The following is a 139,259-nucleotide window of genomic DNA, read 5'->3' on the forward strand; positions in this document are numbered from 1 at the left end:
AAATCTCTTTTCTGCTACCACAAACCACAAAATTCAACTGAAACTGAAGTGAAGCCACAGAAACAAAACATAGGAAAGGAAACAAGGAGAGGAGACAGAGAGAGGAGACAAGGCGACATGGGGAGGAGACAAGGAAAGGAGACAGAAAGAGGAGACAAGGAAACATGGGGAGGAGACAGAGAGAGGACACAAGGAAACATGGGGAGGAGACAAGGAAACATGGGGAGGAGACAAGGAGAGGAGACAGAGAGAGGAGACAAGGAAAGGAGACAGAAAGAGGAGACAAGGAAACATGGGGAGGAGACAAGGAGAGGAGACAGAGAGAGGAGACAAGGAAAGGAGACAGAAAGAGGAGACAAGGAAACATGGGGAGGAGACAGAGAGAGGAGAAACTAGACAGAGAGAGGACACAAGGGGAGGAAAGAAGGAAAGGAGACAGAAAGAGGAGACAAGGAAACATGGGGAGGAGACAGAGAGAGGAGAAAGTAGACAGAGAGAGGAGACAAGGGGAGGAAAGAAGGAAAGGCTATCGGTAGTTAAGTGAGAGGAGCAGGAGGCGTGGTGCTGTCCCTGCAGCTGTTGGAAGGATGAAGGTTTGTGTGTGTGGGTCAGAGACTGAGTGGGAGGACGAGCACGCCGTGTGATGGACGTCATCCTCTGACCACGAGGATCTGCTGTTTCCTCTCCTGTGACTCTCAGTCACCGCCTGCTGACTGCAGCACGCTCGGCTAAATTTAACCCTGCTGTCACGGCGCCGCCCCCGTCCTCCATGATGTCACCACATGGAGTGGACGGCAGCCGGGAGCTGTCACACCTCACCTCAGACACGTCCGAGGACGAGTCACGTCTACGTTTGACACAGCTAGCATTAGCAAACGGCTAACGCCATTATTTAAATATATATATATTTTTTTAATAAATTGCTTAAGGCTGTCATACAATGACCAGCAAGGAGCGCCACACCAGCGAGTGCACTGGAGGCAGTGCGGGTAAAGTGTCTTGCCCAAGGACACACAACAGTGACTAGGGAGGAGCTGGGATCGAACCACTGACCCTCCCTGCTCTACCGCTGAGCCTGAGCCTGAGAAGAAACACAGAGTGCTAACATGAGTTCATCAGCCAGACAGGAAGTATGAAGTGTAGCATGTTAGCGTGCTAGCTCTTGTTCCGGCTTCAGTTTGAGGAGCTGACACGTCGGCCATCTTTGCTGCTGACTAATGAATGACGAGCTGTACAGTCATCATTCTGAGGTCAGACCACACCTTCTGTTCCGTCTCTTTAACTCCTCAATCCTCTCCTCCACCTCCCTCCCCCAGCTGCCTCACCCCTCAGGCTAAACCCCCCCACCCCTCTCTCTCACCTACGCAGGGTGTCTCTCGCCCAGTCCTGTGGGTTTGGCAGGGCGGGATGTTTTTGTGCTCTGTGGTTCTGAAGAAAGAAGCAAATGAACCTCCAGTCATCAATCACACGTGTGTGTGTGTGTGTGTGTGTTGTCATTAATTTGTCCTTTGGATCATGTCCAAAGAAAATACCAGAAACACACTGATGAGACTGCAGCGATGAAATGACTCGAAGTTTTTACAGCTATTAAAAGTGAGGATGATGTTATCGTCATTTCAGACTTTGCAGGTCCCGGAGGAGGAACTCTGCTTAAACCAAACAGGAAGTCAAAGTTCAGTGCTGTTATTAATAGATGGGATTATTGGATTATTTGTACAGATTTGTGACGTTGGCACTACGGCGCCCTCTACAGTCAGTGATCTCTGAAGCTGACGTCAGTGCCAGAAATATGAGTCACATCCAGGTTCTCAGGTTCAGTTGGATGTTTTCAGCCCTGATCTCATGTTGGAACACACACACTGATCAGGCGTGTGAAGAATCAAACCCTGCACACACACTGCAGGCTTGTCCTCCCTCTGCTCCCTCTGATTGGATAAAAATAACAGGAAGTCCTGGTCCATGGGAACACTTCAAACATCGCAGCTGAACTTTGGAGTTTTAAGTCCTGGGTTAGAGGTCCACGTCACAGCGCGGGGCCGCCGGCCTCAGGTGGCCTCGGCCGGCCCCGCGCTTTGGCACAGCAGCTGTAAGAGCATTAAGATCTTTGGGCATTTGGTGGTGGAGTTTTAACTCTGTGCAGGCTGAGCGCCTCTTATCACACACAGAACTCCTCAAACAGGATGTGCAGACATCCACGCCGCCACACGCCGCCACACGCCGCCACACGCCATGACAGTCAGAGTCTCTGCAGCTGAACTCTGCTGTCTGTTGGTGTTCACACAGCTTCTAACCAGCGTCAGTCCTCTCTGGCTCAGCAGGGTTAACGTCGTGTGACGTGGCCTCGCTAAGTGTTTCTGAGGACTGAAAGCTGTAAAGAATCTGAATGATCCCACCTGGCCGCCGTCCGCCTCTGTTAGGTAACCGTCTTCCCCTCAGTGATGTCACCAAGCGGCTCACAGTCAGGATTCGGCTGCTTTTAACGAACACTGCTCAAACACCTGCAATTTCCTGTTTGGTACGTTGTTAGCTAATCGCTTCAGCTCCGTCCCGTAAACGGCAGCCAGGGTTTGCAGAACTAATCGACCACAGGACATCAATGAAGAACAACTGTCTCCATCGCCGCGGCTTTCAACATCTGCTGCATGAAGCAACAGCAGCAGAGACGTTTCAACAAGTCAGGTCACAAAAGGCCAGAGACGGACCAGAGACAGGCCCGAGACAGGCCAGAGACAGGCCCAAGACAGGCCAGAGACGGACCAGAGACGGACCAGAGGCAGGCCAGAGACAGGCCCAAGACAGGCCAGAGACGGACCAGAGACAGGCCCGAGACAGGCCAGAGACAGGCCCAAGACAGGCCAGAGACGGACCAGAGACGGACCAGAGGCAGGCCAGAGACAGGCCCAAGACAGGCCAGAGACGGACCAGAGACAGGCCCGAGACAGGCCAGAAACAGGCCAGAGATGGGCCAGAAACAGACCAGAGACAGGCCCGAGACAGGCCAGAGACGGACCAGAAATAGGCCAGAGATGGACCAGAAACAGACCAGAGACAGGCTAGAGACGGGCCAGAGGCAGACCAGAAACAGACCAGAAACAGGCTAGAGACGGACCAGAAACAGACCAGAGACAGACCAGAGACAGGCCAGAGACGGACCAGAAATAGGCCAGAGATGGACCAGAAACAGACCAGAAACAGACCAGAGACAGGCTAGAGACGGGCCAGAAACAGGCCAGAGACAGACCAGAAACAGACCAGAAACAGACCAGAGACGGACCAGAGACAGACCAGAGACGGACCAGAGACAGGCTAGAGACAAATGACCCCAGGTGTGTGTGTGGTCATTAATCCCTGAACATGTTGTGATTCAGCATCTACTCCGGAATTAGAAACTCTGCTAATCCATTGCTGCTGACTGCCACACACACACACACTCAGCTCTGTGGTGGCGCTCATTATGTGGCTGCTCTGAGTGTTTCTGTGATGATGTCATCGGCGTGCTCGGCTGAGTGTGGTTCAGTTCAGTCAGAACCATCATCCCAACACGGCCAATCAGGAGCAGGCAGGGGCGGGTCCGCTTGCTCTGACCTGCTATTGGATGTGTAGGAGAAGTGATGTCACTACACAGGTGTACACAGGCGTGGCCGGTGTGGGGGGCGTAACCACAGCAACAGATTAACGCAGCATCATTATGGGCTCAGCCGGGTAATTGTGAGGAGCACAGACGGCGAGACGAAGTAATCCAACGCCACGATTACCTGAGAGCTTTGATCAAACGTCAGGATCACTCAAACACACGGAGGAACCCGGCGCCCCGCCCGAAGAGCCCGTCCTCCGCTCTCTGACACTGAAGGCTTATAGCCCGGTCCACGTGGTCGTAGGAGGCGGAGCCTTCACACTGTAACACTGCATGTCCTGCAGAGGGTGCCGCTGTGAGTCACTCTGTCTGTGGCCCTGAAGCTAACGAAGCTAATAAAGCTAGAGGTCAGAGGTCACATGGAATGTTTATGTATGCTGTCTGCACAGTGCCCCCCGCGGGCCGGGAGGTTCTGACAGCGATGTGTGGTGTCATGTAACTGAAAGTCATTCAGAGCTGATCAGAGGAGGAAGCTTTGAAGCAGCTCCGGCGCTGCGGTCTGACACTTCCTCCTTTTCAAATGTGGTCACAGCATCATCACCACATGACAACAACAGCCTGACCCGAGGAAGACAAACAGCCTGGAGCTTGTTGTCTAAAGAGAAACAACACATGTCCACGTCCCTCTGCGTCCAAACTCTGCTCCGTCCAAACTCTGCTTCAGAATGAAACCAGAAGCAGAAGTGAGAGCTCAGAAAGACTCCAACAGACACTCCTCAAGACCAGAAATCCACGTCCAGGAAGGCCAGACACGCCACAGCTGGTGAGGGACAGCCTCTGTCCAACAGCTGCCTGCAGGGACCCTCACACTGCCACAGTTTGTCCTCTGAGGACATGGAATGAGATGAACAGCATGGAGGATAAATATACACAAAGGTCAAATAGGAATGAACTGAGTATTTAAAATACAGTTCGACAGTAGAAAGCTGGCACCGATGATAAACTCTGACAGGAAGCTAGCTGAAGGTCATCCTCAGCCTGATTGGCTGAAAAGACGTCACATGTGAACGTAACGCTCAGACTATGCAGGCGTGAAACTAAGAGTCATCAAACAGATGATCACACTGTTTTCAGCCTCTGATCATCCTGCAGCGTTTACACACTGTGAAGAAACATCTGCTCACACACACACACAGTAACACACACACACACACACACACACACAGACACACACAGAGACACACACACACAGACACACACACACACTCACACACACAGACACACACACACACACACACACACACACACACACACACACACACTCAGGTGTTCAGACAGAGATCAGCTGCAGGAAGCTGCAGGTCAGACAGACTCTCTGAGTGTTGGTCATGTGACTGCTGTGACCATGTGACTCCATCATGGCGTCCTGCTGGGTGCTGAGGGGGACAGGACTTTCAGTTCTTACTGAGTCTGGTTGGAGTGGACTCTTTCACTCAGACGTGGGATAAAGAAAGGTGTTGTGGATGTCTGGATGTCCGTGCATCATCACTGCAGAGGCCTCCGGTGCTGGAAACTGTGCGAGCAGCAGTGAATCAGCAGAAAACCTTCAGCCTCCAGAGAAGCAGGAAGTGGTTTGTGCGACTTCCTCTTTCAGGCCTGCACTCAGAGACAACACATGATGGACAGACACACACAGACCCTCAGGTGCAGTCTGAATCCTCTTAAAGGAGCATGTGGCGCCCGTCATGGCGGCTCACTAACACGCTTACATAAGGCTCCATATGAGCTGTAAAGAGCTTAAAAAGCTCCAGTCAGCATGAAGAGGTGGAAACACAGCAGCACGTCACCCAGACGACCACGCAGACCTGAGCCAGAGCGCCCCCTAACAGGGCTGGGGACAGCCCAGAGCCAGCCAACCAGGCGGCAGCAGGCAGGCGTCCATGTTCAGACTCACAGCACATCATAAATGTAAGGTAACATCACAGGTGAAGGACTGTCCTCACAGGGATGAGGTCAAAGGTCGCAGTCATCAGGGCTCAATCACCTGACTTATTGATTATCGCCACACACAGACACTGATCTATTGGTCCTTAGTTCATAGATACCGTGGACCTGTGGACCTCTTCTGTCCACTGTGCGGTCTCCATGGTGATGTCATTGTCTACCTTGCTCTTTCCTTCCTCCTTTCCTTCGTCTCCTCGCTTCCTTCAATGCTTCCTCCTTTCCTTGCCTGCATCCTTTTCTACTCCTTGAGGGTTTTAGTCCTTCACTTTCTCATCCCTTCCTTTATGACCTTTCCTTTCCTCCTTTCCTACCTCCTCGCCTCATGTAACCTTCACTGTGTCCTTCTTTCCTTCCTCAAATGTTGATGCCTCGTCTTCCTCCTTCTGTCCTTCCTCTGTCCTTCGTCTCCATCAGATCAGTTTAAGAGAATGTTCAGCATGAAAGTGTTTAGAATCATGTGTTACCCAGCTGTTACACACACACACACACAGACACACACACACACACAGACACACACACACAGACACAGAGACACACACACAGACACACACAGAGACATACAGACACACACACACAGAGACACACACAGAGACATACAGACATACACACACACAGACACACACACACACACAGAGACACACACACACACACACAGACACACACACACACAGAGACACACTGACACACACACACACACACACACACACACACACTGACACACACACTGACACACAGACATACACACACTGACACAGACATACACACACAGACACACACAGAGACACACAGAGACACACACACAGACACACACAGAGACATACAGACACACACAGACACACACAGAGACATACAGACATACACACACACAGACACACACACACACACACACACAGACACACACACACACACACAGACACACACACACACAGAGACATACAGACACACACACACAGAGACACACAGACACTGACACACAGACATACACACACAGACACACACACAGAGACATACAGACATACACACACACAGACACACACACACACACACAGAGACATACAGACACACACACACACACACAGACACACTGACACACACACACAGACACACACACAATGACACACACACTGACACACAGACATACACACACAGACACAGACAGACACACACACACACACACACACAGACATACAGACACACACACACACACACACACAGACACACACACAGAGACACACTGACACACACACACTGACACACACACACACACTGACACATAGACATACACACACAGAGACATACAGACACACACAGACACAGACACACACACACACACACACTGACACACTGACACACACACACACACACACACTGACACACAGACACAGACACACACTCACACTCACCCTCAGTGATAGAGTGTGTAAACATGCAGTCCTTCCAGCTGTGTGTCGTCAGGTCTCTGTCACAGGAAGCTTTTGTTCGTCCACTTCCTGTCGTGTGGCGGCGGCGGACTGTCAGCAGGTCATTGGCCCCATCTGAACCTGATGAGCATGAGATGTTCTTCATCTCCTCCTCTCGCAGTGTTACCCTCCTTCTTTTGTCTTCATTCCTTCTTCCTCCCCTCCTTTAGTTCGTCCTCTTCATCACTTCCTCCTCCTCCTCTTCACTCCTCTCTGCAGTAGAGACTTGGACAGGTTTTCTAAATGTTGTCTGGATGTCCATCTGCTCTGTGATTGGCTGTCAGGCGTCCAGTGACCTGAGGGCAGAGGAAAGGTTTTTTGGCTTCAGGCCGCCTGATGAGTGTAAAACGTATCTGTGAAGATAGAACGGTCACTCTGCCCGTCGCCATCGACCTCTGTGATCAATAATGTTTACGGACACAGTTCACTGCATCACAGCTCCGTGTGCAGACCTCAAGCAGCTCCCAGCAGCTTCTGGTCGAGCTCTGATGTCCTCCCATCATGGACCCGGTCTGTGGAGCGGAGCCTCTGCTCCACCAGGGAGCAGCAGGAAGTAGAAGCTGAGCTGATGTAAACACAGCAGCCGCCACGGCGAGCCTCACCGCACAGAGCTGCACGTCTGTCAGCACCGAACCAGCCGGTCCAGCTGGACAGAGGCGTCCAGAACTCTGTCTCTGAGCCACGTCTCTGTGCGGACAAAGACGCAGCGGTCTCTGAACTCCCACCGCTGAGTCCAGACAGGAGACATTTATTCAGGGAGGACGGAGCCTCCTCTTCCTCACACAGAGACATCAGCAGCGTGGAGGACTAGAAGCCTGGTCCCTGATTCAGCAGAGAGCACGGATTTGATCCAGCAGACCATCACACAGGCTGCTGCTGGAGGCTTCTGGACCAGAGACATCAACGCCTCTGAGCCTACCTACCTCTGTGGCAGTGTGTGTGTGTGACAGTGTGTGTGGGACAGTGTGTGTGTGTGTGACAGTGTGTGTGGGACAGTGTGTGTGACAGTGTGTGTGGGACAGTGTGTGTGTGGGACAGTGTGTGTGTGTGACAGTGTGTGTGTGTGACAGTGTGTGTGTGTGTGACAGTGTGTGTGGGACAGTGTGTGGGACAGTGTGTGTGGGACAGTGTGTGTGGGACAGTGTGTGTGTGTGTGTGACAGTGTGTGTGGGACAGTGTGTGTGTGTGTGTGACAGTGTGTGTGGGACAGTGTGTGGGACAGTGTGTGTGGGACAGTGTGTGTGGGACAGTGTGTGTGTGTGTGACAGTGTGTGTGGGACAGTGTGTGTGTGACACTGTGTGTGTGGGACAGTGTGTGTGTGTGACAGTGTGTGTGGGACAGTGTGTGGGACAGTGTGTGTGGGACAGTGTGTGTGGGACAGTGTGTGTGTGTGTGTGTGTGTGTGTGACAGTGTGTGTGGGACAGTGTGTGTGTGACAGTGTGTGTGGGACAGTGTGTGTGTGTGTGACAGTGTGTGTGGGACAGTGTGTGTGACAGTGTGTGTGTGGGACAGTGTGTGTGTGTGACAGTGTGTGTGTGTGTGTGACAGTGTGTGTGGGACAGTGTGTGGGACAGTGTGTGGGACAGTGTGTGTGGGACAGTGTGTGTGTGACAGTGTGTGTGGGACAGTGTGTGGGACAGTGTGTGTGGGACAGTGTGTGTGGGACAGTGTGTGTGTGTGTGTGACAGTGTGTGTGGGACAGTGTGTGTGGGACAGTGTGTGTGTGTGTGTGTGTGTGTGTGACAGTGTGTGTGGGACAGTGTGTGTGTGTGTGACAGTGTGTGTGGGACAGTGTGTGTGGGACAGTGTGTGTGTGTGTGACAGTGTGTGTGGGACAGTGTGTGGGACAGTGTGTGTGGGACAGTGTGTGTGTGTGTGTGACAGTGTGTGTGGGACAGTGTGTGTGTGTGTGACAGTGTGTGTGGGACAGTGTGTGGGACAGTGTGTGTGGGACAGTGTGTGTGGGACAGTGTGTGTGTGTGTGACAGTGTGTGTGGGACAGTGTGTGTGTGACACTGTGTGTGTGTGACACTGTGTGTGTGGGACAGTGTGTGTGTGTGTGACAGTGTGTGGGACAGTGTGTGTGGGACAGTGTGTGTGGGACAGTGTGTGTGTGTGTGTGTGTGTGACAGTGTGTGGGACAGTGTGTGTGTGACAGTGTGTGTGGGACAGTGTGTGTGTGACAGTGTGTGTGGGACAGTGTGTGTGTGACAGTGTGTGTGGGACAGTGTGTGTGTGGGACAGTGTGTGTGTGTGACAGTGTGTGTGTGTGTGACAGTGTGTGTGGGACAGTGTGTGTGTGTGTGTGTGTGACAGTGTGTGTGGGACAGTGTGTGTGTGTGTGACAGTGTGTGTGGGACAGTGTGTGGGACAGTGTGTGTGGGACAGTGTGTGTGGGACAGTGTGTGGGACAGTGTGTGTGACAGTGTGTGTGGGACAGTGTGTGTGTGACAGTGTGTGTGTGACACTGTGTGTGTGGGACAGTGTGTGTGTGTGTGACAGTGTGTGTGGGACAGTGTGTGGGACAGTGTGTGTGGGACAGTGTGTGTGTGTGTGTGTGTGTGGGACAGTGTGTGTGTGACAGTGTGTGTGGGACAGTGTGTATGTGGGACAGTGTGTGTGTGTGGGGACAGTGTGTGTGGGACAGTGTGTGTGGGGACAGTGTGTGTGTGGGACAGTGTGTGTGTGGGACAGTGTGTATGTGGGACAGTGTGTGTGTGGGACAGTGTGTGTGTGACAGTGTGTGTGGGACAGTGTGTGTGGGACAGTGTGTGTGTGTGTGACAGTGTGTGTGGGACAGTGTGTGTGTGACAGTGTGTGTGTGGGACAGTGTGTGGGACAGTGTGTGTGACAGTGTGTGTGGGACAGTGTGTGTGTGTGTGTGTGTGACAGTGTGTGTGGGACAGTGTGTGTGTGTGTGACAGTGTGTGTGTGTGTGACAGTGTGTGTGTGTGACAGTGTGTGTGTGGGACAGTGTGTGTGGGACAGTGTGTGTGGGACAGTGTGTGTGGGACAGTGTGTGTGGGACAGTGTGTGGGACAGTGTGTGGGACAGTGTGTATGTGGGACAGTGTGTGTGTGTGGGACAGTGTGTGTGTGACAGTGTGTGTGGGACAGTGTGTGTGTGGGACAGTGTGTGTGGGGACAGTGTGTGTGTGGGACAGTGTGTATGTGGGACAGTGTGTGTGTGGGACAGTGTGTATGTGGGACAGTGTGTGTGTGGGACAGTGTGTGTGTGGGACAGTGTGTGGGACAGTGTGTGTGTGTGGGACAGTGTGTGTGTGACAGTGTGTGTGGGACAGTGTGTGTGGGACAGTGTGTGTGTGGGACAGTGTGTGTTTTTTATGTAATTATTGTTTTGATGTTTTCCCTGAGCAGCCTGCAGCTCTCTCTGTGTATTCATACAGTGTGAGTGACGGAGCGGCGGCGGTGCCTGACGCCGCCTCGGTTCGGGGCGGGGTGTGGGGGGGTAGTCAGACTCATTCCTCATCAGATTTACTCCCTGCTGCGCTCTGTACGTTCTCCTGTATGCAGCCTGCGCTCAGATTATCCGCTCCATCCTAATCTGTGGTAAAAGTGAGGGAAATGAGCATGTGATTGCAGGGGCTGATGGGAGTCTCACAGTGCGCTGTTTGTTTAGGTGACATTTTCACAGCTAAACATATGACCGCTGCGGTCAGCTTCCAGGAAAAACCTACCTTAAACAGGAGGTCGCACACGGGTCAACTGCTGTAAGCTGATTGGACGTCATGCTGGCGGGTTAATGCGGCGGATAACGTAAAGATAAGTCACAGCTTTACCTTGACCTGCTCTCCACCCATGTCTGACTGCAGAGGGCCAGGCGGGGGTCCCACCTGTCTGAGGGGCTCCTCACACTGACCTGCAGCACAGTCTCACAGCAGCGCCCCCTGCAGGCCAGCATGAAGGCTGTTGGACCAGTGAGGACAGACGCCGCCCGTCATCATTGTGACATCACTGAAACAATACAGTGTTTAGCAGCTAGCTTCAACAGGGCTAGCCAGCAGAGCAGCCCGAAAACACACTCCAGCAACAGGAAGAGCTAACATGCTAACATGCTAACATGCTAACACATCTGTGTGTGTATCACATCACTTCCTGTGTTCCTGTGTGCTGCTCCAGCTCTGCTGTTTATTAAGATGATGATGAACAGACGAGATCTGCTCCAATGGGAGGAGGAGGGGAGGAGAGGGAGGAGGAGGGGGGAGAAGAGGAGGAAGAGAAGGAGGAGGGAGGAGGAGAGGGAGGAAGAGGAGGAGGAGGGAGAGGAGGGGGAGGAGAGGGAGGGGGAGAGGAGGAGAGGGAGAGGAGGAGGAGGAGGAGGAGAGGGAGGAGGAGGAGGAGAGGGAGAGGAGGAGGAGGAGGAGAGGAGGAGGAGGAGAGGGAGGAGAAGGAGGGGGAGAGGAGGAGAGGGAGGAGGAGGGGGAGGAGGAGGCTACCACATCCACTACCACCTCCTCTCCTTCAGCTGCTCCATCAGCTCCACTTCCACCTCTGCTACTCCTCCAACTTCACTCCATTTTCCTCCATCTTCTCCTCTGCCATTACCTGTTTCTCCGTTGCACCTCGTCATCCTCTTCCCCCAAGTGGATGCTGTAGCTCCTCCACCTCCACCTCCACCTCCACATCCTCTTCCAACTTCACCTCCTCAGCCTGCTGTCCCTCACTGTCTTTTACTCACCTTCTCATCCTGTTTTCCACGCTCCTCTCTTTGCCTCCATAAACACACACACACTCACAGACTCACACACAGACTCACACACACACTCACAGACTCACTCACAGACTCACACACAGGCTCACACACACACTCACAGACTCACTCACACACACACTCACAGACTCACACACAGACTCACACACAGACTCACACACACACTCACAGACTCACACACAGACTCACACACAGACTCACACACTCACTCACAGACTCACACACAGACTCACACACAGACTCACACACACACTCACAGACTCACTCACAGACTCACACACACACTCACAGACTCACTCACACACACACTCACAGACTCACACACAGACTCACACACAGACTCACAGACTCACACACTCAGTGTTGCCGTGTGTTGCCTCATGCAGCAGACCTGCACAGGGAGATCAGAAGCAGCTCTTAATGCTTTAGTCATGAGTTTCTGTGCAGCGCTCATCTCTTTAATATTTCAGGCCTTATCACACCATGACGACACTCAGAGCCGAGGAGGTGTAACACTGCTCTGACACGACCCGAGGACACCAACAACAGCAGGACGAGGAGGAGGAGGAGGAGGAGGAAGGTCACTTCAGGTTGAGGAACGTACAGTTCCTCTGCACTGACTTTACTTCAGCAAACTCACACACAAATAGAACGAACAACAAGTCACTGCAGGCGGCTGGACACACAGGGGACACACAGGGGACACACACAGAGGAAATGCACAGGACAGACACAGAGGACAGGAGGGTTTATCATAATGTACTTGCATTAGCTGCACCCTGAACGTTTATATTGCACTTCCTGCAGGGGGCGCCGCTGTGATTCACTGTCACTTCCTGTCTTTGAAGACTGTGATGAACGTCACTCTGCAGTCACAGGTTGAAGGTTTGAGTTTTAGTTGGTGCACAATTACACAACAAGACACCATCAAACGAATGTCCAGGAGTGTGTGTCTGTGTGTGTGTTTCTGTGTCTGCATGTGTATGTCTGTGTGTTCATGTGTGTGTGTGTGTCTGTGCGTGTGTGTGTTTCTGTGTCTGCATGTGTGTGTGTGTCTGTGTGTGTGTGTGTGTCTGTGCGTGTGTGTGTGTGTGTCTGTCTGTCTGTGTGTGTCTGTGTGTGTGTGTGTTTCTGTGTCTGCATGTGTGTGTCTGTGTGTGTCTGTGTGTGCCCACATGGTGATCCAGGAGCCTGGACTTCCCTTTAACACGTGGCAGATACATGGTTATCAGAATCAGAATCAGAATCACTTTATTGATCCCAGGGGGAAATTGCTTTCATTCCAGGTGCTCCATGTATGCTCAAAAGAGACAGGTTAGAAATATAAATAAGGTAAAGTAATAAGCGTAAAATAAAAATAAAACCTAATAAATTCTAAACATTAATAAACATTCAATTAAATTAAATATTCAATTAACGCCTCACTGTGTGTGATGCTGGGGGTCGTCCACATTGGTCGGGTGGAGGCGGTGGGTGGTGTTGGGTGGTGTTAGTTTCTCACTGTTCATGTCCACTTTGTCACCCTGGATTACATCCCTCCCTCTCTCTCTCTCTCTTTCTCTCACTGGTTGGGTTAAGAGATTGAAATACAGGGTTAACATACATTTCAAAACACATATTTTGGGTCTTGGTTACCATGGTTACTTCTCCCACCCCTTCAACAACATGATTGGCTGCCTGAAAGTGAGTCTGAAGCCTCTGTCTGCCTCACGCCCTGATCATGTGACTCAGTCCATTAAACACATCTCACCAACAAATGTCTCTGCAGTCTTCAGGTGTATGTGTGTTTCACCTGTACGACCACAGGGGGCAGCATCACCTCACTCACCTGCAAGTCTCATCACGTCTGCTCTCTCTGCTGCCGAGGAGCCGCGCTGATGTTTCATTGATCCATTGATCGTTTCATCATTTGAGGCTTTAATGGGACAAAATAACAGAAACACTGTTATGAGTCGCAGTCATGAAGGTTCCTCGGGGTTAAATTCTGGAGCTTCCTCTAAGAATCCCACCTCACGGTGAAGCCGCCGAACTCCTGTCAGCAGTGAGCATGATAAGAGGATCGAAACAGTGGAAATAAACACTGACTGACAACAGCTGCAGCAGCCTCATCACACATGTGTGTCACAGATCCTGTGAGGAAGGCGGGTCGGTACAGCAGCCGAGGACAAAACAACACTCTACAACACGTCTGCAGGACTGAGACTGTTTACAAACCATAGATACAACTGTGTACAGTGAAGTACAGCTGCAGGGACAGTCTGAACACACAGAGGAACAGTCTGAACACACAGAGGAACAGTCTGAACACACAGAGGAACAGTCTGAACAGAGAAACAGTCTGAACGCACAGAGGAACAGTCTGAACATACAGAGGAACAGTCTGAACATACAGAGGAACAGTCTGAACACACAGAGGAACAGTCTGAACACACAGAGGAACAGTCTGAACACACAGAGGAACAGTCTGAACACACAGAGGAACAGTCTGAACACACAGAGGAACAGTCTGAACATACAGAGGAACAGTCTGAACACACAGAGGAACAGTCTGAACACACAGAGGAACAGTCTGAACACACAGAGGAACAGTCTGAACACACAGAGGAACAGTCTGAACACACAGAGGAACAGTCTGAACAGAGGAACAGTCTGAACACACAGAGGAACAGTCTGAACACACAGAGGAACAGTCTGAACACACAGAGGAACAGTCTGAACACACAGAGGAACAGTCTGAACGCACAGAGGAACAGTCTGAACGGAGGAACAGTCCGAACAGAGGAACAGTCTGAACGGAGGAACAGTCCGAACACACAGAGGAACAGTCTGAACACACAGAGGAACAGTCTGAACAGAGAAACAGTCTGAACGCACAGAGGAACAGTCTGAACATACAGAGGAACAGTCTGAACATACAGAGGAACAGTCTGAACACACAGAGGAACAGTCTGAACGGAGGAACAGGCTGAACGCACAGAGGAACAGACTGAACAGAGGAACAGTCTGAACATACAGAGGAACAGTCTGAACACACAGAGGAACAGTCTGAACGGAGGAACAGTCCGAACACACAGAGGAACAGTCTGAACATACAGAGGAACAGTCTGAACACACAGAGGAACAGTCTGAACAGAGAAACAGTCTGAACGCACAGAGGAACAGTCTGAACAGAAAAACAGTCTGAACATACAGAGGAACAGTCTGAACAGAGAAACAGTCTGAACGCACAGAGGAACAGTCTGAACATACAGAGGAACAGTCTGAACAGAGAAACAGTCTGAACGCACAGAGGAACAGTCTGAACATACAGAGAAACAGTCTGAACACACAGAGGAACAGTCTGAACATACAGAGGAACAGTCTGAACACACAGAGGAACAGTCTGAACAGAGGAACAGGCTGAACACACAGAGGAACAGTCTGAACAGAGGAACAGTCTGAACATACAGAGGAACAGTCTGAACACACAGAGGAACAGTCTGAACGGAGGAACAGTCCGAACACACAGAAGAACAGTCTGAACAGAGGAACAGTCTGAACATACAGAGGAACAGTCTGAACACACAGAGGAACAGTCTGAACAGAGAAACAGTCTGAACAGAGAAACAGTCTGAACGCACAGAGGAACAGTCTGAACATACAGAGGAACAGTCTGAACACACAGAGGAACAGTCTGAACAGAGAAACAGTCTGAACATACAGAGGAGCAGTCTGAACACACAGAGGAACAGTCTGAACATACAGAGGAACAGTCTGAACATACAGAGGAACAGTCTGAACACACAGAGGAACAGTCTGAACAGAGAAACAGTCTGAACGCACAGAGGAACAGTCTGAACACACAGAGGAACCGTCTGAACACACAGAGGAACAGTCTGAACACACAGAGAACAGTCTGAACACAGTCCGAACACACAGAGGAACAGTCTGAACACAGTCCGAACACACAGAGGAACAGTCTGAACACACAGAGGAACAGTCTGAACACACAGAGGAACAGTCTGAACATACAGAGTAACAGTCTGAACAGAGGAACAGTCCGAACAGAGGAACAGTCTGAACACACAGAGGAACAGTCTGAACACACAGAGGAACAGTCTGAACACACAGAGGAACAGTCTGAACAGAGGAACAGTCTGAACGGAGGAACAGTCCGAACACACAGAGGAACAGTCTGAACATACAGAGGAACAGTCTGAACACACAGAGGAACAGTCTGAACAGAGAAACAGTCTGAACATACAGAGGAACAGTCTGAACAGAGGAACAGTCTGAACATACAGAGGAACAGTCTGAACACACAGAGGAACAGTCTGAACGGAGGAACAGTCTGAACACACAGAGGAACAGTCTGAACAGAGGAACAGTCTGAACACACAGAGGAACAGTCTGAACACACAGAGGAACAGTCTGAACGGAGGAACAGTCTGAACACACAGAGGAACAGTCTGAACACACAGAGGAACAGTCTGAACACACAGAGGAACAGTCTGAAAGCACAGAGGAACAGTCTGAACAGAGAAACAGTCTGAACATACAGAGGAACAGTCTGAACACACAGAGGAACAGTCTGAACATACAGAGGAACAGTCTGAACACACAGAGGAACAGTCTGAACATACAGAGGAACAGTCTGAACACACAGAGGAACAGTCTGAACATACAGAGGAACAGTCTGAACACACAGAGGAACAGTCCGAACGCACAGAGGAACAGTCTGAACAGAGAAACAGTCTGAACATACAGAGGAACAGTCTGAACACACAGAGGAACAGTCTGAACACACAGAGGAACAGTCTGAACATACAGAGGAACAGTCTGAACATACAGAGGAACAGTCTGAACATACAGAGGAACAGTCTGAACACACAGAGGAACAGTCTGAACACACAGAGGAACAGTCTGAACATACAGAGGAACAGTCTGAACACACAGAGGAACAGTCTGAACACACAGAGGAACAGTCTGAACATACAGAGGAACAGTCTGAACACACAGAGGAACAGTCTGAACATACAGAGGAACAGTCTGAACATACAGAGGAACAGTCTGAACATACAGAGGAACAGTCTGAACACACAGAGGAACAGTCTGAACACACAGAGGAACAGTCTGAACATACAGAGGAACAGTCTGAACACACAGAGGAACAGTCTGAACATACAGAGGAACAGTCTGAACACACAGAGGAACAGTCTGAACACACAGAGGAACAGTCTGAACACACAGAGTCAGGGGAGCAGAATGATCGGTTACAGAGAGTCTATTTACTGTAATATGGAGGTCATGTGTGTCACAGCTTACACTCTGCAGTCTGCTCACACTGTAGCTAGCATCACTGATCAATCACTGATCAATCAGCAATCACTGATCAATCACTGATCAATCAGCAATCACTGATCAATCACTGATCACTCAGCAATCACTGATCAATCACTGATCACTCAGCAATCAATCACTGATCAATCAGCAATCACTGATCAATCACTGATCACTCAGCAATCAATCAAACCAGCAGAGCTATAATGTTGGCAGTGATAGCTCCTCTGAAGGCTGAGTGCAGGCTGACACTGACACCTAGTGGTCACAGGGAGGAGTGCACCGAACAACTGCAGCAGGCCAAAGGTCACCATGTTTTAGCCTGTCGTCACATGACGGCGTTTATCCAAGAGGGACACGCTGTGACGTCTTATTACAGCACATTCAGTCACAGGGGGACTGAGACTGTCTGTCTCTGTTTGTCCCTGCTCTGTCCCTGCTCTGTCCCCACTTCGATCAGGTTCTGTCCAGGTTCTGCCCAGGCTCATCCTGCCTCTGCTCCACATTTCACCACCCAGCTGACCCGGTGCCCTGTGCTCCATCCAGCTCGGCTCAGGACGAGTTAGTTTGAACCCCCTGAAGCTCCAGAGCTCGGTCCAGTTACAGTGGGGGGCTCGGGGTGCCTGCTGTGTGTGTGTGTTCTTGGTTTGTTTGGAGTTTTTACAGAATGCTGAGAAGGTGCCGGTGATTCTGGGCTCAACACTAAATGACACGCTGCTGCGAGCTGCAAAACAATCAGAGACAGACCCGTGGGGCTGAATGAAAGAATAAACAAAGAAACAACCGAGGCTCTGTCCTCAGATCCACTCTGCTGTCCTCCTCCGGCCAGCCTCAGACACAGACTTCATGAAATAAGACACCACAGACACACAACTCAACCACAAGGACACACAACCAGCCGTCTGCCCTTCATGACCGACAAAATCACACACAAACAGGTCAAACAGCATCGTATAGAAAGAACTGGGTCTGTTCAACAGCTGGCAGCACTGTAACAACAATAAAACTATAATCTAGAAGTGACTGCTCCGTTAAGAACAACAGTCACCAGCAGATGTCGCTATTTCCCCAAACGTAGCCAGTACTTCTAAAATTGGGCTTCGCTATTCTGCACCGTCTCGGTCCCTGCGCGGACACCGTAGTTGTAGTGTAAACATGGCGTCCGACGGCGACAGTGAGGAGGACTTCGTGAGTTACGGGACTCCTCTGGAGCCTTTGGAAGAAGGTGCGTTTATTTCGAACACGTCGCGGTCTCTTCGTGTTTACTGAGACACGTTCTGAGTGTTTAGTGTGGAGGAAACCGACTGCGCAGAATCCAGCGGACACTTCAGCGAGCTAAGCTAACGAGCTGCTAGCTGCTCTGAGAGCCAGGCTCCGTTCAGAAACCCGCTCATTTAACATTTAGAGTGTTGGTACCAAAAGACAGGACTGGATCAGGACCGACTGTGTGTGTGTCTGTCTCTGTGCAGCCTCGTTACACACACCCACTAAAAACTAAACATGCGCGTGCTCGCTCCATCTGTACATGAATGAACACAGCAGTTCAGCTAAATGGTTTTGGACAACAACTGAGAAAACTGTGTGTGTCTGTCTGTGTGTGTGTCTGTGTGTGTGTGTGTCTGTGTGTGTGTGTGTATGTGTGTGTGTGTGTTTGCAGACGAGCCGCTGAAGAAGCCGATCCCGCTCCACGAGCAGACAGTGAAAGATGAGAAAGGTCGATACAAGAGGTTCCATGGAGCGTTCACCGGAGGGTTCTCAGCGGGGTACTTCAACACGGTGGGCTCCAAAGAAGGTCAGAGACACACACCTGTGTGAGTGTGTGTGGCTGTGAGTGTGTGAGTGAGTCTGTGTGGCTGTGTGTGTGGCTGTGAGTGAGTGTGTATGGCTGTCTGTGAGTGTGTGTGTCTGTCTGTGTGTGTGTGTGTGTGGCTCTGTGAGTGTCTGTGTGTGTGTCTGTGACTGAGTGTGTGTGTGTGTGTGTGGCTGTCTGTGAGTGTGTGTCTGTGTGGCTGTGTGTGTGGCTGTGACTGAGTGTGTGTGTGGCTGTCTGTGAGTGTGTGTCTGTGTGGCTGTGTGTGTGTGTGTGTGTGGCTGTGAGTGAGTGTGTGTGTGTGGCTGTGAGTGAGTGTGTGTGTGTGGCTGTGTGTGTGGCTGTGAGTGAGTGTGTGTGTGGCTGTGAGTGTGTCTGTGAGTGTGTGTGTGTTTTACTGTTAATTACCGATGTCTTCTGTGATCTTGTGTCTTCAGGTTGGGCTCCATCAACCTTTGTGTCGTCACGGCAACAGAAAGCTGAGAAACCTCGGTCCAGACCTGAGGACTTCATGGACGAGGAGGTACAGCCGTCCTGAGGGAGTTATTAAAAAACATAATGTAAACAACATATGGCACAATCAAAGCCCAGCAGCCACAGGCGGCCATGACCTGGATCTTTGTACTCAGGCTTTAAAAAGCGGCATGCAGGACGCCTGAGTAAAGGCCGTCCTGGGACTGTTGGGATATCCTGTGTTTGGACCTGCACAGTGATGGTTCCTCCCCTGTGCGGTGTGCACACAGCAGGTCTGAGTGTCAGTGCTGTTGTTTGTGTGTTGACCTCAGGATTTCAGCGAGCACGGCATCGCTCCCGCACAGATCACCACCAGCCAGGAGTTCTCGTCCAGCCGCAGGGACGAGGCCGCCGAGAAGGCGAGAGCCGTCGGCGCTCAGGCTGCGCTGATCCCTGGAGACACGCTGCTGGAGGAGTTCATCGCACCCGCCAGGTAACAGCAGCCGAGACTGGAGCAGGCGACAAGCTTTGAAGGTTTGATGTGGGTCACACTGCTTAAACAAACACCCTCCTCTCTCTGGTGCTTTGTGTCCTCAGGTCGTCCGTCGGGGTGGAGCTGCTGAGGCAGATGGGTTGGAGGGAGGGTCAGGGCGTCGGGCCGCGTGTGAAGAGGAGGGCTCGCAGACAGCGGGCTGGTACGAAGCGGCGGCACCTTTGTATCACTGATGTAGTTCTTCCTGAAGGGTTGCCGTGACAACCGTTTTCACAGTTTAACCGTTGTGTTAAGAGTGACGTCTTAAGATGGACGTCTTGTGGTTCTGCTGTCAGGGCCGTTCCTCAGCGGCAGCAGGAAGTACTGCTCACATGTCCTGTCCTTTGTCCTCCTGACAGAGAGCGGAGCCAGAGTTCACAGCTGTGTGATGCCCCCTGCTGGTTCAGAGGACTCAGAGGTAGGTGGGATGTTTTCCCGTCATGTTTCCAGCCGGGTACTTCATGCTCACCTCATTCACTTCCTGTTGACCAGGACGACGACGACGAGGAGTTTGCTCCAGAGAACGTGACCTTTGCCCCCAAGGATGTGACTCCAGTGGACTTCACCCCGCGGTCAGGGCTTCAGGGTCTGGGGTACCGCGGCCTGAACCCGGGCCTGGCCCTGCTGGGCCGCGGCGCTGCAGAACACATCGACCTTTTCAAACCTCAGTCTGAGAGTCGGAGTCAGCTGTTTGGGGAGAGAAGGAGCGGCTCGAGGAGAGGAGGCGTGGCCGGACAGGTAGCGTCTATAAAGCTCAGGGTAAAGATGTCGGCGGTTCTTATCTGCCTGCTGATGACCTCTGACCCGCAGGCCTTCGGGGTGGGGGCACTGGAGGATGATGACGAAGATGTGTACCACAGGGACTCCATGTCCAAATATGACACTGTGCTGGGAGGAGAGGAGCCCGGGGACGGGCTGTACGGCTGGACGGCCCCTCAGCAGTACACCCAGAGGACAGGTGCACAGCTGCACACAGCTGGACAGATCCATCAGCTACTGAGGGGTGCAGGACCTCAGTGACCTCGAAAAGTCCCCCCTGAAATTGAGATATGTTTGCTTTTTAATGTTCCCAGGCAGAAGCAGGGATGCGTCGTACCTCGGTAAAATCCTGGAGGGCTTCACTTTGGCCCAGAACCCAGCCAAAGAGAAGACGGTGAGTACCCGGGGACTTACCTCTGAACTCAAAGCCTCGGACCCTCCTAACTCCGAGTCTGTCTGCAGGTCTTCCCCCCTCCCTCTCTGCCCCGTGATTACCGCCCCATCCATCGGTTCCATCCCTCCGCTCCGTCCCTCTCTAGTCTGCCTGGGGTCAGTCCCGCACTGGCAGAAGCTCTGAGGACCTCCAGGGGCCACATGGTCAAAGAGGAGCCGCAGCAGGGTGGACGCCACCAGCTGGACTCCGGCCAGAGGAGGGCGCTGCTGGGAGAGGACTCCCTGCAAGGTAGGAGAGCTTCTCTTTGTGGAGGGCTTGATGTCAGCTTCCTCTTCCTGTCAGAGAACGTAAAGGCTCCTTCAGAGCAGGACGCCCACAGATGGCGCTCCGCCCACAGATGGCGCTCCACCGACCCTGGAGGGTGGATCCTCCGTCGGCTGAAAGTTACAGTTGTCTGTTTTTGTGTTTCTGGGAACTTGTTGCTTCCAGATGTTCAGGAAAAGGATCAAAGATGTGTTGATATTGAGACAAAATGATGAGGATGTGATGAAGATGTCTCCGTGCTCCTCAGGTCCCACATCAGTCATGGAGCTGCTGAGGCCGGAGGACAGAGAGCGCCTGCTCAACCTCCGCAACGCCTCCACCAAAACCCCAACCTCAGATTCCCACAGTGCTGTGCCGGCAGCCGGGTTGAGGGCAGGGTCAACAGTGGCTGCGTCTGCGCCACCTCCCTCGCCCTCCCCCTCCTCGTCTGGCTCCCAGCAGCAGGAGGCGCTGGCGGCGTGGCGAGGTGTGCAGCCATCTTCTCAGACCTTCAAACCATTTGAGAAAAACCCGAGCAAGCAGGCACGCTACGAGCTGTACCTGAGCCGCCTCCGACAGGGAGACAGAGGTAGGCGGGGTTGTCTGGTGTGTCCCAGCATGCACTGCAGGAGCATCTCTGTAAACCTCCTCCTCTGCCTGTCTCCTCTCAGACGCCCTGGAACAGAGTCTGGACCTGGGGATGACCGAGTGGGAGCGCAGCAGAGAGCGGGAGGAGTTTGTCCGAGCCTCCATCTTGTACCGACCGTCCTCGTCCTCGCTGTCCTCCCGCTTCACCCGATCCAAACACCTGGAGGACGACGACACTGTGGAGGTCAGCCAGGAAGAGAAGGTAGGACGCCACGCCGCGCTCCGACAGGGCCGCCTGTCTGAGGCGGAGATATCAGGTGTGTCTGTCGGTTTTTAGGGCGACGTGGACGACAAAGAGGCGGCCGTCAGGATGAAGCTGTTTGGGAAACTGACCAGAGAGACGATGGAGTGGCACCCTGACAAGCTGCTCTGCAAGAGGTTCAACGTGCCCGACCCGTTCCCCGGGTATGACGAGCCAATCGGATGGCAGGATGGTTGTACCGCTGCTTGAGCCGTGACTGATTCTGACTCTGATTGGTCCTCCAGGTCAGGTTTGGTCGGGCTGCCCAAAGTGAAGAGAGACAAGTTTTCAGTCTTTAACTTTCTGACTGTGACGGAGAGCAGAGAGGCAGCAGGTACGTACCGTCACCCCCTGCTGGCAGAGGGAGGAACTGCAGCCTGACCGTCGTCCTCTGTCTCCTTAGCTCCTCCAAAGCCTCCAGAGCCTGGCAAGAAGTCGAGGTGGGACGTCTCAGAGCAGAAGGAAGAGGGGAGGAAAGGCGACCCGCTGAGCGAGATGCTGAGCACCGCCCGAACCCAAACCTCCGCCCCTGCAGCGCTGCCTGCTCCAACCAGCAGCGGCGATCAGACCGAGGTCGTATGCTGAGAACACCTGCAGGGTGACGGAGTCTTTAAAACCTGACCCGGTCCGATCTCCTCCTGCAGGTCAAGTCAGCGGAGCAGCCGAGCTCAGAGAAGAAGGAAGGAGATGAAGAGGAGGAGCAGGAGGAGGAGGAGGACAGCCGGCCTCCCATGGACCTGTTCAAGGCCATCTTTGCCAGCTCTGAGTCCTCCTCTTCATCAGAGGGGGAGAGCGACAAGGAAGAGGAGGACACCACGAAGGATGGAGGAAAAATGGAGTCCCAGCCTCAGAACCTCTTCAACATCACGTCCTCCACGACCTCCTCCATCGCCTCCTCCAGCCAGACTGCAGGTACTCCGTTATTTTTCCTTCGTGGCGTGCTGTCGGCCTGGTGATCGTGACTCTGACGTCTTTTCCTTTAAAGCAGCAGCTTCCTCTCAGGCGCCGGCTCGGGAAAACGAGCAGGAGAGGGCGGAGTTTGGTCCGAAGCTGCCGCCTCCAGCTGCTTACAGTGAGTGCTGACATCAACTGTTTGAATAGACAGACCTCGAACGCATCATGTGTGAAGCATCGAATATTTCAAACCTCTGTTTTCTCTAATGAACTCATTTCATGTGCTTTTCCCCTGTTCGGCCAAAGGAGGCGCCTCCATCGGGGAGGAGAAACACAGCAAGAGGAGCAGAGAGAGGAAACACAAGAGCAAGAAGCAGCACAAACACAAGAAGGAGAAGAAGGTAGAATCCTCAGGACGCACTTCATCAGGAGCGTTCTCAGGCTGACGCTCTGATGCTTTCTCCTCCTCAGAAGAAGAAACAGAAGAAACACAAACACAAGGGGAAGCAGAAGAAGAGTAAGAAGGAGGCGTCGGACAGCAGCTCAGAGGACACCGACGTTGACGAAGACGAAGGTGGAGACGGACAGGTGTCGACAGACGAGCTGCTGAAAAGGTCACAGAAGTCAAACACTGTAACTGTGTGTGTGAGACTTACTCTAACATGTGTGTCCTTCCAGGCTGAAGAGCGTCAGGTCACATCAGTCCTGCTGAGCCAGCAGCCGTGTCCTCCGTGAGGACGTCCCGTCCCCTCACACCTCACCAATTTACACAATAAAAATTTAACCAATAAAACGTTTGAACCTGTTGTTGTGTCACTGGCGTTCCATGTGTCACCTGAAGGACCCTGCCCCAATCTGTTTATGCATCACACTTTAAATGTCCCACCGCTCCTGAAGGCACCACCTGGCTGCCCGCGGAGCGGCTGCCATGGTAACGGGTAACCGCAGCTAGCAGCTAACGAGCTGCCGAAGCTTTTTGTTTTTTTTACGAACATTTGAAAAATGGCGTCCAGAAAGAAGGACCCGCTGTCAGTGGAGGAGTCTGCAGGAGGAGAGGGGGAGGAGAGGGAGGAGAGCGGAGCAGCAGGACACAGGAGCTGGGAGCCTCAGGTAACTTAGCTAAACGGTTAGCTTAGCAGGATGCCTTCCGACAGCTGCGCATCTGCGCATGCTCCAGCGCCACGCTCTAATAACTAGTCACCAGAACATAACAAGATCCGAAAACACGAGCTGATGAATAAATACACACAGGACTGCACAGCAGGGGGAGCAGGTTCACCTGACAGATGCCTGACCACAGAGACACACAAACAACAACAACACAAAGAAACAGAAAACAATACAAAGACACACAAACAACAACACAAAGTAAACAAAAACAATGCAAAGAACAACAACACAAAGACACACAAACAACAACACAAAGACACACAACAACACAAAGAAAACAATACAAAGACACACAAACAACAACACAAAGACACACAACAACACAAAGAAAACAATACACAGACACACAAACAACAACACAAAGACACACAAACAACAACACAAAGACACACAAACAACAACACAAAGACACACAAAGAACAACACAAAGAACAAGACAAAGAACAACACAAATACACACAAAGAACAACACAAAGAACAAGACAAAGAACAACACAAATACACACAAACAACAACACAAAGACACAGAAAACAACAACACAAAGACACAACAACACAGACACACAAACAACAACACAAAGACACACAAAGAAACAGAAAACAACAAACAACACAAAGACACACAAACAACAACACAAAAAACAGAAACACAAAGAAAACCAAAAACAACATAGAGACACGAAGCAGCCTAGGAGCGTCAAAATAGCGTCACTGTGATGTCACTGCGATGTCTCTGTGGTGGTGGTTGTACCGTGTGTGTGTGTCTGTGTGTGTCTGTGTCAGATACCAGTGAAGCTGTTACGAGGTCACAGCGACGCCGTCACTGCCGCCCGGCTCTGCTGTGAGGACCGCTGCGTCCTGAGCTGCTCCGCTGACTGCACCGCCGCCCTCTGGGTAAGCTGCTGATACTACAACACACACACAGTGGAAGTGTGTGTGTGACTCTTCAGTCCACACCAGTGTGTTGAAGCTGCTTCCTGTTGACCTCTGACCTTTGCAGGACGTGGCGAGCGGCAGACGTCTGAGGACGTTTGAAGGAGTTCACAGTAAACCCATCAGTGAGTGCGCTCAGATACCACACGGACACAGGTGAGTCTGACCGCTGCCAGCCCACACAGGTCCGCTCACCGACCTCACCACTGTGTGTGTGTGTGTGTGTGAGGATGGTGACGGTGTCCTGGGATAAGAAGATGGCGGCCTGGGACCTGGAGACTGGACACACACTGGTGAATCCTCTGACGCTCCTGTAGATCAAATTTAAAACAGTGTCTTCGTGACAAAAGTCACATGATTAACAAAAGTATCCAATGATTACTGGATAAATGATCACATGTTGTTACACTGATGTTCTTACCTGTGATAACGTCTGTTTTCTTTTCACTTCCTGTCGGCCATGATGTCTTGGTGCAGTGGACGGCGCCACAGCCCGGCCTGCTGACGTCCTGCAGCGCCTCGTCTGACGGACGCTTTGTTGTTTGCGCTTCGGACCCACAGAACGGCGTTTACGTGTGCGACGCAGCCAGCGGCCAGACGCTGCAGCGCGTCACCGGTACGACCAATCAGACGCTGTGCGCTCAGAACGATGGCCGCCCTTTAATGAAGGCGTGTTTGTGTTCTTCACCAGAGCTGCACCGCTCCACGGTCACACGGTGCCGCTTCGACCCTCAGAGCCAGCGAGTGGCCATGGCGTCGGCGGACCGCAGCGTCAAAGTGTGGGACCTGCAGGCTCAGAAAACCACCGTGTCCGTCGACAGGTCAGGACCTTCTGCAGAATATTGGTCGGTGATTGGTTGGTTGCCAGGTGACTCAAAAACTCTTGATACTTCCTGTCTTGCTCTCAGCAACCACAGCAACGTGGTGTCAGACTGCTGCTTCACCACCAACGGGCACTTCCTGTGCACGGCGTCCTGGGACAAAACGCTGAAGCTGTGGGACCTGCAGGCGGGCGGGTTTCGTTCTCACGGCGGGACGCCACTGCAGAGAGGACACGATGGCAGCGTGAGCAGCTGCTGCTTCTCTGCTGATGGTGAGACGTCTGAGCGAGGCGGCCATCTTTTCTGATGACCTGCAGGTCATTTAAAGTCCTCATGTTCCCACAGCCAACCTGCTGGCGTCCGGCTCCTATGACAGGACTGTTGCACTCTGGGATATGTCCTCTCTGTGCCAGACTCTCATCCTGAAGGTCAATAACATCATCAGGGACCGCGGCCCACATGGCAGACCCTGCTGCTTCCTGCTTCTGTTTAACAGGCTTTTTGTTTTGTTTCAGGGCCACTCTGATTGGGTGACAGATGTGTCACTCAGTGCTGACAGGAAGTTGGTGGCTTCTTCCTCTAAGGTTCCCGCCCACGCTGAGTATATTCACTGAGAGTGTGCAGAGAAAGGAGAAGAAGAGGGAGACAGGACAGAGAGGATGAAGGAGAGAGAGAGAGGAAGAAGAGGGAGACAGGACAGAGAGGATGAAGGAGAGAGAGAGAGGAAGAAGAGGGAGACAGGACAGAGAGGATGAAGGAGAGAGAGAGAGGAGAAGAGGGAGACAGGACAGAGAGGATGAAGGAGAGAGAGGAGAAGAAGAGGGAGACAGGACAGAGAGGATGAAGGAGAGAGAGAGGAGAAGAAGAGGGGAGACAGGACAGAGAGGATGAAGAAGAGAGAGGAGAAGAAGAGGGAGACAGGACAGAGAGGATGAAGGAGAGAGAGAGGAGAAGAAGAGGGAGACAGGACAGAGAGGATGAAGGAGAGAGAGAGAGGAAGAAGAGACAGGACAGAGAGGATGAAGGAGAGAGAGAGGAAGGAGAGAGAGAGAGGAAGAAGAGGGAGACAGGACAGAGAGGATGAAGGAGAGAGAGAGAGGAAGAAGAGGGAGACAGGACAGAGAGGATGAAGGAGAGAGAGAGAGAGGAGAAGAGGGAGACAGGACAGAGAGGATGAAGGAGAGAGAGGAGAAGAAGAGGGAGACAGGACAGAGAGGATGAAGGAGAGAGAGAGAGGAAGAAGAGGGAGACAGGACAGAGAGGATGAAGGAGAGAGAGAGAGAGAGGAGAAGAGGGAGACAGGGACAGAGAGGATGAAGGAGAGAGAGGAGAAGAAGAGGGAGACAGGACAGAGAGGATGAAGGAGAGAGAGGAGAAGAAGAGGGAGACAGGACAGAGAGGATGAAGGAGAGAGAGAGGAGAAGAAGAGGGAGACAGGACAGAGAGGATGAAGAAGAGAGAGGAGAAGAAGAGGGAGACAGGACAGAGAGGATGAAGAAGAGAGAGGAGAAGAAGAGGGAGACAGGACAGAGAGGATGAAGGAGAGAGAGAGGAGAAGAAGAGGGAGACAGGACAGAGAGGATGAAGGAGAGAGAGAGGAGAAGAAGAGGGAGACAGGACAGAGAGGATGAAGGAGGAGAGAGAGAGGAAGGAGAGAGAGAGAGGAAAGAAGAGGGAGACAGGACAGAGAGGATGAAGGAGAGAGAGAGAGGAAGAAGAGGGAGACAGGACAGAGAGGATGAAGGAGAGAGAGAGAGAGAGGAGAAGAGGGAGACAGGACAGAGAGGATGAAGGAGAGAGAGAGGAGAAGAAGAGGGAGACAGGACAGAGAGGATGAAGGAGAGAGAGAGAGGAAGAAGAGGGAGACAGGACAGAGAGGATGAAGGAGAGAGAGAGAGAGAGGAGAAGAGGGAGACAGGACAGAGAGGATGAAGGAGAGAGAGGAGAAGAAGAGGGAGACAGGACAGAGAGGATGAAGGAGAGAGAGGAGAAGAAGAGGGAGACAGGACAGAGAGGATGAAGGAGAGAGAGAGGAGAAGAAGAGGGAGACAGGACAGAGAGGATGAAGGAGAGAGAGAGAGGAAGAAGAGACAGGACAGAGAGGATGAAGGAGAGAGAGAGAGGAAGGAGAGAGAGAGAGGAAGAAGAGGGAGGACAGGACAGAGAGGATGAAGAAGAGAGAGAGAGGAGAAGAAGAGGGAGACAGGACAGAGAGGATGAAGGAGAGAGAGAGGAGAAGAAGAGGGAGACAGGACAGAGAGGATGAAGGAGAGAGAGAGAGAGAAGAAGAGGGAGACAGGACAGAGAGGATGAAGGAGAGAGAGGAGAAGAAGAGGGAGACAGGACAGAGAGGATGAAGGAGAGAGAGGAGAAGAAGAGGGAGACAGGACAGAGAGGATGAAGGAGAGAGAGAGAAGAAGAGGGCGACAGGACAGAGAGGATGAAGGAGAGAGAGGAGAAGAAGAGGGAGACAGGACAGAGAGGATGAAGGAGAGAGAGAGGAGAAGAAGAGGGAGACAGGACAGAGAGGATGAAGAAGAGAGAGGAGAAGAAGAGGGAGACAGGACAGAGAGGATGAAGAAGAGAGAGGAGAAGAAGAGGGAGACAGGACAGAGAGGATGAAGGAGAGAGAGAGGAGAAGAAGAGGGAGACAGGACAGAGAGGATGAAGGAGAGAGAGAGAGAGGAAGAAGAGACAGGACAGAGAGGATGAAGGAGAGAGAGAGAGGAAGGAGAGAGAGAGAGGAAGAAGAGGGAGACAGGACAGAGAGGATGAAGGAGAGAGAGAGAGGAAGAAGAGGGAGACAGGACAGAGAGGATGAAGGAGAGAGAGAGAGAGAGGAGAAGAGGGAGACAGGACAGAGAGGATGAAGGAGAGAGAGGAGAAGAAGAGGGAGACAGGACAGAGAGGATGAAGGAGAGAGAGAGGAGAAGAAGAGGGAGACAGGACAGAGAGGATGAAGAAGAGAGAGGAGAAGAAGAGGGAGACAGGACAGAGAGGATGAAGAAGAGAGAGGAGAAGAAGAGGGAGACAGGACAGAGAGGATGAAGGAGAGAGAGAGGAGAAGAAGAGGGAGACAGGACAGAGAGGATGAAGGAGAGAGAGAGAGGAAGAAGAGACAGGACAGAGAGGATGAAGGAGAGAGAGAGGAAGGAGAGAGAGAGAGGAAGAAGAGGGAGACAGGACAGAGAGGATGAAGGAGAGAGAGAGAGGAAGAAGAGGGAGACAGGACAGAGAGGATGAAGGAGAGAGAGAGAGAGAGGAGAAGAGGGAGACAGGACAGAGAGGATGAAGGAGAGAGAGGAGAAGAAGAGGGAGACAGGACAGAGAGGATGAAGGAGAGAGAGAGGAGAAGAAGAGGGAGACAGGACAGAGAGGATGAAGGAGAGAGAGAGGAGAAGAAGAGGGAGACAGGACAGAGAGGATGAAGGAGAGAGAGAGGAGAAGAAGAGGGAGACAGGACAGAGAGGATGAAGGAGAGAGAGAGGAGAAGAAGAGGGAGACAGGACAGAGAGGATGAAGGAGAGAGAGAGAGGAAGAAGAGGGAGACAGGACAGAGAGGATGAAGGAGAGAGAGAGAGAGAGGAGAAGAGGGAGACAGGACAGAGAGGATGAAGGAGAGAGAGGAGAAGAAGAGGGAGACAGGACAGAGAGGATGAAGGAGAGAGAGAGGAGAAGAAGAGGGAGACAGGACAGAGAGGATGAAGGAGAGAGAGAGGAGAAGAAGAGGGAGACAGGACAGAGAGGATGAAGGAGAGAGAGAGAGAGGAAGAAGAGACAGGACAGAGAGGATGAAGGAGAGAGAGAGAGGAAGGAGAGAGAGAGAGGAAGAAGAGGGAGACAGGACAGAGAGGATGAAGAAGAGAGAGAGAGGAGAAGAAGAGGGAGACAGGACAGAGAGGATGAAGGAGAGAGAGAGGAGAAGAAGAGGGAGACAGGACAGAGAGGATGAAGGAGAGAGAGAGAGAGAAGAAGAGGGAGACAGGACAGAGAGGATGAAGGAGAGAGAGGAGAAGAAGAGGGAGACAGGACAGAGAGGATGAAGGAGAGAGAGGAGAAGAAGAGGGAGACAGGACAGAGAGGATGAAGGAGAGAGAGAGAAGAAGAGGGCGACAGGACAGAGAGGATGAAGGAGAGAGAGGAGAAGAAGAGGGAGACAGGACAGAGAGGATGAAGGAGAGAGAGAGGAGAAGAAGAGGGAGACAGGACAGAGAGGATGAAGGAGAGAGAGAGAGGAGAAGAAGAGGGAGACAGGACAGAGAGGATGAAGGAGAGAGAGAGAGAGAAGAAGAGGGAGACAGGACAGAAAGGATGAAGGAGAGAGAGAGGAGAAGAAGAGGGAGACAGGACAGAGAGGATGAAGGAGAGAGAGAGAGGAGAAGAAGAGGGAGACAGGACAGAGAGGATGAAGGAGAGAGAGAGAGGAAGAAGAGACAGGACAGAGAGGATGAAGGAGAGAGAGAGAGAGAAGAAGAGGGAGACAGGACAGAAAGGATGAAGGAGAGAGAGAGAGGAACAAGAGGGAGACAGGACAGAGAGGATGAAGAAGAGAGAGAGAGGAGAAGAAGAGGGAGACAGGACAGAGAGGATGAAGGAGAGAGAGGAGAAGAGGGAGACAGGACAGAGAGGATGAAGGAGAGAGAGAGAGGAGAAGAAGAGGGAGACAGGACAGAGAGGATGAAGGAGAGAGAGGAGAAGAGGGAGACAGGACAGAGAGGATGAAGGAGAGAGAGAGAGGAGAAGAAGAGGGAGACAGGACAGAGAGGATGAAGGAGAGAGAGAAGAAGAAGAGGGAGACAGGACAGAGAGGATGAAGAAGAGAGAGGAGAAGAAGAGGGAGACAGGACAGAGAGGATGAAGGAGAGAGAGAGGAGAAGAAGAGGGAGACAGGACAGAGAGGATGAAGGAGAGATAGAGAGGAAGAAGAGACAGGACAGAGAGGATGAAGGAGAGAGAGAGAGGAAGGAGAGAGAGAGAGGAAGAAGAGGGAGACAGGACAGAGAGGATGAAGGAGAGAGAGAGAGGAAGAAGAGGGAGACAGGACAGAGAGGATGAAGGAGAGAGAGAGAGAGAGGAGAAGAGGGAGACAGGACAGAGAGGATGAAGGAGAGAGAGGAGAAGAAGAGGGAGACAGGACAGAGAGGATGAAGGAGAGAGAGAGGAGAAGAAGAGGGAGACAGGACAGAGAGGATGAAGGAGAGAGAGAGAGGAAGAAGAGGGAGACAGGACAGAGAGGATGAAGGAGAGAGAGAGAGAGAGGAGAAGAGGGAGACAGGACAGAGAGGATGAAGGAGAGAGAGGAGAAGAAGAGGGAGACAGGACAGAGAGGATGAAGAAGAGAGAGGAGAAGAAGAGGGAGACAGGACAGAGAGGATGAAGGAGAGAGAGAGGAGAAGAAGAGGGAGACAGGACAGAGAGGATGAAGGAGAGAGAGAGGAGAAGAAGAGGGAGACAGGACAGAGAGGATGAAGGAGAGAGAGAGAGGAAGAAGAGACAGGACAGAGAGGATGAAGGAGAGAGAGAGAGGAAGGAGAGAGAGAGAGGAAGAAGAGGGAGACAGGACAGAGAGGATGAAGAAGAGAGAGAGAGGAGAAGAAGAGGGAGACAGGACAGAGAGGATGAAGGAGAGAGAGAGGAGAAGAAGAGGGAGACAGGACAGAGAGGATGAAGGAGAGAGAGAGAGAGAGAAGAAGAGGGAGACAGGACAGAGAGGATGAAGGAGAGAGAGGAGAAGAAGAGGGAGACAGGACAGAGAGGATGAAGGAGAGAGAGGAGAAGAAGAGGGAGACAGGACAGAGAGGATGAAGGAGAGAGAGAGAAGAAGAGGGCGACAGGACAGAGAGGATGAAGGAGAGAGAGGAGAAGAAGAGGGAGACAGGACAGAGAGGATGAAGGAGAGAGAGAGAAGAAGAGGGAGACAGGACAGAGAGGATGAAGGAGAGAGAGAGGAGAAGAAGAGGGAGACAGGACAGAGAGGATGAAGGAGAGAGAGAGAGGAGAAGAAGAGGGAGACAGGACAGAGAGGATGAAGGAGAGAGAGAGAGAGAAGAAGAGGGAGACAGGACAGAAAGGATGAAGGAGAGAGAGAGAGGAACAAGAGGGAGACAGGACAGAGAGGATGAAGAAGAGAGAGAGAGGAGAAGAAGAGGGAGACAGGACAGAGAGGATGAAGGAGAGAGAGGAGAAGAGGGAGACAGGACAGAGAGGATGAAGGAGAGAGAGAGAGGAGAAGAAGAGGGAGACAGGACAGAGAGGATGAAGGAGAGAGAGGAGAAGAGGGAGACAGGACAGAGAGGATGAAGGAGAGAGAGAGAGGAGAAGAAGAGGGAGACAGGACAGAGAGGATGAAGGAGAGAGAGAAGAAGAAGAGGGAGACAGGACAGAGAGGATGAAGGAGAGAGAGAGAGAGAAGAAGAGGGAGACAGGACAGAGAGGATGAAGGAGAGAGAGAGGAGAAGAAGAGGGAGACAGGACAGAGAGGATGAAGGAGAGAGAGGAGAAGAAGAGGGAGACAGGACAGAGAGGATGAAGGAGAGAGAGAGGAGAAGAAGAGGGAGACAGGACAGAGAGGATGAAGGAGAGAGAGAGAGAGGAGAAGAGGGAGACAGGACAGAGAGGAACAAACGTCATACATCATGGATGGCTGAGCTGCATGCTCTGTCTGTGTCTTCGATTGCCCTGTCTCTGTCTCTACAGGACAGGACGGTGCGGCTTTGGGACATCAGGAACATGGAGGATGTCCCAGAGGTGATGCAGAAGAGGACTGAAGGAACAGGAGTCCACATGCTGAAGGTCAGACATGGAGACACTGAGGGCAGCTTGTGGCACAGCAGAGCTAACCGTGTGTGTCTGTGTGTCTGTGTGTGTGTGTCTGTGTGTGTGTGTCTGTGTGTGTTCAGTGTGAGGAGTGTGGAAAGCCGTTCCCGGTGTGCAGACTGCAGACCTCGGATCAGCTGACTCGGTGTGTCTTCTGTCGTCTCAAATCGCCGTCCAGATACCGACCACAGCCTCCACCCGTCATGTGACTGATGTCCATAGAACTAGCTAACGGCTGCTAACAGCTGCTGATTGGTCAGCTCAGATTAGGACTGATGGGGACAGGAGGTCCTCTCCAGGAGTCCTCACATATACAGACCCTTTCCAAAAAATTAGACTATCAAGGAAAAGTTCATTCATTTCCATAGTTCCATTGAAAAAGTTAGATTAGATCAGATTAGATTAGATTAGATTAGATCAGATTAGATTAGATCAGATTAGATTAGATCAGATTAGATTAGATCAGATTAGATTAGATTAGATTAGATCAGATTAGATTAGATTAGATCAGATTAGATTAGATTAAAGCCTCAGGCCACATTTGAAATGATTATTTGTTCATGTTTACATCGTTTGGGCTCCCAGCTCATAAACCCATGGAAACACAGTGATCATGTCCTGAACTCACAGCTCCTCCAGGTGTCCCAGGTGTCTTTGAATCGCTCCAGTTCAGTTCAATATGGGGAAGACTTGACAGCTGGCCAGAGACCATCACTGATGCCCTCCATCAGCATCATAGGGTCATCATAGGGTCATCAGAAGGTCATCAGAAGGTCATCAGAAGGTCATCGCTCAGGAGGCTGGCTGTTCACACCGTGTCCAGGCATATCAATGGAATCTAGTGGAGGGGCAGACAACACAAAGAAGAGCTGCCAGCAGGCATCAAGGACGTGAGGGCTTCCATAACGCCCCCGCAGTGCCCCGGCCCATCAATCGGATCAAGGCGAAGGGGTTCTGTACTGTACAGAACTGACGTGTGGCTTCGACAGCACCATACTTTGACTGATGTGATCCTATGGAAGTAGATGCTGATGCTGAGCCCAAAATATGTCAAATATGTAAAATAAACCAATAAATACTTGAAATCATTTAAAATGTGGGCCTGAGTCTATAATCTATGAACGTTTGAAGTGATTTAATGTTCAGTCTGTAGACTGCATCTCTACAGGGGCTCTGCTGTGTCCAATCAGAGCGGAGCATGCTGGGAGGTGGCTTGGATTTACCCTGATGATGTTGATGTTATTTTGGTTTTCATTTTGATCTGTGGGAGGGTTGTTAGTGCTCCTTTATTGCTCCGAGCTGGGTTTGAGTTCTGTTTGACTTGTGAGGGGACATGTTGGGTCACTTCATACAGGTTCTGTGGGTTAGGGTTAGGTTCTGTTCTGGGTTCTTTGTTATGTAACGTGTCATTGCTTTGTTCATATTAGATTATTTATTACATGTGAAATGTTAAGTGTCTCCTGCTGTGTGAATGAGCAGAGGTCTGTGACGGCTCTCCACACTTTATTACATACAGTACATTCTACAGGCTGCAGAGTCCTGTCAGGCCTCTGATTGGCTGAGAAGCTGTGAGGTCATCATTTGTCGTAAAGTTTATGGACTGATGTGCAAAGTTTGGTCCTGACAGAACAGGAACGGCGTCCTTCGAGAACCATGGTCACCATGGCGACGTCTCAGCTCAGGAGGAGCGTCCGGCTTCAGAAGGTGCTCTGCAGCAGGCAGTGGCAGCCGCAGCCGGCCGGGCACTCGTCCTGCCGCCGGAACCAGTCCATCATGTGACTGGTGTGGCCGCCGTGGCCGCAGCTCAGGCAGAAGTTGGAAGACCCTCGGACAGCCACGTGACAGATGGCGCACTGGAAGGTGAGGCGCTTGCAGACGGCGCACTGCGTCCCACGCGCCTGACTGCGGCAGTGACAGCAGTACACGCCAAACTCTGCAGCGAGAGAGAGACTGCGTCATTAACTCATCATCATGTGACCGCCACGGCCGGAAAACGTGCCGCCAAACGTACCGATTCCTTTGTGAGGTTCCGGAGGACACGAGGCGAACTTGAGCACGTCGGCCCGCTTGTCTCTCAGACCCCAGCGGTGCAGGATTTCACCGTAACACTTCTTAAAGTCGTCAAACTGCAGCGTGTTGGCTGGGTCCAGCAGCCTGCACAGGAAGTGACATCACAGTGACATCACACAGAGGCACAAAGACAGCTGTGCGACCAGGAGGTGGAGCTACCTCTTGTTCATGTCATGCTGCTCTCGCTCTCGTTCCCGTGGATCTGTGTAGCCCTGGTTGCCGTAGCGATAGTCGTCCGGAGAGGACTCCCCCCAGGGCGTGGCGTGCTCCGAGTCCCTGCCTGAAAATAACAAATGGCGGCTTTTAAAATACAATAAAAAGACTTCAGACAAAAACAAAACAAATGGCGGCGCTCAGACCGGCCACAGCTGGCCTGCGTGTGGCGCTGTGGGGTCTTACCTGGATTCCAGGTTGTCGTGGTGACGGAGTCGGAGGTGCTGGAGCAGGAGCCGGAGGTGAGGGAGCTGGATGTGTAGCTGGGCTGAAAACAGACACATTACATCACTTCCTGCATTCAGCCGCGTCCCGGCAGGACGTCAGCGCCGCAGATTATCTGTGACCCGCTCAGAGCTGCACATGCTTACGTATCGAGAGTGGTGCGGGGGGAACATGGCCGAGCGTGATGGATGGTGGCCGTAGAGGGAGTAGCCGTCTGGGGGCGGAGCCTGAGCTCTGAACACGCTGCACAGCATGGCCAGAGTCTGGACGTCACTCATCTGACTGTAGTGATCCAGACTGCAGGGCGAGACACACACAGACAGACACACAGACACACACACAGACACACACACACAGAGAGACATACACAGACACACACACAGAGACAGACACACACACAGAGACACACACAGACACACACAGAGACACACACACAGACAGACACAGAGACACACACAGACACACACACACAGACAGACACACACACACAGAGACACACACACACAGAGACATACACACACACACACACAGACAGACACACAGACACACACACACAGAGACACACACACACAGACACACACACACACAGACACACACACAGAGACATACACACACACACAGACACACACACAGACAGACACACACACACAGAGACATACACACACACACAGACAGACACACACACACAGACACACACACACAGAGACATACACACACAGAGACAGACACACAGACACACACACAGACAGACACACACACAGAGACATACACACACAGAGACATACACACACACACAGACACACACACACACAGACAGACACACACACACACAGACACACAGACACACACAGACAGACACACAGAGACACACACACATAGACACACACACAGACACACACACACACACACAGACACACAGACACACAGACAGAGACACACACAGACAGACACACACAGACAGACACACACAGACACACACACACACAGACACACATACACACACACACACAGACAGACACACAGACACACACACAGGATCAGTGCGGTCCTTACATCTGATTGTCCATCACAGAGATAAAGAAGCTCACAGTGTCTCCAGCAGGTGGCGTCCAAATGGGTGTCGAGCCCACGGAGTCTCTGCGTCGGGGTCTGAATCTGGACTCAGGTCTTGATTGGTCGCTGCAGACGCCAGAGCCCAAACCTGCAAACAGAGGGGCTCAGTCAGAGGAAGTGATGCGTCCACAGGTGTCCCTCGGGATCGACCATGCTAACCTTCGCCACGTCTCTGCGTCCAACCGCGAGCGCTGCGGCTGCGTTCTTCTGACAGGTCTCCTGGATGTCGTTCATGTTCAGGCTGAGGAGCACAGCAGTCAGTTCAAACAGCATCAGTCTGATCAGTGTCTGTGTCAGAGTCACGTCTGTGTGTCTCACATGTAGTTCTCTCCCAGAGTCTTGTGGACGGGCAGGAGGCAGGAGATCTCCTGGATGATGACCTTCCCGGCCAGTTTGATGGGACGGTTGCTGTAGTCGGCTCCCTCTCGCTTCGTCTTAAAGCGGCGGGATTTCTGGCAGATGGACGAGGACAGAGAGACGGACAGACAGGAGGAGGAGAGAGACAGCCAGCCAGAGGACACAAAGCACCACCTGATTAAAAGTGGTCCAGTGACAGACTGCTGCCAGCGCCTGTTCACACTGTGAGACGCTGACGGAGGATCAGACAGCTGATCGTATCTAAACCACGTCACGTCTGTGGCTTCATATGTCAAACTTTAAAAAATGATGCAGGAGATCGAAGGTTCATCCTCTGCTGAGCAGGATACTCTGCACACATTCTGAGGACATCTGTTATCTGTATTGGTTAGCAGGGATGATTACTGCAGTTAGCATGCTAACCAGTTAGCCTCATGTAATACAACTGTGAGCCACTAGGAGGAGCAGTGAGTCAGTCTGTCCTCAGTCCATCCACAGAGGTAGGCTCAGAGGCGTTGGTGTCTCTGGTCCAGAAGCCTCCAGCAGCAGCCTGTGTGATGGTCTGCTGGATCAGCTCCATGCTCTCTGCTGAATCAGGGACCAGGCTTCTAGTCCTCCACCTGCCTGATGTCTCTGTGTGAGGAAGAGGAGGCTCCGTCCTCCCTGAATAAATGTCTCCTGTCCGGACTCGGCGGTGGGAGTTCAGAGACTGCTGCGTCTTTGTCCTCACAGTGATGTGGCTCAGAGACAGAGTTCTGGACGCCTCCGTCCAGCTGGACCGGCTGGTTCGGTGCTGACAGACGTGCAGCTCTGTGCGGTGAGGCTCGCCGTGGCGGCTGCTGTGTTTACATCAGCTCAGCTTCTACTTCCTGCTGCTCCCTGGTGGAGCAGAGGCTCCGCTCCACAGACCAGGTCCATGATGGGAGGACATCAGAGCTGGTCCACAGTCTATTCTACACTGATTCTATCACATAAGTCTGTATGCACAGTTGGAAAAACAGCGCCACCTTTAGGTGAAGGAAACACCACAGAAGTCGCTCACGCTCTCAGTCCCTCTGACCGAAGTCTGCAGCGGCTGATGATCGCCAGCAGCTCAGTCTCACAGTGTGAACACACAGTTAGTTCACAGTTCATGGACACACTAACAGCCTGAAGCCAGATCACCTGCTGATCATGGACACTTACCTGAACAGGTTAAATGTTAGTGAACATTAAAGCTCAGTCACTGCGGATCAGAAGAATTCGCCTCAGCTATGTGTTCAGAATTTACAATAACTCTGCAGTCTGTCTCCTTTTTCTCCGTTTGGTGGCGTCTTCAAAGAGCCAGCTGTCCACTAACAGAGCAGAGACCAGCGGCAGGTCAGACAGAGACGCTCTGAGTGTGGGTCATGTGACTGCTGCTCACACTGACTCCATCACGGCTTCTTACAGACTCGTGTTAGTGCAGACATGTGTGATGAAGCTGTTATGTTGGAATAATTGAGGGAGAGATTTTCGGGCGTGCTGCATTCAAGGACCATCTAAAAAAATCAGCCGATTCTTCCCGCCTTTCAGTGTCAGCGCAGTTTTTGGGGGTGAAAGGGTTAAATTGAAGCAGAAAGATTCGGTGACGCTCATTTAAATTCAGAACACATAATTCAGGTTTGTTAGCGGCCTCAGTCTGTGTTAGTCGATGGGAGACGGCAGCCAATCAGTGACAAGCATAAGATGTTAAAATGCTGAGTGACGAAGAGGAGCAGGGAGGAGGGGGACAGAGCTCAGTACCGGCCAGTCATGCAGGGTTTGGACAGACCAGCGACGAGATGCTGAGACTGGGAGCTTCTGATTGGAGGAGAGTAAGAAGTGGCCACAGGTGATTGGCCCGAGAGAAAAAAGCAGACAGAAAAAATAAAAAACAAAAAGAGACACCATCAAGAGGACGAAACAGCAGCTGGAGCCAGGCCAGAGACGCCTTCACTCAGCATCCACAGTCCAGAGGGACCGCACGCTCAGTCAGTCCAGAGGAGTGTGAGTGTGTGAGGGTGTGTGTGTCTCACCCGCTCTTTGTAGTAGAAGGACGAGATGGAGACGGTGTCTTTGTCGGAGCGAGTCGGGCTGCCGCTGTACAGCCGCAGAGTGCTCTGAGACTCTGAACGCATCTTCATCGGAGTCAGCACTCCACTGTGATAGGCTGAGAGGGCCGACAGGGACCTGAACACACACAGACACACACACACACAGACACACACTTTACCTATATTAGCACAAGAGCTGGGCTGAAATGTTTCTCTATGATTGGTAAAAGAGATAAGAACACAGTTTGGTTTCTGTGTGTGTGTGTGTGTGTGTCTGTGTGTGTGTCTGTGGGTGTCTGTGTGTGTGTCTGTGGGTGTCTGTGGGTGTGTGTGTGTGTGTGTCTGTGTGTGTGTGTCTGTGGGTGTCTGTGGGTGTGTGTGTGTGTGTGTCTGTGTGTGTGTGTGTGTCTGTGTGTGTGTCTGTGTGTGTCTGTGGGTGTCTGTGTGTGTGTGTGTCTGTGTGTGTGTGTGTGTGTGTGTGTGTGTGTGTCTGTGTGTGTGTGTGTCTGTGTGTGTGTGTGTGTCTGTGTGTGTATGTGTGTCTGTGTGTGTCTGTGTGTGTGTGTTCTTGCCTGGGAGTGGGTTCTGTGGGCGGGACAGAGCGGTGCATGGTGATTGGTCGGGTGAAGTATACGAGACAGCCGGTACCGCAGAAACGAGCGCCGGACGTCCGAGGGAACGGGATGTTGGCGTCCTGGTGGAAGAAAGCGCCGCAGTGACTTTGAGTGGCGTCCTGGAGCTCCGCCCCCTGACTGACAGAAAGCTGTGAGCGTCTGTTACCTGATAGGACCCGTATGTGTTGGTGACTCGAGGAAATGCCTGCAGAGCCGGGGTGACGGGGTTGGACAGGATGAAGGGACCGGAGGCTGGACTGTCCTCCTGCGTCTGGGGGACACAGACATCATGGTCACGTTAGCGCCCCCTGCAGGCTTGTAACAGAAGCTGGAAGGGTTTTGGATTCTCACCATATCAGACTCCAGACAGGACACGAGCTGCCGGACACACGGCTCCAGACAGTTCTGGTTCCTTTTCACCTTCTGCAGAGACGTGTCCCTCAGGATCTGAACTCGGAGAGAAAAACAGACGTCCCATCAAACAACAGAGCGAGACGTTAGAGGCGGACGTCTTTCTTCCTGCAAACACAACAACAACGACAACAACGACGACAACAACAACAACAACAGAAAGGTGTTCCTTGTGTTCAAACATGTTATGGGACTCATCTCTCAGGAGGGTGTCAGCAGTTCTGCTACCTTCTGGATCTTGGTCTTCATGGCGGAGGGGATGGTTGTCGGGGAGACAAACTGGAAGGTGGGCGGGGCGTTGTTAGGATACTGAGCAGGGAACTTGACCACCAGGTGGACCTGATGGCTGCCGAAGTGAGCCGACACCACACAGCTGTGGTTCATGGCGTCCATCTGACCAAAACAGACACACAGTGAGCTTCAGTGTGTGTCAGGGCGGAACTTTAGCTGCACTCCTCAGAATGTCTCCTCTGTTAGCGCCTCACCTCCACGTTGACGTTTCTGATCTGCAGGTTGACCAAAGAGAACTCCTGCTGCAGAGTCTGAGCCAGACCAGAACCCGCTGCTGAGCCCTGACCTCCTCCTACATCCTGATCTGAGGGACAAGAGGACCGCAGTCAGACCAGCAGTCGGCTGTCATTAAAGCTGGACCGGTGTGCAGGATTTAGTGCCATCTAGTGGTGAGGTTCCCACACATACGCCTCCCCCCTTCCCCTTTCTAAGTGTGTAGTGGAGAACCTGACGGCCAACGGTTCTGTGGGTGTTTTTCCACAGCAGGAACTTGGGGACGTGCCCCTCAGAGTTACTGAGTGTTATCATGCAGATCTGTGACCTCAGAGTTCAACCAGGACGGAGCTGCCATGTTGTCCAGTCCCCTGAAAACCAGGTTTAAAACGCTATTCTCACCTTTGGGCCTGTTTGTGGGTAAAATATCTTCCCAGCAGTGGACCAGTGGACACCATGTCCAAATGTCCCTGCACTGACATAAACCCTGACAGGAACTAAAGCAGCCCAGTAGTTCCTGATGTGGAAGTCCATCTTTAGAGTCAGCAGATGACCTCTTCAGGACAGAACCTGTTTTGGGTTGAGACATACGTACCCAGCATGAAGGGGACAAGGGAATTATAAAGGCTGGACCATCAGGGGGCCGTCCCTGTAAATACCTCGTCATGACAGCACTGAGTTCCTGCAGTAGAAACATGCCTCCTGTTTGGTCGGTCCATTCTGGGCTACTGTAGGATCTGTGCGTGCTGGATGAGGATCCTCTCACTCAGATATGTGGTGGACTGGTATACCCTCCTCTTTATAGATCCCTCCTAAATCCTGCACACCGGCCCTTTCAAACTCCAGTTCCTGAAGTGGAAAAGCAGCTGGTCTCTGGTTCCTGACTCACCCTGCAGGCTGTCTGCAGCGGGCCCCACACTGTGCAGGCCCTCCGGCTCCTGAGAGGACAAGGACTTCTCCGACTCTGTGGTCAGAGTCAGCCCCTCCATCAAGTCCTCAACTACGTCACTGACGCACAGCTGTAAGACACAACGACACCACCGTGAGCCGATCGGAGCCGAGAGAGCTGCACCTGTTAGAAGCTGCACGCTCACCTTCTGCAGCTGTGGATCCACCCGCCATATCCTCAGGGTCTGATCCCGGGACCATGTGACCAGCTGGTAGTCCTTAGAGCCTGCGCAGGACACAAACTCCAGCTGTTACAGACCTGTTTAGCCTAGCTTAGCACAAAGACTGGGAGTAGGGGGAACCATTCAAAGACAATGAGTCCCACCTTCTTTCTGCGGCCTCCACTGGAACTCGAGCACCACGTCGTCGTGTCCAACGAAGGCGTGGACGGGACTGTTGAGGTCGAGCGTGCTCCACAGCAGCAGGCTGTTCTCTCTCCTCAGCTGAGGCACCATCACTGTGACCAGGCCGTTAGAGAACGGCTGGCGACACAAAACACAGCAAACCAAAGCGTCTGAGCATCAGTCCTCTCAGGGGACCGTCACATGTTCTGTTCCCAGATCCCTGCCTGCTGATTGGATGACCCGTCTGTCAGTCACCGTCTGAGCTGATTGTTTCTGTCTCTGTCTCATTCATCTTCCTGGTTGTGGGGCTAAACCTGAAAACTGTGTCTGTCCTCAGTCCTTTTATACCCCGTTCACACTGGGGAAAAAAATGTGGCTTAAGCAGGATTCGGCCGCATCCAGATCAATCCAGATGTGTTTTTTTCTGAGTGTGAACACCTCGAATCCGGCTGTATCCAGTTTGATTTCAATCGGCTCAAATGTGGCTCAGGTGTGAATGCAAACGTGGCGAGTGAATCCGGTTAGCGACATGCTACTTCCGGTTAGCGAGGTGCTACTTCCGGTTCACGGGGCGCGACACGGGACAAAAAACCGCATGACGCATGCGCACACGCGGACCTACCGCAGCATGAACGGCCTCTGTATATTACGAGGCGCCACCTAGTGGTTTGGGGGACAGCAACCATGCTGGATGAAGCCGGATTGAGTGTGGACACAAGTGTGTGCTAGCCAGATTTGAAAATAGGTCTGAACGCATCCAGCTTAAAGGCTGTCTGGGCTCAATCCTACTCTAGCTGGAATGACTTTCTCCCAGTGTGAACGGGGCCTTTGTCAGCCTGCGTTCACCTCGGTCAGACACTCACCGTGTATCGCGCCTTCCACACCGGCACCTGACAGGACAGGATGTTCAGGTACTTCCTGGGCTGCCGGTAATCCCAAAACTACAAACACACACACAGCAGAGATTATACGTGTCACATAAACATCAGATGAGTGTGTATTCAGACATTTGAAATGGTCCCCACCCTGACTGAGTTGTCCTGGCTGGACGTGGCGAGGATGAACTCATTGTCCGGATGCCAGTCCAGGCCGTGGATCTTGGACAGGTGTGCCGCCACATACTCCACCGCCGTGTTTGGCTTCTGCTCAGAGACAGTCATTCATCATTCAGGCCTCTGAGTGCGTTCACACCACAGCATGCAGGTGTCACCGGTTCTGAACAAAGGTCAGTGAAGGTCTCACCCTTTTGTCCCAGATCCGAACGTCTCCATCGTGACTGGACGCCAGCAGGTGCTGGTTCTTCCTGTTCCACTTCACCTGAGAGGCCCCAGCTGGTACCAAGAAAGAGGGGGGGGGGTTATAACCTGACCCCCGTTTGTACAAACAGTGCAGCTGTGGGTCAGAGTGGTGCGTTCAAGGACACTCAAGAAGTGCACTGTGCTATTTCTCCACTGTGAAGTTTAACATTTCGGACTGTCCCTGAAGGCAACCAACTCGACCAATAAAGTTAAACCAGAAAGAAGATGGATCATCAATCAGTCATCTTATGGATGATTTAAGTAACAAATCAATCACTGACCGACGGCAGACAGCGCCACCGTGGGTTTCCGTGTGTCCCTGCAGAGACAAAAAAGGGTTAAAAATGAGCTGAGGAGACTTCAACAGTTTGTGTTTTCTTTCTGTCCTCTGACCTGGTGTCCCAGATGTAGATGTAGGTGTCCACTGAGCTGGTGACCAGGAACTCAGGTTCAAACCAGGACCAGTCCAGATCACTAAGGACACACACAGTCAGTGAACACGACACACACAGTCAGTGAACACAACACAGTCAGTGAACACGACACAGATGTGTTTGCTTTGGGCTCTGCTGTCACCTGATGACACGGGTGTGTCCCTGCAGGGAGGTGTGAGCCTCTCCACAGCCGTCTCTCCACGAGTACAGGTCCACGCGCTGGTTGCTCTGACGACCACAAACGCAGCACAGTCTGACTGTCTGTTCATCGTCTTAATGTTGTGTGGATTTTATGAACTCACCGAGGCGGCGAAGACGTGTGCCTCTGATTTGTGGGGGTTCCACTGGACCGTCCCCACGTCCCACTTACTGTGCCGTCCAATTTTCCGTGGAGGTTCCGACGGAGCCTCCAGGTTCACCATGTACAGGAAGCGACGGCTGAAAGAGCACAGCGGGACATGTGACATCACTTTAAGACAAGCTGCAAACCGTGGTGCATTCAGGGACCAACACTTACCCGGACAGCACAGCGTGAGCGCCCAGGCAGTCCACTGACATGGCGGTGGCCTGACAACAAGACAGGAGGAGCAGGGACACATTTTTATTGGTCACAAGCTTCTGATCAGTGGTTATGGATTACTGGTTCCTGACCCACACTGTGATAACTTTACAGATCAAATGGTTACCATAGCTACAGACCGCGTCAGCCTTCTTACAGACCAATCAGCACCGGTATTTCTGCGGTGTGTTCAGGTTCCCCCGATGGGAGGATTTTCTGTTTGACTCACACTTCGGAACCGTCACACGTGAAAACAAACATCCGACCAACTGTCTGCTGACTGATCGATCGACTGATCATTGCAGTGCTGTTGATACTAAACCTGCGCTTTACCTCAAACTAAACCTCAGCTAAAGTCTTGTTTTCCCTGTTGTAGCAATAACCAGTTGTTTGATTCGGTCATGTTTAAACTCTGCTGCCTGTCAGGTTTGTGTTTTCGGGGACTTCTCCGGTCCGGTTCTAGAACCGTCCTCCAGCGGAGAGCGGCTCCGTTCACAGCCGACAGACCGCGCAGACATACCTGAGCGTCCCGAAACTCCACCACCACATTCTCGCTGCTCCAGCGGGCCGCCATCTTCCTCCCTTCTTCTTCTTCTTCTACCGTCAACAAACATCACGTGACCCTAATGGGCCCTGACGCTGCGTTTACAGACAGCAGGGAAAACACAGACACATGTCACGTGCCTTTACCCTCCTCCTCTGATTGGCCGCTTCAGCTGTTGTCATCAATCCAAGATGGCGCCCACCCCAGTGGAGCATGTTGTCGCTGACGCAGGAGCGTTTTTAAAGAAAGCTCCTCTGCAGGTGAGACTTTGTCCTGATGTTCAGAGCCCCCTTTGACTGGGGCAGTTATCCGTCAGAGGGGCCGCGGAGCCCGGCCAGGGTCAGTGAGTCAGGCCGAGGAGAGAGATGCCGAGCACGGGGGAGGGAGAGGGGGAGGAGGGGGAGGCCGCAGGGAGCCGCTGCTTTAACCCGTGTTGAACGTGTGTTTCAGGACATCGGCAGGAACATCTACACCGTGCGAGATGTGGTGGACGAGATCCGGGACAAACCCACCCGGAGGAGCCTGGCCTTCCTGCCGTACCAGCTCCACTTCGGAGAGCCGCATCCGGAGCACGTCAGACACGGTGAGTAAAACAAACGGACCCCGATCACACACGGCAACTAAACCCTGACCCCACCTGACGTTTGTTTTCAGTGACCGAGTTCTCCAAGAAGACCGGGGACTATCCGAGCCTGTCGGCCACAGACATCAAGGTTCTGGCTCTGACCTACCAGCTGGAGCTCGAACACGTCGGCTCACAGCACCTGAAGAAGGAGCCGGAGGTCAAGGTACCCGCAGCAGACCCGCAGACCCGTCACACATCTGCAGACCCGCAGACCCGTCACACATCTGCAGACCCGTCACACATCTGCAGACCCGCAGACCCGTCACACAGCAGCAGACCCGTCACACATCTGTAGACCCGTCACACATCTGCAGACCCGCAGACCCGTCACACATCTGCAGACCCGCAGACCCGTCACACATCTGCAGACCCGCAGACCCGTCACACATCTGCAGACCCGCAGACCCGTCACACATCTGCAGACCCGTCACACATCTGCAGACCCGCAGACCCGTCACACATCTGTAGACCCGTCACACATCTGCAGACCCGCAGACCCGTCACACATCTGCAGACCCGCAGACCCGTCACACATCTGCAGACCCGCAGACCCGTCACACATCTGCAGACCCGCAGACCCGTCACACATCTGCAGACCCGCAGACCCGTCACACATCTGCAGACCCGTCACACATCTGCAGACCCGTCACACATCTGTAGACCCGTCACACATCTGCAGACCCGTCACACATCTGCAGACCCGTCACACATCTGCAGACCCGTCACACATCTGCAGACCCGCAGACCCGTCACACATCTGTAGACCCGTCACACATCTGCAGACCCGCAGACCCGTCACACATCTGCAGACCCGCAGACCCGTCACACATCTGCAGACCCGCAGACCCGTCACACATCTGCAGACCCGCAGACCCGTCACACATCTGCAGACCCATCACACATCTGTAGACCCGTCACACATCTGCAGACCCGTCACACATCTGCAGACCCGTCACACATCTGCAGACCCGTCACACATCTGTAGACCCGTCACACAGCAGCAGACCCGCCACACAGCAGCAGACCCGCAGACCCGTCACACAGCAGCAGACCCGCAGACCCGTCACACAGCAGCAGACCCGCCACACAGCAGCAGACCCGCAGACCCGTAGACCCGTAGACCCGTCACACATCTGTAGACCCGTCACACATCTGTAGACCCGTCACACATCTGCAGACCCGTCACACATCTGTAGACCCGTCACACAGCTGCAGGAAGCTGCAGGTCAGACAGAGACTCTCTGAGTGTTGGTCATGTGACTGCTGCTCACAGTGACTCCATCATGGCGTCCTGCTGGGTGCTGAGGGGGACAGGACCTTTAGTTTGTACTGGATCTTGTTGGAGTGGACTCTTTGTTTCTGGAGGACTCTGACATGTAATGAAAAGGGTTTGATGAATATTTGGAGCTCAGATCTGCACATGATGCCTTCAAGGACCGTCAGAAAATTCAAAAGCTGATGAGTCCGTTTACAGATTCTGTGGACACACTGGTTGATGGTAACATCTGAATATTTCTGTTGCAGGTCAGCATCCACAGCACACAGCGCCACCCAGAGACTCCCGTTAACATTGCAGGCTTCCATTTGCCCTCAAAGGTAAAAGTCATGTTCAGCCGCCGCGTTCAGATGAAGCTGATGTCCATCAGTGTGTGTTTTTGTCCTTCAGACGCCTACAGACGGTCCAAACGTCCAACAGACTCGCACCGAGACATCAGCCGACGAGTTCAACAGCTTCCAGTTCTGGAGGGAGCCGCTGCCGACGCTGGACGACGACCTTCTGAGTTCACTGGTGAGTCACATGGCCGTTGACTCCTCGTCCTTCTCTGGTCGCACCTCACTAACATGGCGTCTGCTGTCTCTCAGGGGTCAGCCGAGGCTTCAGGCTCCACCGACAGACAGAAACAGACAGACAGGCAGACGGCATCTGTGGCGGGCGACAGTGACACGTTCAACAGCTTCCAGTTCTGGAGGGAACCGCTGCCGGCGCTGGACGACGAGCTGCTGGGGTTACTGGTCAGTAAGTTCTTTTAGAACTCAGTCCACCTCAGCTCCACTCACGCTCCTGCTCTTAGTCCCAACATAGGCCAACATGGCGACACGCCCAAATGATTTTCTACACATTTGTTTACGGGAAAAACTGATTGACTGATGATGATGATGATGATGATGATGATGATGATGATGATGATGATGATGGTGATGATGATGATGATGATGTCTGTTGGCAGAACGAGAGCAGCAAGTCGCCACAGACTGAGGAGGGGGGCGAGCACAGAGAGTCCGAGGACCAATCAGACGACGAGGACAAAGAGAATGAGCCTGAGGAGGAGGAGGAGGAGGAGGAGGAGGAGGAGGAGGATGGAGGAGGTTGGATCACTCCCAGTAACATCAAACAGGTGAAGATGGAGGCTGCTGATTGGACGGCTCCAGCTGATGTCAGAGTTGGATGTCTGACCACTGACTTCGCCATGCAGGTATCACACAGACGTGCTAAAGTTTAAAAACCCCATCATTCAGCGCACCAACCATTGTGTGGTGTTTCCAGAACGTTCTCGTTCAGCTCGGGCTCCACGTTCTCTCTGTGAACGGGATGGTGATCCGACAGGCCAGGAACTACATCCTGAGGTGTCACGCCTGCTTCAAGTACGTACGCACTGCTTTCCCACGGTCTTTGAACGCATCATTAAATCAAGTTAAAAATCTGAAACCAATGAAAATGCTCCTTCCAGGACAACCAGCAACATGAACAGAGCGTTCTGTCCTCACTGTGGAAACCAGACTCTGAAGAAGGTGGCGGTGACGCTCGGCGAGGACGGCAGCATGCAGATGCATTTCTCCAAAAACCCCAAAGTGCTGAACCCCCGAGGGCTGCGGGTGAGACGAGCCGGCTCGTCGCGGCGTGTGACCATCTGTGCGTCAGAGCGTTCTAACCTGCTGTGTCATTTCAGTTCTCGCTGCCGCTGCCTCAGGGAGGGAAGCACGGCAACAACCCACAGCTGGTGGAGGACCAGCGCCTCCCCCAGCAGAGGCTGTCCCGAAAGGCCCGGCAGAAGACCAACGTCTTTGACCCGGACTACCTGGCCGGGGCGTCGCCGTTCTGTGAGAATGACATCTACAGCCGAGCCGCCAACCTGCAGATCAGAGACGGTCACTGTGGAGGCGGCAGGAGGCGGGCCAACCCCAACGCCGCCCGCAGGAAGTTTGTCAAGAAGAAGTGACGACAGCAGGCACGCACCGTTTAATTCTCGAAATCATTCAGCGTTTGGGCAGATTCCTGCGAAAAGAACCCATCAGACGGTGCCGTGGTGCGTTCAGGAACACTCTGACACACCTGTAGCATGTCCTGTCTACTGCAACCTGGACTCATCCTAAATGATCATGCACGGGTTCAGAGATCCTGTTAGACGGATTCTGATCTGGTCCTTCAAACTTCTCTGCATGACTGACTCTAAGTATCTGTATTAATATTCAATAAACCTAAAGTGTGACAGCAGCAAACGTCTCGCTTCCTTCATCTGATCAGTTTGGTTTTAATGTCGCAAACAGTCCGAGGCTGCCGAGCGCTCGCCGCCTCGCGCTGACATCACAGCATGTGTTTGTGACACCTCCTGTGAAGCTTTGTGTGAGTTAGACTGGACAAATCAAGACTTGGAATAAACCTGCAGTCTTCAGACAGGGGACAACAAAAGCTTCAAGACAGAAATATTTATTTTAACATGTAGTCCATAGAACATCAGAGGTCACCTGCCGTCCCACAGTCTGTCACAGTGTTGTTCACTCCAGAGAGAACTCCTCGTCCTGAATCGTCCCTCGTTCAGGCTTTGTCCCCGTCTCTTCAGCTCTGGACTCGGAGTCTCTGAGGTCAGACCGGGTCGATGTTGGATCTGACACAGGTTCTGGGGGCTGTGTCACAAACGAGAGGCTGCTCAGTTCAGCCGTGACGTCCACCTCCGGCGGTGGCGTGTCCACCTCCCTCTGAGGAAGTAGGAAGTCCAGAGGTTCCAGAACCAGGGCAAGGCTGATGGAGCCCAGACCCCCGTGCCGGTGCAGCTGAGTCGCAGGAACACCTGCAGAGAGAAAACAGAATGTGTGACCACGCCCCCTGCAGGCTGTAGTGGGTTTGACAGATGTCAGAGTGAGTCCTCACCCAGGACAAGAGCGAGCTGAGCCGGAGGAAACAGAACCTGCAGGCAGCGGTTCAGGAACGGCAGCAGGTCCTCAGCGTACGAAGAGCAGAACTGAACAAAGAGCTCCTTCTCTCTGCTGCTGAACGCCGACTCCTCGGCCCGGTGGAACACCAGAATCTGACGGGTCACCTGACGAAACAACATCATTGAGTACTTCAGTCCAGACCTGCTAGGTTCACCTGAACCTAAGTCTGCTTACCGTCTTCAGAGCGTCTTCCAGACACCTGCTGACGTCCTGCGCCAGCCCGATGGGGCAGCAGAGCCGCAGGTCGTTGAAGGCGGTCAGGATGTTGTTGAGGAAACAGGCGAGTGGCTGGAAGTCCAGCAGGGACATGGGCGGCTGCAGCGTGCCGGGCTGAGCGCCGGGGGCCACGGGGGGGATTGTCCCGCCCAGCACCGAGGGCAGGGAGATGAGCGTGTACCGGTTCATGTCTTCCTGAAACAAATCCACCGCCTCTCGCACAGCCCTGCCGAACGTATCTGCTGCCACGCGCTGGAACATGGGCGCCAGCTGGCCACGAAAGTCTGCTCCCACCCGGCTGAAGGACAGGCCAAAGTACATACACTGCCCCAGCAGAGAGTCCAGGCGTGGTCCTACACCCCGCTGCAGGTCCCTCTCCAAAGTCTCCAGAAACTCTGCCACCTTCTGCACCACCCAGCCGTGGAAGATGGCGCCCTCATTCACGGCCACCGGCCCGCCAGCAGGGGGTACCAGCGGGTCCTCGTCAGAGAAGATGGCCCTGTACTGGGTGATGATGTCAAACAGGTGCACCCTGCAGGCCTCTATGGTCTTGGTGATGTGGAAGTAGGGATCATCTTCTGGGATGGCAGCGAGGATGGAGTGCAGCCAGGTGCCCCGCGCCTGCAGGAACTTCACCCGCAGCTCCGCCTCTGTGAACACATCCATCCGCCGCAGGTAGCCGATGACGCGCAGGCAGACAGGCAGCTGGGAGTTGCTGCGCAGCTGCTGCAGGAGCTGGTTGAGCATCAGATGAGTCGACTGGCGTACTTCACGCACGATTCCCTGGAAAAAAAGGCAGGAGGTCAAAGGTCGTGGAGAGGAGTCGCTGCAGGTTGCGATGCCAGGCGTTTCCTCCTGACTCACCTGAATGACGGGCAGCGTGGAGTGCTTCTTCTCCAGCCTCTTGACGTATGCGGCGAGCTCCAGGGCCTCCTCGTAGTACCCGTTGCGGACGCAGGTGTCCATGAGCTGAGGGATCTCCAGGATCTCCAGGATCTCTGTGTGCCGGTTCAGTGTGAGGCTGTTCATCCGGCGGCTGGCTCCGATCTGCTCCGCCTCCTTCATGAAGGCCCTGGACACACACACACACACACACACACACACACACACCGTTACACCTCCTGTCACCTGATTATTGACAGATGGTGTGTGAGCAAACAGAACATTTGAATCAACACTGGAGTCACGTGAATATTTATGTGTCCCCTGGTGTTGTTCTCATCATAGACATAAGCAGAACCGTCCATAGCAGTGAATTCAGCACCGACCTGCACTTCTCTCCGAAGCCGGGCAGCTTGTCCAAAAGCCGGCACACACTGCTCTCCACCCGGCCGAAGTCCCGGTAGATGTGCTCGGTGCAGTCGGCGGTGCGAATGAAGGTCTGGTAGTTGGAGAAGGCCAGCTCCCGGGTCTGCTGCAGGATCTGAGCCCGCTCCTCCGCCAGCCTCTCCGGCTCCCGGCTCAGCTTCTCCACCCCGAAGGAGCTCAGCTCGGACAGATAGGCCGCGAAGTCCGGGTTGTCCCTCCAGCAGTCCGGGAAGCTGTCCTTGAAGATGGACGCCAGGATGCTCTCGTCCTCCACGTCCACCGCCGCCATGCTGAACCCCGTGACGCCGCTCCTCGGCTCAGATAGACGGATAAATGAAATGCTTTCAGCGAGCAAACAAACCGAGGGGCCAACCACTTCCGGGGTTCTCGGTGCTTCTTCTTCTCTGCTTTAGTGGAGAATGACATTAGCGCCACCTGTCGACCTGGTTCGGAACTGCAGCTGCTCTTCGTCAGAATTGATAAAACACAGAGAGAGGGAGGAGAGAGAGAGAGAGAGAGAGAAACAGAGGGAGGAGAGAGAGAGAGAGGGAGGAGAGAGAGGAGGAGGAGAGAGAGAGAGAGAGAAACAGAGAGAGGAGAGAGGGGGGAGAGACAGAGAGAGAGAGAGAGAGAGGGAGGAGAGAGAGAGAGAGAGAGAGAGAAACAGAGGGAGGAGAGAGAGAGAGAGAGAGAGAGGGAGGAGAGAGAGAAACAGAGGGAGGAGAGAGAGAGAGAGAGAGAGAGGGAGGAGAGAGGGAGAGAGAGAGAAACAGAGAGAGGAGAGAGGGGGGGGGGGAGAGAGAGAGAGAGGGAGGAGAGAGAGAGAGAGAGAGAGAAACAGAGAGAGGAGAGAGGGGGGAGAGACAGAGAGAGAGAGAGAGGGAGGAGAGAGAGAGAGAGAGAGAGAGAAACAGAGGGAGGAGAGAGAGAAACAGAGGGAGGAGAGAGAGAAACAGAGGGAGGAGAGAGAGAGAGAGAGAGAGAAACAGAGGGAGGAGAGAGAGAGAGAGAGAGAGAGAGAGAGAAACAGAGAGAGGAGAGAGGGGGGGAGAGAGAGAGAGATCGTTCTTGTCTCTGTGTTCTTAAACTCTTCTAACCTTGTTACATCATGTGTTTCATCACCTATTTATAATTTAAGTAAACTTTTGAACAACTTCTCAGTGACACAGTAAATCATTTATTGTTCTGTTATGTACAATATTTACAAAGACACAGTTTGAACATTTCTAACTATTTACCAGTGGGCATTATGAAAATGTGCAGTTTATTATTTATAAAAATCAGCAGAAAATACTATTCACAAAGAACATATATATAAATGTTTGGCTGAGCAGGAGTCCTTGGTGCTGCTGGACTGGACGATGCCACGGTGAAGACCTTGGAGTCCTCTGGCTGTGAGTGGGACATCATCTGGGGGAGGGGGGTGCCTGTCTCCTCTGTCCACCACATCGTCCATCAGGGTTTGCAGAGCTGACGATCGGCGGCTGCCATGTTACTAAAGATGTTTTTAAAAAGGGCAAAAATAAAAATAATAACTTCCACAGAGCGGCTTCCAACGCAGCTTAAAATATGAAAAGCTATAAAATATGTATCCTCACCCTCCAAAGGTGATGATGGTCAGTACACCTCCTCCAGGACAGACAGCTGGTCCTGCAGGGAGCCCCACTCTCCTCCACCCAGCAGTAATTCTCTGGTGCAGTGACAGACCTGATGCTTAATGACACATTAAAGCAGTGCTTTCAGGGTTATTTGCAGGGTTCTTACACATGTAGCTATTTAATTTAAAGTATTAAAATTACAAACAGACCCTGTATCAAGTCTTACAATTGAATAAAATATAAATTACATTTAATCATATTTGTCTATCTACTGGTTATATGGCTAGTGTTTGCTCAGTAGCTGGTATATTAATTATGATCAATAATATGGTTAAACAGCAGCTTACCGTCACCTCCCCCCTTGACCAAAGCAAAACAACCACAACGGACACTGAGACGGCCGAGCAGCAGCAGGTGGTGCAGGCAGGTGGTGCAGGCAGGAGAAGAGAAGAGGCTGCAGTGCAGGATCAGGTGGAGCTAAATACTTCTTTCAGAACACAGATGTTCTGCCTCTGCAATCACTGCAGCTTTATTTATATCGCACATTTATAAGAGCGTCGCCCTCCAAAGTGCTGAACATTAAAATACATAAAATAAACTCAAACTGATAAAATACATGAGAAATAAACTGCAGTAAAATCCAATCAAACAAAGATACAATCATAAAACATAAAATCCCCAAGAGCTGCCAACACTCAGGCAGAGGCCGAGGTCAACAAGTGAGTCTTAAGTAGAGATTTAGAAGTGGTGAGGCCGAGCGGCCTGGTACACACTCTTTTCTTTGTTAAGAATTAAACATGCTATTCATTTGAATGTCAAAAATAGATAACATGTAAATATAAGCAAATCATAAATTATTGATATGTATTGTTATTATTATTATTATTATAATAAACGGCCAGGCTGTGAAGAAGTACTCACGAGTCGAGCTGATGAAGATCAGCCTCCTCCCTCAGCTCAACTCGTCCTTCGTCAGGAACATGGCCGGCCGCCAGCAGGACTTTAAACTCGCACTTTATTGTAATAAAATGTAATATTTATAACTTATTTCTCTGCTTTTGGACTCTGATTCACTTCCTCTGTGAGAAACCTTTCTGATTATAAATATTCTGTTCAAACAGGAAGATGTGAATGAACATGAACTCATGAGCTCGCTCTCAGGAGGTCTGACAGACCCCGTCTCTGGATCCTTCTCATTAAACTTTGGGACCAACTTCAAATCACTTAAATCACTGTGCAGTACCGGGACCCCAGGAAAACCCTCCGGGCGCTGCAGCTCAGCATCCAGCTGACCCTCACCAAAGACAACTCCTGCCTCTCTAAGTGCAGCTTCGCCTGCTCCAACTCATCTTTCATTTTTCAAATGTACTAAAGCAGCTTTAACTGTAGCTTTTATCGTCTCCTTCAATGTTTTATCAACTACTGCCACCTTAAAATGTTCGGCAACTTCAATCAGCTGCTCCTTTGTGCACCGATCCAACAGTTTCTCAGGTGCATCAATAAATTAAACCAATTCATCCATCTGATCACCTAACAACGGACACAAAGAGAGAATGTACAACCAAAGAAAATGCACTTTTAAACTCGTGTGTGCAAGCACCAGGAAAACCAGTCAGAGCCCCCCCTGTCTGCCTAACTCACTAACCGCTCCTCCCTGGTCTTCATGGGGGTTAGCGGCGGGTATTTATGCACTGAAACCCGCTGGTCCGAAACGGCGACCGACAATCGGCAACCGCCCTGCAACCAGGGACGTGCTCCCGAGCAAAGATTGGAGGAAAAGGGGAAAAAGACGCTCCAACCGCCTCACCCCAACACTACCAGGTCCCACCCCCAGGCACAACCCAAAGGGGAAGCACCTCTGAGCCTAACCGGAGGACCACGCCGACAGGCCCCAGCCGCGACACACACAGCCACAGCCGCCTTAAAAAAATACAAACACCAGCACAATAAACCCTGCGTGTCTCCCAGAGCATTAACCGCTGCAATCAACCAAATTCCCTACACTGGACCTGCAACGCCGCCAGTAAACTGGAAAAAGGACAAATGACAAAAAATATCTGAAGACAGCAAAATTCACCTTACCACAACCGATTGGACGAGCCCCAATTTGTTATGACCCGCTCATTCTGATCACAACAGTAGTCGGACACACGCTGTTAAATTAAATAAAGCCATTAATTTATTTGACCAAAGCAACCAAAACAGACACCGAGACGGCCGAGCACAAGGGACGCAGCAGCAGGTGGTGCAGGCAGGTGGTGCAGGCAGGAGAAGAGAAGAGACTGCAGTGCAGGATCAGGTGGAGCTAAACACTTCTTTCAGAGCACTGGCCAGATGTTCTACCTCTGCAATTACTGCAGCTCCACCCTGATGGAAGCGACCAGAGTGGAACAAACACACAACAAGCAGTCGGGCCTGGGGCCGTCACACTATTAAACAAATCCACATTTGAATGCATGAAGCTCTTCATTTACAGCTATTGAAGTGTTTTAGGTGTCATTGAATCATTAAAGGCTGACTAAGCTTATCAAAGCAGAGAGATGTCCCTGGAGCAGCCTTCCCAGCTCTACAGGACATCTACAAAGCCCGGGTCACAAAGAGGGCCCACAACATCATCAAGGACCGCACTCACCCACAGCACACACCGCTCACACTGCTGCCGCCAGGCAGACGCTCCAGGAGAGAACGCAGGAAGAACCAGACTGAAAACAGTCTGTGCCCACAGGCTGCTGAACACTGACTGAACATTTATCATGGAGCATCACTGCCACCATGCAAACACTGCACATATGTTAACAGATTGTATAGCAAAAACAAATATCTGCACTCTGAACGTCCTCCCTCTGACAATAACACAGAAACAATGCTCCTCAAACACACTTCACCCTCTGTACACAGAGCTGCACATTTTGATTACTTCCTATTGCTTATTCGTATTTTATTTATTCTTATGTCTAAGTCTACTGTTTTTATCTTATTATTCTATTTAGTTGTGTATAAAGTCATAATATAATTAATATATAACTCGCAGATCTGCTTCCGGCTGCTGCTTACTGTTTTTTTTAAGTTGGGCTGGGTGGAGGGGAGGCGCCGCCCTGTCCCTGAACGTTACACAGGTGGGACGTGTGGCTCGGGGCAGTGAAGCTGTGCAGTGCTTTTTAATACATTTGAAATCCATACAGGAATCTACCGTCAGCTCTTCACCCTGAGCAGCTCATCACTGGAAAGGAGGATGCAGCCATCAACTGCGCCCGTGGTCACTACACCATCAAGCAAGAGGACCATCGACCTGGTTCTAGACAGAATCCGTAAACTGGCGAGCCAAAATTCTCTGAACACGCACGGTGCCAAAAACGAGACGAAATTATTGATGGAGACGAGATCCAATCAGAGCAGATTGTGTTTGTGGAAGGGACGAATCAGGAGACGGCGGCAGAGAGCCAATCAGAAGTGCTCTCTCTACGTAAGGACGTTACCCCGCGATGCTGGAAGAAGGCGTCCTCATGCATGGTAACACAACACAGGAGAAGAACACACACACGGACAAAATCTATACATGAAGACACGGATGATGGTTTTACAGCATGCGACCTGTTTCTGAGTCACTGCAGTGTTTTGCTGTAGTTATGGAGGATTCATGAAGAAGGTCATGACTGAACAGTGTGTTCAGGGAGAGCAGCTCACTGTTCACTGGGTCTTTGGTGAAAAGGTCATAGCAATTAAATAAAGAGATGTTTGTTTCAAATAACAAGTTAAAGCTGTGCCTGTTTTATTGCACTTCAAACCTTAATTATTTCATGAAAAAATATATCATAGAATTTTAGTCACTAAATCCACGGCAGATTTAGTGACTAAAAGTTAAAACATGTTGATGACTAAAACGTGACTAAAATCAAATGACATTTTAGTCACAAGACTAAAATAAAAACTAAATCAGAAATTGCTGCCAAAATGAACACTGCCTACAACTCCACCCTGACCACCCACGCCACCCTGGAGCACTCGGACTGTGCCTTCATGGTGGACGAGGCCATCTAAGACATCTGCCGCAGGAACCTGGACATCGAGCGCCCCACCTACACCAACCTCAACAGGCTGATCGGACAGATCACCTCCTCCATCACTGCGTCCCTGCGCTTTGATGGCGCCCTTTGAGGGCCTTCGTCCACTGGTACGTTGCAGAGGGGATGGACGAGGGAGAGTTCTCAGAGGCCAGAGAGGACATGGCTGTCCTGGAGAAGGACTACGAGGAGGTGGGAATGGACATCATGGGGGAAGGAGAGGAGGAGGGAGAGGAACAATATTAGGTTTCTTTTCTTTTTTTCATTTTAAAATAATAAAGTTATGATAAAGTCACCCTTGTTTGTTTCCTTGAGTTCAACGGACACATACTGATTTGAATCAGAAGCTTTTAGTTTGTTCAGATCCTCTTTCTTTGTCTGTAGCCTTCAAATGATTTTCTGGTCAATCATATACAGTGTGAAGAGAGAGAGGAGAAGAAGAGGGAGACAGGACAGAGAGGATGAAGGAGAGAGGAACTAACATGACAGGTTGTAAAATGGAAAATAAATGATATTTAAAAACCGCCACTGATTGTGAAGCACTGTGAGCTGCCTTGTGTATGAATGGTGCTGTATAAACAGCTCGCCTGACCTTGCGTGGGCTGGAGCTGGTGGGGCTGTATGTCCGACTCCCCACTCGTAGCTCTGCAACACCTTCAGCTCAGCATCAGTGGCAGCTAATGCATCTTGATTGTGCAGCAGCTTTGTCCCATTCAGCCCTCCAGAGCTCTGCAGAGGCTTTGGAGCGCACAGACCTGCTGCTTTTAGAACTTTTGGTCCGTCCTGACGCCACAGAAACACCATCAGCAGGAAACACAGTCTCGTCCATTTTCCTGCTGCCTCCATGCGAACACATGCTTCTTTGACCCACACATCAGCCTGATCAATAAAGTCACAAAACACAGTGTCTTTGGGCTCAAACCAGCTCTGTTGGTCGCACTGCATATTTTCTTCCATATAAACTGTCCCTGGACTGCATCACTGGCCTCTCTGAAGTCCCCAAACCCGGAGGAAATCCCACTGATAACTCTGTCCCAGGTCCATGTTCCAGTCATTTTCCACAAGCTGCGTCAGCTCATTCTTCTTTAAGGTACGCTGGTCTCAGTCTGTGCTCAGCTGGAGGACTGATCTGCGCGTGTAGAGTAAAGAAATCCAGTGTCCGCTGAGTTTGCTTTTCCCCAAAGGTGCTGAAACAAACGAGCACACGCTCAAAGTAAGTGAACTTCTGCAGGTGTGCGACCTGTGTGCCTCCCAGGAAGACCGGAACAGGTGTGGCTTTAAAGGTAAAGCAAGGGTGCCCTCTACTGGCAGAACAACAGAACATATAGGCCACAAACCATTTAAACCAAGCTTCTTCTTTCTTGGTCCTTACAACCAGAATACTCTTATACAATAAATCAGGGACAAGGAAAGTAAAGGGAGGAAGTTCTGCAGCATGCACAGCTGTGTAGTGTGTGTATATACATAGTGTGTGGTGGAGAGGAGGACACTGAACACACTGTGATCCATCATGGACCACCCTCTCCTCCCTGTACGGGACAGACAAGAGCGCCTTTTCCAAAAGGCTCAGACAGCTTCACTGTCACAGAACGCTACAGGAAGTCTGTCCTGCCTCATGCTGCTGTACAACACCTCCTCTCACTGCTGTAAGGGACACGTTCTGCACACGTTCTGCACACGGTTGTCCTTGTATATCATTTCATACCAAACTGCACAACCCGTTTCAGACTATATGTATACCTGCATTACAAACGGCACATTTTTACTTCTGCACCTGTGTTCATATTTATCTTGCTGTAAATAATGTTCATACTGTTTCATTTAGACCGTTACAGGTTTATTTGTTATTCTTTTGGTTTGCTGAGTGACTGTACTTGGCTGCTGCAACAGTGAAATTTCCCAGCTTGGGATGAATAAAGTATTTCTATTCTATTCTATTCTAAAAGGCTATAATTACTCTGGCCGAACAGAAGCGACGCTGTAGCAATAACCAGAATAAGATCCGGCCGCTGCAGCTTTGAAGTGGACCAGCCTGGACTGGGAGGCATCCTGATGGGCAGTGTGAGTGTGGAGAGGTGGAGAGGTGAAGCCTCATTTTACAATGTAAAAGATCCACAGCTCCAAGGACGAAGCTGTTCAGAGAGCTGGGACAGGCGGAGGGCCTTATTAAACCCGGGAGACCGGAAGAACATGGAGGAGCTGGTACAGACCTGCAGTCCACTGGACTACAGAAGAAAACATGACTCAAACTGAACTGGACAGTAACTCTACGGAAACAGTAGAGGGCAGCAGTACGCTACGAAAGCGTCTGTCTCAAACCAAAGAAGAAGAAGAAGAAGCAAAGCAGATAAACAGCAGACGAAGAAGAAGAAGACCAGACCGTCAACAAGTTGTCATCAGCCGCCGCCGGGCCAGATTAACCTGGGCCGGTTTAACGGTCAACTTTAACCTCTGCACCGCCATACCCGGAGCCGAGACACCGAGGGAAACAGGCCGACACCCGGTTCTGTTTGCCCGCAACATCTCTGACAACCAGCCGCGCTAATTAGCTGCTACCTGTCCTCACTCAGCTAACGTTAACAGGTTAGTTTACAAACTGCGACTAGTTAGCGCGAGTTCACGGCATTATTAATATAACGGAGCGAGACGACCTGTTTAAAGTTTAATGTTTTATTTGGAAGCTGTTGTTTACGGTGACGCGGCAGTAATTAGTTTAACGGAGCCTCTTAATAAGATTAGCAAACAGCCACCTAGCATTAAGTTAGCTCAGGTTGTTGTTATTGTGCAGTAACAACAGGCTCAGCTTTAACTCGTGTTGTTTGAAACAAACACGGAGCATGTCTCTGATGTCAGTCATCCCCACAGCTGTTGCCATGACGATCGCTAACATTCCTACACCTTTGACCCTGAGCTGAACACGCTCCTGAGTCATTTCCGGTCTGTTAGAGCAGCTGATGAATGAGGAGCGTGTCCGTGTGTTATTGCAGCATCAGAGGTTGGTTGTTGCCATAGTAACCGGATGTTTGCTCGTCAACTCCGACTAGAAGCTGCCTCTTGATCTTTATTCAAGAAAGGAAAACATTACAACAGCTACAGGTTCATTTGCACAGACACATTTTTAACTTTAATAATCACTGATGGGACTTTTCTGAACTTATTTGTCCTGTTTAATGTTAATGTTTTTATGCTCTGTGACCTGAACATAAGAACATGTGAAGGACAAAGCTGCTTTAAATGTTTGCCTCGTTATTATTTTGAAGCAGTTTGTGCATCTGTCATCAACACATATTTCAAACATGGCTGGTTGGTGCCTGATCACTACTTTAACCTGTCAGACTGAAGGGGTTAACTTGACTGATGGTTTGTCGGAATCATTTTAGAACAATGTGCTGATTTAGAGTCAAAAACACGTCAGTACACCTGTCATCAATTAATCGTCAAATTAATCGTTATCAGCTAAATGCCAAAATCACAAAATCGTGATTAATTTTTTTGCCATTATCACCCAGCCCTACTACATATTACCAGGATTGATTTCAATTACCAGAGAGAGTGTAGTCTGTGGGCGTCTTTCCATCATGGTGTACAACCTGCTGGTGATAATCAATCAACCACAGCCAATTGATCCAGCAGAGCTCCGCCTCGTCACCTCCGTCCTTCCTGCTGCTTTTTAATGCAGTGTTTGTCTCCTGTTTAGTTTAAGAACATACAGACCTTGTGACATCTGTCCCGTCAGGTTGTCCCCTGCAGATCCTGGTTGTGGACACAGTTGTCTTCTTCGTGTTGTTCCCAACGCAGCAGTGTGACCAGCATGGCTGCTGCCAGCACCAGCACCCCAAAGATATCATGGCAACTGCGTGAGTACACCCTCGTTAGCCTGTGAACAGAGCTGTGTGAGTCCGGCAGTGCAGCTGAATCTGGCCCTCCTGTGTTGCCTTACAGAGGAGTTCCAGGCTCACTCCAGCAGGGTGTCCTGTCTGTGTCTGGGGAAGAGCTCGGGCCGCCTGCTGGCCACCGGAGGAGAGGACTGCAGGGTCAACATCTGGGCCGTCAGCAAGGCCAACTGCATTATGGTAAGAACCTACGTGGAGACATGAGGAGGAGGGATGTCCAGCAGGGGACACATCCACACGTCCCCAGCAGGGGGCGCTGATTCTGCAGCGTGGCCACTGTTGTGTGTGGCTGCAGCATGGATTTCACAGGTGTGTGTGTGTGTGTGTTCTCAGAGTTTGACAGGTCACAAGAACCCTGTGGAGTGTGTGCAGTTCAACCTGTCAGAGGAGCAGGTCGTTGCCGGGTCACAGTCCGGGTCAATCCGAGTGTGGGACCTGGAGGCCGCCAAGAGTAAGACATTTAAGGTCCTCTAAGGTTTTCCCCTCAAGAGACGTCTGATCATCCTGCAGCAAACCAAAACTGTCTGAGCGTCTTCAGTCTTCCAGTCCACTAGACCGAGTCCACTAGACCGAGTCCACTACACCGAGTCCACTACACCGAGTCCACTATACCGAGTCCACTACACTCGGTCTAGTGGACTGGGTGTAGTGGACTGAATGGTGTCTCACAGGACAGACCTGATTGTGTTGAGTTCTTTTTAACATGTGTGGTTCAGTGTGTCTCTGAGCAACTTCCTGTCCGCAGTTCTCAGGACTCTGATGGGACACAAAGCCAACATCACCAGTCTGGCCTTCCATCCGTTTGGAGACTTCCTGGCCTCCAGCTCCATGGACACGAACATCAAGGTGTGTGTGTGTGTGTGTGTGTGTGTGTGTGTGTGTGTGTGTGTGTGTGTGTGATACCATGTTCTCTCTGGGTTGTCTTGATCATGTGACCTGTCCTCTGTCAGCTGTGGGACGTCAGGAGGAAGGGATACGTCTTCAGGTATAAGGTGAGGTCCCTGTGTGAGGAGCAGGTTATCTCCCTGTAATCCAGAGTCGCTGTGCTAACGGTGTGTTTGTGTGTCAGGGTCACACTCAGGCCGTGAGGAGTCTGGCCTTCAGCCCGGACGGGAAGTGGCTCGCCTCTGCGAGTGACGACTGCACCGTCAAGGTAACAGGACCCAGAGCTGCTGTCTAACTGAAACACACCAAGACCTACACCGTGTGACCAGAGAACACGGATCATGTGACAGGAACTGTTTGGAGTCGACAGGGTTAAGACTTTGACATCCTGCTGCCACAGACGTCTCTTCCTGTCTGATGTCCTCACTGTCCTTCCTGTCTCTTGTCTCTGTCAGCTGTGGGACCTGACTCAGGGGAAGACCATCACAGAGTTCCGATCTCACACTGCAGCCGTCAACACCGTCCAGTTCCACCCCAACGAGTACCTGCTGGCTTCAGGCAGCTCCGACAGGTCAGAGGCTCAGCTGCTCCTTCCTCCTCGTCCTCATCCTCCCCTTTCTCCTCTTCCTCCTCTAGTCACTGACTCTTACTGTGTGTACATGTTCCTCCTGCAGGACCATCAAGCTGTGGGATCTGGAGAAGTTCACAATGATCAGTTCTCTGGAGGGAGACACGACTCCCGTCAGGTGAGTCTCACTGCAGCAGGTTGGACGTCGTTTCCGGTCCTTTGTCCCTTGTCCTCTGACCTGCCCGTCCATGGTGTGTTCAGGAGCACTCTCTTCAGCCTGGACGGCTCGTGTCTGTACAGCGGGGCCACGGACTCTCTGCGGGTGTTCGGCTGGGAGCCTGACCGCTGCTTCGATGTGGTTCCGGTGGGCTGGGGCAGAGTGTCGGACCTGGCTCTGTGCGGCCAGCAGCTGGTGTGTGGCTCCGCCTGTCTGATCCTTTAACGCTTGTGTCTCTAAATTCTAAACTCCAAACGTCCTCCTGTCAGATCGGCGTGTCCCACCAGCTGTCCAGCGTGTCGTCCTACGTGGTCGACCTGAAGCGTGTGAAGAAGAGCGGCGGCTCTGTGATCCAGGGAATCCCCCAGGACAACCAGCCGCTCACAGAGCCGAAGGATCCCAGAGGAGCCGCGCTGCGCCGGAACTACGAGAGACCCACCACCACCTGCAGCTCGCACAGGTACCACAGACCAACATCAGCTCGCCTGCTTACAAAGAAGTCTGAGTCACATGATGTGATGTCATCAGGGTGAAGCAGCGTTCGGACACTGATAGGCGGAGCCCCGAAGGCGAGAGGCGGAGCCCCAGTGAAGATGAAGCAGACGAGAAGCTGTCATCAGCTGAGATCTACAACGCCGAGGACTACAAGGAGATCTTCCAGCCAAAGAACGCCATCTGTAGGTGGACCGTCAGCGCCACAGCTGATCATGTGACCAGCTTTGTTTTTACTTTTGTTTTGATCAACCCTGACTCCTCCTCTCCTCCAGCTCGCACTCCGCCCAGGATCACGGAGCCCTTTCCTGCTCCTCCAGAGGACGGTGAGTCTCTCGCAGCTTCTCGTTTGGTCAGCGCCTCGTTTTTTAACCAACACGCTGCTCTTCTCTCCCTCAGAGACCATACTGGCCATTGGCCGACAGCTGAAGGACATGTCCCCTTTTCCTGACAAGCTGCAGGTCAGTGAACGCAGCGCCGCAGGTTCACAACAGCACCGCCACGCCTGAAACATAAAACCTGAATGTTTACTCTGTTACAGACTCCGCCCCTGGCCTCCTCCACGCCGGTGCAGAGGGTGGAGCCTATAGTGGTGTCTTGTGCGAAGCGCCTGGAACCGTCGGCCGCCGGGCCGCCATCCTCAATCCAGCCTCCTCCTCCTCAGCCCACCGCCACCACAGCCAAGTCCAAGCCGCAGCCTAAGATCATCCTGAGCACCAGGAACGAGCCCATCGGCCTGAACGTGGCCGACTTCCTGCCCGTGAGTGTGACGCCGCCTTTCTCTGACCTCCTGTGTGTCTGACACAAACTAAACGTGTGTGTGGTTGTTCAGCCGACGCCGAACCACCGGGCCCTGAGCGTCGAGGAGGCGGCGGCACAGATTTCAAAGGGCCACGACACCATGTGTGTGATGCTGAGCAGCCGGCTCAAAAACCTGCAGGCGGTCCGAGCGGTGTGGGTCAGAGAGGACATCAAGGTGAGACGCCTCCGAGCCCGAACACGTGGTCGCTTTGTGTCTCTATGTTTAAAGTGTTCTGTGTCTGTGCAGAGTGCTATGGACAAAGCTGTCTCCATGAACGACCTGTCCATCGTGGTGGACATCCTCAACATAATAAACCTGCAGCCGTGAGACACACACACACACACACTGACCCGTGTGTACATGTGAAGTGAGGTGTGCGGTCAGCTGATCAGTGTTTGTGTTTCAGCTCTCTGTGGAGACTGGACCTGTGTATGACCGTCCTTCCTCAGATCGACAAACTGCTGCAGAGTAAATATGAAAGGTGACATCATCAAAACCTTTTAATGACACAATCACGACAACTTTATCAACACAAACCTCCTCACTGCTGTGTGTGTGTGCGCCCTCAGCTACATTCAGACCGGCTGTACGTCTCTGAAGCTCATCATGAAACACTTCTGGCTGCTGATCTCGGACACTCTGAAGGCGGCGCCGTCTGTGGGTGTGGACATTACACGGGAGGAGCGGTGAGTTTGGCAGTTTGGCGCCCTCTAGCTGATCTGCAGCATTAACAGGAAGTACTCTCTCTGTGTCTCTGACTTCCTGTTTGTGTCGCCGCAGACTTCAGAAGTGCCGCACCTGCTGCAAGCAGCTGAAGAACCTCAGCAACATCGTGAAGAACAAGGCGGGGCAGGTCGGTCGTCATGGCAGCACCTTCAAGGAGCTGCAGCTGCTCATGGCGCCGCTGGACGAGTCGCCCTGAGGGCTTAGCGGGACGCTCGTTTAAATGCTGCTGTGTCTTTCACGGGCCGCAGAGGAGGTCATGAACATTAAAGGATGTCAGAAGGAGGAGGGGATGGGCCCGCTGAAAGCGGCCAATCAGAGACGTCACAGCGGGACGCTGAGCCGCTGCCTGTTTGTGTGCAGATGTGAGACATCAGCTGGTGCTGCGGCCTCACTGCCTTTTAATGCTCAGACGGGACCAGATGAAGGAGCCCCCCCGCCCCCTCCCCACGCTGGAGGGTTTCCATGACGATTCTTTTCTGCTGTTCCACTGTACATTTGTATTTATGTCAATAAAGGTCTGAATTCAACCCGTCCTCCACCTGCTGTCTGTCACGGAGCTGCAGGGACAGAGTCATGGCGCGGTGACAGAACGAGGCTCCAACCAGATCCTGCTGCCTAATGAAAACAGACCTGTGTCCGAGGTCTCAGAACTAAACTCAAAGGTGAATCCTGATGAAAGATCTTTGACTTAGATTTTAAATTTAATTCTACGAACGGCAAACCCAGACAAACAGCATCAGGAGGGGGGCGATGAGTGACTGAGTGAGTGAGCGAGTGAGTCTCAGAAAGCCAACAACAATAAAACTTCTTCTCTTTCCACTCTGATGTGTGAGAAGTTTTTTACTCAGAGCTACACACCGAGATCACCAAGTGTAACCACAACAAACATGGACGCCGTCACATGACCTCTGACTTCATGCTGCATCAAGAGCCGCTGTAAGGCGCCCTGGTTTTTATCATGTGTGTCCGAGACGACCACATCAGATCCTGTTCACTGCGATATCAGCACGCACACGTAGGCCGGTCAGACCGCCTGTCCCCACACCTCGGCCACACCCCCCTCACACACAGAGCCCATCAGAAAGGTCGTCGGTGCTGAGAAGCAGCAGGACAACCTCGGGACTGTTTCAGAGTGAAACCAGGACCTGGAGGACGGTTAGAAAACCACAACACTGCGAGCGTATCTGAAGACGCATCAAAGCTGCAAAGGAGTGACACAAACGGAGGACTGAGCATGTAGAGGACATGACGGGACACCACCCCCGTCCACACGCTGCGTCCCTGGCAGAGGAACTGAGCGGGTTCTTTACCCGACTGCTCTCACGACACATCCAGGCCTGAGGCCTACAGGGCGAGAGGCCGCATCATCATGGCCGTCCACTGAGGGCACTGTGAGGCCGCAGCGTGCGGGATGTTAAACATGTGAGAGCACGCTCAGGATTGTTTTTAGTGTTTATTAAAAAGGAAATACAAAAAACAGACAAAAGCAGGCAGACATGTTGATCAGAACACAGCAGCTCATCTACGCATTCCTGTCTACGACTACAGCTAACGGGTCACCTCTACACCCCGCGCCACGCGGCGCTCCTCAGCTACATGTCCGTCCGAGGTCAAAGGTCACCAGTGGTTTCCTAACTTATGTTAATACAGAGACGGAGTTCAGTTTGTGGCGTCAAACGATGCAGGAAGACAGTCCACTGTCATATAAAACAGCTCCTCATATTGCTCTCGTCCTATTGGACAGCGTGGTGTCAGCGGAGTACCCTGATTGGATGGAAAAAAAACACAGAAAAGAAAACCTCGAGGCTGCGTCCTCCTCCGGAAGGAAAAAGCCAGAAGTAAAGCTGTCAAACATAAATATACAAACCTCATGATGCATATATTAGAATCAGCAAAGTAATCTACATGTTTAAAGTGCAACGTTAAAAAACACTGATGGCAGCGCAGGCGGCGCCCGTTAGTCCAGGTGGGAGGAGCCTCACAACCACCACAGTTCTGTTAATGTCACCGCAAGTCACTGTGTGTTTCTGCTCTGCGCTGTAAAACTCCCAGCAGTCACTGCTCCTTCACCGCCACCGGCTGAGACGTCAGGGCGGCGGCCGACACTCCGCAGTCCGCCTCAGGCCGTCAGCTTCAGTCGTCCTGCAGAGGAAACCGAAGCGTCAGTCAGCAGTCATGTGACACCTCGCTGTGCCTGACCATGTCCACTGAGGATAAATATGAAAACATTCCACCGCACATACAGGTCAAAGGTCATTACATCTTAGCTGTAGTAATGACTCACTGTCACCAGCGGGTGGCAGTGATGCACCTGAAAGCTGCTTTTAAACAGGTGAAGAAGGGGAGATGCTAAATTAGCCTCAGGTTAGCTTCACTGCTTAGCTAAGGGCTAGCACTTCCTGGAAACAGGAGCACGATCACCATGGTTACCGTTCCAGTGTTTTCAGATTTATCAGTGCAGACATGGAGGAAGCAATCCCACAATCCTCGGCTCATCAGCAGGACGCCAGCCAGGTCACAGAGCAGCACAGACACAGCAGGACAGGGTCCAGACACACACAGACACACACACACGGCAGGACAGGGTCCAGACACACACAGACACACACACACACGGCAGGACAGGGTCCAGACACACACACAGACACACACACACGGCAGGACAGGGTCCAGACACACACAGACACACACACACACACACGGCAGGACAGGGTCCAGACACACACACAGACACACACACACGGCAGGACAGGGTCCAGACACACACACAGACACACACACGGCAGGACAGGGTCCAGACACACACACACACACAGTAGGACGGGGTCCACACACACACACACACACAGTAGGACGGGGTCCACACACACACACACACACACACACACAGAAGGACAGGGTCCAGACACACACAGGCACACACAGGCAGACACACAGACACAGCAGGACAGGGTCCAGACACACACAGGTACACACACAGACACACACACAGGCACACACACAGACACACACACAGGCACACACACAGACACAGCAGGACAGAGTCCAGACACACACACAGACACACACACAGGCACACACACGCACACACACAGACACAGCAGGACAGAGTCCAGGCACACACAAGCACACACACAGGCACACACAGGCACACACACAGACACACACACACAGAAACTCCACAGTCACAAGGAAAACGGAGAAGTCACAGAAAGAGTCTGTAAAGATCAAATAACTTTTTTAGAGAACTTAAATAAACTATGGTCTTGATGGACGTCATGACAACAGTCAGTGTTTGGGTTGCTCTCTGAAGTTTGTCCGCTCTCAGCATCCGTATAATTACAGTCCATCAAAAACACAGAGCTTCAGGATATGTTAGCCTAGCTTAGCACAAACAGATACAGCTCAAAGCTAGGCTAACAAATCAGCTAACAAATAAAAATGCTGTGACATCATCAGACAATGTTTCCTTGCGACTCGCGGTGGGAACATGTGACACAGGCGGCGCTGTGGGCTCAGGGTGCCCTGCTCACAGGCCTGCAGGCGCACAGACTGAAGCTCTGTGGTTAGAGGTGTGGAGTGTTAGAGGGGAGGGGCCACCATGCCATGCTGAGAGCTTCCATGCCAAGCTATCCACCAATCAGCATACACTCCCACCTACCTGCCCACCGTCCCCCACCAATGGGCTGGATCTGTCTACCTGTCTGTCTGCAAACCAACCAATCAGACCACAGAATGAGGACACAGAGGAAGAAGGAGGAGGACAGAGTGACAGCGGGGCTTCCTGGAAAACTCCTCCACTCTTACAGCTCAGACCTGTGAGGAGTTATTCATTATTACTGACTCTCAGTCCTACATGTCCCAGAATGCACCTCTGTCAGACAGATCACATCAACCAGTCATAACACCAGCTTTAAGGAGCACTTCACTCCAAGCAGGGTCTGAGGAAAATTATGTTTTGGTCTCCGAGGTTGTGATGTCATCAGAAGAGGGGCGTGAGGATGGCCCGACCCGACATTTACCCCACAGCAGGTAGTCACTGACTGACAGGTCGAAGCAGGTTGGAGTCACACCAACCTGTAAACCTGGAGGAAGGTTCATTAGAGTTGAAGTGTGTGTACCTGTGGAGAGCTGGGACTGCGACCTCCGGCGGGAGCTGCTGGGAGTTCTGGAGGCGGAGGAGAGGGTGGAGCCGGCGCTGCTGGCACGAGAGATGGGGAGAGGGGCCGGGGTGACCGGGGGAGAGTCCAGCTGAGCAGAGACGGATTTTATGTTTGATTAGTTTGGATTCCGAGTTCTTTCTGAACTCTTACATTTATTATTAAGAAGTCGATCAGTTTTTTTGGCTCTTCAGTTCGGGAGTGAAACACGTGTCTTTACTTATGAAGGGTCAACACAATCAGCTGTTACCTCCACACTGTCATGGGTGGGTGAGGACGAGGTGGACGAGTTCTCGTGTCTCCTGGAGGATGCGGCGTTCAGCTCGACGCTGCGAACGCGCTGGGCGAACTTCAGCGAGCAGACCGACTCGCTCATGTTGCCGGGCAACGGAGAGACCTGAAGGAATGGAAGCAGACGGTCAGTGAACGCCTCAGAGCGTCGGAACGTCTTCAGGCCGCCGTCCTCCAGGTCTCACCTGCACCATCATCAGCGTCTTGCTGTCCCCGCTCAGAGAGTCCTGCAGCAGGTAGGTGAGGCGCGAGTTTCTGAACGGCACGTGAGAGTGTTTGCTCCGCAGCGCGTTGATGACATCACCGAGCGCCGACAAAGACTTGTTGATGCACTGAGCTTCTCTGAGGCGACTGCCCTCTGCCCCCGACTTACCGATCCGCTCCGAGCCCGCCAGGTCCACCAAGTTCAGCTTACCTAGAGGGAGAAGAGGGAGAGTGAGGCATGCTGGGAACGCCACTTCCTGTAACTGCTTCACATGAAAAGCCCTTTATGTTCACAATGACGTCAGATGCTGCTCGGATAAGACTCACTGTTTGTCAGTGTGTGTGTGTGTGTGTGTGTGTGTGTGTACCTTGTGTGCGGGTTCCTGTGGCGATGTTGAATCCGGACACGGTGATGATGAGCAGAGCGTGCGAGCGCGAGCTGTGCTCGTTCAGGTTGGTGCACGCCGTTGCTCTGTTCATGTGACCCAACTCGAACACCTGAGGACAGGTAGCATCAAGTTTCATACATGATGCATTCAAGGACCACAGGAAAGTTCAAAAGCATGATTCTTCCTGCTTTTCAGTTTCAGGCTGTGATAATAAAACTGATCTTTTATAAGAAACAAATATTCAGCAGGTTATTTTTATGAATCTTCTAATAATTAACTGTGGCCCAGTTGTTTCAGGAACAAATGTTTTAAATGATCCCTGAATGATTGATCACAGCTCTTTGTGCGGCTTCTTCATCATGCAACAAAACACACAGACAGGCCAAGGAGTCCTCACCCTGTTGATGTCCTCAGGGCTCTGCACAGTGGTCTCGGTCAGCCCGGGGACGTACAGCTGTCCGCTGCCGTCCGGGTTCATCTTGATGTCCAGCTTGTCGGTGGGATTTTCCCCGAGCAGGTTCCTGAAGGACAACAGAAACGTTCACTCCCTGCCAGACAGGACTCAGGGCTGCTCTGCCTCCAGTTTACTCTGAGGTCTGCAGAAACACTTGGATTAGAAGCTAACTGCTAGCGTGCTGCAGCTGGACCTGAACTTTGGTCCTCATTAGGAGTCCGAACCAGCTCTGAGTAAAACCTGCTTTTCTGAGTATTCAGAGTGAAACGTCCTGAGCTGATAATCTCTAATCTGATCCGAAATTCTCAGAGTTCTGAGCCAAAAACATTAATCCAGATGTTACAGACGGTTACACAACAGCTGGACGCTGATATGATCCACCTTTATATAACTGCAGACACACACAGACACACACACACAGACACACACCGCAGCGTCTCGTTGTAGATCTCCACCATGCTGACAGTGATCTTGTAGTCCCAGTCTGGAGCTTTGTCCGTCACCTCAGAGAACAGCAGGCGCAGAGCTCTCTGGTTGATGCCGGGGTCGTCGGCCACGCCCTGAAAACAAAGGGGCGGAGTTTAAAACCTGTCAGATGAAACGGTTAGGTGTAAACCCTCATCATACCTCCATGGTGTACGTTTTCCCCGAGCCCGTCTGTCCGTAGGCGAAGATGCAGACGTTAAAGCCGTCGATACAGGAAGTGACCAAAGATTGGACCTCCTGGAACACCTGGAGGACCGATCAGAGAGAGGAGTGGTGAGACAGACACCTGCAACCAATCAGGTAGCAGATCCACGCTGCGAGGAAACACCCACCTCTTCCTGTGAGGCATGAGGAGGGAAGACTTTGTCCAGTTCAAAGGTCATGATCTTGCCCTTGTTGGAGAGGTAGAGGACAGCGTCGTCGTCCGAGTCGAAGCTCAGCATGGTTTTGGTGTCGACGGAGTCCTGCTCCTCCTGGCTGACCGGCCGGACACGGCAGAACACGCGGATGTTACCTGGGGAAGAAAGCACAGGGACGTGGGATGGACGTCAGAACGCCGCGCTGCACGGCGTGCCGTCCAAGCTTCAGACTGACTGAAAGCGTCTCAGACCTTTGAGGCGGACCAGCTCGTTGTGACACTTCTTCCTCAGGTTCATCTCTCGCTTGTATTTACGCAGCAGCTCCTGATTGCTGCTGCTCACCTCACTGATGACCTGACAGATCTGACACACACACACACACACTCACACTCACTTTTCCGTTTGTGTTTTGGGTCAGCAGGAAGCGCCGCTGGCGGCCGCTCACTCACCTCCTGCTTGGCCTCTGTGATGGCTTTGTCCAGCATGAAGGGGAAGTCCTGCACCTGCCGCTTCAGACTGTTGTAGTCGCAGGTGAGAGTCCTGAGGGCCGGCTGCAGGCTCAGCAGGTTCATACGCACCCCTGTAAACAGCAACATCAGTCCAACAGTGTCATCACAGCTCAGAGAAAAACATGGAAACAACCAGGTAACGAAAAGAAAATCACAGGAAGCGTCCGACCTGCCAGGTTCTCATGGACCGCCTTCATCTCGCTCTCAGCTCGGATAAACGCCTCCTCGATCACGCGGTTCTTCTCCTCCTCCAAGTTCTGCATCTCTGCCTCCAGCTGACCCTGAGCTCGCTCCATCTCGCCTTCATAGACCAGGATCTACAGGGGGACAGAGAGGACACAGTCAGAGGGGACGCCATGACCCAACGAGGACGTCATTACAAACACGAACACGGCTCCGTATATGTAGGCCACATGTCTGCACACACACAGACACACACAGACACACACGGTGCTAAAACGTGAACCACAAAGTAACACATGATGTCGTCAGCCTCCGCCTGGCTCAGCCGTGAGTCTCTGCCGCTTCAGGAGCAGCACTGGGAGCACTGGGACAGGTACTGGGACGGTTCACAGACTGGGAGACCTCTGAGGGTCCGAAGCTTCCCAGGAAAACCAGCTTTAACCACTGAAGCTCACTGAGCAGGCCTGTGGGTAACACAGGGTCACATATCAATAATCAGCATTGGTGGAATATATGCTTCGTCTTTTGTCGCTGTCTTTTTGATTTAATAACTGTGTCCCGAGTTTAATTCTGTTTATTCTTTCTTGTCTGGATCCAGCTTCATCTTTTGTAATCCACGTTCTTTTCGCTGATTTAAATGTTTTTGTGTTCAGTGGTTGATGTTTGTGGTTTTTCTGGCAGCTTGAGGGGAAACTGTGAAGCCGTATCTCAGTGATGTCACAAGGGGAGGGGGGCAGAGTTGGGGGGGGTGGGGGGGGGGGTGTCGCCAACCTTGGACAACCTGCGAACCGTCTCGCCGTTGCCCCTGCCGACGGCCTTGGACAGGAGGCTACACAGACGGCCTCGATCGGCGAACAGCTGCAACCGAACGCATGCAGAGAGGAGAAGGTGAGCGGCGGGGGTGGAGTGAGTGCTGAGGTCACCCCGCCCTCTCAGCCTCTGCTCTACGGGCAGGCGGGTGGTGTTACCTGCGTCCTGAGCTGAGCGCAGGTCCTCTGAGACTCGTGTAGCTGAGTCTCGAGCTCTCGCAGCAGCTGCCTCTGGACGGACAGCTGCTCCTGTAGGGCGCCGTTCTTCATCTGAATCTCGGCCAAAGCTTTATGAGTGTCCACCGCCTCCGCCTGCACCGCCTGAGGCACGCTCTGAGGAACAGAGGAACAAGGGTGGAGAAGGCTTCAGCTGTCTGTTCACACAAAGAGAAAACCTCACTCTGCAGGAAGCTGCAGGTCAGACAGAGACTCTGTGAGTGTTGGTCATGTGACTGCTCACAGTGACCCCATCATGGCGTCCTGCTGAGGACAGACTGTTTTTCCAAACTTTGTTGGAGTGGACCCTTTATTTCTGCAGGACTCTAACCAGAAGAACTTGGATTTTACGGCTCCTCACCTTGACTCGGGGGGATGCTCCCGCCTGCCTGGCGAGCTCGTCCTCGCACTCCTGCAGGCGGAGGGTGAGTTTCTGCTCAGCCTCCGCCTGCCTGTGCCTGGACTCCTCCAGCTGTCGGGTGGAGTCCTCCAGCTGACGCTGTAGAGCTTCCACTCTGGAGCTTTTCTCCAGCACCTCCCGCTCCAGCTCAGCCAGCCGCCGCTCCCTGTGCCGCGCCTGGCTCTCCCAGCGGGTCACCTCCCTCCGCAGGGACTCGACATCCTGCAAACATTCAAACACACCTGGAGCTGGCTCAGCCAATATGAGCTCTGCTCCACCTGAGGAGCGCAGGTGAAACACCTGACTGGTGTGTAAACCCAGAAGTAGTGTTTATACCTGTGTCTATGTGTGTGTGTGTACCTGGCTCTGTGTGTGTGTGTGTACCTGTGTGTGTGTACCTGTGTGTGTGTACCTGTGTGTGTGTACCTGTGTGTGTGTGTGTACCTGTGTACCTACGTGTGTGTGTGTGTGTGTGTGTGTGTATACGTGGGTGTACCTGTGTGTGTGTACCTCTGTGTGTGTGTACCTGTGTCTGTGTACGTGTGTGTGTGTACCTGTGTGTGTATGTACCTGGCTGTGTGTGTACCTGTGTGTGTGTACCTGGCTGTGGGTGTACCTGTGTGTGTGTACCTGGCTGTGTGTGTGTGTGTGTGTGTGTACCTGGCTGTGGGGGCAGCGGCTGCAGCTCTCTGCAGCAGTGTCGAGCTTCTGAAGCTCTGAGCTCCTGCATGACTTCAGCTCCTGCTTCAGACGCTCATTCTCCACCAGCAGCAGCTCCAGCTGCTTCTCCAGGTCTGTCGCCCCCTGCAGGACACACTGTGCTTTATCATGCTGTGTGTCACTGGTTTCATTTATATTTTCCCAGGGTTCCACTGGGCCTCACCAGCTCAGAGCGAAGTCTCTCCACCTCCTGGGTCTGATCCAACAGCTTCTCCTCCAGCTCCTCCACCTGTCAGATGAAGCTCTGTTAAACACCTCCCCCTAAGAGCTCCGCCCCTCTGACCACAGACCTACCTGTGTTTGCAGCCGGGTAACGAGCTGCTCTTCTTCTGGACAGCTGAGACGATCTGAAGCTTCACCGGGCTTCAACACCCTCCTCCTCTGACCGTTGGGTGTAGCTGATGTCTCCTCCTCCTGCAGCGGGGTACCTCCGCCCGCCTTCTTGTGGACGCCGTGCTGCAGCTGCTGCAGCAGCAGGTGACGGGTCACTTCTTCAGAGCGAAGACGAGCCTGAAACTCGCACACTTTGTCCTGTAGAGTCTGAAAACACACAAACTCATTCAAACTGGATCCGCATAAAGAGTGAAGCTACGCTGTGACTGAACGCTACACGTCAAACTACGGCAAGTCAGAAGGAAGTTTTTACATTGGTAAGAGTCCACCAGCACGACCATGTGACCCTCTGCAGGCAACGACAGCATGAAGAAACAACACAATCAGAAAGAAGGAGTCATCTGCACCGCCCCCTACAGGCAGAGACAGGAACTACAGACACACCGTCCTCTACAGGCAGAGACAGGAACTATAGACACACTGTCCTCTACAGGCAGAGACAGGAACTACAGACACACCGTCCTCTACAGGCAGAGACAGGAACTACAGACACACCGTCCTCTACAGGCAGAGACAGGAACTATAGACACACTGTCCTCTACAGGCAGAGACAGGAACTACACGCCGTCCTCTACAGGCAGAGACAGGAACTACACACTGTCCTCTACGGGCAGGGACAGGAACTACACACTGTCCTCTACGGGCAGAGACAGGAACTACAGACACGCCGTCCTCTACAGGCAGAGACAGGAACTATAGACACGCCGTCCTCTACAGGCAGAGACAGGAACTACACGCTGTGCTCTACAGGCAGAGACAGGAACTATAGACACATCGTCCTCTACAGGCAGGGACAGGAACTACACACTGTCCTCTACGGGCAGAGACAGGAACTACAGACACGACGTCCTCTACAGGCAGAGACAGGAACTATAGACACGCCGTCCTCTACAGGCAGAGACAGGAACTATAGACACGCCGTCCTCTACAGGCAGAGACAGGAACTACACGCCGTCCTCTACAGGCAGAGACAGGAACTACACGCCGTCCTCTACAGGCAGAGACAGGAACTACACGCACACCTCTACAGGCAGAGACAGGAACTACACGCACACTGTCCTCTACAGGCAGAGACAGGAACTACACGCCGTCCTCTACAGGCAGAGACAGGAACTATAGACACACCGTCCTCTACAGGCAGAGACAGGAACTATAGACACACCGTCCTCTACAGGCAGAGACAGGAACTATAGACACACCGTCCTCTACAGGCAGAGACAGGAACTACACGCTGTCCTCTACAGGCAAAGAGAGGAACTACATGCTGCCCTCTACAGGCAGAGACAGGCCTACAGGTGTTTTTCTGATGACAGATGTCTAAATATCTCTGTGTCCTTCGGGCCTCACAGCAGATCAGAACTGACACACAGAAGCTACAACGTCAGCTGAGCATCAACAGTCGTGTAACAGTTGTGACGAGCAGGTTGACAGGAAGTCCCCCGAGGTGTGCACGGACAAACAGTCAGCTGCGATGTCAACCGAGTCAGCACACGTGTGCAGGCCGATGACAGCGTTCAGTGAGGGGACATGAAGCAGTATTTCCCTGTTAGAGGTTGTGTTGTTGTGTAACTTCTGTTTACCTGTATGAGCAGCTGCTGGCTGGGTGCGCTTGTTTCGCTGAACTCGGCGGTCAGAGAGGGGCGCTGTGAGAAGGCAGTGGTTGGTAGAGACAGGAAGGAGCTGTCGTCTTCACCATCACTCATCAGGAAGTCCACGGAACTCGCTACAGGAACACACACACACCACAATCACACCACTGTGTAAAGCCGCTCCAGTTTCAAAGAATGTGAAGTCTGCTTATAACCAGACAGAAATGTCAGCTGCTCCAGGAGAAAAGCCGTCAGAATGTAACGAAGCTATAAGCAGATCTGTGGGTGATTATTGCTCTGCTGAGCAAACCTGCACCAACACCATGGAAACCAGTCCAACCAGATAACTGCTGATAGAGCCACGGACACATTAACCTGCTGTGTGTGTGTGTGTGTGTGCGGTCACACATTTGTCTAAGTGCATGTGGCCTCAAATCTTATCAACCTGAGAACAATCTGCACACTGTGGGGGAAATCTAAGTATTAAGCAGACTTAACACAAACACACAGACACACACAGAAATACAGACACACACACACACACACACACAGAAATACACACAGAAATACACACACACACAGACACACACACAGAAATACACATACACACACACACACACACACAGACACACACACACAGACACACACACACACAGACACACACGGACACACACGGACACACACGGACACACACACACAGACAGACAGACAGAAATACACACACACACACACACAGACAGACACACACGGACACACACAGACACACACAGACACACACAGACACACACAGACACACACACAGACACACACACACAGGGACACGTTAGACCAGAGTGAGACCTCATCTCTCCAGTGGATCTCTGAATGGCATTTGGAAGATTATCAGTAGAATCGAAAGTAATCAATAACATTAGCAGATAAATCTGGATGATCAGGTGATCAGAAAACAAAAGAATGATTCAAACACCAAATATTTGAATCAACCTTCAGATCAGCTGTGGACTGATCAATAAGTCAGAAAGACAGCCGCCAATTTCACGCCTGATTCCAGCTGTCAGACTGAAGAGAAAAGCAGCATCATCCAGACTTCATCCCCCCTCAGACAGCCGTCTGACTGCTGCTGCTCTCAGGTCCACAACCTGCACACATTCTGATCAATCGATCAATCGATCAATTACCCAGAACCGTTATTCATTCACAGCCAGACATCCTGATCAATCCACACAGAAAGAAAACAGCATCCTCACTGGAGGGAATAAGACCCTACAGAGACACACAGAGACACCCAGAGACACCCAGAGACACACAGAGACACACAGAGACACCCAGAGACACCCAGAGACACCCAGAGACACTCAGAGACACTCAGAGACACCCAGAGACACCCAGAGACACCCAGAGACACTCAGAGACACTCAGAGACACACAGAGACACCCAGAGACACCCAGAGACAAACACACACAGACACACAGAGACAGACACACTTGCAGCCACACACAGAGACACACACAGGCTTGTCGTCCTTTCAGGAGAAACCCCCTGCAGAGTGAGACAGAGCCTCGGTGTGTCCCCCTGCTCGTCTCTCCTGGGAGGGAGACACACCTACAGCTGAGTAACTGAGCTACATGTGACATTTCCAGCTCACCTGCTCTCTGACAGTCACACACTCGGGTTTCAGCTCCGCTCACACACCGGTCTGACTCACTGCTCCACACTCACACAAAAATGCAGCCACGCTGGTGTTTGCTCCTCCTCCCTCTGTTTAAAGACGCCTCCTCCTCTGCAGCAGGCGTCTGACTCACCGTCCAATGACAGGTCTTTCTTCCAGAGCTCCTGCAGGCAGGGGGCGTGGCCAAGGTCCCAAGTCTTTCTTGTGCCGAACATGACCGCCGGGCTGAGCAGAGCGCTGGACCGCTGGACCGGCTGGAACAGAGACGCACAAAGGAAGGGTTAAAACTGAGCAGAGGCAGAAAACCAGGAGCAATAAAGACCTCAGGTGAACAGGGTGTGACGTCAGCTCAGCTTTTATTTCTTAAAGTTAAATCTGTTTGTCCTCCAAGGTTTTTGTAACTTTTAAAAAACCACAGCGATGATCTGATTACAGTTAACACAACAATGTCACAGTGTCAGGCCGTAGGTTTGCATATGGACCATAGGGACACGTCACAACCCATATTTTGGGAAGACAAAATAGTCCCTTCCAACATCCGTCCATCATCTGAACCCGCTCTGTCCTGCAGTGCAGGGAGCCTGTCCCAGCTGTCTACGGGTGAGAGGCGGGCTACACCCTGGACGGGTCAGCGGTCCATTACAGGGCAACACACAGACAGAACACCAGAGGAAGGACTGACCCAATAAGCACATCTTCAGAACGAGGCAGGAAGCCGGAGCCCGGACAGAACCCACGCAGACTCCACTCCGCCCCCCACCAACATTTAGCCTTTAGTTCATATAGAACAAAAATCTGATCGCATTTTTCTGGCCGTGCCAGCGTTCTGTGTTCCAGAGCTAAAGCCACATCATCCATGCTGGCTGCAGGGTCTCAGGCTCGGCCTCACACAGACGGACACAACAAGGATCCAGTGGGGGCAAGAATGGAGGACGAGGTCTGTGTGCTGCTGACAGCGTCATCTGTCCTCAGACACAACATCACTATCAAACCTCCTCAGTACGTGGAGCCCAGAACAGGCTGACATGAGCTGACATGAGCTCCACCACTAAAGCTAATGAATCGTTGGAGCACAGGAGGGAACACATGAGGCAGATGTGAGCCAGCCTAAGGAAGTCCGGTTCATCACTGACTTGGACCCAGTCTTAGCTCAGTCATGCTTGTGTTGTAGGCGGCCCAGGTCCAACACACATAAACACATTTATATTAGGTAAATCCTGACTAATGTTAAAACAGGTTTATCAATAATGTTCCTGAACACATTATTGATTACATAGGAAAATCAGACTGGGTGGTGCTGTCCCTACCACACGCTCTGCAGCGGCTCGTCCCAGCAGTCCGACTTCCTCCCGCGGCTCACCTAACCCTAATCCAGCACAGTAACGCTAACGTTCTGTTCACACAGCAGAGAAAGCGTCTCATCTTGCAGGTCTTGCTGCTGACTGATCTCTCCTGATGTTAAAGGAGCCGTTTACGTCCCTCCCTCTGGACTTCCTGTCCAGCTTCGTGTCCTGCCTCACCTGCAGGTCTCCCCCAATCTCACAACCTGCAGCAGCCTCCCCTCTTACCCGTCCACAGCGAGCTTTCCTCTCTGCAGGGTGGACGCCGCCGCGCTGGCGGTCCAGCCAGCTCTTGTTGAGCAGTGTTCCCACCCAGCCCAGCATGCTGCCTCTGGTCCATCCGCCCAGCACCTGCAGCAGATTCAGGACGAGCAGCTGATCACAGCTTCCTGCTGCGCACAGGCGCCGACCCAGAGTCAGGTACCCCACCCACAGCTCCTCCACTTCATCAGCAGTGGGATTATCCACACCTGATCTCAGAGCAGTGGAGCAGGATGAACTGAGAGTGAAGGTAATCTGTTAATCCTGCGAGCAGATGCCCTCGTTAACCCCCGAGCGACCGACGGAACCCAGAGCCGTCCACCATCAGAGCAGTGAGAGGTTAATGAATGAGTCTGCTAATCTAAAGAGACACTGCGACCTTCAGCCCTCTGGTCTCTAATCGCAAACACAAACAGCGGGTCGTCTGTGGAGTCTGTGGTTCAAACCAAACTACAGTGGTGGCACAGCACCCATACAGGCCCCGCCTCACGCTTCTGCAGGTGTCGGCCATCTTTAATGACAACAGAAGGTTCAGTTGTGTCAGATTATTTAGAACAGGGCCGTGATGAACACTGGTTGGAGGGGCCCCAGACTCTAGAGACTCTGCATGGAGGCTAAAGGAGGGCTCCAAGAACACACACTCACATCCAGGCTGCATGACGTGATCTGGACGCACAGCAGAGGACGTTCACTCTGCTCCACACAGGCCGGCTCTAGACCAGCTCTGTGTTCTGAGCCCGGCCCGCATGTTCACCTCTTTACTTTAACATGGAGGGGGACTCACTGCTGGAACCAGGACAGGGCTAACACTATGTTAGCTGGGAGCGTTAACGCATACAAATGAGCTAATGATGTAAGATGTGAGCAGAGCAGCACGGCTGATGGGCGGCCATCTTTTCTTCCTGCTGCAGAAATGAGCCGTTTACTGCTGAACTCATGGTGCTGGGATTTATGTGCTGCAAACATTCAACACAATGATTTACACACACACACACACACACACACACAGTGAAAGTGCAGATTAAGGCTTTAAGGATGCAGTAAGACGCTGGCAGGCACGCACACACACACACACACACACACACACACACAGACACACACAAAGACACACACAGACACACACACAGTCACAGACACACAAACACACACAGTCACACACACAGACACACACAGAAATGGAAGCATTATTAATGTTGACAGCTGCTGACACATTTGTTCCTGCAGAGCTCAGGTTCACCTCACACACACACACACACACACACAGTCACAGACACACACACACACACACACACAGTCACAGACACACACACACAGTCACAGACACACACACACAGTCACACACACACACACAGTCACACACACACACACAGTCACAGACACACACACAGTCACACACACACACAGTCACACACACACACACACAGACACACACAGTCACAGCACACACACACAGACACACACAAAGACACACACACAGTCACAGACACACACACACAGACACACACAGACACACACAGTCACAGACACACACACACAGTCACACACACACACACACAAAGACACACACAGACACACACACAGTCACAGTCACACACAAACACACACAGACACACACAAAGACACACACAGACACAGCTCAACACCTCTGCACCCTGACCATCGGAGCGCTGTGGGCTCACATGGACCCGGCCGTCCTGGACCTGTGTGCACAGTGAAGAACACGACAGGCTGTCAATCACACACAAGACCAGATCCAGGTAAACCAGGACATGGACTGATCCAGCGTTTCAACATCCAGTGTTTACACTGGTGTTAGAATAATGAGATGATCCTCTCAGCAGAAGCGTCTATGAAAACTATTTAAAAAACATCTGAAGGTATCAGCAGCATTAGTGACTGAAAACCTGCTGCTGTGTTTAAGATGATGATTTATGACCAAAAAAGAAACCCAGCAGACATGACAACAACACGCCAGGCTTTCCCATGGTCCTCGAACGCATCATGTGTGAAAATCAAACATTCCAAGAAGCCACTTCATTCTTAATGTCTGAGACAAGACTAAGAACTGAAAGTCCAGCAGCCAGCAGGACGCCATGATGGAGTCACATGACCAACACTCAGAGAGTCTGTCTGACCTGCAGCTTCCTGCAGCTGATCTCTGTCTGAATACCTGAGTGACTCTGCACACAGACAGACACACACACTCTGCCTGCTCTCTGCCTGCAGACAGGATGGAGCTGACCAATCAGAGCACACGGACTGATCATGTGACAGGAGGAGCTCAGAGCACTAAAATAGAAATTATCTGCATTTAACCACACAAAATATAAATCATACATGATAAACACAGGGGGAGGACATTTTGACTCTGCAGATTGATCAGTGATCGATACGCTCCACATCTCACAGGCTGCTGTTCCTGTTGAGCCGACAGAGGTGTCACATTATGACCTACTTTCAACAGACTGCTGGAGTCGAGATGAGGAGACGTCCGCCATAAAACCAGCGACAGCAGCTCCACCTGCTGTGAGGACACGAGTGAGGAGAGAAGGTGGCGAGCTACAGCAGCACGCCGAGAGTACGCGGAGCAGGAAGACAAACGCCGGATTATCAGAGAGGAAGAAGAGGCAGAGGAGGCTTTGTGCTGCTGCAACACGTATTCAGGTCACGAGCAGAAACACGACCCTCTGCATCAGGTTACAGCCAGACCTCCATCTGTGTTCAACATGTCTGCCCGCCTGCAGCGGCCCGCCCCTCCAGCCCTCCGCCCGGCTCTTACCTCCCTCCCTGCGGCCTCGCCGTCCACATCATCGCCACATCGCCCTCACCGCCGCAGCCTCAAGCCGACACACAGCAGCAGGAGCAGAGACAGCCGCCAACCCCCTTTAACACACACAGACACACACACTCTGCTCTCTCCCTCTGTTTCCCTAGCAACAGAACAGCAGCATCACACCTCCGGTAGCCCCTCCCCCTTCTCCTCCTCCCTCCATCCACAGATAAATATTTCAGCTTCCAGTGAAGCGGAGCAGCTGCCCCTCCCCCACAGACCCTGTTAGGGTCCCAGTGTAAGACTCTCAGAGACCCTGTAATGATTAAACTGAGGGAGCAGACTCGCTTTAAGGTTATGTATGGGTTACTTTAGGGTTAAAGGAAAAAGACGACTTTATTTAAATAAATGATTTACCAGCTTTAAAAATATATAAACTCAAACCCTAAATGAGATGTGCATGTCTGTGGTCAGGGTCCCTCTACAGAAGGAGGACTTCAGCTGCACCCATCATGTGACCAGACACTTCACATGACCACAAACATCATGTGAGAACCAGAAACATCCAATTAAACTGGAACAGTAACGGAGAGGCCACCTGATTAAACTCAGCAGACAGCGGAACATCTGCACCGTCGACCCTGAGAGGCTGCAGAGACGGAAGGAGGCGTCCAGCTTCAGAGACAAGTAAAAAGAGACGTCCGTCTCAGCCTGAAACCGCACCAAACACATGATGTAGCCTTATGGTCCAACCAGGAAGTTAGCGTCTCACACGGTCATCCTGACTGGATAAACCATCCGTCAGTCACCTGGTGACTTCAACCAATCACATCAAAGAGGAAGCTGCTGAGGCAGCTAGCATGTAGCAGCTAGCATGTAGCAGCTAGCATGTAGCAGCTAGCATGTGTGTAGAGGACTGTTGTGTCTCTGTGAGGACAATATGAGCATAAAGACACTTTGACTGAAACAAACTGATCAAAGCAGAAAAGTCTTCATGAAGCAACAGACACAGAACTGACAGCACTTCCTGACTGGACTCTGATTGGACAGAACTGACAGCACTTCCTGACTGGACTCTGATTGGACAGAACTGACAGCACTTCCTGACTGGACTCTGATTGGACAGAACACTGCAGGAGTTCCTGAAAGCTGCTGTGACAAGTTTTAAACACTGGCCCACCTTCAGACAGAAGCATCATCATGAGGACCGTCCACACCTCAAACAAGCATCATCTCAAGGACGTGTGTTTAGGCTCAGCCTTCAGGTTTAGGCTCAGCCTTACAGAACCGCAGTAAAGTCTAATGTGGAACTGATTTTACCTTCAGACCTGCTCTTCTTACAGAGGACACAAATCCACCTTCCTCCATCTCCTCACCCTCCATCTCCTCACCCTCCATCTCCTCACCCTCCATCTCCTCACCCTCCATCTCCTCACCCTCCATCTCCTCACCCTCCATCTCCTCACCCTCCATCTCCTCACCCGGGCTTGTTTCCGGCTGTGAGAGAGGTCACGTACGACCCCTCGCCTCCGCTTCACCGCCGCTCTGCGCTCCACAGCCATCACCGACCCTTTTCCACAACCGTCAGCCCCATCAGCCCCCCAGACCCCGGCAGTGCCTCCATCCTGCCTCTCAGCCTCTGGGCTCTGGCTGGGCTCCTGGTTGCGGTTCTTAAAGAGGCTGTGCAGCGTCAGGACCGCCAGAGTGCACAGGACATACATGATGGCGTTCCACAGTTCCAGTTCACCACCGAAACACGCTCATCACAGGGTTGCTCCAGTCCAGGTGAGAGGACCCAGGTGTCTCACCCTGAGAGGGCAGGACTCATCGTCCTGATTAATCCTGCTGCTGTGTCTGTTTAATCCTCTCCTCCCTCACCTCTGTCCTGAACCCCGTCCCTTCACAGGCCACATCACAATTCCTCAGAGCTGATAAAACCCTCTGAAGCTCGGCCCGTCACGTCCACAGCTACTCCACAGGTAACCAGAGCCTGCAGCCAGCTTCAGTTTCTCAGAGCAACAAAGACTCCGTGTCAGTGTAACACTGAGCGGCGCTTCACTGCAGACACTCAAAACTACGAGTCAGTCAGTCACACAGACCTGCAAACACTAAATGTCCTCAATGAGGCTGCGCTCGGACTCAGACAGTTTGGCGTTTGCCTGAAAAGTTTCGCTGAACTCGACAAATCAAACTCCAGCAGGAGACGCACAGAGACTCCCGGCTGGATGTTCGGAGAGAAAGAAGAAAAAGAAAGTATGTGTCGCTGAGACTCTCTGAAGTTTGTTATCCCAGCAGAGGAAGACTCCGGATCCCCGTTAACCCTGCTCCATGTTGGTCTTCCCTCCGTTCGGTTGGCCGCTGGCAGCAGCAGGACGCTCGGACTCCTCTGAGTCTGAACAGATTAAAGCTGGAGCAGGTCGGGTCTTCACCTCCATCAGACAGAAAGAGAGAGAGAGAGAGAGAGAGAGAGGCCTCCACTCTGAGTGCACCTCTCTCGCCCCTCCCTCTCGCTGCATGTCCTGGGACCATCTGTTGTTGCTGCAGGATCAAACTGACAGGACGCTCAGCGGTGATGTAACAGGATGATACTTCATTTATGTAAATGACTCTGGACGAACGTTTAATAACTGCACAGCTGTGAGGTCACAACGACCTGAACCCTGATCATCAATGGTGATCATTAGGATCAGTGACGAGTCATCAGAGGAGCTGTTGAACACACACGGCTGTATGTTTGTTAGCCCATGCTCCGACTGAGACGAGGCTTTTATTTTGGTGAAAGTGAAGGCTTCCTCCAGATGACCGTCATGTTCTGACCGCAACCTTTGATCACGAAAGGCTGTTATTCTGGTAACAATTCGACATAAAGGACTTCTGCTCAGCGGGTTGGAAACCCTGACCCGAGCACTGCGGGACCTGGACCTAGTGGGAGCTGACAGCCTGGATCACTGGCACTGAATCCTGATGGCTTGGTTCAGGACCTCGCTGCATATAGCGGCGACCTGCCCTGCACTGTCCACAGAGCTGGGCCGATTTCTGGGACGCTTCCAGCAGGAACAAAGGGGGCTGTTTCTGGTCCATTGAATCTTTGTAGGGTCTTAATGAGGGGGGCGGAGCCTCAGGAAACACTCGCTCCACTATGAGGCTCATGAGGTCATGAAGGCAGTTTGAGGGCTCCTCAAGAGCAGCCAGAGCCTGAAGAACATGACGTACCACCACACCAACAGGAGAATAACCGACCAATCAGGTCACAGGAGAGTCGGAGGCTCACCTGAGCAGGTGGCCTCATGCTCGGGTTCATTTCAGTTCATCTTTTTGGCCGTCAAACAACAACATGAAAACAGTTGCAGAGACAGCAGGCGTGGCCTCGTGAAGAGTGGTCAGACTCTGTATATTCCGAGTCGCAGATCAACACCATCGTGTTAACAGGACTCATCCTGACCTCCATCTGCACCACACACACACTGGGTGTGTTGGAAGTTCTGGTTCCTATGTATTAAACATAGTTTAGATGTTTTTATGCTCTAAATCAGGGGTCACCAAATGGCAGACCCAGAAGCCGTCCCATACGGACCTGAACTTTTAGTCCAAACAGCAGGTTATTCTCTAAAACCTGACGGGGCGCTTCTATTTTCACTGCCGCAGCTTTCATCGACTTAGTGGCTTAGCGCATGAGGAAACACACAGACCAATCGCAGACGAGTTTATCCAGCCCATGTGACAACTCTCAGCCAATCAGATCTGGACATTTCAGTTGGTTGCGACTAAAATACAAGTTACAGACAGGTTACACACGAAAGGACGAAAGAAAGAAAGACAGCGATACACCGGGTCAAAGCGGGCCAGAACGGGCCAGCACGGCATTCCAGCAGCTTCTATAAATAGATATGCGTTCGGAAAATGATTAAATAGTCTTATAGTCATGTTGTAAAGATATTCAACACATCAACCAGTTAAATCCCCTCTCCCTCTCACACTCAGCACTTTGTTCTGCTGAACCTGTGCATGCAAAGAAAGCTGCATTCACAGGTTCTGTGACCTGGAACATCAGTGCATTCAGAAGTTAGTACAGGGCTCAATAACCAGCATTGGATGGAGGAGGATGAGGAGGAGAGGACCCAAGCACAGGATGACAGATTATTTTCAAGCATCCTGAAGGATTTGAACATTTTAGCTGGCATGAGTTCTCTAGAGGTGGAAATGTATTGTTCAAGTGAAGTAAATTAATCATTGAAAGAACATTCTACAGCTCTATATTATGTGACAAAAGTATTGTAAGTTTTTAAACTGTACTGTATTGTACTGTTTTGGTTCCATGCATCCATCCAACCATATATATACACATCAGAACCTTTGCTTCGAGACGTTTTCTCTAACTGGACCTCTTCAAACTGAATCCCCTGCTCTATAGCATCATGTTGTGTTGACTCATTTAACAAGCTGGTTACACAAAGACATCTTCATGCTGCATCTTTCTATGCAGCTTAATATGTCAGAGTTCTGTGTAACAGAGCAGGCTCAGGTCGTAGTTTCAGTGTTTGGCCTCTGGAGGGCAGTGCAGGCGCAGGTTTGTCACGAAGGCCTGAGGTGTGTTGGTGACTGAGAGGTCCAGAGCGGCTGCGTTAAAGCAGATTAGTGAAACACGGTGTTCTTTAAGGAGCTTTCAGGAGGCTTGGACTATAAACGTCAGATTAACGCTTCACATTCTCTCACAAATAAAACGGTCAGCTGACCACCAGCACACCCACCCTGTCTTCTTCTGTGGTCCTTCTACAGTCTCTGTGACACTTAAGGAAAGGAACTACACAAAGGAAGAGACGAGGAGCCTGGCGGTTTACAGAGTCCCATAATGCACTGCACACACCCACCTCAGCTCCGAGCTATTCCAGGAGCAAATTACAGAGCAGCCCAGTGGAAACACATGTAAACAGAGAGGAGGAGGAGGAGGAGGAGGAGGAAGAGGAGGAGGAGGAGGAGGAGGAGGAGGAGGAAGAGGAGGAGGAGGAGGAAGAGGAGGAGGAGGAGGAGGAGGAGGAAGAGGAGGAGGAGGAGGAGGAGGAGGAGGAGGAAGAGGAGGAGGAAGAGGAGGAGGAGGAGGAAGAGGAAGAGAAGGAGGAGGAGGAGAGGGGGAGGAGGAGGAGGAAGAGGAGAGGGGGAGGAGGAAGAGGAGGAGGAGACAACTCAGCAAGAAGGAAGAGGAGGAGGAAGAGGAGGAGGAAGAGAAGGAGGAGGAGGAGGAGGAGGAGGAGGAGACTGATGCTGAGCTCCATGTTCACTGACATACTGTATTAGCAGGCCTCAAACTGAAAACAGATCCATCATCAATAATAAGGCTGTAGCAGCTCAGGTTCTGTGTCTTTTTGTGCGTTTACCTGCTGCATCATGGGAAAATAAACAGCACCCCCTGCTGGGTTCACAGGGATCAGTCTGACAGTCAGCAGACATCTGGTTTTAATCACACACAGTTACATAAGGAGGCCCAGCTGACACACACACACACAGACACACACAGACAGACACACACAGACACACACATACAGACACACACACACATACAGACAGACACACACACAGACACACACACAGACACACACACGCACAGACACACACAGACACACACACGCACAGACACACACACACGCACAGACACACACACAGACACACACACACGCACAGACACACACACAGACACACACACACGCACAGACACACACAGACACACACGCGCACACACACACGCACACAGCTTAGCTTAGCATTAAGACTAGAAGCAGCTGCTAGCCTAGCCTAGCCTACTACAACAAGTGGTAGAGGTAGCAGATATCTGTTAGCCTAGCTTAGCACAAAGACTGACAGCAGAGAAACGGCTGAGCACCACCACTTCACACAGAGACACCATGTTTGGCCAGGCTGACACAAAGACAGGAAGCTACCCCTGAAATTAGCCTCAAGTGTCAGCAACATGTCACGTTGGTGCAGGAAAGTCAGGCTGAGCGAGGCTGTGATGTTCATCAATAATCCATAAAGGTCACTCTGCACACAGGAAAGACGGCTTAGACCCAACATGAAGTCCTGAAGAGTCCACAGACCACATGACGCATCGTTCTACTCCATCTTCTCTCATGTTCTCACCTGTTGACTTATTCTGCTCCTGCTTCAGAGTGTCCACCATCAGTACTTTGTGTTCTGTACATTTTGTAATAAGTCCACTTATCTTCCTTCTGCATGCTTCATATTAAGACAACACTTTCCTAGTAATGTCAAAGCTTTTCACTTTATGGCAACAAACATGATTCTGATGTTGAGCTCCTCCTCACACTGGCCCCGCAGGCATCACGTCAGGCCAGTGAATCCACCAACACATCATTAACCAACAGACCCAACCAGCACAGCATCAAGACCGGCACACCGTGTCTCAGCAGGAGGACAAACTGCTGAGACATCGACACGCTGCTGTATGGTCAGTATATTCATGCCAGTTTAAAGGTTTGATTTGCACCGTTACCTCTCATATGTGTTCAGATATATTTTACGTCTGCCTTCAGCCAGGAGCTGCTGAACTAATCGTCATGGTGTCCTGCATAATGAGATAAAGGTTCTTGATTCCAGCTGCAGACGCCGCACAGAAAAGGTTCAGGAAGCACACAGCAGAACTACGTTCACAGCTTCAGTCCACACGGTGGGTGGAGGTGAGCTTCATCCTCTGACCTCTGGGCTGATCATGTAGCACTAAATCACATTAGGTGGACCTCGTGCTGCTGCGCTCTCATGACATCAGATTCACCCCCCCCCCTCCAGCTGTACTTCACTTAGAGCCGACCGCAGCTTCTGTGTGAGCCAGTTCACAGACTGATCAGTTAGCTGCTGCTCCACCGAGGAGACGTTCTGTCTGTTCTTCAGATATCAGAGTGGTCAAATCTAATCATTTCACTGGTCCTTATCAAACTGTTTCAAGTTCAGACAATCATAATCACCCGTGTCAACCCATTCACACTGCCTGGCTACAGCTAAGCTACCAGCTGGGACACAGAGCACAGCCGTCTGGAAACAAGCAGTCAGGCTAGTGCTAGGCTAACAGGGTCTACCAGCAGGGATGAGGTGTTTTCACCTGGAGCCTCGAACCAAACGGCCTCAGCCTCATGGAGCTGCAGGTCTGCAGTAAACGGTCCAACATAAGAAGCAGCGATGAAGGTCGGCGACTCTTCTTGGTCTCACAACATGTCAGAGCTACACAGAAGATTTAAACAGCATTAAGTGTCCAAAGTTCAAAAGTTAAGGTGAAGGTGAGCAGAGGACGTTTAGTTCGTCCAGTGTCAGCTGCTGCTGCTGCTGCTGCTGCTGCTGCTGCTGCTGCTGCTCGGCCTTTATGTGTATTTATAGAACATGTTTGGCTGCAGCGGTCAGTCTCCGCAGACACACCCTCATCCTCATCATCATCACTGATTCCAGCCACGCCAGCAGACAGGAAGTCAGAGCGTCTGCAGCCACAGTCCTCACAAGGACGGAAAAAGCCGAACCCCTGCCAAGTGAGGACGTCCTCACATGTTCACCATCTGCTGGCCTGGTTTACAGGCTGCTTCTCTCCGAGCTGCTGTTTCCTGCTGACTCCACGGCTCCCTGAAACTTCCAGCTGAGTTTAAACATGAGCCTGCAGACTTTATCTGTCCTGAGTGAAACACGTCCTCAGCTGTCCGTCTCAGCTGTCTACTACTGAAAGGATGTGAGGGGCTAGCTGCTTTAGCTTCCCAGCACTGCAAAATGCTATGTGATTGGATAGCAGTATACTTAAATGCTAAATTAGCAGGCTAGCCGCTCACAGTTTACCCTAAACAAGTATATAACGGCTAAGTTACAGCTAGCGGGCCATGCTATGCCCGGTTTCCTGTATAAAAGCTGCTAATGTTATCAACAGTAAGATACTCTACAGGCGCTCGTGATGTTAGCCAGCTGACGTCATCCTGAATAACTGAGCTAGCTTAGCTTGTTATCCTGCTATGAAGGGACCAACAGGTAGCTACAGAGCGCTAGCCTGCTAATGTGACAGCGCTGGTCCTTCCAGTGTGGACGGTTACAAGCTGTGACCATCTGAAATCAACCCTGTGATCAACAGAAGGGAACAGTCTGAATCCATGAGGGTTACATGTGTAGCTTTCACAGCTCAGTGTTGACAGACCTGCCGTCACCATGGAGACAGGCACGTGGAGCCGTGACCAGGTGAGGCCGCACGGCTCTTTTGTCCTATTAAAAAGCGCTGAGAACCGAAAAGAGAGGAGGCGGTGGAAGCTGCTGGAACACACACAGAGAGAGAGAGACACACACACACACAGAGAGAGACAGAGAGAGAGAGGGAGAGAGAGACACACACACAGGGAGAGAGAGAGAGGGAGAGAGAGACACACACAGGGAGAGAGAGAGAGGGAGAGAGAGACACACACAGGGAGAGAGAGAGAGGGGAGAGAGAGACACACACAGGGAGAGAGAGAGAGGGAGAGAGAGACACACACAGGGAGAGAGAGAGAGGGAGAGAGAGAGACACACAGGGAGAGAGAGAGAGGGAGAGAGAGACACACACAGGGAGAGAGAGAGAGGGAGAGAGAGACACACACAGGGAGAGAGAGGGAGGGAGAGAGAGACACACACAGGGAGAGAGAGGGAGAGAGAGACACACACACACAGAGAGAGAGAGAGACACACACACAGGGAGAGAGAGAGAGAGAGAGACACACACACACACACACACACAGAGAGAGAGAGACACACACACAGGGAGAGAGAGAGAGAGAGAGACACACACACACACAGAGACACACAGAGCGAGAGAGAGAGAGACACACACAGGGAGAGAGAGAGAGAGAGAGAGAGACACACAGAGAGAGAGAGAGAGAGGGAGAGAGAGACACACAGGGAGAGAGAGAGAGACACACACACACAGAGAGACACACACAGAGAGAGAGAGAGAGAGACACACACACACACACACAGAGAGAGAGAGAGACACACACACAGAGAGACACACACACAGGGAGAGAGCGAGAGGGAGAGAGAGACACACACACACAGAGAGAGAGAGAGAGAGAGACACGCAGAGAGAGAGAGAGAGACACACACACACAAACACACACAGGGAGAGAGAGACACACTCACACACACACAGAGACACGTGTGTGTCTCTGTGTGTGTGTGTGTGTTTGTCTGTGTGTGTCTCTCTCTCTCTCTCTCTCTGTGTGTGTGTGTGTGTGTGTGTGTCTGTCTGTGTGTGTGTGTGAGGACTCCTCAGTCTGAAGGAACAGGGAAGTTTGAAGACCACTTCACTTCTCCTACCTCCCGGTCCCGTCTCCTTCTCTCGCCTCCGTTCCCGCCGCTTTCCTCCCGGAGAATCCTCCCGGTGTGTGTCCGCTAACCTCTCCAGCTGCTCGGGCGGCTGTTGAACGTGAAGCTGGGCCGCAGTGAGCGGGTTTGTGGAGCCGTGGAGCGGCGGAGCTCTGCTGCTCGGCGCCGCTGGAACCGACCGACGCTGCTGCGTTCACGGACTGACAGGCACAGTGGGGATTCTGAGAGCGACGGGAGAACGCGCAGAGAGAAGCAGCTTTATAGACACGAGCGCAGCTACAGAAGGGTCACGTGATCCGAAATGAATTCAGTTGACTTTCAAAGTTTCATTTTAAAGTGTCAACTTAAAATATTAAGTACAGAAAGTCCGGCCGACATGTTTCTGTGAAAACCAGAGAAACGTGAAGTAACCATGACAGCACTGGACTCTGTCCACAGGAGGAGGCCTTCACGTTCTGTGCACACACCGAGTGCACAGTCTTCATGCACATTAGTCCTTATCTGGAGCCACCAGGTTTATCATGTAAACCACTGCTGCTCTGTTCTGGTCTGTAGGTCCTGGTCTGTAGGTCTGTCCTGGTCTGCAGGTCTGTCCTGGTCTGTAGATCTGTCCTGGTCTGCAGGTCTGTCCTGGTCTCTAAGTGCGTCCTGGTCTGTAGGTCTGTCCTGGTCTGTAGGTCTGTCCTGGTTTGCAGGTCTGTCCTGGTCTGTAGCTCTGTCCTGGTCTGTAGGTCCTGGTCTGTAGGTCTGTCCTGGTCTGTAGGTCCTGGTCTGTAGGTCTGTCCTGGTCTGCAGGTCTGTCCTAGTCTGCAGGTCTGTCCTGGTCTGCAGGTCTGTCCTGGTCTCTAGGTTTGCCCTGGTCTGCAGCTCTGTCCTGGTCTGTAGGTCTGTCCTGGTCTGTAGCTCTGTCCTGGTCTGCAGGTCTGTCCTGGTCTGTAGGTCTGTAGCTCTGTCCTGGTCTGCAGCTCTGTCCTGGTCTGCAGGTCTGTCCTGGTCTGCAGCTCTGTCCTGGTCTGCTGGTCTGTCCTGGTCTGCAGCTCTGTCCTGGTCTGCTGGTCTGTCCTCAGGTTTATATTTGTGTAGGTCACAGTACCTGACCCTGAAGCTCCTCCTGTGAACATTAGGACTTGTTTTAATCAGCCACTCATCATCCTGCAGGGCGGCCATGTTTTCACTGTTGTATATGTACAGACACACACACACACACAGACACACACAGCTCCTTTATTCATTCAGTTTATTTACACACTGCTCTGCTTCTTACAGTGAGGTCATCACTCCACCAGGAATACAGTCACAGCTTCATCGTCTGACAGAAGCAGCTCTACTCTTCTTCTACTCTCAGAAACAGGCGTGATGACGAAGCTTCCTGCAGCTTCCTGCTGCTTCCTGCAGCTTCCCGCCTTTTCTAGTTTTGTTTCCTCTCAGGCCGACACAATAAGAGCTTCCTCTGCTTCCTGAGCACTTCCTGCTACAACTGTAAACACACACACACACTCACACAGACACACACACATACACACACAGACACACACACAGACACACACACAAACACACACAGACACACACTCTCTCTCGCACACGCTCACACACACACACGCTCACACACACACACACACACACACAGACACACACTCTCTCTCGCACACGCTCACACACACACACGCTCACACACACACACACACTCAGCTCAGTGGCGCCCTCTAGCAGCTAGTAAATCTACAGCTTTGTCTAAGGTTTTGCTGCTTTGAACAAAATAGAATAACAGTTCTAAACGTGCGCTCTGCTGTGATGTGATGATGTGAGGTATTGGACTCAGGCCGATCAGGTCAGACGTCTCTGCTGTCCTGCTTTGAGCTGTCTGTCCTCCATCAGGACATCAGTATGGATCAGCTCACAGTGGAGCAGGAAGATCAATCACATCCGCTGTCTGATCACTGTGTCACACTGCAGCCTTATTGATACTATTGATCTGCAACTACCAGCTGATCGGCTCACTGAAGGCCACCGGGGGGGGGGGGGGGGGGGGGGGGGGGGGGGGGGGGATTCTGGGAGATTATTCTCTGTAACACTACTCATTTTAGAGTCTTTTACTGAGCTAGCCGGTGGTGAAACAGCACCCCCAGTGTGTGGTCAGAGGCGGTACTGCAGCCCGCTGCACTACAGGAGCCCAGAGACACCACACGGCTGTTAGAGCAGCGACGTCACGCTGCCTCTTCCTGTTTGCAGCGGGCATCTGCTGATGCCGCCACTGTCAGGAGTCATCCAATCATATCTCTCTTCTTCCATGAAAATGGCTCCAATAAACAGAAGAGGAGGATGAAGAGGAGAGGAAGAGAAAGAAGAAAAGATACACGAAGAACATCACAACATCTGAATCCACCACAGAAGAAGAAACAAGTCCTCCTCCTGAAACCCTCATCTCCTCGTCGGAGGCGGCTTCCTGTCAGCTCACTCCTTCTTCTCCGCCTCCTCTTTCACCTCCACAGTCAGCACCTCCTCCCCCGCATGCCGCGGAGTCATTCTGATGATGACGGAGCTGTCCGCCGTCTCCGCCACCGCTTCGTCTCCGTCAGCTGGAGCTGGACGAGGGACAGGGGAGCGCCGGGCCGCGAGAGGGGGGTGGGACCGGAGAGATGGAGGGCAGACCCTGTGGACAAAAGACAGGAGTAAAGATGGGGGGAGGAGAGATGACACACCTTCAGACTTCCTTCTTCTCCTTCACCTTCGTCCTTCCTTCCTTCTCTCCTTCCCTTCCCCTTCTTCCTTCCTTCCTTCTCTCCCTCCCTTCCTTCATTCCCTCATCCTGCCTCCGCTCTCCCTTCCTGCCTCACCTGTACCTCATTGCTGCCCCCTGCTGGTCACTCAGCAGCTTCACAGTGGGAGGGCTGATGGTGTTGACGTACCTCTGCGCCGCTGTCAGACGGTTTGTAGTCCTTCTTCAGCTTGATGAAGGGTCCCTCGATACCCGCCTGCTCCGCCACCTTCAGTGCTGCCTTGAACATTTCGGGCGTGTCCGGGCGAGGCGGGATGACGGCCGCTGCCTCTTTCCCCGCCTCCTTCTCTGGCTTCTTGTCCTTCGTCAGCATCTTCCTGCACAAACACAGAGACACATTGGTGGGTTACAGACTCACCTGCAGCACCTCCACCCGCTCTGCTGCAGCGCCATGGACTGACTGAGCAGATAAAGCGGAGGATGGTCTGACCCGATTCTCAGACACAAAGTAGAGTGACCGCTGTGAGCTGATTAGAGTCTAATCCTGAGTGTGAGGACAGAGAGCTGAGGAGGCAGAGGAACGAACCAGGAAGTGTTCCTGGTATTATGGCTAAGAAGGTGACCATGAACCCAGCTGTGTTGGTTCTGAGTCATCAGAGCTCATTACAGGCGGCCTGCTGGTCCTGAACCGTGTCACTACAGGGAGGGATCTGGATCAGGATCAGGGGGGCTCTCTGTCTTACTTGGCCTTCTTGCGGAGGAGTTTCTGGGACTCGGGGTAATGCACCAGAATCTCAGCCAGGTCCTTCTTATCCAGGATGAAGAGGTTGGCGAAGCCGTGTGCCTTCACGTTGGCTGTGCGGCGGTTTCCTCCGCCTCCGGCCAGCAGACTGACCAATCAGAGAGAAGACAGAGAGAGAGAGAGAGAGAGAGAGAGAGAGAGACAGCTGTCAGACTCACAAAGTTCCGTTTGTCCTAAGGTGGAGCCAGATGCAGCTGGGTGACTGAGCACTAGTAGCGCCCCCTGCTGTGTGATCAAAACCTCTGATCACTTTTCTAATCAACAAAATCAATGAAGGTTTTTACTCTGACACATCACCACCCCCCTGTGGTCACTCGTGGTGACTGCAGATCAGTGGACTCCTCCTGCAGACGGAGGTTTTGACCCTGTCCTGGTCATTTGCAGTATTCTCCCAGACCTCCTTTATTAAAAACCGTTTCTTTACATGTTGGACTGATGAGCTCAGTTAAAAATGAAAAATAAACAATGAGTGTGGTCGGTATTGATCTGTGGCTGCCCCACATTCAGTGTTTTAATCGGCTAACAGGATGACAGGAAGCAGCTGACCTGATCTCTCCAAACACCGATCCAGCTCTGATGGTGACAAACACCGTCTGCAGGTCAGGACCGCCCACCACCTGAACCTCCCCCTGTTTAATGATGTACATTTCCCTGCCGATCTCCCCCTGAAACACACACACACACACATTAGCTCAGCTCAGTACAGCTCTGACAGCTCAGCCGGTGTGTGTTCTCACCTTTTTACAGACAAAGTCTCCGGGCAGATACACAACAGATTTCAGTCTGGTCAGCATGTCGAACACCATCTGCCTGTCACAGCCCTGAGACACACACACACACACAGTAAGTAAAGCAGTTCATATTTAAAGGCTCTGTCAGGGTTGTTCCTCCTGGTTTGTGTGTCTGACCTGAAACAGGGCGACCTTACTGACGATGGCGTAGTTGACGTCCACGGCGATGTCCAGCCTCATCTTAGCAGGAAGCTGGATCAGCAGCTCTTGCTCATCTGCAGAGGAAACATCACAGCACTCAGAGTGACCGAGAACTCAGAGCGAGGCGTTTAGGGTCCAGGTTCTTGTCTGTGTATGGCAGCGTTTTGTTTCTCCTTACCCAGCATGCCCTGGCTCATCCAGGTGTAGTCGTACCAAGTCTTGATGCGGTTCTGGACCTCTGCTGGGATGTTGTAGGAGGTCATGTACTTGATGGTGCTGTCCATACAGGCGCGGTAATAGTTCTCACCGGCTGTTGCTGCTCCGACTACGTCCCTCATCTGAGACCAGAACAACAAGAACCCGAAAGGACTCGTTAGAGATGACCTCACCCACCTGAAGAGGACCTGAACCCGCATCAGTGCGCAGTCTAACTGACCTGACCGATCATGATGGAGAACGCAAAGACACCAACAAAATAGTTGATGAGCTGGAAGCAGATCTCAAAGACGGTGGTGGGGTCTGGCAGTCCTCCGATGGTGATCAGCGTCTTCACAGCAAAGTAGTAACAGCGGATATACCTGTGTGAAAACACAACCACAGCTCTGACACACAGACTCACACAGACTCACACTACAGATATTCAGTAAGAACACAGAGACGTTCTTACGCATTGCCCTTTCCGTTGTAGACCCACTTGGTGGATCCGAGTCCTTCATAGTCGGAGCCCCAGTAGAAGAGACAGGCGTTGATGTGCAGAGAGTACAGCAGGTAGGTGGAGGTTCGGATCACCCTGAGACACAACAAAGAGTCAGTTCAAAAGTGAGGACACCTGCACGGATGCGAGGAGCAGCACCCCCTACAGGCCTGGCGTGTTGGAGATCCTTCCTCACCTGTAGATGTACGCTTTCTTCATCACAGCTTCCATCCTGTCGTTGAACTCGGAGAAGACCATGTACTGAGAGAGGAAAACAAGCGTCAGCTGTGCGTCATCACAGTGATGTGAGGCTGCAAGCTCCTGCTCACCTTCAGCAGCCGGGGGAATCTGAGCAGAGAGTTCACGCCGGTGAAATAATAGAGGACCTCCATGGGAAACAGACTGATGATGTCCATCTGCAAAGCGCCCAGCACACACCACATGTTACGTCTGATTGTAATGGACATACAAAGAGATGTTTTACAGATCTGTCCTGACCTTGAACCTCTCGGTGGTCATGTAGTGTTCCCTCATGTCCTTTTTGTCACACTGTCAGACACAGAGAGGGTTAATCTGAGCTGAACGTCACTAAATGATGAAGATGGTTTAGTTTGGTTGTTGATCTGTGCTCACCACAATGTCTCCTCCGCGGACAAACTGCAGCCGGGGCTGCATGACCAGGATGTCCAGGATGTAGATGAAGTCACAGGTGTAGTCGGCCAGCAGCCACAGGTGGATGTTTTCGGGGGTTTGGTAGGGGAAAGCCCAGCGGACAGGGATCAGCCACACGTTCCAGTTCCACGCTGCCACCACGAAGAACAGCCAGATCACATAGATCAGATCTGTGGAGGCGGAGCCCAGAGGTCAAAATGGCTGACTGACAGCTCAAAACATGGATCATCAACAGTGACAGAAAAGCAGGAAGTGTTTTCCACCAGGTGTAAGCCTTTACTGTAGCACCACCTGCTGGTGAGAAAGGCTAAAGCTAGCCAACTATCACATCCACTCAAATATCACAAAGCTAAGCCTAGCCAGCTAGCACTACTTAGCTACAACAAGCTAGTTAATGTAGCATCCTTTTGATTCTTCTGACAACAATCTATCTAAACAGCCAGCAGTAATGGTCATTCGCTACCCAGTGGATTCCTGTGGGGTCTTACAGTTTGTTACAGTGTGTTCAGGGTTGTTTTATGTGATGTCACTGGGGTGAACCTGCTCACCGGTGAAGGGGTCGATGCTGGAGGGTAGGCGGTACCCCACTATGGCTCGGAGCCAGTCAGGCATCCGCGGGACTTTGAACAGTTTGGGAATTTTGACCGGATGTCCCAGAAGTTCAAAGTGGAGGTCCAGCTCATCGTCGTCTTCTTCTCCTGCTGGTGCCGTCTCTTCCTTCTTCTCCTCTCCTGGGGGAGGCGGGGGAGGAGGTGGAGGTGGGGCTTTGGTCGGAGCTGCAGGGATCAGAATCAGAATTCTTTGATTTAGACAGTTTTAGACCGATGGGTTTACCTGTTTGCATTCTGCAGACGTACAGGCTGAGGGGCTCTCCTCCTCTGATTCGTCCGGGTCCCCCAGTCGTTCCTTCTGCCGTTCTGTGCGACCTTTAAACAGCCTGACCAGCTCGCTCAGGCGGTCCTGGATCACGACGCTGCCGACACTGGCTGCTGAAAGAGGACGCAACCTGTAGGACAAAAAGAGTAAACATGGGGGACGGAGGAGGAAGAAGCTCAAGTGTGTCTGCGTGTGGGTTGTCTCACTCTCCATCTGCAGTCAACAGGTCTCCCTGACTGGACCAGGTCTTCAGACCAGCCCTCAGCAGTTCCTCATCTTCCTCATCTCCAGACAAATCACCTGCAACACTGCAAATGAGGAGAGCATGGACACATGAGAAGGAAACATGGAGGAGACATGTATGTAACGCTCTGACCTTGCGCCCTGTCTCATGGTGCCACCCACCTGTGCTCTGGGGCCATCAGCATGGTGGACCCTGGTTCTGGGGTTGTGATAATTTGGGGGATTTTCAAGACTCTTTTCTGCCCCACATCCTGATCCACATCCTCCACCTTCAGCAGCGGGGCTGAGACACAAAGAAGACAGCTGTGTGGACAGTGGTGGACGCTTCATTTGACACAGCACTCTGTCCACCAAATGTTCCTGCCTGAACAAACATGCACCTGCTGTGAGGTCACCTGAGGTTAGCTGGCAGCTGAAGCAGGGCAGAGCTGCAGGGCATGATGGGAGGACTGCTGAGGAGGATGTGGGATGAGCAGTTTGTTGTTGTTTGGCACTTTAGAGGTTTGGATCTACAAAAATGAGACTATTAGGGTTTTCTAGGAGTCTGCAGCAAGGGGGCGGGGCTTAAGGCTGTTCAGGCTGCTGGGAGATGGAGTGAAAGCTTCTGAGGCGGCTGACGATGCTCGTGCAGCACTGCTGCGCCTGCTTGGGGAGCTGCGACAGCTCCTTGGTCAGGATGGCAAGCTCTGGCGGCGGGGTCGGCATGGACAGCCTGGGAGGGGTGAGGTTATGGTCATGAATCAGCTTCCTGCAGCTCTCCAGACATTCAGCGGCGTGCGGGAATCGAAGCAAAAAGCTGGTTATCGGAGAGCAAATGTCTGGAACTGCACGAGAAACATCAGAGGCAAGATGAGAAGTTCACAAGATCTGAGCGTGAAACTCAAACCTGAACAGAACTCTAACAGATCCTCGCTGTTTATCTGGGTCTCACCTCCACATCCACCTGCTTCTGTGGCTGGTTCTGTACCACTGGTCTGAGAAGAAAGAAGCAAAGAGTCCTTTCACACCTTATGAGGATTTAAAAAAAACAACTGTGAGTGCTGACAGAGGGGGCTCCCACAGAGCTCTCCATGTTTCTCCATGTTTCAGGACATGCACTGATGCACCAAACCCTGAAGCCACGTTCGGTTTCTGGTACGTTGGCATAGATGGAACTGTAAATGTTCCAGAACCAAACCTTGGGTCTGGTTCCTGTTGGGAGGCCTGACCAGTAGCTCCTCAGAAAGACTGAAGGAGTGGTCCCTGTAAAAGTGGCTCAAATGATCGTTCACTGTCTAATATATCCCAGGACTTGATCTGGTCAGAGCCCAGCAGTAGTCTGTAACAGGTCTTCATGTTCTGACTCCTCAGTGAAGAAAACTCTTCAGAACAGAGGAGGCCCTAAACCCTTTTACCTTTTCTGTGGTGATGGGCGTGACCTCTGGGGGCTGTGGTTCTGGTTGCTGGGTGATGAGTTGGGAGACTGGACTCTCCAGGTCTCTCCTCTCTGATGCTGGTTCTGCATCTGTTGAAGAAGGCGTGACTTCTTCTGGAGCTTCAGAGTCCTTGTCCACTGCTTCAGCATCGCTCTGAGCTGGACCGACGTCTAGCAGGCTCCTGGTGGAGGACAATAAAGCAGAGCAAAGTGGACCTCCAGATCCTCCCACTGCTGGTGTTCAGAGAAGAAGACCACTCATGGTGGCTTCAACGTGTCTCATTCACAAAAACTGCAGCTGTGTCCCAGTTCAGGGGCTGTGTCCTGCGGCGGACACATGGACTGACTCACAGTGAGGAGACCTACCTTTTAAAATCTGCCCTGTGTCAGAGAAGGAAAGTTTGCAGAAAGCAACAAAACAGAATAAAGTTTAATCACACAGACACAGAGGAAGCAGCACCACACACCGGCAGACAAAGACCATGGCCAACTCTAAACTATCTAGAACCAAAGACCCGCCCTCATTCCCGGACAACACCCCCGAGAAACAAACAAGAACCAGACCAGAGAGTAGAACGACGATCTCTGAGGGGCTGGATCATCTACCGCTGCCTTGTGTCATGGCACCTGGTCCAGTTAGCATGAACTGGAGGTACTATGCATCCCTCACTGGGGACAGCAAGGCTCAGATACCTGTTCCTGGGTGGCCTGGACAGTCTAAACATGGTGCCACAATGTACTGCGCTGTTTGGGTCAATGGTTGGACGGTATACACTAAACCATGATTAAGGAGGACTTGAAGGTTTATAGAAAGCCAGCTGAGTCTGGAGCCAAGAATGATTTACAGAACAAAGTCCTCAGAACCTTCAGTGTCAGGTACAACCTGAAGGGGGAGCAGAGACACCAGAGATTCTCGGTGGAGAGACAGCTGTCCCTGGTAAACCCCTAAAGGGAGGCACCCATCCTTACAAGGTACCCAAACCAGAAGCAGCTGCCCTGCTTTGAGCTGATCTCTATCTTTCTATCTTTCTATCTCTAGCTCTTTAGAAACTGCACCCAGGTTGTGGAGGCTGAGTCCAACATCCTGATGCTGTGCTGAGGAACGGGTCTTCGGTGTGCTCTAAAAGCCATAACAAGTCAAAGCTGGTGGTGCAAGAGGACAGGCTCTGCAGGTTTCTGTGCAGGATGACCGTGAGTCTTTGAGTTTCATACAGAGCTCTAAAAGTCACGGGTTCTGACAGCATCCCTCAAGCTTTTATCTACTCATGGCTGAACTTACAGTTTTCTCTTCTCCTCAACAGATCTTTGGTTTTTTTCCTCTGTCACTTCATTTTCCTTCCTATTGTCTGTGCTGTCCTCACTGTCCTCCTGCAGGTTTTGCAATCTGGACAGTGTGCAGGAAAACGAGATGGAGAGTCCCTGTCAGACAGTTCAGCTCGTCAAGGCAGCGTCAGAGTCAAGCAGAGCGCAGCGGCCAGTCAAACTAAGCAGGTCTGCAGCTTCAACTCTAAAACTGTCAGCAGCCGCTGGTCGAAAAGACCAGCCATAGGACCAGGACAACGTGTGGTCCAAATCAGGTCAGACTGAGACATTAAAAACACTTTTCTAGAAATCAAAGACATTCTGTCTGCAGGCGACCATAATCTGAGGCTGCAGAGGGATGCCAGAGGAAGTGTGAGTCAGCTAGGAGGAGTTCCCACAGCTCAGCAGAGTGGGGTTCACAAAGATGGACTCACTCTGGATCGTCCTCATTTTCTTCCTCCAGGATGTTGGGCAGTCTGTGGGACAGCCAGCAGTCATCGGTCAAACTGTGCAGGGTTTCTGAACTGATGTGCTCCGGTCATGTGACTTACTGCTCGTTGGACTCTGGCAGCGTTTCTATGACTATCTTAGCGGAATGCTCCTCCTCCAGTTGTCGGACCGCTTCCTCTGCTGCCTTCCAGGCCATCTCCTCAGCTATGCGAGCCGCCTCCAGGCGCTCCTGCTGCAGCCTGCAACAGGACAAAACTACCGGTTTTAACTCTTACAACACACATCAGACCAAAGGAACAAAGAACCGACGAGTCAGAGCGAGCCTGCTGACCTTTTCTCCACGTGAGCCAGGACCGCCTCCTGCTCCATGTCGTCCATCTTTGGAGTCTCTGTGGCTTCAGTCTGTGGGCAGCCACAGAAGAAGAAGTAGTGCTAGTGCTGAACTACCATCAGACTTCTAACCCTGTGGTCCTGAACTCTGGATTCTGGCTTTACTTGTACTGCCTTGGTACTCTTCTACATGGATCGCTGCTCTTTCTGGTACTACAGAGGACTCCAGGATAGTGCCCTGGTAGGGCCCTTCCTTGTGTTATTCAGGGTCTCTGGTACTACTGTTTTATCATGTTGACTGCTGCTTCCGCTGAAGCCACACTACTATGGACCTCACAGGACTGTGGTTCATGCTTCATACCTGTGGACCAGTGCTTACCCTGGTACTACCCTGGTACTACCGGGATAGCTTTTGGGACATGCTAACAATGGGAGCCGTGGTGCTCTGGTACTGGTTTTGCTAGCGGCAGTACCACAGTTGTTTCTATCAGTGCTAGGATGTAGACTTTAGTACTCCTTACCTCCTTTTTTGGTGGGTGCTGATTCTCGTCCTGATCCACATCCTCCAGCACCAGGTCTGTCCTGTTCGGCTTGAAGCTGACTGAACACCACATGGCAGGAAGAGCAAGGCTAATGTTTATCTGCATGTACGTGTCTGAGTAGGTGAAGCCAGTGTTCATTACTGAGGCAGACCTCGGCAGAGGTCCGTCTGAACTAAGATCTGACTTTCTGGATGTTTTTGGACTTGTGTGGCTGCTGAAAGCCTCTTAAAGATATTTTGGGTTGACGTCTTTTAACAGTCATCAGTGGTGTTTGAGTTTTTCATTCTGCTTCATAAAATCTGATTTAAATCAATCTACGGCGAGTCATGAGGGCGTTCTGACCTTTGTGTGGATCTGATGGTGAACCGCCTCCCAGCATCCGCCAGTACAGTACCTGGTTTCTGGGCCCAGATTCTACAGGCTTCAATATTTGTTGTAAATAGAACTTTTCACAAAAGTTCTGGGACTCTAAAGAATTGTGGCTACGAGGACAGGCGCTCTGTGGAAGAGGTCACAGCATCAACCTCCGAGGCTCTGTCCACTAGAGGCTGGCTCCAAGTGAGTCAACCCCCACAGGCCTCCATGATCTAGCAGAGCTAATCATGCTTACAGGAAGTTCTGTATTTTCAGTCAAATTTGTGAAAATTATTTACTGCAAAGATCAAAAATGGTCTTAATGTAAAATGTGTTTTGATATTTGGTGGAGCATCAGTGACAACAACGACATACAATCAGAGAGGAGGAGCTGGGTGGAGGTGGCAGCGAAGCAGCTGGCAGAAGCAGAGGAGGAGACGGGCTAAAGCGCCCCGTGTGACGGGGGTCCAATGAGGCGTGGTTAAAGTGGACTTGGTGCTGATGCTAACGCCAGGGTTAGCCTACAAAAACACGTCCTCCATGTGTGCATATATATGACAAATAACAGTGAACTGGTCGATCGGTGGATTGCTTGATTGATCACTTGATTGATTGATTGATTGATTACATTGGTTGATTGATCAATTGATTGATTGATTGATTGATTGATTGATTGATTGATTGATTTTTGTGTACAATAAAAAGACACCAGCCAACAGAAGCCTTGTGTTTTCCCACATACTGTCTTTATTTCGGAACATTCAGCAGCATGTCTCCTGGATTGTTTGCTCTGCGTTAGCTGCCATTAATCTTGTTTACAAAGCAAACAGCAGTAGCGGACTGTGCCTGGTCCAGATCTGTGTCTAGTCGAGTGTCCTGTATGAAGTAGCACCAGCAGCAGAGTAATCAGTGCGTAAGCTGCAGGTCGTCCCTGAGGGGGCGGCGCGTGAAACACTTCCTCGTCCTCATCAGCTATGTCAGGCAGACTAAAGTAACTGGATCAATCTGGTTTCTTGTTTCAGTTTGGGGCTGAAATGTGCTGGCTGTGCAGAAACAAAAAGCCGTGCAGCTCTGTGAGCTCTACAGGCCTGAACCACAGACTGCTCTGAGTGTCCGTCAGTCACTTAAAGTGTCAGTGTGAGCGACTCTGTCCCGCTCTTCCTTCTCCTGTTATTTATTTTTGCCTGAAACAGAAGGAGGAGAGCAGCCCGGTTAGAGTCCGCCTCAGCACTGACACCAAGGCCTGCCATCACTACAGCAAGCCAGCAAACCCATCCACCAATCAACCAATCAATCAGCTCAGCAGTGAGTTACAGAGAAACAGCACCACACAGCTCACAGTGTCACTGCAGCGCACCAATCCAACCACCGGAGGGCAGCAGACGCCGCCCAGCTGGTGTTTAAAGTCAGAAGAATGAACTGCAGTCACTGAGGCTCTGCTCTGTTCAGGAAGTTTTATTTTAAAAAGATTCAGGACTGTAAACCAGCTATTTATGGTCCAAACCACCAGGCAGTCCTCAGTGCTCGTTACTAGGGTTTGGTTCTGGGGTCTGTGGACACCCAGTCAGCACCGGGTCAGCACCGGGCTGTGTGTGTTAGAGCCTCGGAGAGTTCAGAGCAGTCAGAAGCAGACTGAGGACTGAGGCTGTCTGGTGAAGGAACATCTGGCTGTCTAAACTCGTCTGAAGCCATCTGAGGCCGCCTGGCCACCTGAGGCCACCTGAGGCCCCTGAGGCTGTCTAAGGCTGCCTGAGGCCGTCTGAGGCTGCCTGAGGCCCCTGAGGCCATCTAAGGCAGCCTAAGGCATGCTGCTCTGGTTCTTTGAGCTTTAGATGGACGTGGATTTCACTGTGATTCTGACTGTCGGTGTGAAGTGTCAGACGTGTGGATGTACTTACCCGCCTGCACCTCATCACTTCCTCCATCCTGAGGGAAACAAATGACATGTTCAGTGATGGTCAGCTGACCTGACAGCAGAGTTCTGACAGAGACTCACCGGCTTCTGGACCGGCTGAGGCAACATGCGGCCGATCCCGTTAACGATCCAGCCCACCATGCTGTGAACACAACAAACACACCATCAGAGTCTAACTGAGCGTGCACACATCGACAGCTGCTGTCAGCTGCATGTATAAGCCGAGGCTAAGCTAAGCTAGCTATGACCAACAAGAGACACGACCGTCAGGACGACACACAGGAGACACTACACCACCTACTTTGGCTGCTGATCCGCTTCTTTGGTGGACCTGGGGAAGAAAACAGGAATCAGAAACAGCTCTATGTGCAGGAAGAGACAGGAACTACACACTGTGCTCTACAGGCAGGGACAGGAACTACACACTGTCCTCTGCAGACAGACAGACCGTGAAATGAGACATGACTTACTTGTCTGTCTCTGAGGCTGGTTTGGAGGTGGGTGGTGATGTTGGAGCTTCTGTTGGAAGCAGCAGATGATCAGATTAGTGAAGGCTCTACAGTAACAGTGTTGGATGGATGAACATGTGAAGACACCTTTAGCTGCTGGAGCTTCAGTCTTCTGGTTTGGGTGGAGCTCCGGCTGAGGAACCACCTTCACGATCTCCTGCTTGATCCAATCTAACATGCTGTGAAGCACACAGACACACAAGCATTCAGCTAACACAACACGCAGCCTTTTATCACCTTCTTCCTGCAGCGCCCCCTGGAGTGTGGGGGGAAATATTCAGAATAAGCCTTAGATCGCTGCTTTGCCCCCTTTTTATCAGAGTGTGAATGTGAATCAGCTGACCTGGGTGGGGACGCCTTGTTGTCCTGTTGATCTGACTCCGTCTTCACTGCACTGACTGGCAGCTCTGGAGCTGCTGAGACAGGAAACAAGCGATCGATTGATTGACTGATTAGCAGCTAAAACCCGATCAATGTCTGCAGGAATGTTCCTTACCAGGAGCTGCTGCTGGAGGACGCACCTGACGGGAAACAGGACACATTAACAAAAGAACATGACAACACATGACCAGCAGGTGGTGCCAGAGACAATCAGGACTGTCTGTGGTGCTGAACAACCTCCACGCTGGCTCTGAGGCATCGTGGGAAATGTTACACTTTGATATGTTTAACATAAGACAGAATGAAACACGTGAGTTGTGTGTCAGTCTGAAGTGCCTCCCAGTGGATGTGACAGTGACACACTGGACTCCCCGGTCATTCTCTTTAAAAGATCTCTGTGTTCACAGACTGTATTTAAAGATGGCCGACACGACATCTTGAGCCCCCTCTGGTGGCAGGAGGCCGTATTGATCATTAAAACTAGACTCAGCATCAGCGAGTGCACCATGGGTCATATGAAGCCATGCAGTGCTTAAAGGGAAATGTCTTTGACGTGCTGACGTACCTCCGGTTCTGGCGGCGGCGGCGGCTGTGGCTGCGGCTGTGACTGCGGCAGTTCAGCTGCAGACACGTCTTTGGACTTCTGATCTGGCTGTGGAACAACTTTCTCCAAACCATGAGAGATCCACGCAATCATCCCCTTCCTGTACAGAACACAGAATCTGTTCCTGTCAGTGGACACTAGAGGGCGCTGCAGACAGCAGAGCTTAGTGAAGGGTTGATGAAGCAGCTCAGTATTTGGCAGGCAGCCTTTTACTTGGCAATAAAGCGGCTCAGTATTTGGCATCCTGTTTCTAAATGGTTAATAAAGCGGCTCAGTATTTGGCATCCTGTTTCTAAATGGTTAATAAAGCGGCTCAGTATTTGGCATCCTGTCTCTAAATGGTTAATAAAGTGGCTCAGTATTTGGCATCCTGTCTCTAAATGGTTAATAAAGCAGCTCAGTATTTGGCAGTCAGCCTTGTGGTTGGTAATAAAGCAGCTCGGTATTTGGCAGCTCACTGTTACTCACTCGTCCTCAGGTTTACTGTTCATAGGAGGAAGAAACAGCAACATTAATGCAAAATGATGAAGTTAACTGATCTGTGTCACACTGCATATCTGATCCTGATCAGGTATTGGCAGACTAGATCAGGTAATCAATGTATTGATTGATGAGGCTGATGATCAGGCTGGACAGACAGACACTCACCTCGGGGCTGGAGGATCCTCCTGAGAGCAGACAGCAGGAGAAAACAGAGGAAACGTCAGGCAGCGTCAGTCAGCTGACCACATCTGTGTGTGTCTGTTGTGTGTCTGTTGTGTCTGAGCTGCACTCTGACCCTGCCGGGGTCCCGGCCCTTACCTTGGTGGTGGAGGTGGTGGAGTTGGCTCGGCTAAGTTTTGGGGAGACGGCCGGTTGTGGCAGAGCGCTGCTGATCCAGGTCAGCACGCCGGCCTGAGACCCGGGTGCCGCGCTGAGGACACAAGAGTGCGTTAGATGATCAGAGTGGAGACATGAGAGCAGACAGCTGATCGTTCTTATCTGAACTCAACGGGCGTTGCGTGGTGGCACAGTGCGACTCACCCGTTTCCCGCCACTGCCTGGACGTCTTCTTTGGGTTTGTCGGCTTTTGGAGCTGTCAGTCAAACAGTGACGATTAATGAACAGAAGTGATGTCATCGGCTCATGATGTCAGTGTGTGACCTCACCTTCATTCTTACACTCGGCTTGAAACGTCACCTTCTTCTCCTGTTGGACCACAAACACATGTCAGACAGACTGCAGCCTCCTGTGCTGCTAGATCCCTTTTTCAGCTCAATAATCAAATATGTCACTGAAGAACACAGTGGGTGTGGCTTACAGGTGCAGGAGGCGGGGCCGCGGCAGGGGGCGGGGCCGCAGCTGGCTTCACCTCCTCGGGGGGCTTCTGCTCGTCAGTCTTTTTGGAGTGATTCTCAGGCGGCTGGGGAACGACTTTAACCACCCAGCTCAACATCCTGCTGAACACATGCACACAAACACACACACACACACAAACACACACACACACACGCCCACACACTGGTTATGACAGCTTGAATTTGGCGAGCCCTCCTGTTGAAAGTGACCTGCTTCTCACCGCTCTGCTTATTAGCGGTGTTTGGATCATGTCTGGCTGAGTGTCGCTCTGAATTAGAGCTGACTGCTCATGACCCTAATCCTCCGCAGGAGGCCTGGCAGCACCGACAGCCCTGTCACTGGATCTCCACCCTTTACACTGTGCCCAGTTTGTCACTTTCACCTCCCAGTTAGCCTGTTAGCCACTTAGCTGGTTGTGAAGCTGACCAGTTCATCAGTCACTTTGTTTCCCAGTCAGACAATCAGCCAATAGGACGTTAGTCTGTAGCCATGTTGGGAAACCAGACAGCTAACACAGTTCAGTATTTAATTAGCCCGTTAGCAGGTGGGGCAGACAACCATCCTGTGCCGGTCGTCAGGAACAGTTCATGCAACACTGGCTAGAGATAGACCGATAGAGCAATCGATCGATCTCCGAGGGGAAATCACGTAGCTCAGGGGTTAGCAAATAAATATGTTAGCTAGTCAAATAATTGGCTAGTTACCTGGTGAGTGAATTAGCCAATCAGACAGTTGGGATGCATTTAAGCAGCTGGGATATAGCCACTGAACATTAGCTTGTGTGGGCACCAGCTGACATGACACAGTGTTAGCAGAGTTATCAGTCCATGCGTGGGAGCCGGACTCTGATGGACTCTGATGGACTCAGTTTGTGCTGGACTGGCTGATTCTTCATCTGACAGCCTGTGTGCCACCTCCTTCAGCTGCTCAACGTTCAGACAAACCAGTTGAAACCAGTCTGATCTGCGCTGTGTGTAATTTAAAGTCACAGGAAGAGTTCTCATCACATGAGCCCGTGTCAGACCGGAGGCATCAGCACGCCATGTCCTCAAGAATATTGTCTGGATCATTCACAGGAGGAAACAGCCTCCACAGCTGGACAGGTCCACGCTGCGAACGCATCAATAGACCAACACATTTCACACAAACTGACAGCAGGGACTACTCCCCTCTACAGCGACAGGTCAGGTGTGTCGGGGTGCAGGTCTACATGTTGGGGGCTGATGTCCTACCTGAAGTGTTCAGTCCTGGTCCAGCAGCATCCCACAGAGTTGCAGCAAGGAAGACCTGCAAGGATGTGAAGACTGCTGGCGGATTACAGAGGAACTGAGCTAACAGGATTACCGAGGGACTGAAGGACAGAGCAGGACGGAGCTGGTTCTCAGATTACAGCTCAACATGGAGGGACGCCAGGCGCCTCCGGGCTGGACAATACCACTGATGGTCAAAACAAGACCAAAGGGCTTGACTTTGTTCAGAGAAATCCTCTTATCCCCCGAGACAGTTTCACCTGTTTGTGTCCTACACAGAGAAATGTCCAGGAGGTGGACAGATGGACGGCCTTTAAAAAGCTCCGTGTCTGTTTCTGTGCAGATAACTATCTTCTGTCTGAGCTCCGACACACGTCATGAACACAGCCAGTCCCAAACATCCTCAGTCGTATTTATTCACTTAACTTCCCTTATTTCGGATTCCTAATCTGTTCACGTGAACAGTTCCCCCTGTTAGCATGTAACATTAGCATCTCCTGTGTTCCACAAACAGCCAATCAGATTCCTCCATTGTCATTTGGATTATGACAGTAAATAAATAGTTATTGACCCTCACAGGTGTAGCTCAGCAGGATCATCTTCACTAATGAATAGAAGCCTAAATAAAAAGCTAATGCTACGCTATAAACCAGCTACGGCCCGGTCACATGACTACAGCATCAGCACCACCAGGTTCAGCGCTCTGACCTCTGACCTCTGACCTCTTCTACAGTACAAACACCTTGATGACTGCTTGTTGTCCTGTTTAGCCCCTTGTTAGCATGTAGCCTTTGTTCAGACAGTAAACAGTCATCAGTGGGGACAGGAAGTGCTAACATGTTGATCCTGTTAAACCTGGTAGAAACTCTGAGACCAGCGTCCAGGACCTGCAGGCGAGCAGCAGCTGTTTGGATTTGGAGATCAGAGAGCTGAGTGTTGTTTCAATGTTGGAATTGGATTGGAGCTTTAAGCCCTGACGGTGTGAGAGTTGACTGAGCGGGAACAGCAGGAGGGCGGCGGCTAAATGACAGACTGTAATTATACACAGACGATACACAATTTTATCTTAATGGCGTTCACATGCTTTAGAGAACAGGCATGGACAGTCATGTGACAGCACCCTCTAGTGGCCGCGGTGACCAAACACTGATTTGAGTGATATGAGGCTTAATGAGGTTTGTGTTCCAAACAGGGAGTTAATGTTTAACTAATGGCAGCCCTGTATGTACACACAGACACACACAGACACACACAGGCCATGAGGTATCACTGATCTAATGAACTAATGATGAAGAACTGTGGTTTTATGTTGAATAACTCAGTGATGTCATCATTAGTTCAGGAGTGTTGATCCATAAATACACAGATTGATCCTGGAGTTTGATCTGGTCTGTGTGTGTCTGTCTGTGTCTGTCTGTATGTGTCTGTGTGTGTCTGTCTATTGTGTGTGTGTCTATTGTGTGTCTCTGTGTCTGTGTCTATTGTGTGTGTGTGTGTCTCAGTGTGTGTCTCAGTGTGTGTCTCTCTGTGTGGCTCTGTGTGTGTCTGTGTGTGTGTGGTTGTGTGTATTAGTGTGTGTCTCTGTGTGTGTAGTTGTGTCTCTGTGTGTGTCTCAGTGTGTGTCTCTGTGTGTGTCTCTGTGGTTGTGTGTCTCGGTGTATGTCTCTGTGGTTGTCTGTGAGGTTGTGTGTCTATGTGTGTGTTTGTGTGGTTGTGTGTCTGTGTGTGTTTGTGTGTGTCTGCGTGTCTGTGTGGCTGTGTGTGTGTCTGTGTGGTTTTGTGTGTGTGTCTGTGTGTCTGTGTGGTTGTGTGTGTGTCTGTGTGGTTGTGTGGTTGTGTGTCTGTGTGGTTGTGTGTCTGTGTGTCTGTGTGGTTGTGTGTCTGTGTGTCTGTGTGGTTGTGTGTCTATGTGTCTGTGTGGTTGTGTGTCTGTGTGTGTCTGTGTGGTTGTGTGTCTGTGTGGTTGTGTGTCTGTGTGTCTGTGTGGTTGTGTGTGTGTGTCTGTGTGGTTTTGTGTGTGTGGTTGTGTGGTTGTGTGTCTGTGTGGTTGTGTGTCTGTGTTTCTGTGTGGTTGTGTGGTTGTGTGTCTGTGTGGTTGTGTGTCTGTGTGGTTGTGTGTCTGTGTGGTTGTGTGTCTGTGTGGTTGTGTGTCTGTACCGTGGCTCTGTTCAGGATTAGCTAACCAGGTTAAGACAGCGTCAGCAAACAGAGGATTGGAGCTCAGAGAGAACTTCAGACTGTTCTGTGTCCGCCTGGAGGATCCACCGTGCTGCTGCTCCGCCTTCCTCCTCCTCCTCCTCCTCTTCATACAGCAGGAGCCCAGCCCCCCCCCACCACATGAGCCTGGTTCCTCAGCAGGTCTTGGGTTTCAGTGTGATGTAGTGCTGCCCTCCTGTGGACGATCTGTGCACCACATGCTGGCTCCATCTTAAGCTTTAAGGTCTTTGTATGAAAGAGTGTTCCATCGATTGATTGATGAGTCTATCGATTGATTGATGAGTCCATCGATTGATTGATGAGTCTATCGATTGATTGATGAGTCTGTAGATTGATTGATGAGTCTATCGATTGATTGATGAGTCCATCGATTGATTGATGAGTCTGTAGATTGATTGATGTCTATCGATTGATTGATGAGTCCATCGATTGATTGATGAGTCTGTAGATTGATTGATGAGTCTATCGATTGATTGATGAGTCCATCGATTGATTGATAAGTCCATCGATTGATTGATGAGTCTGTAGATTCATTGACGAGTCCATCGATTGATGAGTCCATCGATTTGCTGAGCTGAGCTGAGCTGTGCCATGCTGACCAGCTGTGACTCAGTGAACAGTTGATGAATGAATGACCCTGTGACATCACTTCCTGTGCTGACTCAGCTGCCCTGACACGCCTTTCACGCAGTGACCTTGCTCGGATCATAAACCCCCTCCCCGACGAGCCGGCTCCACCCGACCACACCTGCGGTATCACTGGGCCTGGATAAATATTAGCAGGGCCGTAAATAACAGCACTGAAACGTAGCTGTGCGCCCTCCTGAGGTCATGTGTTATAACCCGTTTAAGTACCACAGGAAGGAGGAAGCATCCTCCTCCTGGTGGTCGTTTGTGGAAACAGTCGATTAGGGTTGTGTGGGAGGCCTCCTGTTTATCTGTATTAATCCAAAAGACAGCAGAGGGATCCTATTGGCTGATTGCACAGGGATCACATGATGCTAACGTCCTGGTTGTGTTCACCATCACTCTGACCAGATACCTGCAGCTTTCTGTTTCAGGCCAGTTTCAATGTTGCAGGAAGGGGTTAAACACTGATGTTACACTCACATCTGATCTTACCGGCCAATCAGAAGCCTGCGCTTCCTCCTCTGACCTTGGTGAGGCGATCCGAGCCTCTCTGAGGAATTTCTGCCATGAGTTCAGTCTGAAGTGTAAAAGTTTGATCACTGAGTCAGACAGCAGTGTGTGTGAGTGTGTGTGTGTGAGTGTGTGTGTGAGTCAGCTGGTATTTGAAGGCCGCACCCTGTCCGCTGGGATCATAACGGAGCTGCTGCTGCTCGCTGCCACACTGCTGCTGCTGCTGAAGGTAAGAACACAGCAGGTCTGTGGCTCCACTTCACCTGCACGGGTCAGAGAGAGAGTTCAGAGTAAGGCTTTTATTTTGAAGGCTGTGCATGCAGAGAGTTACTGGGATAAAAAAGTCTAAATGAAGGACGACCAGTGTCAGCGCGTGTTTCAGAGGGGTGTTTTAAAGAACTGTGAAGACTTTGAATGTGTTTGTTGAGAACGTGATGCTGACCCATCGCAGCATTGATCACTCTGTGGACACACTCTGTGGACGCACTGTGGACACTCTCTGTGGACACACTCTGTGGACGCACTCTGTGGACACACTCTGTGGACACACACTGTGGATACACACTGTGGACACACACTGTGGACACTCTGTGGACACACACTGTGGACACTGTGGACACACTCTGTGGACACTCTGTGGACACACACTGTGGACACACTCTGTGGACACACACTGTGGACACTGTGGACACACTCTGTGGACACTCTCCTCCTGATCTAAGTTACTGAGTGCAGTGCAGAATGATGTGATCAGTTCCTTCAGTGTATCGATTGTGCGTCATGTGCTAAGCTAGCTAACATGATTATATCAATGATATAAAATCAGTTTGTTTTTTCCTGCTCAGCCAACAACAGGTTAACCCAGCTTCAGCTAGCTTTAGCCTCATCACTGCAGCAGGCTGAACCTCCTCAGGACGGTTTGTGCCGTCTGTTGCTAGGCGATGGCACGGTGACCCTCACACACTTCCTGCTGAAGTTTTGTAAGAGGGTCAAAGGTGGACGAGAGCGCCAGCAATGACAGCTTTATCTGTGTGTTTGCACTGTGATTCATTTCCTTATCTGCCTGCCGACACGCCCTCCCCTCTGCCACGTCCCTGTCAGTAAATCAAACACACGTCCAGGGTCGGAGGGTCTGCACGCCGCCGCGCTCTCAGCTCTATTGTTCGTCTGTGTGAGGAGGAAATCCAGTGTTTCCACTGTGAGGGTGAAGCTGCGGCGCCTGCTTCCAGCCAGAAAACACTGTTTACACTCTTTCAAAATGGCTGCTGACTCACGAGCACATGTTTCTGATTTTGACCCAAAGCCACAGAATCTTCACAGGGGCTCAGTTAGCATGTAGCAACTCAACCTGACTTCATCATCAGCAGGCCTTGGTCCAGCCAATCAGAGCGTCCGAACAAACAAACATGCTGACCGCAGAGTCACTGAGGTCGATACTCACCTCCTCACAGGCGCACACACTAAGTAGCCTGATCAGAACTACAAATATGGCCGTCAGCCTGATGAGGGTGGGTTTAATGCTTCATGTCCTGGTTGTGTTTAGGGGTGATTCATGTTCCGGGGTTGGTCTGTGTACAGAGAGTGAAGGATCATGGGAAGGCCGACGCCTCCAACATCCTGTCTGTGAGGACGCTGAGAGCATGAAGCAAAATGATGCTGCCAGGGCGTACCATCAGAGCTAGCCCCAGCAGCTAGCTGTCAGGGTGTACCATCAGAGCTAGCCCCAGCAGCTAGCTGTCAGCGGGGATAGCGCTCTGGCCGTAGCATCATATTTTAGCTTTAGCTATGCAGTCTCTTTAATAGAATAGAGTAGAATAGAATAGAATATACTTGGGAAGGTCCCTCTGGTTCTGGCTCTGGTTGTTCCACAGAGTCCTGGTGGCCAAAGGTAGTTACTGCAGGTGGATGTGCCATCAGCACATGTTGGACATGTACAGCAGGGCCCAGAGGAGGAAGTGATGCGTGTCTGACTGAATGTCCTGGATGTCACGCTGCCTTCAGGGTTTGTGCCTGATGAAACGCTCTGTCTGTCTGAACTGTGTTCCAGCTGAATCCATCATGGCGCTGGTGTCTGAGTTCCTGGGCCAGCTGACGCTGTCGTACGGAGCGGTGAGTCGCCGGGCGATGACACACACCCACAGGTCACAGGCTGCCCTCTGACCTCCTGCTCCAGGCTCCTGGTTCATGTGCTCATGTTTCTATATCTTTATAGCTGCAGAGTTTTACTGCGGCTCATAGAGCAGCTGAAGGTGTGGTTCCTTCTCCACCCGGAGTCGACCCCACCCCTCACTGCACTGATCAATCATTCATTGCTCATCGCTGATTCATTTAGCGGCTCTTCTCTGCAGGAGGTGGAGCCTAAGTTCCCCACCGTGGTGCCAGTGCGAGACTTCGATCCGGCCAGAGACGCCGCCAGGATCGAGACCGCCATCAAAACTAAAGGTGAAGCTCCCAGCTCCACCCTCTGTCCTCCACCAATCAGAGTCCATTCAGGAAGTGCTGTCAGTTCTGTCTGTTGCTTCATGAACAGGAAGATTTAAGGCAGCAGCTGCAGACAGACTTCCTGTTGTTGAAGTTTAGGACAGACGTCAGTGACAGCGAGTCTGAATCTGATCATTACATCTGCAGGTGTAGACGAACAGACCATCACCGACATCCTGACCAGGCGGAGCTACGAGCAGCGCAGGGAGATCGCCTTCGAGTACGAGCGATTCGCCAAGAAGGTGACAGCCCATCAGAGGCAGCGCGAGCTCCCTGAAGCTGCTCAGACGCTACAGAGAAAGACAGATTATTAATAATCCTAATCCTAATGTTTCACATGTTTGAATCAGGACCTGATCACTGCCCTGAAGGGGGCGCTGTCCGGCTCCCTGGAGGCCCTGATGTTAGGTCTGATGAAGAGCACCGCGCAGTATGACGCCTCCGAGCTCAGAGCCTCCATGAAGGTCAGGGGGGGGGGGTCTCTGATACATGATCAATACTGGGTCTGACTGACCTCTGATGACATCACTGATCACTGCTGCTCATGCAGAGCGCCCTCTACAGGAGCTGTGGACATGAACAGGAAGCAGATTCATGTTGATAGTTTGTTTTCCTCAGGCCTGCAGGTGGCGCTCTACAGTCTGAGTAAAGACTGAATGTATTGAACAGATGTGTCACAGCTGGTGACGTCACAGCCGTCAGCTGATCGTACGAAGTGTGTGTGCAGGGCCTGGGGACCGACGAGGAGACTCTGATCGAGATCGTCTGCTCCAGAAACAACGACGAGCTGACGGAGATCAAGAGAGTTTACAGAGAGAGTGAGTGCTCCGCCCACAGGAGGACTCCGCCCACTGTCACCCAACCTGAAGTATAGACACACTTACAGCCTTCTCTTTAGCAGCGCCTAGTGGCAGCAGCAGGAACTACAAACAGTTTAAACTAAAACAACAAAGATCACAGGTCATAGATGAAGAGTGATGAAGAGCACACACGTGGAGCTGTGGCCGGCTCGTCATGTGTGGATGACATCACAGCCTTTGTGTCTCTGCAGTGTTTAAGAAGGAGCTGGACAAAGACGTGGCCGGAGACACGTCCGGAGACTTCGCCAAACTGCTGCTGGCCCTGGTTCAGGTACGTCCCGGGCTTTTATTCTGATGAGGTCCGAGGCTGGTTCCAGCCTGCAGCCATGTGTGTTTCTGTAAATGTCTCCTGTGGAGGACGCTGAGTCTCCTATCTGAATTACAGACAAAAAGAGACGACCCATCCAATGTGGTGGACTACGAGAGGATCGACGAGGACGCCAGGGTGAGTTCACAGAGGACATTCTTTGAGGACACATCCTGTCTCTTCATGTGGACGCCGTCCCTCAGTAACAGCCCTGCTTCTTGTCTTAATGTCTCCGTCTGTCTCAGTCTCTCTATGAAGCCGGCGTGAAGAGGAAGGGAACCGACGTGGCCACCTGGATCACCATCATGTCCCAGAGGAGCGTCCCCCACCTGCAGAAAGGTGAACTGCACCCACAGACACACAAAGACACACACACACACAGACACACACACAGACACTCGTCCTTCGGCCTGTCTCCCTGTTAAGACTGAATGAGTGTCCTCTGTCAGTGTTCGAGCGCTATAAGAGCTACAGCCCGTACGACATGAAGGAGAGCATCAGGAAGGAGGTGAAGGGCGACCTGGAGAAGTCCTTCCTCACTCTGGGTACGTCCAACAAACACTGCAGGGACGTGATGTCATCAGAACATGTGACCTGAATGTCTTCTTCTCCTCTGTCAGTGGAGTGCTTTGAGAACAGGCAGCTGTACTTCGCCAACAGACTCAGCGACGCCATGAAGGTACGTTCATCCTGCCTGTGATTAGGAAACATGCCGGCGGCCATGTTGGACGGCTGTGTGTGTTTGTCCTCAGAGCAAAGGAGCGAAGGAGAAGGTGGTGACCCGCATCATGGTGTCCCGCTGCGAGGTCGACCTGATGAAGATCAGATCAGAGTTCAAGCGAGAGCACCGGAGGTCGCTGTATCAGACCATCGCAGTGAGTCTCCACACCGTCCTACACTGACTGAGGACAGTGAAGGCACCACGGAGGAGCCGATATCCCATCAGTACATCCTGTCTTCAAGCAGGTAAAATCTGCTCAGTATTTATTCATGTGTGTGTGTGTTCAGGAACACACTAAAGGAGACTACCAGAAGGCGCTGCTGGCTCTGTGTGGAGGAGACGACTGAAGCCTGGACTCTGTTTCCCAGAAGGCCGCTGTGTTGACCTGTCAGCTGACCCTCCCACGTGTTAAAGCTCTTTGTTGTTCTTCATGTCAGTGTCTGGTCCACTGTGAGCAGCTTCACTGCAATAAAACATCCAATAAACATGTCTGTGTCTTTGAGTGAGTGACCACAGGGGGGCAGCAGAGACACACCTGCAGCTCAGAGCAGCAGCAGGTTCAGCTGGAGCCGCTGACACAGCAGCAGCAAGTCTTCAGACACCAAACAGTAAAAATAAACATTCACACACTCCTGATAACTTTGGCCAATCAGTAGCATCCTCAGGGCAGAGGCTAACACCTCCACAGTCCTGTCCTCACTGGCTCCACTAGCGCCTCCTGACTGACCTCCAGCCTGTCAGGTACTGTCAGTGAGCGTCTCCATGGAAACAACCAGAGGAACAGGCAGGACTCCGGCAGAGCTGCAGCAGTCAGTTTGTAGAAGGTAGAAACTTGTTTATAATCCAGACTCTGCCAGCGATCTGCTGGGAGGAGCTGATGGAGCCGATGGAGCCGATGTCCTGAGGACGGATCAGCGTTCTCTGGATCAAAGTCAGTTTTTGAAGTGAAAATATTGGTTATTAATGAGTCCCCAGCAGGCCGACATGGACACATATTTGTGGTGTGTGTTTGTGTTGGAGTGGTGTTCCTCTGCTGCAGGATGTTTTTACTTTAATCGTTAGTAGGTTTTCTCTTGTTTGTTTGCTGCTAATTTTTTAATTCAAGATGCTAATTTCACCTCCAGCTACGCTCATTAATTTACATTCCTGCTGCTAAAGAAGAAACAAGTCCTCTGCTGCTCAGACAGAGAGGAGGAGAGGAGAGGAGAGGGGAGGAGAGGAGAGGAGGAGAGGAGAGGGGAGGGGAGGAGAGGAGAGGAGAGGAGGAGAGGAGAGGAGAGGAGAGGAGAGGAGAGGAGAGGAGAGGAGAGGGGAGGAGAGGAGGAGAGGAGAGGAGAGGGGAGGGGAGGAGAGGAGAGGAGAGGGGAGGAGAGGAGAGGAGAGGAGAGGGGAGGAGAGGAGAGGAGAGGAGAGGAGAGGAGAGGGGAGAGGAGAGGAGAGGAGAGGGGAGGAGAGGAGAGGAGGAGAGAGGAGCGGACAGCGACACCATGTCAGCAGCGTCTGGGCCGATCACACTCGTCCTCAGGACTCTAACAAAGGAGCGCAGCCAAAGATGAAAATCATTGATGGTATCGAACATGTTCCTGATCAGAAGCTGCAGATGCTTCCCTCCTCATGGACCAAGCCAAAGTGATGATGGATACTCCAGTGATGAGGGGCTCCTGCGTTTCCACAGCAACGGGTGGACTTCCTGTGTGTGCAGATGATGGAGGACAGATCCCAGCTGATGTTAATGAAGTCGCTGCAGCTCTCCAGGCTGAGTGTCGACCCGCTGACCCCAGCGACTCTTATTTGTTTAAAGCTCTGCTAATCCTCACACACACCCGTAATCCCACCGCCGCCCTTCCTATTCAATCCCATCAGCCCCCTCTCCTCTCACACAGAGCGCACAAATCACCACGACAGCCACTCCAACATGAACCAAATGTCAGCCCGCCGCCGCCGCCTCGCACTCCAGCCACGTAATTACTGCCGCTGCCTCCATGAAACCTGAAGCCTCCACCTGCAGCTTCCTGTGTGCAGTGCATCATGGGTGTTCAGTCACACACGTCTGATCACAGGTGTGTTCCTGTGCTGGCTCCATCCGCTCTCTCTGATCCACCACACCAGCAGGTGTCGACAGGCTCAGGCCTCCATCCACAACCCAGCATGGTCCTCCAGCAGCAAGGTCTAGCCCCGGACTACACCACCCACCCAACCTCAGAGGAACGTTAGAGGTGTTTTCATCACGTCTCCAGAGAGACGTCAGACTCACCAGGCGGGTTTCTGAAGCGTCTCTAAAACGTGGTGTATCTGTGTGTCACAAGCTCCCACAGACCTGAAGGCTACTGTCCTCTCTGCATGTGTCAGGCTGGGTCACAGAGCAGGTTCTGGACCCTCTGTTTCCTCCATCATCACACACAGAGCGGAGAACAGCTGCTGCTGCTCTGCCTCCTCCTTTCTGTCTGAATATAAAGCATGATATCATGAAAAAGCTGAGGAGCAGTGAGGAGCAGTGAGGAGTAGTGAGGAGCAGTGTGTAGTGTGGAGTAGTGAGGAGCAGTGAGGAGTAGTGAGGAGCAGTGAGGAGTAGTGAGGAGCAGTGAGGAGCAGTGAGGAGTAGTGAGGAGCAGTGACGAGCAGTGACGAGTAGTGAGGAGCAGTGAGGAGTAGTGAGGAGCAGTGAGGAGCAGTGACGAGTAGTGAGGAGCAGTGAGGAGTAGTGAGGAGCAGTGAGGAGCAGTGAGGAGCAGTGAGGAGTAGTGAGGAGCAGTGACGAGTAGTGAGGAGCAGTGAGGAGTAGTGAGGAGCAGTGAGGAGCAGTGACGAGTAGTGAGGAGCAGTGACGAGTAGTGAGGAGCAGTGAGGAGCAGTGAGGAGTAGTGAGGAGCAGTGAGGAGTAGTGAGGAGCAGTGACGAGTAGTGAGGAGTAGTGAGAAGCAGTGAGGAGGAGTGAGGAGTAGTGAGGAGTAGTGATGAGTAGTGTGGAGTAGTGAGGAGCAGTGAGGAGGAGTGAGGAGTAGTGAGGAGCAGTGATGAGTAGTGAGGAGTAGTGAGGAGCAGTGACGAGTAGTGAGGAGTAGTGAGGAGTGAGGAGTAGTGTGGAGTAGTGAGGAGCAGTGACGAGTAGTGTAGAGTGAGGAGTAGTGTGGAGTAGTGAGGAGTAGTGAGGAGCAGTGTGGAGCAGTGTAAATCATTGAGGAGCAGTGAGGAGTAGTGAGGAGCAGTGAGGAGCAGTGTGAAGCAGTGAAGAGCAGTGAGGAGTAGTGAGGAGTGTGAAGTAGTGAGGAGCAGTGAGGAGCAGTGAGGAGCAGTGTGAAGCAGTGAAGAGCAGTGAGGAGTAGTGAGGAGTGTGAAGTAGTGTGGAGCAGTGAGGAGCAGTGAGGAGCAGTGAGGAGCGGCGAGGCGCAGTGTGGAGCAGTGAGGAGCAGTGAGGAGCAGTGAGGAGTAGTGATGTAAATTAATCCGGCTAGATCCTCTGAGAGGTGGACTGAAGTCAATCCGGATGAATCCAGATCAGCCTGGATCCCGGTCTAACCGCGCTGCAACCTGCACGGATCAGACCTCACGAAGTGACGCCGCCATCCTCATGTCTCTTTACTGTTACCATGGATACCAGCCCGCTCCATGTGTTTAAACATACAGTCAGAGACTGATGATAAATAATCATGTAACCCTGAGACATGGGGGTGGAGCCCCCCCACGGTCTCCACCCTGCCTCAGGTCTGGTTTTAATGGTGACGGTGCCATCAGCTGTGAAGGCTCTGGTTTCTTTTCATCTCTGTCCTCTGAGTGTCTGTGGACGCCGGCGGCGCCGCTCCTGATGTCACCACGCCGCCTCTTGCTGATGTGAGCGGAGCAGACAGGTTCCAGCAGGTCACTTACAGGAGGAAGCCTCCACTGCGGACGAGAAGCGGGAGGACATCCATGTTTAATGTGGCGCCGCACATCTCACTGAGACCATTTAGAGTCCCTTCAGCTTCAGTCATGAATGCTGATGAGCGCGGCGGGCAGCCCCGGCCCCACCCTGCACAGCGAACAATCAAGAAGCGCGCGGCTAATGAAGCTCACAGATCAAGCGCCTGTTTTCCCGCCCTGGAGGAGGTCTTTGCACCGGGCCTGCGATCAAAGCGCCGCCTGCAGCGGCACGCCTCCTCCGGCTAAACGCAGATTAACGTGCACAGAAAACCGACACAACAAACACTTCCTGCTGAAGCGGCGGCGTGTTGAATCATCATTACACACAAAGCCGCTGCAGCCGCCACACACCGCCGTGTGAGGGAACACAAAGCGCAGCTGCTCCGCTGCAGAGGAAGCTGCTCCTCTAAAAGTTTCATTGATGCCCGCCCACTGCGCGCCACATGTTGGCGCTCTCCGCTCTGCTTCATCGGGCCTGCATCCTGGCTTTCATGTGGTGACGGCGCGCTGACAGAGATTGAGGTGTCAGCTAGCAGCAGCCTGCGGGCCCGAGTGACGCCCGTCTCTGCTAATGGCTGCTGACGCGCTCCTGATGCCACCCTTCATTAGAAGCACTTTAAACGGGGCTCCGACCTTCTGCGGGGCCCCGGCGCCGCCGCGCGGCCCTTTGATTCCCGCTCCTCGTGCTGACGCGCCGCTGACAGCTCCTCTTCACGCGCTCTTGTCGTCTTTGGTGGGAAGTTTTGCAACAATTAGCATAAATATTTCATCTTCCGCTGCCGCATCCTGAAAAAGCCGACGAACCTTTGTAAAGTGTGCTTTTTTCCCCGTTAACACACAAAGACGGAGCAAACAGCCGACACGTGCTCCCTGTCAGCCATCTTTGATTGAGTCTGATTACAGCAGCAGCTCTCCACACACACATTATTTATTTCACTGCAACTTATTTACATTCGAGATGGCAGGAAGTTTACCGAGGGAATCACAGCTCCCCGCCGACGCAAACTTTCAGCTGAGGAGCAGAAAACTCTCCGAGAACTCTCAGCCTGCAGAGGATGAAGCTGAGGAGCTGCTGATGAGGAGCCAGTCAGTGTGTGTCTGTGTGTGTGTCTGCAGCGCCGGCAGCTAAATTAAATATATACTCACACACCCGGCTGCAGCCCACGGAGGAAGACTGCACTTAGGCTGAGGAAGAGCCTCATTAACATGAAAGCCAGCCCAAGGAGGGCGAAGACACACAGCGCCCCCTGCAGCTACCAGTCAGCACTTCAACACACACTGAGAGACACACAGAGACACACACAAAGGACACACACTCAGACACACACACAGACACACACACACACACTGAGAGACACACAGAGACACACACAGAGACACACAGAGACACACACAGAGACACACAGAGACACACACTGAGAGACACACAGAGACACACAGAGACACACACAGAGACACACAGAGACACACACACACACACTGAGAGACACACAGAGACACACAGAGACACACACAGAGACACACACTGAGAGACACACAGAGACACACACACACACACTGAGAGACACACAGAGACACACACAAAGACACACACTGAGAGACACACAGAGACACACACTGAGACACACAGAGACACACACAGACACAGATGTAGAGCAGGTTGAAGCGAGGCGTCTGGACGTGCAGAGTTTTCTAGAAGACGTTTCTCTGCTCCTCCATCAGCTTCATCAGTTCTAACTGTTGGTGGGAAACATGGTTTATATGTGGTCAACCTGCTCTACGTCTGATGACCCGGATGACTGAAGCTTCTTCAACACACACACAGAGACACACCGGTCAAACCGAGGGCAGGTGTGGGTCACATTCTGGAAACAAACACATTATGACATCATCATTTAAAGAAGCAGAGAAACATTAAAGTAAAGATGATCAGAGGGGACAGAAAAAACTTAGTTTGATGAAGTTTGAAGAAGAAAGTTGATATTTTCTTAAATTAAAATAACTTAATGTAAAACACACACACGTGAGGCTGCTGACTGAATGCCGTCCGTCCTCCTGGTCTCGTCTCCTCCTGTGCTCCGTCTCCATCCGTCAGTGAGCGTCCTAACAGAGCCGTCATGGAGATGGACTCAGTCAGCCGTGTCCTCCATCTCTGCTGCTGCACATATATCACCAACATAATAACCCTCATCTGCTCCACCCCACCCGGGTGACCACAGGACCCCACCCACCCATCCACCCAGTCCACCGTGAGGCGCTCCGCACAGACAGCAGAGCGTCGGTCTGAGCCTCCGCGGTGCTCTGCTGGCTGAGCCGGGCCTCTCTGAGTTATTATTACATCCTGAGAATATGCAAATGGAGGCGGCTCGGTGTGTGTTTTTGATGGAAGAATACAAATCACCGCAGACATGACACTTTTTTAATTTTCCTGATGAATGTAATGCTTCACAAAGAGGAAGGATTGATGACGGGGCGTAATGAACTCTTTAGCTCAGACTCGGAGCCTTTTCATTACACCGTCCTGACGCTCCTCCACAAATCTGCCGCCGCCGGCTCACCGCAGAACCTCTGAGCGGCTCACCGCAGGTCCAGACGGGACAGAAGTGTAGCCAGACAATCAGGCTGCAAGCAAACATTTAGTTAACCCGACCCACAGAACCCTCATGGAAGACAGGAAGTTTCCATGAACACTCAGCAGCTGATTGGACAAACCATCAGCCGCGCCAACCAATCAGATCAAAGAGGAAGCACAACCAAGGCTCTCTGACAGCTAGCATGTAGCAGCTAACGTGTAGCAGCTAGCATGTAGCAGCTAGCATGTGTGTAGAGGACTGTTGTGTCTCTGTGAGGACAATATGAGCATAAAGACACTTTGACTGAAACAAACTGATCAAAGCAGAAAAGTCTTCATGAAGCAACAGACACAGAACTGACAGCACTTCCTGACTGGACTCTGATTGGACAGAACTGACAGCACATGGAGGGTGGAGTGTGGGAGTTTGTTGGGCTCTGAACTCTCTCTCCTGTCGTCTGATCCCGGTGGTGTCTCTGGCTGGGTCACAGGTTCAGATGACGGTTTGTATTGATTGGTCAGACTGTTTGACTGATAGGTACATTTTTGTATCATCAGCATAAAAACAGAGTCTGTGGGGCAGCTTCTTGGTGGTGCCCCTAGTTTTCTGTTTTCTTAAAGCTCCGACGACCTTTGTACTGTACTGTGTGTGTGTGTGTGTGTGTCTGTGCGTGTGTGTGTGTGTGTCTGTGTGTCTGTGTGTGTGTGTGTGCGTGTGTGTGTCTGTGTGTGTGTGTCTGTGTGTGTCTGTCTGTGTCTGTCTGTGTCTGTGTGTGTGTGTCTGTGTGTGTGTCTGTGTGTGTGTGTGTCAGCTGAGGAATGGCTTCCATTCATTATGAGCCCAGTTGATTTTCATTTACTCTCTGCGCTCTGACAATTAAAGGGAGCAGCTGAGGAGGGGGTGGAGGTGATGGAGGTGATGGAGGGACTGGGACGCCCAGAGGTCGCCGACCACTTTAAGTGATAAATTAAATACTATTATCAGGACTCCTCCCCCCACATCGTCCTACACTCATCACTGAGTATCAACTGCAGTTCATGTTCTGGCCACAGGGGTCGCTGAAGTCATGTTAGCGTGGTGGCTACATGCTGAAACAGTCAGAGCATCAACACGAGGCTCAAACATCACATCAGCCTGAACATCATAGAGCAGATTAGCAACTGTTAGCATGCTAATAAGCTAAAGTAGACGGTGAACATGGTGGAAGAGTGTGTGCACTGCTGAGGGGCCCCTGGAATAAACCCGGGGCCACAACGACCTGTGATGAATGAGTGAATCAGGAGCCGGCGGGACTGCTGCTGTCCTCCTGCTGTCCTCCTGCTGTCCTCCTGGTCCCGTGTCCTGCTCCTGTCTTGTGTTGGACCCCCTCTCCTGCCCTGCTGGGGAACAGAGGCCCGGTTCGTCCAGAACAAAACACATATTAGCATTAGAGAGCAAACGGACATATTAGCGAGCGGCTGATGTGGCGGGCCGGGCGGGGCGCTGCGATCAGTCATCCGGCGGGGGGACAAACACAATTACAGGCAGCAGGGAGAGAAGAGAGAGAAACTCCTGACCTCTGCATCTCAGCTCCATTTAAGTGTTTGATGTCTCATTGAATTAGTATCACAGTGTGAAAGACAAAGCTAATGGAAATGAGCCGGGGACAGGCGCGGCGCTGATTGGGCCTGATATAATTAGAATAATATCACGTCCGGCGTTAATAACAAGCAGAGGAAATAAATAACGGCCGATCAGCTAATAGCTGCTGCCTGTAAATGTGCCGAGGCCAGCGCTTCTTTCTGTTTACTCATGGGCCGCTGATCGCCTGAATGTTGATGCAGCGGTGAAGGATCCTCGGCTCTCCCAGGCGGGGCGAGGGGGGGGGGGTCCTCTTCCTGATTATTCATCTTGATAAATACATAAGGACGGATTAAATTATGGCTGTTTTTCAGGCGGCTCCGCTTCATACTGGCTGTGAATCAGCTCTGCTGACAGATGGAGCCGCCGCCGGGCCGCGGAGCTCCTCGCCGGATTCTTCAGCTCCACAAATATTCATTTAGCGGCTGACAGAGTGAAGACGTGCTGCTCCTTCAGTCCAGCTTTAAGTGTGTTACACACACTCCTGGCTGTGTCCGCTCAGACCAGAGCTGCTGTTTAATGATCAATACACTGATATTATCATCTCTGTGGGTGTGAGGTCAGCGAGCTCTTGGTGTCCCTCATCACGGTCTTCAGCCCTCTTCACACCTTAAACTGGAGTCTTTTATTCTGAAGGTGTCACTTCCTGCCTTGTGTGTGTCTGTGTGTGTCGATAACTACATCCTTCAGCCGCCGTCGACACCCTGACCTGCAGAGGAAAGATGGTGGAGAGGAGGCGAGCGGCGGGCATGAACATCCATCGCACTTCAAATATTATGTCACGGCGTCAGGACTGATGGAGCGCCGGGTGGCGCCATCCGTCTGCGGCGTGAAGGAGGGCCCGACTCCATTACTGGAAAGCCACCTGCTGCTCCGACTCTCATTTGAATCAACATGAGCATTCTGATCACAGCGCCATGGACGGAGGAGAGGCGGCGGCGGCACACAGATAATAACTCTGTGCCGCGGATTAAAGCAGGGGAGGACTCCACTTCCTGGTAATAATGCTCCTCCTGAGCGCCCATCTTGAATTGTTCCGCTCAACGCCATCATCTCCTGAATTAACCCCTCCCTCCTCAGGGACGACCTGGTGGGATTAAAGAAGCGCTCGTCTCAGGCAGCCCGAGGGCCGGTTAGAATTCAGACAAAGCCGGATGTTTTATAATCATCCAAACTGCAGCCAGCCGCCTGCTTAATGAGCCGGGCGTTTCCAGGGCAACAAGTTATAGAAAGATCCTTCTGTGTGCCGTCAGGAGGCACAGAGACCGTCTGTGTGTTAGCACTGTGCTAACTAGCGACATGAGGACAGGTCACGCCCTGTAGCTGAAGACCCTGCAGGTCTATCAGGAGGCCCTGTGGAGGGGACTGAGCCCCGGGTTGGGAACCACTGCAGTCCACTGGGAGGTTAGAGCAGTCCCATCACAGCGCTGTGAGGACGGTGTTTGACGGACACGCATCAGGTTCTCTCTCTGCAGCACAGACATGCAGCAGGTCCTGTGGCTGATGGAGGCCTCACTGTGATGAAGACTTCCAGCAGAGGACGGCCTGTCAGAGGACGGCCTGATCGTGTGTCCATCAGGGTTGAATGGCGGTACGCTGTCACCATCCTGCTGACCTCTGACCTCTGACCTCTGACTGCAGCCCTCAGGGTTTTAAGTCTCTACAGGTCGTCTGATTTGTGGCCATTGACGTGCAGTGTTGGGTCGTCATGGACCTGCTTATGGACGTGGACATGTCTCAGAGAGTGGGGCGTTCACGTGAACCATGAGGACTGACGTGATCTCTGTATCAGGACCTGAGAGTCTCTGTGGAGGTGGGCGGGGCCTGTGGGACAGGAAGTGTTTCCCGCTCTCTCCCACTCTGAGCCTCCTGGTAGCAGAGAGCGCCTCATGTTTCATTCATGCGCCTGCACGTCCCTCAAGTTCACGCCGCCGCGGGCCGTGTTTATTTCTGCTTTGTACTCTTGTTTAAAGCCAGTTGTTGACAACTCTTGAACATGTCAAACTATCACCGCTAATAATTGCTTAAGGAGCTGGAACTTTCTGCAAATGTTGGTTCCAGCACCCCCCCCCCCTCGCTCCTGAAAGTCTCTCAGATGAATTTTTGATTTTTTCCTGAACGCCTGCCTCCTCTGTAATTCAAAGCGATGGCTGCGAGAGAGAGAATGAAAAGGAATAATGTAGCCGTGTCTTCGTGCTGTTCGCTGTCAGAGCTGCTGTTTCCTTCTTTTTTGATTAGCTCAGTTTCGTTCTTTTTGTTCTTGACCCAGGAATCCTAAAGAGGCTCCTTCTTCTTCTTCTGTGGTGGAGCTGGCAATAATCATGTTATTCTGAGGAAGATGAATCGGAACAAGCGCCGGCCCCGCGGCACCGCACACCTCTCTCTGTGGGTCAATGCCGTTTCTCCTCAGATCGTGACGCCGCCACTCAACTGGAGCTGCCAGTTGATTAATCCCAATTAGACGGGCTGTCACTTTCCTGCAGAGCGGCGCTGCACGAGGGAGGCGGCAGGATAATGAGCCTCTCTGAGCATCAGTCTGAGGCCGCTTAACACCGAGGAGGACACGCGGTGTGTTCAGGGCCCTGCAGACCTGCAGGAGGACATGCGGTGTGTTCAGGGCCCTGCAGACCTGCAGGAGGACATGCGGTGTGTTCAGGGCCCTGCAGGAGGACATGTGGTGTGTTCAGGGCCCTGCAGGAGGACAAGCGGTGTGTTCAAGGCCCTGCAGGAGGACACACGGTGTGTTCAGGGCCCTGCAGACCTGCAGGAGGACATGCGGTGTGTTCAGGGCCCTCTAGGAGGACACGCGGTGTGTTCAGGGCCCTGCAGGAGGACATGCGGTGTGTTCAGGGCCCTGCAGACCTGCAGGAGGACATGCGGTGTGTTCAGGGCCCTGCAGACCTGCAGGAGGACACGCGGTGTGTTCAAGGCCCTGCAGGAGGACATGCGGTGTGTTCAGGGCCCTGCAGACCTGCAGGAGGACATGCAGTGTGTTCAGGGCCCTGCAGGAGGACATGCAGTGTGTTCAGGGCCCTGCAGACCTGCAGGAGGACACGCGGTGTGTTCAGGGCCCTGCAGGAGGACATGCAGTGTGTTCAGGGCCCTGCAGACCTGCAGGAGGACACGCGGTGTGTTCAGGGCCCTGCAGACCTGCAGGAGGACACACGGTGTGTTCAGGGCCTTGCAGGAGGACATGCGGTTTGTGAGTTTGTGTTAAGGATTTAACTCTTTCACATCACAGCCTCCATTTTGATTCTAGTGACATCACACACAAGTCTCAAAGATCCTCTTTGATCTGATTGGTTGAAGTCAGCAGGTGATCCAATCAGCTGATGGTTTGATGTCTGTGTTCAATAACAAAGACATGCTTTTCTTCATTTTTTTTCTTGGAAACTTTTTACGTGTTGAACTTTTTTGTTTGTACAACTTATTTTAAATTGAAATGTATGTCCCTCCCCCCAACAGGCACAGTGTTGTCTGTGTTTTCAGACCCCCCCCCACGCCTCCTTTGAACGGAGCTCCTCTAGTCACCTGTGAACCCGGAGTGTTGGTGCTTCAGTCAGTCGTTGTGTTTGTTTGCTCTGTTGTGTTGCTGTAATAAACTGACTGGCGGCCCGGAGCTCAGCTTTAATGCTCCCCGTTGTTTCTGTGTTTTCCGCAGGCTGTAAACAGTCTTTATATTACAGCTCATTAAATATTCATGCTGCTGTGAGTAAAGTGTCAACAGGCTGTTTGCATTCTAGCGACGGCAACACGGCAAATATTGAAAGCTGCAGTCACATACACTCAACAAAAATATAAACGCAACACTTTTGTTTTTGCTCCCATGTTTCATGAGATGGACTTGAAGATCTAAACTTCATTCCAGATACACAATATTACCATTCCTCTCAAACATTGTTCACAAATCTGTCTAAATGTGTGATAGTGAGCACTTCTGCTTTGCTGAGATAATCCATCCCACCTCACAGGTGTGCCACATCAAGATGCTGATCTGACACCCTGAGACGGTTTCTGACAGTTTGTGCAGAAATTGTTTGGTTATGCAAACCAATTGTTTCAGCAGCTGTCTGAGTGGCTGGTCTCAGACGATCTCGGAGGTAATATTGTGTATCTGGAATGAAGTTTAGATCTTCAAGTCCATGTCATGAAACATGGGAGCAAAAACAAAAGTGTTGCGTTTATATTTTTGTTGAGTGTAGATGTTAGAGATGAGACTAAAAACAGGGCAGAGCGGCAGGCCGCACACACACCACCATCAGACCCATCAGACCACCATCTGACCACCATCTGACCACCATCAGACCCATCAGATCACCATCTGACCACCATCAGACCCATCAGACCCATCAGACCACCATCAGACCCATCAGACCACCATCAGACCCATCAGATCACCATCAGATCACCATCACACCCATCAGACCACCATCAGACCACCATCAGACCACCATCAGACCCATCAGACCACCATCTGACCACCATCTGACCACCATCAGACCACCATCAGACCACCATCTGACCCATCAGACCACCATCAGACCACTATCAGATCACCATCAGACCACCATCAGATCACCATCAGACCACCATCAGACCACCATCTGACCCATCAGACCACCATCAGACCACCATCAGACCCATCAGACCACCATCAGACCCATCAGACCACCATCAGACCACCATCAGACCACCATCTGACCCATCAGACCACCATCAGACCACCATCAGACCACCATCAGACCCATCAGACCACCATCAGACCCATCAGACCACCATCAGACCACCATCAGACCCATCAGACCACCATCAGACCACCATCGGACCACCATCGGACCCATTAGACCACCATCGGACCACCATCGGACCAGCATCAGACCACCATCAGACCCATCAGACCACCATCTGACCACCATCAGACCCATCAGACCACCATCAGACCCATCAGACCACCATCAGACCACCATCAGACCCATCAGACCACCATCAGACCACCATCGGACCACCATCGGACCCATTAGACCACCATCGGACCACCATCGGACCAGCATCAGACCACCATCAGACCCATCGGACCACCATCAGACCACCATCAGACTCATCAGACCACAGGACATAGACACAGGTCAAGCCCTGGTACAGTTACAGTTATTACGATGAAATGAATAAAAACATCCATGAAGTGTCACATTAATAGAAGCTGTGCTGCTGTTAATGTTCATTAAAAACACAATAACCCTTCAGGGCTCGTACCATTAAAACCTCTACAACGTCCCATAATTAACAAACATCTGTAAATCAGTCCCCCTGAAAGCAGCTGCAGCTGATTACCAGAGTCTGCGGGCCTGTAATGGACACATGGAGGCTCTGGAGGTGTAGGATCAGGTGCTGTGGTTCATCCGGGGGCCGTGAGAGGAGGAGCGCCCCGTCAGATCAGGAAGGAGGCGCATTACAGAGGAAACAGTGAAGTGTTTGTCTCTGAGCTCCAGAACAGCAGCCAGCATGGCGCCAATTAGCAGCGAGCGCGCTAACACGCGCCCTCCTGCAGTTCTGATTAAACTGCGCTCTGATGGTATAAATTATCTGCGTCTACAACAGATAGCCGGCATCTATATGTAAATGTTTAATTAACCCGCCGCTGAATCGCCGCACCGGTCCACAGCGCGGGTTATTAATCTGATGATGGCGGCCATAACGCCGGCCAGCGCCACCAAAATGAGCCGTCTGACCACAGCGGCAGATTCATCAGAGCAGCAGCTCTCAGCTCACACAGAAAGTTCCGGTGCTCAGTGTGAGAGGTGCAGCGGGCTCAGGGAGGACGCCACTGTGTCAGGAGACACTTCCCTGGTGTCCGTTTGTCCCGCCGCTCCACTGTGGTGTTTTTAATCATCTCAGGGGGCGGAGCCTGCAGTGCTAACCGCTGCTGATGCTAACATTTGTAAAGAAAACTGCAGCAGACAGGTTGTTTTTAAAGGTCCATAAGGACCGGCTTAGTAACCAGCGAATGTGTCCGCTGTGTCCGTCAGTCCCATCAGTCTGCAGTAATGGGTGGTCATGTGACCTGCAGCAGGAAGTTTGCGCCTCAGTGAAAGAAGCTCAGTGAGTCAAAGTGCTGCACCTTCACCTGAGTGGGTGGAGCAGGGTGGAGGTTTAATGTAGCATGTGATGGAGCTGTGAGCACAGACTTAATGACTGTTCGTCCTTTTGTTTTCTTCGTACAGTCAGCAGACTGACGGAGGACACAGCCTGATTTATTTATTTATTTTTATTGTTCATCCAGACTGACAGAACAATGGCCTGCACGGTGTGTGTGTGTGTGTGTGAGTGTGTGTCACACTCTGCTTTAATTAAGATTAATTGTTTACCTGTGAGGAGTCCTCCGGCGGCGTTTAGCCCGGACGCTGCCAGCTAAACGCTGTCACACAGCGGCGACATCACACTGCAGGAGGAGGAGGAGGAGGGAAGCAGCTGATGAAGCTTCTCTGAGTTTACAGACCTGAAACAAAACAATAAATAAAGTTTATGTCGTTTTTTTTCGTTGTAATTAAAACAAAATCAAATCAAATCACAGTGACCTTTGAGTTTGATGATGTCACACAGACATCACAGACGCCTGTGAGTCAGCACGGAGGGAAAACAGAGACACAGGCTCCGCCTCCAGTGTTCACTGTAAACATGACCCCAGAGGGACGTCCCCCAGCCCTCAGGTTTTATTCATTCAGTGCCCCACAGAGCTGAAGCTAACTTTATTTTATGCATCACAATTATCTAATCTAATCTAATCTAATCTGTACATGTGCTGGTTTACAGCAGACAGAGACACACGCATCTCCCAAAGCATGATGGGAAAGTTTTAAAAGCCAAATAATGTTCCTGCAGATCACTCAGCTTTCTACTGCTCGTACTTTAGAACACGTCTCTCTGCTGAGGACAGCTGGCCTGCTGAAAGACAAGTAAAGACGAATAAAGACAGACAAATAAAGACAGGACAGGACAAATAAAGACAGGACAAATAAAGACAGGACAGGACAAATAAAGACAGCACAGGACAAATAAAGACAGGACAAATAAAAACAAGACAAATAAAAACAAGACAAATAAAGACAGGACAAATAAAGACAGCACAGGACAAATAAAGACAAAACAAATAAAGACAGGACAAATAAAAACAAGACAAATAAAAACAAGACAAATAAAGACAGGACAAATAAAGACAGGACAGGACAAATAAAGACAGCACAGGACAAATAAAGACAAAACAAATAAAGACAGGACAAATAAAAACAAGACAAATAAAAACAAGACAAATAAAGACAGACAAATAAAGACAGGACAGGACAAATAAAGACAGGACAAATAAAGACAAAACAAATAAAGACAGGACAGGACAAATAAAGACAGGACAAATAAAGACAGGACAGGACAAATAAAGACAAGACAAATAAAGACAGGACAAATGAAGACAGACAAATAAAGACAGACAAATAAAGACAGGACAAAACAAATAAAGACAGGACAGGACAGGACAGGACAAATAAAGACAGGACAGGACAAATAAAGACAGGACAGGACAGGACAGGACAAATAAAGACAGGACAAGACAAACAAAGACAGGACAGGACAAATAAAGACAGGACAAGACAAATAAAAACAAGACAAATAAAGACAGGACAGGACAAATAAAGACAGGACAAGACAAATAAAGACAGGACAAATGAAGACAGACAAATAAAGACCATGTCTTTGTGATAAAACATGTCTTCGTCTGTCCCCTGTGTGATGTCTTCTTCTCCTCCGCTGTGCGAGCGCCGTCGCTGCAGCTCGTGCCGGAACATTTCCCATGAGCCCGTCTGTCTGTCACGGATGGAGCGGGGCTCTAAGCAGCGGGTCCCATCTTAATCTGTTCTGCATGCTAAGCAGAGCCCCCCCCCCTCAGATTGTTATAAATGCTGTTTATGGACCTGCTACGACAACTGTGAAGGGCACGGCAGGATTTATCACAGGACTCCCCCCGGCCAGGGGAGAGCCGGGGCGGCTGCTAAATGACCCCGCGGGGTAATAAAAGGAGGCGCAGCTCCGCCGGGACGACGGCAGGAGGAGGCGTTATTATTCCTAATATTAATAATCATATCGCAGACAGACTTTAATGCTGCCATGTTTGTTTAGCTGATCTGAAAGAGACGGTTCCATCTTCACCATGAAGAAGTTTAATACAAGCTCCACGCCTCCGACAGCACGGAGCACCGAGGAGCAGCCACATGTAACAATAACAATAATAAAATATATAATAAAAATCTATTATTATTATTATTAGGCCTATTATTATTATTATTATTATTATTAGTAAAATAATAATAATTATTATTAGTAGTAATAATAATTATTATTAGTAGTAGTAATAATAATAATAATTAAACAATAATAATTATTATCATTATTTATTATTATATAATTATTATTATTACTACTAATAATAATTATTATTATTATTGTTGTTGTTGTTATATTGTTATTGTTATAATATCCTTTAATTATCAATATGTAAAGGTAAATATTTATATTTAACTAATATTATTGTCATTGTTTTAGAATCAGTGGACATATAATTGATGACATTTATGGTGAAAAAATAATCTAATCAGATCAAACATATAATCTGAGAAATTAAAGACAGAGAGCTGCGTCTGTGATAATCTGAGGAGGAGCAGGCGGCCTGCAGGCTGCAGCTCCTCCTCACAGCGTGGATTTATTCTGAGAGGGAAACGTTGAGCTGTGAAAATGATACGAGGCTACAAAGCATGAGTTCAACAGCGTCTGCACGATGATCTGCTGAAACTGGTGCTTACTGATTAGAATATTTCATTGATGTGATCAGCTGGTTCAGATCCAGGGCAGGCTGAGCACCTGCGGAGCGCCACAGCCTGAAACCAAAGAAATGACCAGGTGTGTGTCCCACCGTCAGATTGGAGTTTGTACTTATCACTCTGACATCATGTCATATGACCTCATCACGGTGTGACCCGCATCAGCATGAGCGGCACCGGAAGACCACGAGATGCTGAAACTGAACAGCAGGATGCTAACAGCTAGCTGCTGTCCTCAGACAGGTCCATGCTGCTGGTCAGTAAACAGATGACATCACAGCGGCATCACGGCGGCCTGTCGGTGAGTCTGAACGCCGCTCTGACTGTAACACACAGAAATAGGTCAGGAAGACACGCCGCCTGCTGCCAAACGTGCGACTGAGCCAAGAACAGAGTCCGTGTTTGACTTGGTATCTGGAGCATATGGAGGCTGGAAGGCGTGGCCCTGCAGTCCCCCAGTACCAACGTCCCCCGGCCCCCCAGGCCCCCGAGACCCCCGGGGTGTCAGTTTTTTGAGTGCTGCCACTACAAAGACAGCAGGGCGGCTCGTCACATGAGCTCTGTTCAACCGGGTTCAACATGTAAACACAGAGAGCCGCCAACATGGAGGGCAGGCCAGCCCTCAGCCAATCAGAACACACCGCACGCATTTCTCCTTTAGACGAGTCTGAGGGGTTCTCACCTGTCATCAGCAGTGGTCATTATCACCTGCCAGAAGGTGTGTTTCCTTCCATCGGGATGAGTGACACGGAGAAAGTCACAGATGACCTTTGTGACCTCTTGTGGTCGTCTTCAGCAGGATTTTGTCACCATGGTAACTAATGAATAAATTAAAACAGCTGATAATGTCCACTGAATGGGATGATAACACCGCTGATAATACCCATTAAATGGGATGATAACAGGCTGAGCTGCGTGTCCACCAGCAGCCTTTGAAGACAGAAGTGTGAGACAAAGAGCAGATTAAACTGACAGACTGAGGAGCAAGGCGGGACCCCCCAGCCCCCCGCAGGCCGCCGTCTAATCCCAGCAAACACTTAGAGCCACATTAAATATTTAACACACACACACTGTGAGAGCGGAGCTGCTGAGGACGGATAGAGTGAGGAGGCACAGAGACACTCTGTGGACAGACAGTGAGGTCTTCCACCTGCAGGCCTCAGTGACTGACAGCAGGGGAATAAATGGACTCCACCGCTGCCTCACGATCCGTCTTCAAAGTTAAACAGCCATAAAGGCTGCAGGAACTCTGACCTTCACCAGCTAACCGAGCAGCAACAGCCAATGATGTGTACAAGGCCCCGCTCGGCCCGCACATTATGATAAAATATGTCCCCGCCTCAGCCACAGATAACTGCACGTCTCCCTGTGACAGATGCGGCCCGCTGTGTTCATGACAGCACAGATTCGCAGCACTAAACTGTTTCACTGTCAGCTGTAAAACACGCCGCGCTGACACCAGAGGCGGCGCCAAACAGGAAGAGCACCAGGTGGAGCCGCAGGCGTAAAACAACAGCAGCAGCAGCAGGCTTCATCCTGCTAAACGCCACAAAAACAAAGGGTCCCTCACCTCTGACCACACCCACCCGCCAGCCTTAGCTCCGCCTCTTTGCCCATATTTGGAAAAGATGGCGACAGCCTCAGCCTCAAGGCTGCAGACCATCTGAAAACTTCTGTCCGTCACTCGGAGCAGGGAAGGAGTCCAGACACCTGTTAGCCTATTAGCATGTTAGCACTTCCTGTCCCCTCAGTGTGTGTTCTGAGTGTTAGCCTGTTAGCACGTTAGCACTTCCTGTCCCCTCAGTGTGTGTTCTGAGTGTTAGCCTGTTAGCACGTTAGCACTTCCTGTCCCCTCAGTGTGTGTTCTGAGTGTTAGCCTGTTAGCACGTTAGCACTTCCTGTCCCCTCAGTGTGTGTTCTGAGTGTTAGCCTGTTAGCACTTCCTGTCCCCTCAGTGTGTGTTCTGAGTGTTAGCCTGTTAGCACGTTAGCACTTCCTGTCCCCTCAGTGTGTGTTTTGCATATATGGGGTCTATAATTTCTCAGTAAGAATTCAGACAGCACTACAAAAGTTTTTGGAGATGCTAACTTGCTGTTAGCCTGCAGGAACAGCTGTGACTCACAGAAACACACAGTCTGTCAGATCGTGAGGTGTGACGTGTGCTTCCAGACCTGTCCCTGTCCCCGCTCTGAGGGTCTGGGTGGGACGCTGTCTTTGAACGGTGGACAGCTTCACACTCAGGCCTGAAATCAGTCTGGAAGTCCTGGAGGGTGTAAAGCCATCCTGCCTTTCACAAAAGCCAAGAAGAAGAATGATCCGGGCGCGCGGGCCGCGGAGCGTGTGTGGTCCCTTCAGTCGCCGGGCCAAGCGGCGGGGAAGCTGTCAGCCGGCTGGACGGCGACTGATACCCGGTGAGCGGAGCGGGAGGGGGAGGAGGGGGAGGCATTCTTCAGCGCTGACACTCTCATTGAGGCCCGGAGCAGCCATGAAATAAAAGCTGCGAGCCGGCTGAAAGCAGGCGGAGACGCTCCGCTAGTTCATTCTGTCCAAACAAAACGTCCCACTCTGGAGGGCGGCGACTGAAGCGCTTTGTGCGGCGATGAATGTCTGCGAGCTGGAAGTGTCTGTTAGCTCAACACAAAGAGCCACTCACCAATATTTACACACCGACACACTCGGCCCGAAGCTGCCACACACACTGAAACAAGCCGAGCTCTACCTGCAGGGTGATGTCACCATGAAAGGAGGAAGTGATGTCACCGCTCCCATTAAAACCACACACATCTGTCTGCAGGCCAGGGCTCTCAAGTCTCACAATGAGAGTGAGACTCACGCCTCTCAACAGGTTCTCACGGCCTCACGCCACACGTGGCGTTTCTCACGCAGACCGCGGCCTGCGCGCTCATACAGCTGTCTGCGATTACAGACCTCCAGCCAATCAGAGAATAGAATGTTGTTGCCGGGTGAGGTCTGAAGTTTCCTTGAACGCGCAGCGGACGTTATTGCAGGCCGTGAGCCCTCCCCTGGTTTTCAGTCACTGCATTTGAACTGCTTTTGGTCAATAGCTGATCAATACGAGCAGACCATCAGTTCAGCACAGACCCGTGGTGAGTTACCTGCAGGCTCACAGCGTTCTGTAAGGTATCCTGAGGTTTGACCCTGATGGGCTCCACAGGGCCGTGGTTAGAGTGCTGAAACGTTCAGTAATGTTCCAAAAAAAAACTGAGCGTGTCATCCCTCATCAGAAACCACACAGAGATCCACAGGTGTGACATGTGAGGTGACAGGTGGACCCTTCAGCTGCTCCGCCCACTCCTCCGGAGCTGCTCCGCCCACTCCGGAGCTGCTCCGCCCACTCTGGAGCTCCCTGCCTCACAGCTGTAGCACCAACAGAACTTCTACACCTGATCTCATCCGTCACCTGGATTTCTGTGTTGTGATGTTTGTTTCCTTGTTGTTGTGTTTTGTTGCTCTCTGCCAGTTCATGGCTTTTAGCCGCCAGCGGTAGCTAACCCGAGCTAAACAGTTCCTGCTCCTCAGACCTCAGCAGGACTTCAGTGGTAATGACCTCACAGCTCTCCTGCCTGTTTCCACACTGAAGGATTTAAGGTCTGTGGCTGTTCATAATATCAACACAAAGACAGGAAGCAGCTCCATCACCACACACTCCTGACTAACATGTTGTGTCTGAGCGCACACACACACAGACACACACTCACGTGTCACACGGAGGGATTGACTCCCTGAGCTTCCAGTCTCTGAGCTAAGCTAGGCTAACCTCCATGCCCGGGTCTCTGCTGAGCCTCGTCTGACGGCTTTCCTTCGGCACCGTCAGGCAGATCACCAAGAACACAATCTGTCGCCGCGCCGAGCGGCTGCCAGCGTCTGAATAAATCATCTGTCTCAGCTCGAGGTGAAGCTGTTTGATTTCATGTGTGACCCAAATAACAAGCTCTCCCCTGAGTGGCACTGTGAATGATGCAGACACACACACACACACACACAGAGACACACACACAGACATACTGAGAGACACACACACAGAGACACAGAGACACACACACACACAGACACACACACAGAGACAGAGACACACTGAGAGACACACACACACACAGACACACAGACACACACACAGTAACACACACACTGAGACACACACACAGACACACAGACACACACACAGACACACACACAGACACACACAGACATTCATATCTTTTCCAAGTTGAACTGGACTTCAGAGCTCGTCTTGGTTTTCTAACATTCATGAAGTAATCTGAGTTAATCTGTTAATTTAAAGTGATAATCTGTGAATTGGTGTTTGTATTATGTTGGCTAACCTTTGACATGATGATGGACTAAAAAACATTTGTTTTATGGAACTCATGTGTTTTCCATACACCCTGACATCAGGCAGATGATTCCATGCTTGGTTCTGAGCAGCGCTGAGAACTTAGAACTATTAAAATGTGAACTCTAACATAAACCTGATCCACGTGCACCCCCACAGGCAATGTGAGGGGTCTGAGCTGGACTCTGACTCTGTGCTGCCGTCACTGGCGGAAACCAGGAGCTGCATGTCAGAAACAAACTCCTGAGCTGCTAGCTAACCTGGGCTAACAGCTTTAGCTCTCAGCTGAACCTGGGATCCAGACGCCTCAGCTGACAGACCGACTCTTTAGGACACAGCATCACACCGCTTCAGTAGCTGCGTACCGGAACCTGAGCTAAACCCAGCTGAAGCTGCAGGAATGAGATTAGTGTCAGTATTATTTTCAGGGTTTCAGTTTGGTTCATGGTCCAACAACCTTTTGAAACTGTTCAAACAAAATATGTTTTGTATTGATGAGAGCTTATATTGTTTTTAACTTAACACTTATATTGGTTTCTATTTCTATTTCTATTATATTGGTTATTAATTAAAAGTACAGCACAGTCTCTCCATCTCTTGATCTTTGAGGTTGGTACTGACAGGGAGTCAGAGGCAGGGCCATCATGTCGGGCCGTGGAGGAAGTTCTGCTGCTGAGGTGAGTGATGACGGGGAAACTCTCTCAGGTGGACATGAGGGAGATTTGCCAGTGTTTTGTCTGTAAATGAGAGAAGGCCTTTGTATCATCAGTGTAGTGCCTCCAGTGACAGAACTGTTGTTTCACCTGGAATTAGTTTCTGTCACCGTTTTTAAAATCAATTTCAGTTGAATCTGTCTCTGAAACAGTCACTGAGTCCATATTTTACTTCTGTAGGTCAAACAGTTTAACGACCTGTTCAAATATAATATAACAATAGAATCACTTCATATTATTATATTTCATAATATACTAATGTACTGTTTTCATCACCCACACACATTTTTAATGCTTCCTACGCCCCTGCTCAGGTCTCAGGTCCGGCTCTGACTCTGCTTCCTGGTTATTAGTTTGTTTATTGTGATGCTGATTAGCTGAGCTGCTCTCTGGCTGTTGGCACAGCAGCAGGTCCCTCCCCCACATGTCTGACAATTAGTCGTGGGAGGAGGAGGAGGAGGGGAGGAGGGGAGGAAGAATGCTGCTGAGCATGGCGCTGCCTGGGAACCTGGGGGGGGGGGGGGGGGGGGGGGGGGCAATGAATTAGTGTCGTTTTCTTTTCACACACCCACTAACCTCCCCCCGCCTCCCCTCTATGCCCTCTAAATGGTTTGTGGCAGGCAGCTCCGCCTTCCCATAACGCACCTGTGCCTGACGGTGATGACGGGGAGGAGCCGACCTACAGCCGTCAGGTGGGTGGACGGGCCGTAAACTGCAGGTGACCTGCTGACCCTGGAATCAAGGAGCAGAGAAGGTCGTTACTGTCACATCATCTGCAGAACTTTGTATGAAGAGGTCAAAGGTCACATGTAGCTCAATGCTAACAGAAAATGATAAATGTACAAATGTCTTTGAGGCAGTCAAGATGGCGGCAGGACCGCGTGAGGTTCACGGCCGACCATCGCTGCCATGCTGTGTTTTGTTCAGGGGGGCGGTGTCGGCCATCTTTAAGGTGTCTCATCTGAACATGTTTCTATCATCAGCTAAAGCTCACGCTGTCTCTCCTCGTGTTTGCAGAATGTGGCTGATCAGCCCTCTGCGCCTGCAGCGTTTTTATTTACGGCCCATCAGGGATCTTATCTGCACCGTAAACTCACACCTCACAGCCACACTTCAAAGCCTCCAACGGGCCGAGGTGTCGCGCAGCAGCACAGCACTCACAGGGGGCGGGGCTGGGGGCAGGGGGCGGGGCAGGTCGACGAGGCGTCGTAGATTATCGTCAGGAGGAAAGAATGATTAGAATGGCCACGTTAGCCCCGAGGCGTCATGGTGGAGTCTGAACAGGAAAACTTCCACATAAGGACAGGGGTCGGTCAGCGCCCGAGGAAACACCCGGGTGCCGCTCACCTGACTGCAGCCATTAACCCTTACAGACCTGACCTGACCTGGATTTAGCTGAACCTTTAGCCCTGAGACTATTAATCTGTCTCTGTATTACAGACAATAAACAAACAACAACAGACAACAAATAAACAACAACAGCCCGTCATCAGGAAAACA

The 139,259-nt window shown here is 51.6% G+C and overlaps 9 protein-coding genes across 18 annotated transcripts; 5 read left to right on the forward strand and 4 right to left on the reverse strand.

Annotated features, from left to right (window-relative positions):
- The first annotated feature begins 18,218 nt into the window (after positions 1-18,218).
- Positions 18,219-23,930, forward strand: gpatch1 (G patch domain containing 1). 2 transcript variants are annotated; one of them, XM_028402746.1, is made up of 20 exons: positions 18,219-18,315; positions 18,748-18,882; positions 19,338-19,423; positions 19,686-19,846; positions 19,951-20,048; positions 20,245-20,303; positions 20,378-20,623; positions 20,696-20,843; positions 20,959-21,038; positions 21,107-21,326; positions 21,610-21,930; positions 22,013-22,191; positions 22,267-22,394; positions 22,476-22,564; positions 22,634-22,803; positions 22,875-23,142; positions 23,216-23,302; positions 23,431-23,525; positions 23,596-23,738; positions 23,803-23,930. In XM_028402746.1, the coding sequence occupies exons 1-20, from the start codon at positions 18,246-18,248 to the stop codon at positions 23,834-23,836; spliced, it is 2,817 nt and encodes a 938-aa protein (XP_028258547.1). In that variant the 5' UTR covers positions 18,219-18,245; the 3' UTR covers positions 23,837-23,930. The 2 variants fall into 2 exon arrangements, with proteins under 2 accessions (XP_028258547.1, XP_028258548.1); XM_028402747.1 differs by having other exon boundaries at positions 23,219-23,302.
- A 196-nt stretch (positions 23,931-24,126) lies between these two features.
- On the forward strand, positions 24,127-33,177 carry LOC114433575 (WD repeat-containing protein 88-like). The gene is made up of 11 exons (XM_028402214.1): positions 24,127-24,234; positions 25,078-25,188; positions 25,295-25,383; positions 25,457-25,520; positions 25,705-25,843; positions 25,919-26,048; positions 26,136-26,320; positions 26,394-26,476; positions 26,564-26,632; positions 32,745-32,840; positions 32,948-33,177. The coding sequence occupies exons 1-11, from the start codon at positions 24,127-24,129 to the stop codon at positions 33,071-33,073; spliced, it is 1,200 nt and encodes a 399-aa protein (XP_028258015.1). The 3' UTR covers positions 33,074-33,177.
- Positions 33,178-34,350: 1,173 nt separating this feature from the next.
- Positions 34,351-44,640, reverse strand: wdr59 (WD repeat domain 59). 3 transcript variants are annotated; one of them, XM_028401132.1, is made up of 27 exons: positions 44,529-44,640; positions 43,967-44,016; positions 43,752-43,887; positions 43,592-43,677; positions 43,409-43,489; positions 43,297-43,334; positions 42,960-43,048; positions 42,743-42,859; positions 42,581-42,658; positions 41,699-41,855; positions 41,520-41,599; positions 41,315-41,444; positions 40,407-40,516; positions 40,150-40,314; positions 39,862-39,957; positions 39,677-39,781; positions 39,469-39,590; positions 38,879-39,032; positions 38,607-38,660; positions 36,804-36,937; positions 36,645-36,726; positions 36,461-36,573; positions 35,519-35,669; positions 35,334-35,415; positions 35,094-35,214; positions 34,876-35,018; positions 34,351-34,797 (listed from the first exon to the last, which is right to left on the reverse strand). In XM_028401132.1, the coding sequence occupies exons 1-27, from the start codon at positions 44,580-44,582 to the stop codon at positions 34,562-34,564; spliced, it is 2,964 nt and encodes a 987-aa protein (XP_028256933.1). In that variant the 5' UTR covers positions 44,583-44,640; the 3' UTR covers positions 34,351-34,561. The 3 variants fall into 3 exon arrangements, with proteins under 3 accessions (XP_028256933.1, XP_028256932.1, XP_028256934.1); XM_028401131.1 differs by having other exon boundaries at positions 38,607-38,663; XM_028401133.1 differs by lacking the exon at positions 38,607-38,660.
- A 56-nt stretch (positions 44,641-44,696) lies between these two features.
- On the forward strand, positions 44,697-48,670 carry nob1 (NIN1 (RPN12) binding protein 1 homolog). The gene is made up of 10 exons (XM_028401136.1): positions 44,697-44,812; positions 45,003-45,135; positions 45,207-45,340; positions 46,702-46,773; positions 46,844-46,966; positions 47,041-47,190; positions 47,406-47,651; positions 47,723-47,820; positions 47,907-48,051; positions 48,126-48,670. The coding sequence occupies exons 1-10, from the start codon at positions 44,744-44,746 to the stop codon at positions 48,393-48,395; spliced, it is 1,440 nt and encodes a 479-aa protein (XP_028256937.1). The 5' UTR covers positions 44,697-44,743; the 3' UTR covers positions 48,396-48,670.
- Positions 48,671-48,867: 197 nt separating this feature from the next.
- Positions 48,868-51,313, reverse strand: cog8 (component of oligomeric golgi complex 8). The gene is made up of 5 exons (XM_028401134.1): positions 50,874-51,313; positions 50,470-50,677; positions 49,564-50,388; positions 49,325-49,493; positions 48,868-49,244 (listed from the first exon to the last, which is right to left on the reverse strand). Exons 1-5 carry the CDS (start codon positions 51,200-51,202, stop codon positions 48,952-48,954), a joined length of 1,824 nt encoding a protein of 607 aa, XP_028256935.1. The 5' UTR covers positions 51,203-51,313; the 3' UTR covers positions 48,868-48,951.
- Positions 51,314-58,909: 7,596 nt separating this feature from the next.
- Positions 58,910-64,974, forward strand: katnb1 (katanin p80 (WD repeat containing) subunit B 1). Its single transcript, XM_028401481.1, has 20 exons — positions 58,910-59,155; positions 60,309-60,429; positions 60,515-60,645; positions 60,799-60,916; positions 61,211-61,311; positions 61,416-61,457; positions 61,535-61,618; positions 61,806-61,921; positions 62,025-62,096; positions 62,180-62,330; positions 62,405-62,595; positions 62,664-62,812; positions 62,903-62,953; positions 63,027-63,088; positions 63,169-63,387; positions 63,460-63,603; positions 63,676-63,752; positions 63,836-63,910; positions 63,999-64,115; positions 64,210-64,974. The coding sequence occupies exons 2-20, from the start codon at positions 60,384-60,386 to the stop codon at positions 64,349-64,351; spliced, it is 2,088 nt and encodes a 695-aa protein (XP_028257282.1). The 5' UTR covers positions 58,910-59,155; positions 60,309-60,383; the 3' UTR covers positions 64,352-64,974.
- A 693-nt stretch (positions 64,975-65,667) lies between these two features.
- kifc3 (kinesin family member C3) lies at positions 65,668-90,893 on the reverse strand. Of its 6 annotated transcripts, none has more exons than XR_003670340.1 (20): positions 90,680-90,893; positions 77,121-77,241; positions 75,309-75,451; positions 73,630-73,875; positions 73,499-73,564; positions 73,276-73,419; positions 72,577-72,837; positions 72,159-72,332; positions 71,177-71,324; positions 70,948-71,078; positions 70,750-70,861; positions 70,472-70,653; positions 70,281-70,385; positions 70,083-70,213; positions 69,597-69,720; positions 69,179-69,308; positions 68,792-69,021; positions 68,566-68,712; positions 67,817-68,406; positions 65,668-66,297 (listed from the first exon to the last, which is right to left on the reverse strand). XR_003670340.1 is itself a non-coding variant. In XM_028401480.1 (20 exons), the coding sequence occupies exons 2-20, from the start codon at positions 77,200-77,202 to the stop codon at positions 66,275-66,277; spliced, it is 2,709 nt and encodes a 902-aa protein (XP_028257281.1). In that variant the 5' UTR covers positions 77,203-77,241; positions 90,680-90,893; the 3' UTR covers positions 65,668-66,274. The 6 variants fall into 6 exon arrangements, 5 of the variants coding, with proteins under 5 accessions (XP_028257281.1, XP_028257276.1, XP_028257277.1 ...); XM_028401480.1 differs by having other exon boundaries at positions 68,277-68,406; XM_028401475.1 differs by lacking the exon at positions 65,668-66,297 and having other exon boundaries at positions 67,252-68,406.
- Positions 90,894-93,139: 2,246 nt separating this feature from the next.
- Positions 93,140-106,859, reverse strand: LOC114433576 (cyclic nucleotide-gated cation channel beta-3). The gene is given in 39 exon segments (XM_075353397.1): positions 93,140-93,302; positions 93,304-93,338; positions 93,595-93,781; positions 94,148-94,294; positions 94,753-94,871; positions 94,944-95,027; positions 95,115-95,212; positions 95,317-95,476; positions 95,575-95,716; positions 95,806-95,928; positions 96,029-96,093; positions 96,162-96,248; positions 96,331-96,381; positions 96,466-96,674; positions 97,053-97,280; positions 97,362-97,510; positions 97,587-97,688; positions 97,786-97,906; positions 98,555-98,597; positions 99,018-99,219; positions 100,317-100,421; positions 100,774-100,815; positions 100,891-101,028; positions 101,121-101,191; positions 101,641-101,720; positions 103,914-103,941; positions 104,012-104,072; positions 104,232-104,261; positions 104,401-104,449; positions 104,527-104,618; positions 104,783-104,855; positions 104,936-104,960; positions 105,386-105,524; positions 105,893-105,907; positions 106,073-106,092; positions 106,226-106,337; positions 106,448-106,499; positions 106,573-106,612; positions 106,725-106,859. Coding segments are annotated over 39 exon segments (3,822 nt in total).
- A 4,565-nt stretch (positions 106,860-111,424) lies between these two features.
- LOC114433128 (annexin A2-like) lies at positions 111,425-116,225 on the forward strand. Of its 2 annotated transcripts, none has more exons than XM_028401484.1 (13): positions 111,425-111,598; positions 113,417-113,478; positions 113,718-113,811; positions 113,998-114,092; positions 114,201-114,314; positions 114,578-114,668; positions 114,902-114,981; positions 115,096-115,155; positions 115,263-115,356; positions 115,467-115,562; positions 115,638-115,696; positions 115,770-115,892; positions 116,026-116,225. In XM_028401484.1, exons 2-13 carry the CDS (start codon positions 113,428-113,430, stop codon positions 116,083-116,085), a joined length of 1,017 nt encoding a protein of 338 aa, XP_028257285.1. In that variant the 5' UTR covers positions 111,425-111,598; positions 113,417-113,427; the 3' UTR covers positions 116,086-116,225. The 2 variants fall into 2 exon arrangements, with proteins under 2 accessions (XP_028257285.1, XP_028257286.1); XM_028401485.1 differs by having other exon boundaries at positions 111,598-111,613.
- The last annotated feature ends 23,034 nt before the right edge of the window (positions 116,226-139,259 follow it).

This window comes from Parambassis ranga, chromosome 3 (genome assembly GCF_900634625.1).
Source record: "Parambassis ranga chromosome 3, fParRan2.1, whole genome shotgun sequence".
NCBI classification, from domain to species: domain Eukaryota; kingdom Metazoa; phylum Chordata; class Actinopteri; family Ambassidae; genus Parambassis; species Parambassis ranga.

Bases quoted from the DNA above. Each gene is read 5' to 3' on its own strand.
- gpatch1 (XM_028402746.1), top strand. From the start codon at position 18,246: ATGGCGTCCGACGGCGACAGTGAGGAGGACTTCGTGAGTTACGGGACT. The intron at 20,304-20,377 runs GTAGGTGGGATG...CCTGTTGACCAG, and splicing joins CTGGTTCAGAGGACTCAGAG to GACGACGACGACGAGGAGTT. The intron at 23,526-23,595 runs GTAGAATCCTCA...TCTCCTCCTCAG, and splicing joins AACACAAGAAGGAGAAGAAG to AAGAAGAAACAGAAGAAACA.
- LOC114433575 (XM_028402214.1), top strand. From the start codon at position 24,127: ATGGCGTCCAGAAAGAAGGACCCGCTGTCAGTGGAGGAGTCTGCAGGA. The intron at 26,321-26,393 runs GTGAGACGTCTG...ATGTTCCCACAG, and splicing joins CTGCTGCTTCTCTGCTGATG to CCAACCTGCTGGCGTCCGGC. The intron at 26,477-26,563 runs GTCAATAACATC...GTTTTGTTTCAG, and splicing joins GCCAGACTCTCATCCTGAAG to GGCCACTCTGATTGGGTGAC.
- wdr59 (XM_028401131.1), bottom strand. From the start codon at position 44,582: ATGGCGGCCCGCTGGAGCAGCGAGAATGTGGTGGTGGAGTTTCGGGAC. The intron at 39,782-39,861 runs GTGAGAATCCAA...TGTGTCCCCCAG, and splicing joins CCTGTCTGGAGTCTGATATG to ACGCAGGAGGACAGTCCAGC. The intron at 35,416-35,518 runs GTAAGCATGTGC...GTCTGTTTTCAG, and splicing joins CCCCGCACCACTCTCGATAC to CCCAGCTACACATCCAGCTC.
- nob1 (XM_028401136.1), top strand. From the start codon at position 44,744: ATGGCGCCCACCCCAGTGGAGCATGTTGTCGCTGACGCAGGAGCGTTT. The intron at 45,136-45,206 runs GTGAGTAAAACA...GTTTGTTTTCAG, and splicing joins TCCGGAGCACGTCAGACACG to TGACCGAGTTCTCCAAGAAG. The intron at 47,191-47,405 runs GTCAGTAAGTTC...GTCTGTTGGCAG, and splicing joins ACGAGCTGCTGGGGTTACTG to AACGAGAGCAGCAAGTCGCC.
- cog8 (XM_028401134.1), bottom strand. From the start codon at position 51,202: ATGGCGGCGGTGGACGTGGAGGACGAGAGCATCCTGGCGTCCATCTTC. The intron at 50,389-50,469 runs GTGAGTCAGGAG...CTTTTTTTCCAG, and splicing joins CCACGCTGCCCGTCATTCAG to GGAATCGTGCGTGAAGTACG. The intron at 49,245-49,324 runs GTGAGGACTCAC...TTCTCTCTGCAG, and splicing joins TCAGCTCGCTCTTGTCCTGG to GTGTTCCTGCGACTCAGCTG.
- katnb1 (XM_028401481.1), top strand. From the start codon at position 60,384: ATGGCTGCTGCCAGCACCAGCACCCCAAAGATATCATGGCAACTGC. The intron at 60,430-60,514 runs GTGAGTACACCC...GTTGCCTTACAG, and splicing joins AAAGATATCATGGCAACTGC to AGGAGTTCCAGGCTCACTCC. The intron at 60,917-61,210 runs GTAAGACATTTA...TCCTGTCCGCAG, and splicing joins GGACCTGGAGGCCGCCAAGA to TTCTCAGGACTCTGATGGGA.
- kifc3 (XM_028401475.1), bottom strand. From the start codon at position 77,202: ATGTTCGGCACAAGAAAGACTTGGGACCTTGGCCACGCCCCCTGCCTG. The intron at 69,721-70,082 runs GTGTGTGTCTGT...GTTGTCCTTCAG, and splicing joins ATCTACAACGAGACGCTGCG to GAACCTGCTCGGGGAAAATC. The intron at 69,022-69,178 runs GTACACACACAC...TTCTCCCTCTAG, and splicing joins CACAGGAACCCGCACACAAG to GTAAGCTGAACTTGGTGGAC.
- LOC114433128 (XM_028401484.1), top strand. From the start codon at position 113,428: ATGGCGCTGGTGTCTGAGTTCCTGGGCCAGCTGACGCTGTCGTACGGA. The intron at 114,093-114,200 runs GTGACAGCCCAT...TGTTTGAATCAG, and splicing joins ACGAGCGATTCGCCAAGAAG to GACCTGATCACTGCCCTGAA. The intron at 115,893-116,025 runs GTGAGTCTCCAC...GTGTGTGTTCAG, and splicing joins CGCTGTATCAGACCATCGCA to GAACACACTAAAGGAGACTA.